A 114169-nucleotide genomic window follows, 5' to 3' on the forward strand; every position below is an offset into this window, starting at 1 on the left:
CTCCTTTGTTGGCCTCCTTTCCTGAAACACCACCTTGAAAACCACCGGTTCTTGCTCTTATGGTTTCTTCTAGCCTAAAACAAACAACGCGACACCTAGGAAACGAGAGACTATGTGGGAGGCTTCCTATCTCATAGGAACCCAAACTTTATTCAACTACTTGAGAGCCTCCTGCCTCAGCCTCCCAAGTAACAGGGATTACAGGTGTGCCACCGCGCCCAGCTAAGTCACTAGATTTTGACGAAGATGAAAAGGCCATAATTTGGGGCATAAGATTGTTCATAATACTACTACCTTATAATCCATTTTAATTTCTTTAATTTTATCACTTGTTTTTCCCCCCTTGGTCAATTTGGCTGATATTTGTCAGTTTCATTACTCTTTTCAAAGAACCAACTTTTCCTTTATTGCAACCTTTTCTGTTTTTTGTTTTCTACCATTGATTTCTGCACTCATCAGTTTCCTTTCTTCTGTTTTCTATGAATTTAGTTTGCTCTTCTTTGTCTAATATATTAAACTGGAATTTTAGGCTACTGATCTGAAACCTTTCTTCATTTTTTTTCTTTTTTTGGGGGGTGCGGTGGGGTTGGGTACTGGGGATTGAACCCCGGCTGTTTAACCACTAAGCCACATCCCCAGCCCTCTTTATTTTGTATTTACAGACAGGATCTCATTAAGTTGCTCACTAAGTGGCTGAGGCTAGCTTTGAACTCGTGATTCTCCTGCTTCAACCTCCTTAGCCTCTGGGATTACAGGCATGGGCCACCATGCACAGCACCTTTCTTCTTTTCTAATATCTTTAAATTACTGGTGTAAAAGAAAAAAGCACTGGTTTAGCTACATCCCATAAATTCTGATGTTTTCATTTTCATTTGATTCAACGTATTTTCTTTTTATATTCACAGTATGACTTCTTTAATCCATGGGTTAAATGTGTTATTTCATTTCCAAATAGTTGAATATTTCTCAGATTTTTTTTCCCTATTGTTGGTTTCTAGTTTAATTCCATGTGATCAAAAACACTCCTGGGGGCTGGGGATGTGGCTCAATCGGTAGCGTGCTCGCCTGGCATGCCTGCGGCCCGGGTTCAATCCTCAGCACCACATACAAAAACAGGGATGTTGTGTCCGCCGAAAACTAATAAAATAAAATTCCCCCCCCCCTCTCTCTCTCTTAAAAAAAAAATTCCTGGTGTGATTGAAGCTCTTTTAATTGTGTGAAGACTTGTTATGACCTAATATTGGCCTACTCCATGCAATGTTGTGTGTACTTGAAAAGAATATGTATCCACAGTCACTGGGTGGAGTAGTAAAGTTGATTACCAGTTTGGTTGAAATGTTTTAAATCTTTATAGTTGTTCTATCAAGTACTGAAATCTCCAACATTTGTCGAATTTATTAACCTAATATTATTCAATGGACTTTTGTCTCTCATAGAGGTTTTATTTTTTTTTTCTCCTGGTGGTGGTGGTGCTGGGGATTGAACCCAGGACCTTGTGCATGCAAGGCAAGCACTCTACCAAGTGAGCTATACCCCCAGCCCTCTCAGAATATTCTTATCTTAAAGTCTATTTTGGGGCTGGGGATGTGGCTCAAGCCGTAGCGCGCTCGCCTGGCATGCATGCGGTCCGGGTTGGATCCTCAGCACCACATACAAACAAAGATGTTGTGTCCGCCAAAAACTAAAAAATAAATATTAAAATTCTCTCTCTCTCTCTCTCCTCTCTCACTCTCTCTCTTTAAAAAAAAAAAAAGAAGTCTATTTTGTTGGATATTAATGTACCCATTTCAGCTTTCTTAGGGCTACTGTTTGCATGGCTAATCTTTTATATTCTTTTACTTTCAACCACATTGTGACCTTAGAGGGTCTTTAATAAACAGCATATAGTTGGACCTAGTTTTCTTTTTCTTAATATGGGCTGACAACTTCTGCCTTTAGATGGGGATGCTTAGATCATTCAAGTTTATTGTAACTATTTTGAAATAATTAGGTTCACATTTGCCATTTTCTTCTTATATCCTTTCTATTCCATTTTTATTTCTTTGTCTCTTTTTTGGACCCTCTGTTCCTCCTTTAGTATTAAATGAACATTTTTTTCAGTGCTAGGGATCAAACCTAAGGTCTGATGCATGCTAGGCAGGCACTCTATCACTGAATCAGACCCCCAGCCCCCAAATGAGCATTTTAAAATATACTATTTTGACTCTTCTGATTTATTTACTACATATTTTAATCATTTTGTTATTAATTGTTCTAGGGATTATAATATACAGTTTCTTTTTCTTTTTTTTTTTCTTTTTTTTTTTTTTGGTATCGAGGATTGAACTCAGCGGCACTTGTAACATACCGAGCCCTTTTTATATTTTATTTAGACAGGATCTTACTAAATTGCTTAGGCCTTGCTAAGTTGCTGAAGCTGGCTTTGAACTTGCAATCCCCCTGCCTCAGCCTCTAGGATTACAGGTGCGTGCCTCCACGCCTGGCTGATTGAGTCATTCCTTTTTTTTAATATTTATTTTTTAATTGTAGTTGGACACAATACCTTTATTTTATTTTTTTTTATCTTTATGTAGTGCTGAGGATCAAACCCAGGGCCTCACACATGCCAGGCGAGCGCTCTACTGCTGAGCCACAACCCCAGCCCCTGATTGGGTCATTCTTATTGATCTGTTTTCAAGTTCATTGTTTCCTCTGTCATCTCAAATCTGTTGAGTGATAGTGAAGTTTTCATTTCAATTTACTGTACTTTTCAACTCCAGTATTTTTAGTTATTTTTATGCTATCTTGGTATTGAAAATCTCTATTATTTGTTGTCATATTTTCTTTTTTAAAATATAGTTTTCTTTTTTATCCCTACTGCTGGAGATTGAACCCTTGAACCCAGGGCCTTGTACCACTGAATCACAACTGAGCAGTAAACATGATTTTCTGTTTTCCTTTGGGGGAAAAATTTATAGATATGAATGAAATAGCTGCTGTGAAGACCATCTGCCAAGTCCATCCTCTGGAGACATTCAGAGAGTTTCCATTTACTGCTCTTTCTCCCTCAGTATGAGTCATCTTTCCTGTTTCTTTATGTTGTGTTTTCATTGAAAACTGAACATTACCGTTGCTATACTGTAGTGCTAGAACAGATTCTGAACTTCTGGAGGTCATTGCTGTCCTTGCTCAGTAGCTTGCCTGAACTGACTTTGTGAACTAACTCCCTTATGGTATGTGGTCACTGATGTCTCTGCTCAGATTTTTGATTCTATTTTTGTTTTCTACATCTAGCATCCTACCTCCACAAAGCTTAGTGGCAGTTAACGATCAAACTAAAATTGTGCTACTGTTTTGAGACAGTAAGTCTGCATGGCCGGGAGCACATTCAAAGTTCAGGCCATGTTCAGGTGTGGCCCGGCATGTCCTGGCCACTCTGCCCTTCTGTGCTTGTTCAGTGTCTGACTGTGGGTTCAGTGTCAGCCAGGATTGTGTGGCTAGCCTGGGCTCTCTGGCCACTTATGAAGCCGTACACCACCTCAGCAAGGAATACACTCTCTCTACTGATGACCACACCTCAAACTTGCCCTCCCCACTTGCACACCACAGCCCCTGCCCCTAACGTCAGGAAAAAAGCCGCCGCCAGACCCTCTGAGTTGGGGGGAGGGGAAGGGGGGAAGCACCCCCAGGAAAGAGTGACACAGACTGCAGATGTCCATGTCCAAACTTCAGCAGTTTTTCCGCAAGCGTGAGGGCTTCTCACATTGTCAACTCCCTTTGCTTGGTTTCCACCACTGAAATGACCACCCCAAATTTCCAGGCTCATAGCTGCTTTTTGGAAAGGGGATTTTTCATTCTCTTTACTTGACCACATTCAAAAGTTCTTCCCCTAAGTCCATCCTTTTTGAGACATGCAAGAGTGAGTTGACCTTTGCTACATGGCCCTAAGCCATGTCCAGGTCCCCCAGATTAGCTTAACATGGGGAAGTTCCACTTCTTACCAAATGCGCCCAGGAGGCCCTCTCTGATGGACATGTGAAACGTTGCTGGGGTAGAAGAAGTGGGCATTGGAAGGTGTGGGATGTTGAGCCACCAATCCTGACTTTGCTTAATATTCTCCTGTGATCCCGTGAATAGGAAGGAATGCCAGCATGTCACAGCATGAGTCAGACCACAGTCACCAGCACCACCGCGCGTATAATTCCCATCTACCAGTTGTGTCTCTGATGAGCAGAGCGTAGGAACTCAACAGAAGAAACACCTGAAAATGTTAACAGGACCTGAGGCGGATGCTCAGGGACCAGAATTGGGTCACAGCTGCATGTCTTATCCTAGCAGGAGAGACATCCTGTCCTCTTCAGAGCACACCCTCCAGCCCTGCAGGGTCAGTGAAGAGTGCAGATTAGCCAGAGTTCAGGGTCTGTCCATCCAGGTCAGTGAATAGAGCATGAAAGACCCCTCACATGTTTTTACAAACTTTCACAGCTTAAAGCTTACTTTTTCTTACCCATCTTTTTAATCCTCACAACCTTTCAAGGTGTTAGTCTTTCTTTTCTGCAGAACTGAGGGCTGAACCCAGAGGCACGTTATAGCTCTTTTCATTTGTATGTATTTATTTTTGGTACCAGGGATTGAACTCAGGGGCACTTAACTATTGAGTCCCATCCCCAGCCCTTTTTTGTATGTTAGTTAGAGACAGGGTCTCGCTGAGTTGCTTAGGGCCTCGCTGAGTTGCTTAGGGCCTCGCTAAGGGGCTGAGGCTGTCTTTGAACTTGTGATCATTCTACCTCAGCTGTCCCAGCCACTGGGATCACAGGCCTGTGCCACCCACCTGGCTTCATTTATAATTCTGAGACAGGTTCTCAATAAGTTACCCTGGCTGGTCTCAAATTTATGATCCTCCTGCTTCAGCCTCCCAGGTAACTCAAATTCTAGATACGTGCCCCGGCATCCAGCATTTTTTCTGTTTCAGAAAGAAGAAATGGAAGCTCAGGTGTGGCTGAGCTTGGATGAGGCTATACTGTGGAGACACTTGAATGCTGGGGAAATTGGTTTTATTTAATCAAAGTAATCAAAGGTCATAATTAAAGAAATGGCAGATTTGTACTTCAGGGAGATTTAGTAGAGTTGGGAAGATGGTGGAGGACAGTACACTTAGCAAATGGCTGTCCTGGGAGAAGTTACAGAAAAAAATAGAAGTGAAGAGTGTGTAAGAACCACAGGGCAAGAAAGCACCAAGGGGCATGGCAGGTGCTGCTAGTTCTCTCCTGATTTCCGCTTCACACACTGGGCCTGTAGTCTCCAGAATAAAGATGAATCCCAATGTCCTTTAAAATTAGGGATGTTGTCGTCCCAGCTACTTGGGAGGCTGAGGTGGAGGATGGCTTGAGTCCCAGGTTGAAGGGCAGCCTGAGCAACATAGCGAGACCCCATTTCAAAAACGGATAAAGGAATTCAGTGAATAAAGTTGGGTGTGCCCAGCTGACTCAATTCTGGCCATTGGGATTTGAGAATTTCCACATGGAGGTCATGGAGGTGTTCTTTAAAGGATCAGGTGAACTCTCCTCCTCCCCTTCTTCCCCACTGGTTGGAATTCAGGTGTAAAGGCAGAAATTATAACTACTGTCTTGAATCGTGACATGATCTCTGGAGTGGCACACTCTCTTCATGGCAGAGCAACAAGATAGAAGGAACCCAGCTGCCTCCCACCATGGATGGCATAGCAGCCCTCATCATCTCTGGACTGGGTTCTGGAATGAGAGTTATGTGTCAGCTCAAAAAAGATACGACATGGGGCTGGGGATGTGGCTCAGTTGGTAGAGTGACTGCCTCGCCTGCACAAGGCCCTGGGTTCAGTCTCCGGCACCACACACACACACAAAGATACGACGTCCTGGGGCTGGGAGTGGAGCTCAGTGATGAGTGCTCCTAGCCTATGAGAGGCCCTGGGTTCGTTCCATCCCTGGCGCGGGGGGAGGGGGGGGCTGCATTTCCACTCAAAACAATTGTATGTTGAAATATAATTAATTCCCAGTGTGAATTTGTGTGTGTGTGTGTGTGTGTGTGTGTTTGCTGTTCTGGGGATTGAACTCGGGTCCTTGCTCATGGTGGGCAGCGCCCTGCCACTAAACCACGTTTCAGAGGCTGGCCTTGAATTTGCGATCTTCCTGCTTCAGTTTCCAGGTGGCTGGGGTGACAGGTGCACACCACCACACCTGATCCCACTTGAGTGCACGTCAAAGTGGGGATCAGGTTATGAGGTCAGAATCCTCACAAATGGGATGAGTACCCTTATGAGAGGATTCAGATTCCTCACACCTTCTGCCATGTGAAATACAGTGACAAGGCCATCTATGAACCAGAAAGTGGGTGGTCACCTGACACCAATCTGCTGGCACCTTAACCTTGGACTTCCCAGTCTCCAGGACTGTGAATAATAAATTGGTTGTTGATAAGCCATCTAGCTTATAAACTAAGAGAAAGTCCTAACCCGCCTCCATACCTCAGAATGTGACTTCTTTGACATCATTGCAAATATCACAAGATGGAAGTCATAGGTTGGGCCCTAATCCAATATGATTGGCATCCTAAAAGGATGATCATGTGACGATGAGAACATGACCCTGAGGGCAGGGACTGGAATTCTGCATTTGTAACTGAGAAACACCAAAGTCTGCCACAAACACCAGATTCTCCTACAGGTTTCAGAAGGAGCACAATCATGGCCCCAAGTTCACACTTCCAGCCTCCAGAACTTAGGTATTTCTGTAGTCTTAAGCCACCCAGTTTGTGGTACTGTCACGGCAGTTCTGGAAAATAATACAGAGGAAACTACTAAGCATGTGTAAGCTACTACTGCTTTGGACTTTTTCATTTTTACAGCTGATCTGAAGCCTAACAAGTAGAGGGTATGAGTCACATTTTATAAAAAGCGTCAACCTTTTCTGCTGCCTCTGGAAATACTAGATTATTGGCATCCTTAGCCCAATTTCAGTGGTCGCTTGGGAGCAGGAGAGGCTGTGAAAGGAATGAAGTGATAAAACAGAAGCTACCATTCTTAAGGTGGCTTAGAGAAGCCTCAATCTCAGATGATTTTTTTTTTTTTTTTTTTTGTACTGGGGATTGATTGTACACTGAGCTACATCCTCAGCCGTTTTTGTTTTGAAGACAGGGTCTTACCAAGTTGTTGAGGCTAGCCGGGGCCCCTAGTTACTGAGATTACAAGCATGCAGCACTGTGCCTGGCCCAGTTGATTTTGACAAATAATTGCACCTAAATTTAGAGTCCCTATTATATCTGATATTTTGCTCAACTCATTAAATCCTCCCCAAAACTTACAAATTGTTAACATTTTTTCTTAAGAGTATAAAACTGAGGCTGGGTTCAGTAGCACAGACTTGTAATTCCAGAAACTCTGGAGGCCAGGACAGGAGGATCCTGAGTTTGAAGCCAGCCTCAGCAACTTACTAAAAACTGAGGCCCAGAAAGGTTAAGTGGCTGCTCAAGACTCTTCAGGTGGCAAAAAACTAAAACCTGAACCCACCTGTGACTCCTAAGCCACTCTATCCACCAGGCCAGGCCCCTAAACAAGGAGGGAGAGGCTAGAGATTCAGGAAGCTACCAGAAAGCGACTATGCCAGTTCTACTATGCTGCTCTTTGAACACACACCCGCTTGGTTATGCCACAGGTTGTCAGGGGAAAGGCGAGCAGGGTGCCACTCACTTCTGTCGGCATTACTTAACTCATAGATAATGGTGTCATCACAAGATGAAAAACAGCGAATCTGCTCGAGCTTGCCTTGACCCTCTCTGAAAAGGGACGAGGAATGTACTTGGCGAGTAGGAACTTTTACCTTTTGTATTTTAATTTTGAATCACATGACTTTTACTGTTAAAAAAATCAACACTGAACATATATAAGTTTTATTTTCATCTTAGAAATGACAGAGAATGAAGAATAAATTCAAAGAAAACTTACATAATTCTGTGACCCAAAGATGACCACCAGAATGTGGACACAATACCTTGGTGGACCATTTGGCTTTAAAATGGGGGTCCGTGCTGGAATACATCGTGGAGTGCTTGCCAAGCACGGCGAGGCCCTGGGTTTGATCCCCAGCACCACAAAAAGGAGAAAAAAAAAATGTGAGAACGGATTCTATGATAAATATAAAAGCATGATCTGTTCTTCACTAGCAGTAGCTCTGAGGGCAGCTTCCTGCAGCCCGTCTCATGGTGGACTGCTCACGTACTCGTCTCTTCTTAGTAACCAAACCCCAATTCCATGTGATGTACCAATCTGATGTTCTTGGTTGTCTTTGCACCAATGTGTGAACACATAACTGAACAGGCCGAGATGTGAGATTAAGTGTCAGCACACCTTCTAGGAAGCCCTCAAAACAATGTTGGCATTTTCCCTTTCCTTTCCTCCAGCTCCTTCCTGCAACTCACAGTACAGATGTGGCTGTGGAGCTGAGCCATCTTCTTGGAACAGGACGTCGTGGAGCATATCCTCAGGGGCTTTAGGGGATGGCAGGAGCCTCCGTTCTTATTGACTGTGATGTCTGCAGCAGAGATGGTTCTAGACAGCCTCTGGCTTCCTTTCTCACGGGAATGTAAACTGGGTGTTCTGGCCACTGTGGTGTATTGCCTTATTAAGCAGTAGGTGGTGCTGGGTGATTTTATTAGAAATAAATGTGATAAAAGGCTTCTCTACATCTACTGAGAGGACTGAGTAGTTCTGAGCTATTAATGTAGTTGATGGCATTCCCAGAAATGCTTTGTGCAGTGTATTCTTTCACTATACTGCTGGCTCCAAAGCAATATTTTAGCTAAAACATCCTGCTCTTCTGCCTGTGTATAATCCCAGCAGCTCGGGAGGCTGAGGCAGGAAGATTACAAGTTCAATGCCAGCTTCAGCAATTTAGCAAGACCCTGTCTCAAAGAATAAAAGGGACCTGGGGATGTGGTTCAGAGGTTAAGGGACCCTAGGTTCAACCCCCCATGCCAAAAACAAGCAAGCAAGCAACAACTGATCTGTCCACTACCTGTTCCAGATTTTGGTGTCAAGGTTTTAAATTTCAGGATGTTTACAAATTTGCTAAATAAATTCTCAATTTGTACCTCACTGAAAATATTTTTGTAATTTACAGTGACTTTGGCTTAAAATAAAAAAGATTGCATTATGCTTTTTAATTTCAAGAAATCATTTTCCCTAGGTCACATGGCTAGTGAGAGCATCAGGGAAGCCCCTGAATTACAGGAAGGGTTATCAGTCATTCCAAGCTGCTGGGGCTTCTGACCTCCACATTTAGATCTGTCTCTGGGGCCTGTACTCTGAGGTGTTATTTCAACTTCTAAAATTCTAAGTGGGATGAAGGAAGTGAAGTACATGTTCCTCTCAAGACGGAAAGTCAAAGGAGAGAGTCCATGCTTTCCAAAATGCCACCTTTCTAAGAACGAACATGGTTGGCTGCAGTCATGGCTCAGAGGTAGAGCACTCGCCTAGCATGTGTGAGACACTTGGTTCGATCCTCAGCACCACATAATGAATGAACATGGTATAACTGGCAATGTGTTGGACGAATGGGACGAGAAGCCTGAATTTTCAAACTCTGGACCTTGAGTACCTGAGTTAGGAAACCAAAAGTTTGGCTCATCTGAGGATGATGCCTGTGCTGTCCTACCTGGCCACACCTTGCTCTAGGTGAAAATCATCAGACTGAAAAGAAACCCATAGCAAGCATTCCAGAATTCTCTTAGTTTAAAACAAAAGCAACAACAACAACAACAACAAAATCACCTGGTTGACAGAATTCATACTTCCGGGGCTGGGTAACTAATTCTTCATTGAATATATTTAAGAAACTTGGAACTAACATTGTAGTAGTTAAGTACAATTTGTATTTTAGATATTATCTTTGCTATCTACCTTTAATATTTGCCATTTCAATTAGTGCTATTTTATCTTAAATGGGTAATAATCATTTCCTTTTGGTTATCATTTATATTTTTATTTCTGGGCAGGGGTACCCAGGATTGAACCCAGGAGCACTCACCTACTGAGCCACATCCCCAGATTTTTAAGGATTTTATTTAGAGACACGGTTGCTTAGGGCCTTGCTAATTTGCTGAGTCTAGCTTTGAACTTTCAATCCTCCTGCCTCAGCCTGCCGAGCCACTAGGATTACAAGCATGCACCACCCTCCTGTTTTCAATTTACTATCTATACCTCCCATTTATGTTCAAAGAGTGGCAGAGAAGGTGTTTGTGTGTGGGGGGGGAGTGGAACCCAGGGCCTCACACATGCCAGGACAGTTGTTCTATTCCTGAGCCCCAGCCCCAGAGTAGCATTTTAGAATAGCATTTTGGCTGAGTCTTAAGTTCAGTGAAGGGATACAGGAAGAGGAATGAACTGCATATATAGTCAAAAAGATAAGAAAAAACACGGCATTTACCAAAGAGCTTGAACAACTTTATTGTTGCGGGGCCATGTGGGCTCTATTCTTGGCAGGTGATGACAGGAGAGTAGGGAGCAAACTTGCAGAAGGGCACTGGACGCCGACACAAGCAACCTGGATTGTTCCTACCCACCTACAGGCATTAGGAAGCCATTCAGAATTTTTCAGCCTAAGATCAAGTGCTCTGATTTGCTAGAGAATTCTGGTGGTGGCAAGTATGAATCACAACTGGGAGGCTACTGCAGTATCAAAACAAAACAAGAAAAAGCCAAATTAAGGCATGGAAATGTGAATGTAGGGAAAACAGACTACATGGGACAAAACCGAGTGGATATACGTGAAGCACAAATGGAGGACCCAGGAAGTCTCAGACAGGTGCCTTCGGGTCAAAGAGCACGTAAGGGAACAGGGAGAGAAGGAGGGGTTGTGTTCTAAGCAAGAGGGGGGCCTCCGGCGGAACCTCAACTGACAGTCAAATCGGATCTGATGTCAGCAGGGAGAGGGAGCTTGAGATGAGGGTTAGGATCCACCTAGTGGTCTAGAGGGGCTTAGTTGCCAGGCTCAGTGTGTAGACTCAGAAAAGTCCGAAGGACCAGCCCTGGGAAAGCACATTAAAGGGGCAGAGGTAGGTCAAGAAATAAAGGTAAGCAGGATTCTAGACAGATGAGGACAGGAGACAGCACTGGCCATCAGTGCCAGTTCTCCAGCTGACACAGGATAAACTCGTCTCTCTCCAGAGGACCAGAAGATCCAGAAGTCCCTGCTACATCCGCAGTGCCCACAGCAGTGCTGGCTACAACAGCTGCTGGTGGGTGAGGGAACGAGAGGGTGCAGGCCGGGCTCTACGCACTCACTGAATTTGGTGATTAGAGGAACTCATGGCATGAACCAGGGACGGGACAGCCACCTTCTTCCTCTCTTCCTATCCATCCTCTCTCCAAGTCTACCTATGCAGAGTACCATTTCTCCTGGAAAAGAGAAGGATCTTCAGGGATGCACATGAGTTCATCTCTAAACTACAGGATAAAAAGCCTGTCTTCTCATGTGCCAGTCTCATTCACCCATTTGGACTAAGTTCCTCACAGGCAGACACCATCGTCCTGATGGGCACCCTTTAAAAACTTGATGTGATAGCTTTTCTGTAAGACACTGGAACGTGAAAATAATTTTGGGGTTAAGATTAGTCTCATATGAATTATGCCAAATGAAGAAATCTCCCCATCATTTATCTGTCTTATGAGTTTGCACATTTGCTTAAAAATGAGCATCCCTTGAGGATCTTTACAGCTGCCATTTCTGCCAATTAATGTTGGCAGATTTCCAACTATATGCAGACATCAAGACCAGATCTCATTATTAAAAGCTCCAAACAGCCTTGCAGGTTCCTAGGTTGACTGCCACCCAGAAGGCCGCCTCTTGGCCCTCCCAGCCCTTCACTGGTACATCTCAGCAAGGCTCAGGCACCTTTTCCCAGAGTCTGGCTGAGCAGGACTTGTTAAATATGCACATCAAAGATCAGAGCAAACAGTAGATGCTCACTAAGGATCACCTGACTATATGCTTGAATTTCTCCTTCAGCTTATAAATGGAACAGATCTCCAGCTCTGCTCAGATCTTCAGGGTTTTGTCTTCGTGGGGTCACTGGCTCTCCATCCTTCACGTTCTCCTTACTTCAACAGGAAGCCGGTTCCCTTCCAGCCCCTCAGCTCTAAACGCAACTGGCTCTGCGACTCCTACTTCCTCAACTTCCCGCAGGGCAGAATGGCCACTCAAGATTTATTCAATGCCTTTCATTCCTAAGCTCTTTCCATATCTATCTGCATCACAGTCCACCATCTTGGATTGTGAAGCCGACAGGAAAGGGCTGGCCACTAACTATGATTTATGACTAACCTGGTGTCACAATCAAAGAGCTCAGAGGAGATGCTTATGGAGAAAGAGGATGAGGATGGAGATGAGGGTCCTGAGTAAGGGCCCAGACAGGCTGCCCAACCCAAGGAACCTAAGGCCTGGGGTCTGCTTTCCCTCTGCCTCAGAGGGTCCATCTAAGGGCGATTCTAAGGCACAGTGGTGAAGGACATGATTGGCCCACCAGGTGTGGTCTTCTGGTCTCACGGCAGCCCCTCGCTGGAAACAGTGCAACAAGCATTCCATTTCAGAGATCTTCCCGAACACATGCAAGCAGCATACTCGAATGAAATGGAGACAAGGTCTTTCTTGGAAGAATAGTGTCCCCAGAAGACACTCTTTGCCCCAAGACCAACCAGGTCCCTTTTAAGGTCCCTGAGAACAGCAGTCTGGGAGCAACCAAGACTTTCAAAGGCTGACAAGGCACAGAGTGGATGAATGATAACATACATGAAAAAAACTTTGGCTTATAAAACCTCCAATCTGAGGCAGGGACATCGGTGTCCACGACATGCAGAAACAGATGATTGCAGCAGAGATGGTCTTCAGAAATGCCCGGCAGCTTCCACACTGCCACCCCCAGCCCCGCTCTTCCCTCCCCCCAGCCCCTGACAGCACACACACAGTCTCTGCAGAATAGGTCAGAGGTTGGCATTCAGAGCCTGTGTCAGGAGACAGTTTTTGGCACTCTGCACTAAATCACGTGACTAGTTCCAACTAGACAGTGAGAGGAACGTGGCCCAAGCTTGACTTGAAGGGTCTGTCTCACGAAAAATTATGCTGCTCCCAAGACAGCCAGGTCTGGAAAGTCCTTCACTTCTCCTACTTCACTGAAAGGCTGCCCACCCTGGTTGAATGTCAGTTTATATCGTAACCGGATAGGTTCCTGGGAGGTGAGAGATACAAGACATTCAGTTAGACGGGAGCAACCCCGAGGCCAGCCAGAGCAAATGTCTCCAAGGAATGGCGTTTATGTTAATTTCCCCCAAATGAGGGCTTCAAACAACTACATGACAGACACCCTGGCCTGCCTTCTTTGGGGCTCCAACAGGGGAGCCAGACATGTATTCTGGGAGCCCTTCCACACTTCCACAGTCCTGAAGTGGACTGCAGTTCAGAAACCGCCCTTCAGGACTCCACGATATTAGAGGGAGCTCCTTTCGTGGTTCCCAGAATAACAGACCTGCTTTAAATAAGTCCCCAAGAAAATCACCAGCAAGGGATGTCCCACCAACGCCCCACTCCTGCGCCAACCGGAGCTTCAGAGCAAGCCGCAGTGTGCCTCCCCCCGCGGTCTCCTCCCTGCAGTCCAGGAGCCCCGTTTCCCTGCTCCGCAAGGACATCAGCACTCACTTTGTGAGGATTGTCGAGCAGCAGCATCTGAGAGATCACAGCTGGAGGCACCAAAGGACTGAAGGCAGGAAGCTTGGAGCTGGAGGCCGGCTGCAGCTTCACTCTCATCGACTATCAGGGAAACAGCACATAAAACATTCCTACCGAGCCCCGGGCTCAGGGAGGAGATCAGGGCAACAGGAACCGGAACTCCACACCACCCATCCAGAAGAACTAGCTTCTTAGGAAATGTGGTATCTCGGTTCCCACTGCCTGATGAAAGGACCCAAAGCCTTTCCTTCCACCCAAAATACATCTGAAGGGGTGTGGTCAGTGGCAGGCAGCATGAAGAGCTGCGTCACATCTTGGGTACAATTCTCACTCTGCCTCTTACTAGCTCTGTGACATCAGGCAAAAACTCCTAAGTCTTCCGTTGATCGTTTAAGGTAAGAGCTGATAACAGTCCTCAGAGCACTGACTCTGTAGAGTTATGTAATTATGATACTAACCACAGAGTTAAGAACATGCTTCACAAAGAACACCTTGAGGACAAAAACACTTCACGGAGTCATGTGCTTCCACCTTGAATCTTTTCCTTTCGGGAGATGCCCCTTCCCCTGTGATTAGGGTATGGGTATTAATCAGTGGGGCCCTACTTCCCTTAAAAAGAGTGGGCATATTATCCCAACTTGGCCAAATAGTTCATCTCCCTGGACACAAGTTACTGGTCAAAGGTATGCAAGTAACCCCAGCCAGGCCCAGCAGAGCCCTTCCTTGGGCAGTCGATATGCACACCTCAGGCCACATGAGCTTCTTTTCTTTTTTTAAAGAGATAGTGTCTCATTATATTGCCCAGGCTATACAAACTCCTGGGTTCAAGTGATCTTCCTACCTTAGCCACTTGAGTGTATCCTGGTTCAGTATAGCCCCAAACCAAGAGATTCTTAAGCAATCATTTAAAAACCTACCTGGATTGATTCAGGTGAAGTGAGATATATTCAGGAATCCCCAGTTAAGGGAGCCAATAAAATCCCCATTCTATATAATGCTAAGTGAAGTAACCAATCCCAAAAAACCAAAGGCCGAATGTTTTCTTTGATATGAAGATGCTGACTCATAATGTCGATGGGTGGGGAGCATGGGAGGGAGAGAGGGGAAAGGAAGGGGCAAGGGGTTAGGGATGACGGTGGAAAGAGTTAGACATCATCACCCTAAGTACATGTATGAAGACACCAATGGAGCGAAAATACTTTGTGTACAATCAGTGACTTGAAAAATTGTGCTCTAGATGTGTAATATGAAATGAATTGCATTCTGCTGTCATGTATAACAAATTAGAATAAATAATTTAATTTTTAAAAATAAATAAATAAAATCCCCATTCTATCATCAACTAGTCTGAGAGTTCTATCTCTTACACCTAACAATGTCCCATAAAGGATCTGGTGCTCAACGATGACAGCCATTCCTGAACAATTCAAAGAAGCTGGCCAGTAGCGGACGACTTACCTTTGGCACAGCCACTTGAAACATGATGTCCCAGACTGGCTGGGTAGCAGTGCTCATCATGGTCAGCAGTAACACCTGCACCTCTGGGTGGCCAGGGGCCCCCGTCTGGGAGAAGTGGAGCAGAATTCTGAATCCGTTCCGGTCATACACGATAATAGGAGGCAGGCTGCCTGGGAGAGAGGGACCACCAGGAGGGTTAGTACTGCCACCAACTGCCACGAAAGCCAGGCCTCAGAGACATGGGTCACGAGTGCTACTGCTCCTCCAGCTCTTGGACTTCACCGCTCTGCACCACCGTAAGCCAAGACCTCCTGTGTCCACCGAGTTTCCTAGGGTCCTCCAAACATGCCAGGCGAGCGCGCTACCACTTGAGCCACATCCCCAGCCCCTGTAACAGTGGATTCTAATCCTAATTTGGGGGGGAAAAAACATGCGACTAACCAACAGGCAAAAAAAAAAAAGACAGGCAGGGCTATTTATGTTGGTAAATATTCAGAGAAAAAACTGCACATCAAGTAAAGTGGAATAAATCAGAGCATGCAGAACAAACCCAAATACAAGAATTTAACAAGAATAACTATTTTAAAAATCAGTAGCTAATTTGATAAAGGGTATTCAGCTGACCTCTAAGCACCTGGGGAAATTTTTAATGAAGATCCTTATGCCAAATGTCACTTATCAAAATGGACATCATAAAAATGTGGTTTTATATAACTGCCAAAGATTTAAAAGACTAAAAACATAAGTGAAGTGTGTGCTGAGAGTATGGGGAAAAGGCAACTTTTTTGGAAGGGAAACTGATAATGCAGATCAAAAACTTAAAATCGACACCCAGCATTTCCCCACATTCAGGAATATGCTTGATAACCAGGAGACCACGTAGAAAGGCCACCCACGATGTTCACTGTACCACTGTTTTTAACAACAAACAAGGTCAGCTTTCACAAAGGCACTGGGCCCAAACACACATCTGCAATCTCAGCTACCAGGAAACTCAGGCAGGAGGATCACTAGTTTGAGGCTGGTCTGGGCAACTCAGTGAGGCCCTATTTCAAAATAAAACAAAACTGGGCTGGTGGCAGAGCGCTTGTCTAACATGTGCTAGCCACTGGGTACAATCCCTAGTATCACTAAAAAAAAGCAACCAATAAATGAATCATGGCACATCTATTTAATGATATAATATATGGAGCTATTAAAAATCAAGGTTTTGAAGAACAATTAAGGGCATAAAAAATGCTATAAGCTTATAATGTAATAATAAATAAAACCAGGGGCTGGGGATGTGGCTCAAGTGGTAGCGCGCTCGCCTGGCATGCGTGCGGCCCGGGTTCGATCCTCAGCACCACATACCAACAAAAATGTTGTGTCTGCCAATAACTAAAAAATAAATATTAAAAAAAAAAATTCTCTCTCTCCCCTCTCTCTCTCTCTTAAAAAAAAAAATAAATAAATAAATAAAACCAGACATCAAAATAGTCTATACATACTGTGATGTCAATTTATTAAGAAGAACATATCCATACATATGGGCATGAGGCCCTGGGTTCAGTATCCACCACAGAAAAAAAAGGATATTAATAAAATTTCCATCTTAGCCCAGCTGGTAATGATTTAGATGATGATACTTTTCTGCTCTGTCTTTTCTAAAACTCTACAGTGAACATGTTTTCTTGCTTTTAACTTTTTGTTTAACTTTGTTTTGTGCCAAGTGTGATGGCACATGCCTGTAATTCCACAGACTTAGGAGGCTAAGGCAGGAGATTGTGAGCGCAAAGCCAGGCTTGGGAATTCAGCAAGACCCTGTCTCAAAATAGAAAAGGAGAAAGGACCAGGCACAGTGGTGTACACCCGTAATCCCAACAACTTGGGAAGCTGACACAGAAGGATCATGGATTCAAATCCAGCAACTCAGTGAGACCCTGTCTCTAAGTAAAATACAAAACAGGCCTGGGGATGTGGCTCAGTGGTTAAGTGCCCCTGAGTTCAATCCTCAGTACCCCCTCCCTCAAAAAAAAAAAAAAAAAGGAGGGGTTATATACCCAGTGGATATTACTCAGCCACAAAGAAAAATGAATTATGGCATTTGCTGGTAAATGGATGGAACTAGAGACTATCATGCGAGGTGAAATAATCCAATCACCAAAAGCTAAAGGCTGAATGTTCTCTCTGATATGCAGATGCTAACACACAAAAATGGCAGGGGGTGGGGTGGGGGGGTAGAAGTTCACTGAATCAGACAAAGGGGAGTGAAGGGAAGAGAGGGGAATAGGAATGGGGGAAGATAGTAGAATGAGTCGGACATGACTTTCCTGTGTCCATATATGATACACAATGAGGGTAACTCCATATCATGTACAACACAAGAATGGAAAGTTATACTCCATGTACGTATAACAAGTCAAAATACTTCTACAGTTACATAGAACTAAAAAGGGAAAAAATAAAACTGCACTTACTGGGCTTCACAGACTCCAAAGGGACAAACACTTGAGCCAGAGGTGTGTTCTGGGAAGCCGGGGAAGGAGCCAAAGGGCCAGCCTCCCAGGACCAACCTGGAGAGGACTTAGTACCTGGTGGCACTTCCTTAGGGATACTTTTCTGTGGGACATAATTCCTACAAAGAAATAAAAAAATATCAAAGACAAACAATAACTATATAGAGAATTCCAGGAATCTGTGATTTGGTTTTCTGAAGAGCAAGATGAGGAAGTGAATACACACACACACACACACACACACACACACACACACACTTATCCACAGAATGTCCATGCAAGGCGGGTGACTAACATCCACACAATGAATTCTAACATAGCCCCTAAAGAGGATGAGGCAAATACATGCAAACTGGCCAAGACGTGCAAGAATAAGCCACAATAATGTACTGCCTCATGTAAAGGAAAAAGCCACGACTTTCCATGTTTTCATACAGTGGTTTTAGGGCCTCCTGTCATAAGTCTCTAGTGACTGAGTTTTGCATGACTTAAAATTACATGACAATTGAGAAAAATCAGTAAGAAAACTTCAAAATCATCAATTTGACAGATCTTAAAAACAAAAACAAAACCACAGCACCCTTCATTGATGTCTTGGGCAGAGTGTACTCAGGATGAGGAGCAGCAGGGACGGGGGACACAGCACATGCAGTCTCAGCAGGAGGACACCCCTCCAGGGAGAGGCCCTGCTGCTCAGATGCCATGGGGAGCTGTCAGGAGCCAGACCCTCCGCTTCCCTGGGCAGAAGACTCACAGAGGACCGGGAGACGGCTGTGGTGAGAGCAGATCCAGTAAGTTCCTGTCTGCGGAAGGGCTCTGGACTCCGCCACCTGGCGGTGTGTTGGCAGCAAGGTTCTTCTTTTCCTTGCAGCAGTTCTGACTGGCGACCTGCAGATGGACGATGGCTAAAATAAGGCTAGGGGGTGAAGGACCATCAGCCATGGTGGGTGGGACTGTGGCCCCTTAGAGCTGCTGAAGCCTGGGCTTAGGACATGTCCTTAGGAGGAGAAAGACAGACAGGCAGGAGAGCACAGGACCCCCGAGCAGATCTTCAGGAAGCAGGAGACTATACAACACAAGACGGGATAAAGGTGGAGAGGTAAAGATGTCAGTCCTGGGGACCTGAGCCAGCGAGGTGCATGAGGAGGAGTACTGACCCCCCATGTCCTCTAGGACTATGCAGTAACCCCTCCCTACAAGGCCCTGCTGCCTCAGAAGGCAGGCTGGCCACCCCCAACTCTCCCCGGGCCGTAGCAGGAGCTTCCTTACCTTGTTCATAACAGGAGCATCACTGATCCCTGTAAGAGAGGAAGACAGACGCACAACTGTCACTCCACCGGATTCAAGCCGGAGGCCAGTGGCACACCCCTCTCTAGGACCTCTGGAAACAACTTACACAGGGTCATTCAACTCACCCATGGCACAACTGCAAAGAGACCTCTCTGAGCTGCCTGGTAAACCTGACTCACTCAAAAGCAGGCCTACACACCCTGAGGAAACCATTACCCGCTCCCTCTCCTCAGGTCCGTTCTGTGCCTGAGCCCCACGAACACCCACACTAACCTAAGGCTGCCAGGTCCTGATGAAGCAAAGACTGTTCAGACCCACTGTCCACCTCCAAGTCAATCAGGGGGCAGTTCTTCATGCAGCCTGCTGGGTTCTGAAACACTAGAAAAGAGACAGGGTCAGAGAATAACGAAAAGATATCAGACAGTAAAGTCTCCAATCAAGAGTTGGGGGTGTAAGTAAGTGGTAGAGCACTTGCCTAGCACGTGAGACGGAGTTTGATTTCCAGCATGCACGCGCGCACACACACACACACACACACACACACAAAATCTCAAGTCAGCATCCCTCAGGCCTCCTCCTAATCAAAAGACCCTGTCCCCTCAACCCTCAACACACCCCAGAGCCACCTTCCACATCAGCTGGGCGTCCTGACACATAATCTGAGCTGAGACCTATACTATGGAGCAGCCAGAGGTCTGCTGCTCACACCAGAGATTAGTCTTCCTGCAAAGGTCCCCTCAGTCTGGGCAGCAGCAACTTGGGCTTCTTCAGCTCAGAGGCCTTTGGAGGTTTCTGACCCGGCTGATCACAGTCACCTGTCATGCTTGATTAACACAGATACCGAGGGGTTCAGCAGTTGAGTGTTCCAGGAGATTCTGACACAGCAAGCCTCCGGCACTAGGAACCACTGAGGAAGACCATTCTTTTGGTCTCTAGCTCCTGTCATTCAGGAGAAGGATTCAAACCCAGGCACCACACAGCCTTCGGCTTCCACAGGGTCCAGCCTGGCCGTCAGTTCACAACGGCTCCTGTGGTAGAAGCTGGCCATGTGAAACGCGTTCTCGCAGGAAAAGAGAACAGATTCAATCCTCTCATTTCTGTGCCATACTCCACAATACTCTTAGGGTCCATTTCCTTTATGGGATTTGTAGAATGCCCCAAGCTAGAAGGCGGGAAGAGCTCATGGTACACACCTCTAGAGACAGGCACGTCTCCCACTGAGCTGGGCACTGTGTTCCCAAAGGTGACACGGCCCTCCATCACCTGTTTGTACAGCAGAACTCCCTGGGTGAGGAGGTCATTTGCCTGGAGGATCTCCGCTACAGAGGAAACGAGAATCAGAACCCTGTGTAGCTACCGACAACCTCAGCCCTCTCTACGCCACTGCACACAGCAGCCCTCTGGGGTTCAGCACATCCACACCCTCTGTGCTCAGGCCTTGGCATGAGGCCCTATCAGACCTCCTCGCTGAACCCCTCAGCCCTAATACTTTTTTTTTCTTCTTTTTTTGGTACTGGGGATTGAATTCAAGGTGTTCTACCCTTAAGAACTACAACCCAGTCCTTGCTGGCCTCAAACATGGGGCCCTCCTCCTGTCTTATCTGTTGAGTCTCTGCAATCACAGGCATGTGCCATGGTGCCTGGCAGCCCTAATGCTCTTTGTCTCTCTCTCTCTTTTTAATATTATATATATATTTAATATATATATATTATATATATATTTATATATATATAATATATATATATATATATATATATAGTTGTAGAATTTATTGTCAAATAAATATCTTTATTTGTCCCATACAGTGTTAAGGATCAAAACCAGTGCCTCACACGTGCAAGGCAAGTGCTCCATCCCTGAGCCACATTCCCAGTCCCCCAATACTCTAAGTTCCCACTGCAGTAGGAAATGAAACTTTTCACCATGTCTACACTGTCTGCCATAAGAGCTGACGGTAAGCACTGGAAATATGGTTCATTGAGAAACTAAAACTTTCAACTTTAATTTTATTAAACAAAAACTAACATGAAACTTTAGTCAAGGTGGACACAAATATTTTAAAAATTTCTTACTACTTTATTCAGTTATTGGAGAGAATTTTTAGAAATGAGCCAGGAACAGTGGCTGAGACAGGAGGACCACAAGTTCGAGGCTAGCCTGGGCAACTTAGCAAGATGTGTCTCAAAGTAAAGTAAGAAAAAGGACTGGATATATAGCTCACTGGTAGAGCATTTGGCTAGCATGAGTGAAGCCCTTGGGTTAAATCACCAACACCACAAAAAAAGGAAAGAAGGAGAAATAAAGTGTTTAGAGAACAAATTGGCATGTGAATTAGGATTTTTTTTAATTTTTTTTTTTTTAGTTGTTAATGGACCTTTATTTGTATGTGGTGCTGAGAATCAAACCGAGTGCCTCACACATGCGAGGCAAGTGCTCTGCCACCGAGCCACAACCCCAGCCTTGTTTTTAAGCCTACATATTTTATAAAATTGCAAATGTAGATCCAGCATTTCCAATGAAATGAAGCATCCAAACTGAAACTTACAGAATAAAATACACACTGGATTCCAAAACTGCCTTAAGCCATGGTTAGTACCTACAAGCACGTCTCTCTAGTAGACACAGAATGGCAAGAAGACCAGGGCGATGTACAATAACTACCACAGGTCAAAGTGCTGGAAGATTACTTCTCAAGAGGGACCAACTGCTTAGTTCCCTCAAATTTTCTGGCTGTGAATGGAGGTTGCAAATCAACAGCAAGTGTTTTTATATTTAACATGTGAGATATTTACAAACTCGGATCTGTGTACCTTTGACTTCACTGACATCACTGAGAAAATGGTCAGACAATAATTACATCGCAGGCCTCCTGAATCCACCTATCATGTATTCCTGCTCCCTCAGTTGAACCCGAATCTGACCAATCCCTGATGTAACTGGCAATATAAGAAATATCATTATACATCACCATGGGGTAGGAGGATACGCAAAATGGAGATCCGGAAGTCTATAGTCAAGGAAACTATTTTTAACGGTGGTGGGGAGGTAGGTGCTGTTCCCACCTCTGTGGGATGGCCACACACTTAATCTCATGATAAATGTCCACCCTTTTCTAGGCTTTGGATCTGCTGATTTCCTGTTCAAGCCCAGGTAACTCTGAAGTCAGTTCTGGGTCAGCTAAGGCCCCCTCCCCCGGCCCAGCTGCCCCAGGGCCACAGCCCACTCTGCCTGCTCCTGCACCACGGCAGGCAGCACAGCAGCAAGGACGCATCTGCTTTGCTCTTGAGGCGCCAGCTACTCAGGGACCAGAACCGCATTACCCAGCGCGTCGTCATCATCGGTGGTGTCTCCCGCCAGGCGGAACAGCGTGGGCCGCAGCTTCTCACACCTTTCATACACGACCTGGGGAAAGAGCACGGTTCACACCCACACCTGGGCCCCCACAGGCCCCAGCTGCGCCACTCAAGTGGGGAGCAGAGTCTGGGCTGCAGGAGGGCCCCTCAGTCTGCCCCAGATTCATGACTGACAGCAGTCAGTTTCAGAAAAAGTTTGGACTGTAAATGTATGATTTTTTAAAAAATAAAAGTGTAAAGTCCTGAGCTCAGAAAAGAACCCATTGTCTCTGGGGGCACAGCGTCCCCTCCTCCTCAGGCCCCTTTCCCAGCCCTGGGCTGGAACAGCTCAATGGACGACTCCCTGCTTGACCGCTAGAGTCTGAACTTCCCACCCCAACTGCTGTCTGATGTCCTGATCCCTTCAACAAAACTACCATCATGCCTGCCCACAGGGCTCGCTCCCCTGTCTCAGCTGTAAGTCCCATTCTCATCCTGGGGACAGCCCACTCTCACACTGCTAAGCACATATAGCTCTGCGCAGCTTAGATTTCCATTTTTTTCTCTCCCACAGTCCTGGGGATGGGGCCCAGGGCCTCACATGTGCTAGGCAAGTGCTCTACCACTGAGCTACAACCCCAGCCCTAGATTTCCCTTCTTGAAGGGGGCTGCACCATCTGACACTCCAGGCCTCCCTGACAGCTGACTGCCTCTCTCCCGTTTCTGCTGTGTGAAGAAGAACAGCTGTGCTATTTTTTTTTAAGAGAGAGAGAGAGAGAGAGAGAGGGAGGGAGGGAGGGAGAATTTTAATATTTATTTTTTAGTTCTCGGCGGATACAGCATCTTTGTTTGTATGTGGTGCTGAGGATCGAACCCGGGCCACACGCATGCCAGGCGAGCGCGCTACCGCTTGAGCCACATCCCCAGCCCAGCTGTGCTATTTAAAAGTCCAACATGCTGACCTTCCTGAAGGACCCCAACCTCACTGTGGGAGGAGATGGGCTTTGGAGCGTCTGCCTAGCTCAAGCCCAGCACCCTTCAAAGTTCTTTCCTACCACCCACCAAGGAAGGCTGGCATGACGTTCTCCCTAACGCTGCCCAGTCCCAGTCCCAGGCAAGTCAGCCAGGGCAGATACACACACCAAGCTGGCCAAATGGATTTTACTCTCAGGAATTTGGGATTGGGAAAGACTCTAGTTTGTTTCTGCTAGTCTTCTGAAGTGGAAGGACCGGTAACAAAGGAGCTCTGTGAAGGCCATCTTTCTTTCCTCTACAGAGAAACAGAAAGCTGGACCGCCGAGGGAAGGCTGAGGGAGGCCTGCAGGGGGAGGCAGAGAGCCGAGGGTAAGAGAGACTGCGAACAGCAGCTTCAGGCAACGCTGCAGCGCCCCACTGCCCACCCGAGGCCAGGGGAGATTCCTCCACAGGACAACAAAAGCACCAGCAACAAAAGAAAAAAATAAAGTGAACTTCTCTGAACTTAAAAAATTTTTGTGGTCCAAAAGATGCTATCAAGCCACTGGAGTAGCAACCCAGAATGGAAGCAAACTGTCTGATAGGAACTTGTATCCAGAATATATAAAGAACTCATATCACTTAAATAACCCAATTAAATGATTAAATGATAGGCAAAGGCTGGGCACAGTGGCACAAGCCTGTAATCCCAGCGGTTCAGGAGACTGAAGCAGGAGGATCGCGAGTTCAAAGCCAGCCTCAGCAATAGCAAGGCACTAAGCAGCTTAGTAAGACCCTGTCTCTAAATAAAAATAGGGCTGGGTTGTGGCTCAGGGGTTGATTGCCCCTGAGTTTAATCCCAGTAGCAAAAAAAAAAAAAAATGTAGGCAAAGGATTTGAACAGACTTTCTCCAAAGAAGATATTTAAGCAGTCAAAAAGCACATTAAAGAATGCTTGACATGGGCTGGGGATACAGCTCAGTTGGCAGAGTGCTTGCCTTGCATGCAGAAGGCCCTGGGTTCAATCCCCAGCACCACACAAAAAAAAGAAGAAGAATGTTTGACATAGCCATCAGCAAAATAAGGTCACAGTGAGCCTCTAATTCACACCTAGGACAGCTGTCATCAACAAGATAACAAGTGTTGGCAGGATGTGGAGAACTGAGACCCTTATAATTGTGTGTGAGATTATAAAATGGTGCTACATTGAAAACAGTTTGGCAGTTTCTCAAAATGTCAAACAGAGTTAGCATAAGATCCAGCCAGGGGCTGGGGATGTGGCTCAAGCGGTAGCGCGCTCGCCTGGCATGCGTGCGGCCCGGGTTCGATCCTCAGCACCACATACCAACAAAGATGTTGTGTCCGCCGAGAACTAAAAAATAAATATTAAAAAAAAAAATTCTCTCTCTCTCTCTCTCTCTCTCTCTCTCTCTCTCTGTCTCCTCTCTCACTCTCTCTTTAAAAAAAAAAAAAAAAAAAAAAGATCCAGCCATTCCAATCCTCGGTATATCCCAAAAGAATTTAAAATAAATACAGGGTACTGGGTTTCTTTTAGGGCTGATTAAAATGTTTTAAATTAGACAATAGTGATGACTGTTTTTATGATATGTTAATTATCTCAAGGGTGTTATCAAAAAGAAAGATTGCTCTCAGAGTATGTAAGATATAAATAAACTAAACTGTGATATATGGCTGTTAGGAATGGAAAATGGGCAAACACTAAGGAAAATATTTGGCAGTTTCTTGAAAATTAACCACACACTTAGAATATGACCTAGCAATCCCACACCTAGGCATTTACCCAAGAGAAGACACATGAAGATACATGTTCACACAAAATGTTTATAGCAGCCTGTATCACTCAAAGCCCTAAACAACCCAAATAATCAACAGATGGACAGAGCAAGCTACATCCATGCAACAGACTAGCCTAGCCATGGAGGGAAGTGGTGCTACCCAGGGCAACAGGAGCAGGTCTCAATGGGAGCGCCTAGTGAGAGCCAGGTGAGAACTCACACCCACCAGAGCCAAAAGGGAAGCCTGCTGATGGGGGTGGGGGTGGGGAAGAGACGAGAGAGGGGATGACAGCCACACTTATTATCTCGATGAGGATTGGCTTTGTGGACCTACAGACACACTTTCACACACAGGGAGGTTTCCAAGTCAGAGCAGCAGGTCACCTGCAGGGCCTCCTGGTCCGGTGGGGCCTGCCCTGGCCTGCGGTACGTGCTCAGCATCTCCTGCAGCACCTTCACGTGGCTTCGCACTTCCTCCACCGCGCTCACTCTTCTGGATACCTTCTCTGATTTTTCTTGTTCCTTTTGGGATAAAAAGGACAGAGTAAGAGAGCAGAAGCCCTGGATGCAGCCTGAACAGAGAAGGGAAGGGGTACCGTACTGCTGGGGCTCAGGGCTCAACACTAGGTAAGTGGGGCGCTCACCTAGCAGGTGGGAAAATACTCAGAGCCAGAATTCCTGGGGCAACAGCACAGGGTGGGGGCCTGGTGACCTCCTTTGTGCTGCCAGCCTCCATTGTGTTGGAAAAAGAAAACTCCCAAACCTGGACTCTGTCCACACCAGTATGCCTGTCACTGGCGCAGAGCCACATCTACAAAACGCTCTGAGCACTGCAGGCAGAGGAGCTGGGAAGCACAAGAGCATAGGGATGCTCCCAGGCACCAGCCCGCTGCCCCTCAGGGAGCTCAGGGCTTGCCCGTCCATGCCCTCCAGCACACGGCTCACACTGACCATCAGCTCACATGTGACCATCAGTGTCACATGCTGCTGACACAGAACCGACTGAAAAGCGCCCACCTCCTTGACCAGATTCTTGATGAGCCGGTTTGCTGCCTGGAGATCCTCAGGGTGGTTGCTCTTGAGAAGTCTCGTCAGAAGCTGAAGAATGTGGTCAAGAGGAGGGGGTGACACTGTTAATTCCCTCTGGCCCAGAGCCAAAGTGGCAGCAACAGAAGCCTTCATACCAACAACAGCCCCCACGTTACGTGCATTATTTTACCACGTCGTCAGTGATGCTGTGACGGAGACTGTGGCCATCCTAATAACAGACTGCTGGTTTTCATGGGTGGAGGATGGGAGGATTATGTCCCCTAGCAGATATCTCGCCAAGTCTGGAGCTATTTTTGGTTGTCACAACAAAGAGAAGGTACTTCTGGCAAGCAGCAGAGGCCAGGGGGGCTGTGCTATCCACCAGTGCCCAGGGCAGCCCCCCCCAGAGCACTACTGGGCTCAGAGGTCAAGCGTGCTGAGGGCGCCGGGACCATGTGCTCCGCGACGGGGCTGACCCTCCACCACAGATGGCTGGAAGAGGGGACCTGCTCTGCTGCGACACTGGGCCCTGCCTCTCTTTGACATCACGTCGCCCCCTGGGTCTCGGCCTGGGATTTGATCACCTTCCTCCCCCTTCCCTTTCTGATGGGGGAGGCCACAATGGAAGGACAACAGTGAGCGTTGTGGGGGGAGTGTCAGGCCTACTGGCACTGAAAATGATGTCCACTGACATTGATCCTTTCCTCTCCCTGACCCTAACCCTAACCCTATACCACACATCTGGACCCCACACCCCACAGTCCCCTGGGTTACCCCTGGCACCTTTCTTCCCCCCAAGGTCAGGGGTACGGCACAAAAGTGTGGCATTTATTATCTGGCCCACCCACAAACACACATGGACCTTCTGCTACCTCATGCCTAAGAGCCTGGAAAGAGATGGAACTCACCACCCTATCTGCCCACACTCTGTTCAAAGGTCAGAGGACATTTCAAGAAAAGGGCCCAAGACAAGCAGCCCAGTCGGACTCCGTGAGAGCCGCTGAGGCCTGGGAGGTGTTCCTTACCTTGGACTTCTCTTCGTCAGCATCGAAGATGGAGCTCTTGGGCCAGGGAGAAGGTGGGGGCAAGATTTTGTCCACTGGTAGCTTAGGGTCTTGTTTTATGATTCCTGAAATATGCATTTCACAAGGTTAAGATATACATATGGGTATGCGGGGTCTTTAATGGGGTCCGGAAGCCCTTAGTTCCTGATACTAGGAAAATGTCAACATCCTTGAAAAGCCACACCCGGGGGTGACAGAGGTTGTGCATCATCTCACTGAGCATCCAAGGAACCACCATGACCAGCAGTGTCAGAGCACAGCCAGCTGCAGCCTGCCTCCGTGGGCTTTAGGCTACAAAAATAATGACCACTGACCACGACCGTAGAACCTCCCAGGGCCCAGAAATGACAGCAGCATCCCCGGTGAAGCTCCTAAAAGTGCTACGTGAGTGCACGTTAGGGAAAAATTACCCATCCTGAACCCAGTTCCTTCTTCTAAGAAGCCCAACGTAAAAGGAAGTCAGATTCCCAGCTTCCTGTCGGGACACACGAAAGTGGGAACACGTAACTAACCGCCACCCCAACAGCAATAACAAAACCCTAGACACCTGCGATCTAACACCTTTTCTCCAACCCATGAGACAGCTGAGATCACAGGACTACAACCAAATTAACCTGGAACCTAAGGCGAGGCAGAGCCCCGGGGGAGCCGAGGAGGCAGCACTGGTGAGATAAGTTGCCCCTCTGCTCACAGGCCAGCGCAGGACTCCTGGGGTTACAAAACAAAGACACAAGCTCTTCTCCAGGGGCTCGAAAAGGAAGCTGGGAAAGCCAGACATTCCACTGAATCCTTTTCCATCACTCCATGGAAGCAAAGCTTTTAAACTGCTGGGAGAAGGGCGACCACCTGCAGCCCTGGGAGCACTGGAGGGACCTGCTGCAGCTAGAAAAAGAACAAGGAAAAACAACCCTGTTCCCTGGGGCAGGAGCAGGATTCATGCCAGGATCACGGACAGATCATACCAACACCCAGGAACACAGTGCCTGCCCAACAGAGCTTAACTGGAATAGATCCTGCCCCTGCCCCCGACCCTCACCCTCCTCTAAGGAGTAACAGCTGCCTACCATAAGGCACACACATGCAAGCACACAAAGGAAGCCGGGTGCAGTGGCACACACTTGTAATCGCAGCCACTCGTGAGACCAAGGCAAGAGGATTGCAAATTTGAGGCCAGCCTCAGCAATTTAGCAAGACCTGTCTTAAAACATAAAAGTGGCTAGAGATATAGCTCAATGATAAAGCACCTCTGGGTTTAATCCCCAGTATCTTCCTACAACCCCTCCTGCCCCCCGAAAAAAAAGAACATGGAGGAAGGCTCTCTTTAAGATACAGAGCAAAAGCTGGGTGCAGTGGTACATGCCTGTAATCCCAGTGAGGAGGCTGAGGCAGGAGGATTGTGAATTCAAAAACAGCCTCAGCAACTTAGCAAGAGCCTGTCTTAAAATAAAATATAAAAAGGGCTGGGGATGTGGCTCAGTAGTTAAGCGCCGTAGGTTCAATCCCTGGTACCCCCCCCCAAAAAAAAAAGAAGAAAAAGAAAGAAAACAAAACAACAGAGCAAAGGGAAGGCAGAACAGAGACTGAGAAAACTCCAGCAAGTCAGCCCCCAACCTAAACACAGGCTATTAGGGCATAACAAATCTCAAGCCTGGCGTAACTGCAGCCCCTCAGAAGGAAAGGTCCACCCATTTCCAGGGATAAAGACATTGACCTCAGTTTCCATCATCTATCAGCGTGTTCACCTTTGACAAATTACAAGGTACATAAAAAAGCAGAAAGAGCACACCACCGCGAGGGGACACTGTGTTAGCCATGGGGCCACACCTTGCTTCTTCAGCATCTGATAAGCATCTCGGATCTTGATGTCTTCTGGAAACCACACTGTCCAACTAAAGAGGATCTCGATGACTCTCCCTTTAATTTTTTCTGTGGCCCAGGCCCCTAAGTACTGAGAGTAAAAAGAGAAAGAATTAGAGACTTGAAAGGGACTTGTCCCTTAGGAGACCATCTGGCTGACACCCCCAAAGAGGCACAAAGAGAGCCCAATTACCTGGCCAAAGCCCCTTCCGTCTCCAGAATGCTAAAATTAAAGCCCACTGTACATGGGCCAAAGTCAGAGCCTTGTCCACAACACTGGGGACATTCATGTTTTTACTAAGGCAAGGGTAGACTTTAAAAACAAAATTGGGGCTTTAAAAACAAAAGTGGGAAAGCGCTTGCCTCGCACTGGGTTCGATCCTCACCACCACATAACAAAATAAAGTTATTAAAAATAAAGTTTTTTTAAAGATTGATCTTTTCCCACTTCTTGGCACAGAAAGCTGGGCATGGTGGCACACATCTGTAACTTGGTAGGCTAAGTCATGAGGATGGCCAATCTGGGCAACTTTGTGAGACCTTGTTTTAAAATAAAAATGTCAGAGGTGGGGGATGTAGCTCAGTTGTTCAGAGCCTGCTTCCCATGCCCAAACCCCTGGGTTCGATCCCCAGTATGACACACACACACACACACACACACACACACACACACACACACCAGAGAGTTTCCTGAGTGATAAGGGTGTCTTGTTAGTCACAGGAAGCCCACTTGGACCACACCTGGTTCACAGCAAGAAAGGGGTCAACCAACGTTGGTTACTGAGAGTGGATCACTAACTCAGGTGCCAGTAGGAAAGAAGCAAAGGACCAGGCAAGAGGTGGTGTGAAACTCAGAGTCACACCTGGTCACCTCCCAGCACCAGGAACCCTGTGCCTCGGAGCTCAAGCTCCTCTTGTCCACACCCCCCCCCAAATACTGTGCCATTTCAAAGAGTGGGAGGTCAGCTGGAGGGGTGCTGGCCAGCGGATAAGCACCCCCACCTTCCCAGGGCATGGGGAGGAGACCACGTCCGCAGCAGGACCTGTTCTCGACAGCTAAGACAGGCAGGCAGGGCTTGTCCAGGCGTGGCCTGCCGTGGCCTAGGGAAGCCTTTGAGTAGGACAGAGTCACGGCAGGAGTCAGAAGGTTGGGTGCAGTGGGCAGGACCAAGCCCAGTTACTCACTTTGGGAGACAACACTTTGATCAGCTCATTCAGGAAGCGGAACTTGGCCACCTCATTGTGGAACTTCTCACCACAGTGGTTCATACATGTCTCCAGGACCTGTGCAGACAGAGGACGTCCATGAGAAGAAAAGTCAGTGGCTTCTCACCTTGAAGCTGAGAGCACCTGCTGGTGACTAGTGAGACCAAAGCTAACCCCTCCTGCAGCCTACAAGGACCCTGAAGTTTTGAGAAAAGGAAACACTTTCAGATCAAGGAAAAAAAAATGTTACCTGTTCAACATGCTATGTTCATGCCCAGGCAGTACCTCAGTGGGGTGTGTATGTACCCCGAGGTCACCCCTCCTGTTTGGGACCCTATGGGCAGGTGAAAATGGCCTAAGAATCACTCACTCCCTGGAGGAAGAAATCGGGTATGCAGTGCCCAAGAACTGTGCCACCAGAGGTCACCTGGCGGCTCTCCAGAGGCAAGCTTGGCCCACACATATCACCTGCAGTCCACACTGGTTTTTCAATGTCAAGTCAGTTACCCACTTTTTTTTTTTTTTAAGTTAAAGATCTTAACTGGCTTTATTTTCAATTCTAGAATTGGGCAATACTTCATTCCATAAAAAAGAGTGAGTGTCCCCCAACATTTAAACATTCAGAGAACCCACATAAAAATCTGGACTTCTAGTTTCTCTTAAAGAAAACAAAAGTTCTAAGAAAACTGGGCCCCAACTCAGGCCTGGAACGAGCCAGCAGGTCCTCGGCGCAGCTGCCTCTGCAGACAGGGCACACGCTTGCACCCACGGCTTCACTCATTTACATTCCCAGTCTGGCCCTTGGGCACTGGATCTTGCCAGCCTCACTCTGAGAAGAACTTCCTTTCCTCCTCCTAAAGCGGCTCAGCGCTGCTCTACACGGACAGATCTGGCTGGGCAACTTGGCTCAGAACTCCCTCCAGCCTGCTGTTCAAAGACTGCGAAGGACAACCTCTCAGATGTCCCACCTCAGTGAAAAGGCCTGGGTAGAGACAAAGTCCCCATCAGTCGAACCCAGGAGCACTCTACTGACAGACCCAACCTGATCTTTTCTTAAAATTGGGAGCCATCTTGCCACAAAGCCATGAAAACATAATTTTGGCTTTACTATAAATTACTGCAAATTCTGAACCTGCTTGGAATGCCGGTCCGTGCCTTGAACTCACTCATGCCTGGCTCTCTGACCAGATAGCAGCCCTCTCTGAAACTTTAGTGACGCCTCACAAATCTTGGCCTTCCCTGGCCAGATAACGACCCTCTCTGAGGCTCTAGTGACCTTCATAAATTTTGATGTCAGGGCCAGCAAAAATGTAAACTACCATTAGTGTTATGCTGGTCAGAGTTCTGTTATCTGTAACCCCCCCTTTGGTAACTTTCTGGGCTATAAATCTGGGCTGCAGGAAAGCTGGGGTGCTGTCTTGTTCCCGTGGTTTTGGGTAGGAGAGGCAGCCCGGCCGGTCGAAATAATAAGCTTGCTTTAATTTTATTTTAATTGGAGTCAGTGGTCTTTTCTTTCGTGCTAGTCTAACACCTACCTCTGAGTGACCAAACTCACCGTCAGGGCATAAAGTGCTTCCTTCTCTTGTGGAGACTGGATCTTGTGGGCCAGGAGCCAGGGCGCATGTGTGGGGCTGAAGGAAAACAAACAGATCCCAACTGTGGGTGGGGAGGAAAAAACTAACTGGTCTCGCTGAGTGTGCTTGATAAAGTCACCTGTCTTCCAAGAGCTGGTGACCGAAAGCAGAGGTGGAATGTGACTGGCACCCAGTCCAGGGCACCCACCCCCACCCACCCTTGCTGCACCTGCAGCACTTGAGCTACTACTCCTCTGCCCAGGCCACATCTTCCTGCCCTTGGCCATCCCACCCCAGCCATCAGTCCCAAGAGAAAACTCTTAGTGGAGCAGCAGGGGCCCAGACCCACATGCAGCCATGTCTGAGACACACAGAACCCATCTGTCCGAGGTAACTGCCCGCTGAAGACTGGGGCAGGAAGTGGACAAGGCACCGCTCTCTCCGACTGAGTAACTGGCACCATGGAAGTTAAACATGCAAATCAACCACTTGGTTCTTCAGCTGCTATCCAGGGGTTTGGGAAAAAGAATCTGATAAAACCGTACCTTGGGCTGGGGGTGTAGCCCAGTGACAGAGTGCATGCTAAGGCCCTAGGCTGAATCACCAGCACCCCAAAATTAAAAACCTAGCCAGCTGTAGTGGGGCACACCTGCAGTCCCAGCCACTTTGGAGTCAGCTGAGGTGGGAGATCACTTGACCCCAGAAATTTGAGACCAGCCTGTGCTACAAAGGGAGACCCTCTCAAAAACAAAAACCAAAACAAATAAACCAACAAAACCCAGCCAGGCCCAGTGGTACCCACCTGGGATCCAGCTACTTGGAAGGCTAAGGCAGAATGAACCAGCTCCAGGTCAGCCTGGCAACTGTTACAGGCCAGAAAAAATAAACTTTCTTGATTTATTCATTTCAGTCCTGGGGATCGAACCCAGGAGCACTCTACCTCTGAGCTACATCCCCAGGCCTTTTTAATTACTTTGAGACAGGGTCTCACTAAGTTGCTGAAGGTCTTGCAGTTGCCTGGGCTGGCCTCAAACTTGCAATCCTCCTGCCTCAGTTGCCCAAGTCACTGGGATTACAGGCGTGTGCCACTGTGCCAGTTCAAAATAAAATTTAAAAAGAAGAGCTGAGGATGTGGCTCAGGTCTAGTGTCCCTGGATTTAGTCACCAGCACTACAAACAACAAACCCTCATGAATTTACTAATTTTAGAAAAAGAGACGGGGCGGGGGAGAAAGATAGAAATCCTTCCTAACTGTGTAACAGCCATCAGTCCCAAGAGACAAGGGCCTGTGCTCAGTCTGGGGTCCCCACAGAGTCAAGTGTTATGTGAAGTCACCTTACCCATTGGGGTCAGTGTTCACCTGCTCACAGAAGTTCTGGATAGCCGACCAATCCTGTTCTGACACACTTGGGTCTGTGGCTTTGTCTGCCAAGAAAATAAATGCTGAAGTTAAAGACCACATCATAAAAAGGTCACACCCGCTTCCCCAGATACGAGGGAGTCAAGGGCTGTGACATCACACCACCAGGTCAGACTGTGCACTGCAGAGAGCGCTGGGGATCACGCCTGTGTTGTTAACGCTGTCGAGGGCCATGTCTGGCACATATCATGCCCTTCCTGAATGTTTGCTGGATAAATAAATGAGCAGATTAATTAACCAGGACTCTGAAAGCGACTCCATTTCTGGTGCGCAGAGGCTGGCCTGTGAGTGCCCTCTGTCAGGACTACCCCAGGCTGGCTCTGCAATGTGGTGGCACAGGGGTCCCTGCATGTGGGAGGCCACCTGTAAGTTTCCTAGCTATGTGACAGGAAGACAAGAACCTGCCACAGGAAGATGGTCTTGGTTCTGACCCCCCCACAGGCCATGCTGGGGGCTGGGGCTGGGGCTCAGCGGTAGAACGCTCACCTAGCACATGCGGGGCGCCGGGTTTGATCCTCAGCACCACATAAAAAATAAATAAAATGAAGGTATTATGTTCAACTACAACTAAAAAATAAATATAGCTACATACACGGAAAAAAAAGAAAGAAAGAAAAAGAGTCATGCTGGTCCTGATGGAGCAGCTCTTTCAGGCTCTGGAATAAGAGGTCAGTCTCAGGGTATTTTGGTGCTATCATTCCTCTAGTCCAAGTGTCCACTCCACTCCTCTCAAACTCCTATCCATTCTTCAAGATGCATTTGAATTTCCATCTCCTCTAGAAACCTCCTCTCTTGATCCAACCCACTAATTTTCTTCCCTTCTGATTACTTAGGGCTCCATCCTCCACCCAGAATCAACTGTCCCTGTACAGTCACACTATGTCATGTGGAAGTCATGTGTCTTGGCCATGAGATTCAAAGGACACACCCACTGTAAATGCCAGGAGAACATGACAAAGGAGTGCAAGGCAATCACAGGATCAGTTCTGTACTCCCAGGCCCCACTCAAAGTTCTCTTCAGGTGCTCCAACACTAAGTACCCTAGCACCCTATCCACCATTCAGGTCCCAATTCAAGTTAAATGCTTCCCCTTTCATAAAAGCTTGCTTGATTTTTCTTTTTCTTTTTTGAAGACAGGGTCTTAAAGCCTCATTAAGTTGCTAAGGATGGCCTTGAACTTGTGAACATTCAGTCTTATCACCCCAGTTGCTGGGATTACAGGCCTGCACCAGAGTACTGGGCTTCTTGGATCTTTTTAATGCCCACCCCTACAAAACAGAAGCCCTCTCTTCTTCCTCAGAATTCTGGTCTTTTACCTTCCCTCACTGCATTTAGGTGGGGATCGCTAATTCTAGGGGGTCTCAGTAGGAAAACAGTATCTTCCTCGTGGGATTGTCATATGATTTAAAGTGGACAGCATCTAAAGTGTTCAGCACAGTTGGGCACAGTGGCAAATGCTGGTAATCTCAGCAATTTGGGAAGTTGAGGCTGGAGGATTGCAAATTCAGCAATTTAGGAAGACCCTAAGCAACTTAGCAAGGCCTTGTCTGAAAATAAAAAATAAAAAGGACTGGGGATGCAGCTCAGTGATAGAGCACCCCCCCCCCTTCAATTCCTAGTACAAAAATAAAGTACTCAGAACAGTAGCACAAAGTAATCAATAAAGGTCAGCTCCTGTTACTCATTATGTTAATAGTCTCTGCCTTTTCCTGCAAAAATACATATAAATGCCCTTCTCTACCTAAGGGGAATAAACCCCTGAAGGCAGAAGCCCTGCATGCCCTGCAGTGCTCAGCATAATGCTGCACACAGGGACCAAATGCAGCTGCTCCCTGACTTTCGGTGAGGTGACTTGAGGTGACTTAAGGTGACTTATCCAAATAAACCCCAAGTTGCAAGTTGAACTTCCTGTTGATACTCAAATAAATTAAATAAAGCAATGATTTTCAGACTCTAGTCTCAATCACCTCAAAATAATCCTACATCAGTTAAGCTTCGATTTCAGTCCATTATAAGGTCAAAGTGGACACCTCAAAGGTATTCTGACCCCTACAGGTGACTGTACATAGAGGCACAATCCAGCCTCGCCCCTCCTCCCTGGCTGCCAGAGGAAAGAGACAGCAGGGCCGGCACTAACGTTTTCAAAGAAAGGGAGAAACCACCATGGAGTTTATTCACCTCCAAACCCTTGACCAAGTTAAAGCAGCCAAGAGGTCTATAAAATGTAAGTTAGATTCTATTTTATTTGCTAGATCTTATGAGGATTTCCTCAGAGTTTATCATCATGGCCCAAAAGTAAGAGAAATAGTAATAGCTGCCATTTTATTTCTATTATTTTTTTCATTTCTTTCTCTACTTTTCTTTCTTTCTCTAGCTGCAATTTGGGCCAGGCAACAGGCCAAGTATCCTCAGAACAACTGAGGTTCGTACCATTATCTCACGTTTACAGATGTGGCCCAGCCACAGAGCAAGAGAATGGCAGAAGTGGAAGTCCAGTCCCACATCTGCCTGGCTCCAAGTCCCTAAGGTACCGACCGCTCTCAGTACTCTTCAGTTCATTGACAAATGCAGGGTGGGGCCTCTCTGGGGAAGGAAGTGAACAGTCTCAAGGCAGGAAGGTGGTCTGTCTCACTCACCTGCCACACTCCGGCACACAGAATATCACTAGCCCAGATACCTACTGAATGAACGAGGGCTCTGTCTTTTGCTGTGCAGTATTTGACTGGCTGGCTGGACATACTGCCACTGTCAGGAGATGACGATTACAATTCCAAAATAACTGGGTCTCTGAACACATAATCCCCGCCTGCCAAAGCTATTTCAGAGGCCTCGAGTAGCTCCAGAGAAAATGACCAGCAGCTGGGTCTGAACAGGCCACAGCAACTGCCCAGGTCTGTCTGACACCAATCTGATCCAAGGAACAGCTAGGTGCCAGAAAGGCATGACCAGGGAGAACTTAAAGGATTCCTTCTCTGTTCTATGATTATCAAGGCATTGAGATGGCTACTCCAGACTCCACCAGGTGGTTTACCCAGCTGACACGTGGGTGAGACAAATGAGTGCCAAGAAATACTCTGTTCCCATTTATTTGCTTAATAAAATAAGTATTTGGCCAGGCTCAGTGGCACACAGTTGTAACCCCAACAACTTGGGAGGCTGAGGCAGGAGGATCTCAAGTTCAAGGCCAACCTCAGCAACTTACTATTTTTTTTTTTTAAGATTTTTAGAACCTGCCTCAAAGTCAAACAAACAACAGGGCTAAGAATGTCACTCAGTGGTAAACTACCCCTGAATTTGATCTCCAGCCCCCCAAAATAAAATAAAATAAAAGCAGTGTTTACATGATTGATTTCAAGCCTGCTCCAGGATCAGAGGTCTTAAGAAAACAGCTGAGCCTCCAGCTGTGAGTGAAATGTCTTATTGGAGAAAGACTAATTCAAAAGTCCAATCATCTTACACCAGCTGCCAACCAACCCCAGGGTCACAACTCCAGCACCAGCAGCAGCATGTACTAGCAAGGGGAGGCTTGGGGGAGAGGGAGGGAGGCAGTCACCTTTAGCAACAGAATTCAATCCTTCAGCAGTGTGCACTGCACAGGGAGTCCCTCCCCAGGGGCACACATGGACTGGACATCCTGGAAGTCACTTTATTCAGCACACATGAAAACCTGCCAAGACCCACCATGAAAATGTTCTAAGCTGGACTCCCAACAGAGAAGGATGAGCTCAGCCCTGGAAAACCTCAGACTATAAATAGATTGCAATCCAGACCTCTCCAGAGCCCCAAGGGAGGAATAAAAGTGGGGCTGGAAGAAAGGATACATCACCTGGGAGTAGATCCAGGCAGAAGGAAGAACAGGATTTACCAAGCACTCAATTTTTACTAGGCTACTGCCTTCCTGGCACCTCGGCCAGAGCTCGAATCCAGTTCAGAGACCAAGAGGACCAAGTGCTCTTAAAAATAGCACAGGACTGGCAACCCCGGGGATTCCACCAACAGAACTGGTTAAATGGACTATAGTACAAAGACACAATGGGCATGTAAAACTTTCTTAAAAGGAGTAAGGTGGGCTGGGGCTCAGGGGCAGAGCGCTTGCCTAGCGTATGTGAGGCACTGGGTTCGATCCTTCACACTGCATTAAAAAATAAACAAAATAAATGCATGCTGTCCAACTACAAAAATAAAAATTTTAAAAAAGAGTAAGGCAGGGGCTGGGGATGTGGCTCAAGCGGTAGCGCGCTCGCCTTGCATGCGTGCGGCCCGGGTTCGATCCTCAGCACCACATACCAACAAAGATGTTGTGTCCGCCAAGAACTAAAAAATAAATATTAAAAATTCTCTCTCTCTCTCTCTCTCTCTCCTCTCTCACTCTCTCTTTAAAAAAAAAAAAAGAGTAAGGCAGCTAGCTGTACATGAAGTCACGTGAACAATGATCAAAATACACTATGTGTGTGGGGGGGAGCTGCAGAACAGAACGCACAGGAGCTGCCATTTGTATTTTAAAGCATGAGTCTCTGACAGCTTCCTGATCCTCTGGGAACTATCCCTTCTCAATTCTAGGGCCAAGCCCAGATGGGTCTGATGATGGCCTTCCCCCATCTTCATTTCTAGGGATGGCCACCACCCCGCCCAGGTCCAGCAATCTTCATATTTCACCCCCACCCCCATCCAGATTCCAAAATGAACATAAGACCCAAGCTGGATCAACAAACAGAATGATAACTTTCTCAAATCAATAGGAAAAATCAATTATTTCTGTTGGGAGTGCAGCAGAAGACAAAGCAAAGTAGAGAAAATTCACATGAAGAAATGGGGCTGCTGGCGGAGCATTGTGGTGCACGCCTGTAATCCCCGAGGTTTGGGAAGCTGAGGCAGGAGGATCGGGAGTTCAAAGCCAGTCTCAGCAAAAGGGAGATACTAAGCAACTCAGTGAGACCCTGTCTCTAAATAAAATACAAAATAGGGCTGAGGATGTGGCTCAGTGGCCGAGTGCCCCTGAGCTCAATCCCTGATACAAAAAAAAAAAAAAAAAAAAAAAAACAACCGGAGCTGCCGACTGAGCCCGCCCCTCCTGGGCCCTTGTCTGTGGTAAGCTACTTTACTGGCACCACTGCACTCTATAGTAAGGCAGTATTTAAGTGCTTTACCTATATTAAGGCCTTTCTTTGATCCCCCCAACAATCCTAAAGGGAGGTATTAATGCTGCCCCCATCTTAAAGATACGGTTGCCGTGCTTGCTCAGGCAAGAGCTGTCAATGACCCACCTAGAGCGGCGTCCTTCTCCATCCAGCTCAGACCCACCACGCCTCCCTTTAGCTCCCCTCCTGCCCTGGCGGACCATGAGCCTCTACTGTCCCCCCATCCCACCACCAGTACCCCTCCCTCAACAGTTAGGGTTGAAACTGTAGTTTACTTTCTCTGCTCCCACACCCAGAAGAAAAGGAAAATACGACCCCAACACCCAGCCACCAAGACGACAGCACAGGTTTCTGATGTCCGATCTCAAGAGGGAGAAGGGTAGGTCTCCTGCTCTACCCCACCCTTCCTCAACCCCCTGCTCCAGGGAAATCTGGCAATGTCCGGAGATATTTTGGGTCATCAGAACTGGAAAGGGCAAGTGTGTTACTGCTATCTAGCGGGCTAAAGCCAGGGCTGCAGCTAAGTATCCTTATCCCAGGACAGTCCACTACCACACAGAATCACCAGGCCCCACATGTCAAGGGCACAGAGAGAACAGCTCTGACCTCAGGTGTCCAAGTGGGCTCCCTTTCACTTCTTCTTCTTTGTTTGGTACCGGGGATTGAACCCACAGGTGCTTAACCACTGAGCCACATCTCCAGCCCTTTTTATATTTTATTTTGAGACAGGGTCTTGCTGAGTTGCTTAGGGCCTTGCTACGGTGCTGAGGTTGGCTTTGAACTCGTGATCCTCCTGCCTCAGCCTCCTGAGCCGCTGTCCCTTTGCTTCTCTTACTAGTCATTCCTGACCTTCCCTACTTTCCTCACATCCCCTCCTGGCTCAGCCCCTGACACTTCACATGGTGTAGCAATGACAAACAAGTTCACATGTGCAATCATCTTTATCTCCTTGCCCAGACACTCAGAAACAAAAGCTGCCCTTCCTCCCTGTGGAGCCAAGTCACCCTTTCCTGCTCTGACTCTAACCTCCTTCCTGTCACCCCTTCCTTGCAGTCCTCCTGCCACAGCCTCCTGAGCCACTGGGATTACAGGAGAGTTGCTGGGACAGGTGGCAAGTGCCACCACGCCTGGCTCCTTTACTCCTGCTAGCTACCCCTCTCTGTCCTTCCTCTCACATATAAACACCATTAAAAAAGGCCATCTGAGCTGGGCACAGCAGCTCACACCTCTAATCCCAGCAGACTGGGAGGCTGAGGCAGGAGGATCCCAAGTTCAAAGCCAGCCTCAGCAATTTAGCAAGGCCCAAAAGAATTTAGCTAGACCCTGTCTCTTAAAAAAAAAAAAAAAGAAAGAAAGAAAGAAAGAAAGAAAGAAAGAAAGAAAGAAAAAAGAAAGTGCTGGGGATGTGACTCACTGGTTAAGTGCCCCTGGGTTCAATCCCCAGTACGACCTCCTCAAAAAAAGCCATCTCCCATACTCTCCCCACAGATTATTCTGCCTGATCTTCACCAGGCAAACAGTCTTTTTTTGGTTGTTGTCGGTACTGAAAATTAAACCTATGGGCACTTTCCCACTGAGCTACACCACTTTACTACAGAGCTTTATTTTGAGACAAAGTCTCCCTAAATTGCTGAGGCTGGCCTCAAACTTGTGATCCTCCTGCCTCAGTCTCCAGGCCTGCACCACTGCACTCAGTTGGGCAATTGCTGATGACTTTTAAAAACCAAAAAGATTTCACATAAAAATGGTTGCATAAGGCTTCCCTGAAAAACTGTAAGATTCAGCAACTTTGGGACATCACCCCTATAAACTGGAACTGAAGAACCCTTCTCGGGGGATCGCCTAGGTTCCAGCCACTCTCTCTATCTCCTCTAGCTCAGCTGCCATTTGTCATCCCACCCAGTCTACTTTTCTTCCTGCAGCTCCAGCCTAAGCTTTCTGTTCTCCACTGCCCCATGAACACAGCCTCCCAAATCACCTGTCTCAACCATTTAACATCTGACCTTTTAAGCCAGGCACAATGGCACATGCCTGTAATCCCAGCAACTTGGGAGGATAAGGCAGGAGAATCACAAGTGGGAGGCCAGCCTAGACACCTTAGTGAGACCCTCAGCAACTCAGCCAGACACTGTCGAAATAAAAAAGGGCTAGGGATGAAGCTCAGGGGTAGCACACCCCGGGGTTTGATCTCCAGTACCACAAAACCCAAAAACTACAAAAATATCCCAAAACCTTGGAGTTACCGAAATCAAAATTCCCCCTTCTTCCAAATTCTACTCCAATTTTAAGCAACAAAACTACCTACCAACCACGCCCTTCCTTTGTCACCTGTGCCCTGCCCCCAACCCCCCTCCCCCCTGGTTTTTCTGCTCCACCCTCAGTCTGCAGACTGCTCTCCCTACCTGCCTCTTCAATGTTGGGATCCCCCCCCACCCCGCCCATGCTCTGTCTCCAAACCTCTGCTTTTCCTCCCCTGCACAGCCTATCTGGCAAGCTCACTGTCAAGGAGCCAAGACTCCCAAATCACACCTCCTGCTCCTATCCTCCCTGGAGCCAACCGCCTGGAAAGCTCCTCTTCCTGGTGCTGCAAGCACTTCAAACTCTAAGGTCTTCCTAAGCAGCTCCTCCTAACAGGTGAGAAATAGGTGACAACTGGGACCTGGTCTGAAACCTGGGATCCATTCTACAGTCCTCCTATCTCTTGCCGGCACTGCAAAGCAGACACTGCTGTTTCTCCTCTCCCTCCCCACTGCCTTTGTCTTAGCACCAAGAGCACCATCAAAAGAGCTTTTTATCTATGGCCCCTGCCAGAAGTCTCACCCTCTCTAAACAATTCAGCTCCACATGCTGCAGGCTTTCAGGCTTACTTGACCAGGGATTCTCCTGCGGAAAAAAATTCCTCAGCTACCCACCCCATGGATAAAATATCAGTTCCCTTCTGCAGCATACAAAATCTTTGTGGATCTTACACCAATGAGCAAATGAGAGTGCACCTCCTTCCAGATTCTCCGCTCCTTAGGCTTAGCACTTCAGCAGACTGACCTATTAGTTCCCAGAAAGCTCCACATTCTCTGGTCCTCAGCTTTTGCACATGCAGTTTCCTCTGCCTGGAATGTGGTCGCCTCCATTGTCCACTCAAACACCTCGTCCGCTGTGACAACCCCCAGGTAAACAAACCGAATCCTCCCACCGCATGCTGACAAACGCCCTTCCCCGCAGCTCCAGTGAACCAGGTGCTGTTAGGGTCTGGCCAGCACCCAACAAAAAAATGCCTTTGTGAGCTAGGACCCTGGGTTACGCTTCTCAGGACCACGGCACCTAGCAGAGTCCTACACCAGCGGCTTTAGGAGTCTCAATTCCTCATCAGTAAAAGGAGGATAATAAGAACCCCCCCCAGCCCCCAAGACCACCGTGAAACTTTCACAAGACACGACGTCTGGGCTGGATTGCAGCCCAGTGGTAGCGCGCTTGCCTACCGTGCGCCGTGCCCTGGGTTCGAACCCCAGCACCGAACAAATAAACAGCTGGCCAGAGTAAACATGCACAAAAGGCTTTAATAAAGGCTTATTTTGACATTAAAAGCAACAGGCGGAAGGACTGCGAGAGGCTGCGTATTCTCCACTTGATCTGCTTACAGCCTAAGCGTCCCCAGCTCTCAGACGGGGTCGTAACTGAAGCCGCCTCTTTGGGGTCCCAAGGAGCGCGGACGCCGGCTGCACCGGGTCGGGCGCAGGAGGACAGCTCGCGCGCTAGCCCTGCAGCCGCCTAGGGACGAGAAGCACCGCCTTCGGGGGACAGGGCGTGCGCGGGGGGCGCCCAGGGCGTCCCGGCGCGGGTCCGCGGCTTCGCCGTCCCCTGGGGCTCCTCCCCCCGGGGAGCAAGGCGACCCCACCGCTCGCCTCCCCCGCGGCCGCCGGCCACAGAAAGAAAGGCCCCGGGAGGCGGGAAGCGAGGCCTCACGTGGGGCGCTGCGCCCGCGCCGAGGGACAGCCAGGCTACTCACTGAGCCACAGCTCCAGCGCCGCCGCCGGGCCTGGGGGGCCCTCAGCACACTCGGTCCCGGCCGCCGCCCCTGCCCCCGCAGCCACCGCCGTCGCCGCCATGGGCCAGACCCCGCTGCAGTGGCCGCAGCCTCCCCTGCCCCTTAGCTGCTGCCGCTTGGCGCGACCCTGGGCTGCCGACGCGGCAGGCGCAGAAGGCCACGTGACGGGGCGTGGTCAGGCCTGGACCCGCCCAACCCAGGCCCCGCCCCCACGCGGGCTCGGGCAAAGGAGGACATCTCGGGCTCCCCTCACCGCCTCTCCGGGTCTCCGGAGACCGCCGGCAAGGTCAAAGTCAAATTAACCTTGCATGGCCTGCAGAAGTAGGGGTGCCAGATAAAAGGCAGGACAAATAATCATCCTTTTAGCATTTTTAATCCAGGAAGGTCTTCCCAAACTACCTTCTCCTCCCTCGCACCGTCCCCCACAAACCCTTATTTTCTCCATTACACTATCGACTTATCAGACATCTATTTTGCGAAAGGACTCTAAATAAGGGAACCAAGCAGATGTTATCATCTGTCCACAAGATAAGTCAAAGGGCTAATTTTTTACAGAATAATGGGCTGTTGAAACAAATGTGCAAATTTCACAAAACCGGCTTTCCCCCAATGCTGAGCTGTCCTTCCAGCAGACAGAATTAATCCGCATGTCTACAAGCCAGAATTATTTTGTATTGCTACCAGCCATCTACTACTTAGAGGACTGCCAGACTTCTTTGATGAAAAGCTAGACCCTGGCAAGGTGAGCAGTCCACACGATGCCCAATTTTCCACTGAAGGGGGCTGGGGATATAGCTCAGTTGATAGAGTGCTTGCCTTGCATGCATAAGGCCTGGGTTCCAATCCCTGGCAACACACACACACACACACACACACCAGTCTTCCACTGAAGTACAAAATCTTCCCTGCAGTCCCTTACCTATTTCACCTCACTAAGTAGGGACCTTAGTCCAAAGAGCTGTGTACTTCAGGCCCTTCCATAATGCCTGACATACCAGGCATTACTGTATAAGTACTTGTTGAATGTGCAAATGCACAGTGAAAGCAATGAATACACAAACTAAGTTTAGAAGGACATTTCCTGTGCTACTGAAGCCAGATTTAAAGTTAGGTAGTCAGTGTAGTTAGGTAAATCGGGTCTAATATCAAATGAGATTTAAAATGGAGGCCATGTTGAGAATGAATTCTGGGAAAAATTGAACAACTCTTGGAATGTTAATGAAGTCCTGGAAAAGCCCAAGGCCAGAGCCAATCCCAAAGAAGTGTTAATGAACAGCCCCCCAGCAAACTTGAAGATGCTGACTTAGAAGTCCTTCCTGCCCAGATTACTTCTTTGGCCCACCTGTGTCCAGCCCCTCAGGCCTTCCCACCTACATGCCATCACTGAAAGAAAAAGGGGAAAACAACCCGGCACTTCCACGGATTCTACCTCTGGGGTCCCCTTCTTCCTCGGGAAAAGTCTTTTCTGCTGTCCTTTAATAAACTTCTAATTTCCACTCTGACCTTGCCTCGGCGTGCTTCTCTAGTGTTATACTTCAACATTGGGGAAGCAAGGACTCATCACCGGTCAACAGCGGTAACACTACCTTAATTCCAAAACAAATCCCCTACCCACACATATTCCCATCTGTTCATAATGCCCTTCAACACTGAAAATTATGAAACTACACTGAATGACCCATGATTGGACTGTTTACTGTGTGTCAGATCCTATGCTAAGTACTTTGCAGTTATTGGTCTTAGTCGATTCAAACTACTATAACAAAATGTCAGACCAGTGTCTTTTTTTTTTTTTTTTGGTACTAGGGATTGAACCCAAAGGCACTGAGAACCGTGCCAGTGAGCCTCATCCCCAGCCTTTTTTTATTTTTTATTTTGAGACAGGGTCTCACTAGGTTGCTTACAGCCTAAGTTGCTAAAGCTGGCCTCGAACCTACAATACTCCTGACTCAGCCTCCCAAGCCACTTGGATTACAAGCATGTGCCACCACACCCAGCTACACCAGTGTCTTAAATAACACACATCGATTTCTGTCAGTTCTGGAGGCTGAGAGGTCCAAGATCAAGATGGCAGCAGACTGGGTTCCTGGTGAGGGCTCACTTCTTGGTTGCAGATGTTCACTTTCTCAGCGACTTGCTCATACGAATTTTAAGGGGACACAATTCAGTCTATAATATCACCCATACAGGGAAAATTTTACTTTAATTTTGTAAATTTAACTGTACTTTAACAATGAAAATTATGTATGTATTGTTTAAAGCATACCCTCTTATGTCACCTGATTTTGGTTTGGGGAAATAATTTTACATCTCTGTAAACTGTAGGTAACTGACACCAGTGGAAAATTATTTCTCTCCATGGACATGCAAATGAATACTATCCTGGGAACACACAACCCTCTTCCTGTGGAAAAACCAGTTTGGCCTCCATTTGCACAAGCATTTCCATATCCCTGATTTATAACCTGTTCTCTGGATTCTCCTTTGAACTAGTTTTAACAGCTCACCAATTTCTTCATTAATGAGTTAAATAATGCTTTTAACGCACATTAGTCTCTTGAAAATTCTAAACATCTGGCAACATTGGATCTGGTTTTCCTCCTTGCACCAAATACCTAGAAACGTCAAGAGGCTGCAGTTAGAGAGAACGGTTCTCTAATTGCCAAAGACTACCCTTCACTTCCTGAGTATTTCTTATACTTATTACTTACTCTAAGTACCTTCAGTTATTTAACATTTTGACATCTACATCAGTGTTTTTCAGACTAACATGTATCAGAATTATCTGGAGGGCTTGTTACAGATTGCAGGGTCCCGTCCCACATTCTCTAATGGAGTAGGTTTGGGTTGAGGCCCCAAAATTTATCTTCCTAAAATAGATTAAAATAAAGGAAATGGAGAAGGAAGGATAGGATAACATAAAGATAAAGGGAAAATGGGTACTGCAGAAGGAGATGAGAGGTAGAGTGGAGGGATGGTAAGAGGAAGCAATGTAGAACCAACATTTTTTTTTTTTTTTTGGTACTGGGGATTAAACTCAGGGGTACTCGACTACTGAGCCACATCTCCAGCCCTATTTTGTATTTTATTTAGAGACAGGGCCTGAGTTGCTTAATGCCTCGCTGTTGCTGAGGCTGGCTTTGAACTCACCATTCTCCTGTCTCAGCCTCCTGAGCCGCTGGAATTAAAAGCATGCACCACTGCGCCCAGCTTAGAATAAACTTTTAAAAAGTCATGTGCATATTTACATATACCACAGGGATCTCCACCTTTATGCATAGGTATAGCTCAGTTGGTAGAGTGCTTGCCTCAAATGCACAAAGCCCTGGGTTCAATCCCTAGCGCAACCAAAAATAAAAATAAAGAAAGAACCAACCAAATATAAATACACAAGGGAAAGGAAGTCTAGTAGAGGAAGGAGAATGGGGGAGGGGAGAGGAAGGAGGGTGAGAAGGAAATGGGGAGGGGATCATGAACTGAAATCCAGTTCCATGCACCTGAAGGTTGTTGGGATAACCTCAACTATTGTATAACTATAAAGCTCTAATTTTAAAAAGTTTTTTTTAATAAATCTTAAAAAAACAAAACAAGAATTTATCTTCCTAATGAGTTTCCAGATGATGCCAACCCTGCTGGCCTGGAGACTACAGTTGAAAGGTTAAAGAATAAATGGACCCCTCGGGGCACAGTGGCGCATGCCTGTCATCCCAGTGACTTGGGAGGCTGAGACAGGAGGATTTAAGTTTGAGACCAACCTTAGCAACTTAGTAAGGCTCTAAGGATTTAGTGAAGCCATATTAAAAAAAAAAAATACTATAAAAGGGCTGGGACTATAGCTTGGAGTTAGAGCGCCCTGGGTTTCAATCTACCATACTACAAAAAGAAAAGTATAAACCCACTATTTTGTATAATTACTATACACTAATAACTATAAAATAATATTTATTAAAAAAAGAATTCATAGCTGGGCATGATGGCACCACCTGTAATCCCCGCTACTCAAGAAGGCTGAGGCAGGAAGACCACAAGTTTGAGGCCAGCCTGGGCAACTTAGTGAAATCCTGTCTCACCAGGGAGGAAGGGGGGAAGGGAAAGCAAAAATACCAGGGAACGATATTGGCCAAATTATACTGTGTGCATGTACGAATATGCAACAACAAATCCCACCACTATACGTAACTACAATGCACCAATAAAAAATGTAGGGAAAAAAATAAAGAAATCTTGCCTCAAAAACTTTTTAGAAAGGGACTGGGATGTGGCTCAGTGGTAGAATGCTCCTGGGTTCAGTCCTCAGTATCATAACAAAAATACATTAATACGTACATACGTACATAATAGTTAAGAATTCAGATTTTAAAGCAGAAGCCGCCTCTTCTCCAAGCCTACATTTTTGTGATTAAGTAGTTGTACCCCTTTTAGAGATGGCTTGGTCTCTCCAACTCACTACTCGTGTCCCTTTCATTTATGTTACCTGAGTTCCTGTAGGCACCTGAGTTTGTGACACTCTTGCCTAGTTTCATACCTCATTCATACATTCTCTTAACATTCTAGATCATACTGATGGATTAAGTAATGGGCATAATACAGGAAGAGGGAGACGAAACCTGTGGCTCCTGCCCTCAGTGGCTCCCAGTCCAGTGGGGAGGGAGGACTATAACAGGGCGACAAGACCCCAACAGGGTGGGGTTCTGCTCAGGAGGAGTGAGCTGCCTGGGAAATAGAGAGTCTGAAATAATTAGTAAGAAACAGACAGAGCCAGGTATTAAAGCAGCGCCTCTGACAGGTCTTCTAGTCCTGATAGGAGCTGGAACTGAATGACTGAAAAATGGCCCTGATTCTTTATTCACACACAATTCACATATGAGTCATGATGGCTTCCGGCAAGGAGGTGTGAGCTGCCTGGAAAGGCATGGTGGCACCCCCCTGTCATCCCAGATGCTCAGGAGGCTGAGGCAGGAGGATCACGAGTTCAAATCCAGCCTCAGCAAAAAGCAAGGTGCTAAGCAACTCAGGGAAACCTTGTCTCTAAATAAAATACAAAATAGCACTGGAGATGTGGCTCAGTGGTCGAGTGCCCCTGAGTTCAATCATCAATACTAAATAAGTAAAGTAAAAATAAAAAGTCTGGGGCTGGGAATGTGGCTCAAGCGGTAAGGGCGCTGGCTTGGCATGCGCGCGGCCTGGGTTCGATCCTCAGCACCACATACCAACAAAGATGTTGTGTCCGCCGAGAACTAAAAAATAAATATTAAAAAAATATAAATAAATAAATAAATAAATAAAAAGTCTGAAATAATCAGTAAGAAATAAAAACAGAGCCAGAAATTAGATATAAAAAGAGGAGCCCCTGATGGGTCTTCCAATACTGATGGGAGCTGGAACTGAACTACTGAAAAAAGTGCCCCCCACTCTATTTAAGGGAAAGTACATCAAAGGCAGGGATAAGGTTTCAGCGGGAGGAGTCTTGTTTGGTGCTTGCTTCTTGGTGTGGCAGGGATTTGCAGTAAACAGGTTGACTGGCATTTGGGAAAGACACATCCATCTCCAGGAGGCTGTGTGGCTCCAAAGGGTCATTCCCATCTCCAGGGCTGTGCTAGAACTTGAGCAGTGAGCTAGAACAGGGTACCCATGGATCAGCGTTCACAAACCAGTGGATTCCGACTGGGAGCTTCCGAAACAGGCTTCCCTGCCTGATGGCTTTAACATCGCTCAGTTTACACACAGCTCAATTCACATATGGGTCACGGATGGCTTCCGGCAGAGGACCTCATCTAAATGGATATAGAAGTAGAGGACTCTGATGCAGTCAGGAGGAGGTCAGGGAGAAGCCTGTTGAAGAAATGACGACTGAGCTGAGATGGGAGGGATGAAGAGTGATTAATAAGAGAAGGCAGGGGGAGGAAAGGAGGATCAGGCAGAGGGATCAGCATATGCAAAGCCCTGTGATGGGGAAGAGCAGGGCCCTCTGGGGATCTGGCACCCGTCTCCAGCACCTCGCACTGTGCCCCAGGTCTCCTCCTGTGTACTCAGGCAGCCCTGACTGCCATTTCCTTCACTATGTTGTGAGGAAGATCTGTCTTGCATTTCTTTAGAGTGAGCTTTTATAGGCAATGACATGTCTATTTCATTGAATGTCTGGTACTTAACTGGCACAAAATAATTAGGTTGGAACAGCCCTCTGTGGCGCTTCCTGCCTAGCTCAAAGCACCAGGGCAGGTTAACTGCACCTCTGACCTTCTTTCTCTACTTCTGCATGTTCCTTTCCATGGGCCTGGAATGTCCTCCAAATAACCTCAGGGTTGGCTTGTCAGATTTAGCAAGTTAAACTAACAGAATTCCAGGTAAATATGCACTTCTGGTACAAAACAATGTTTTTGTTTTTGTTTTTTTTTTAGCATAAGTCCTAGTGGGGAACTTATTAAAAATAAAAATTAAAAAATAATTTTTTATCTGAAATTAAAATTAAAAAGCAGCTGGGTACAGTGGCACATGCCTGTAATCCCAGAGACTCAAGAGGCTGAGGCAGGAGGATCCAGAGTTCAAAGCCAGCCTCAGCAACAGTGAGGTGCTAAGCAACTCAGTGAGACCCTGTCTCTAAATAAAATACAAAATTGGGCTGGGGATGTGGCCCAGTGCGAGTGCCCCTGAGTTTAATCCCCAAGACCCCTCTCAAAAAAAAAAAATTAAAAAGCAACAACTCACCTCCTCAAGAGTGTGTTCCCTGACTTGCCTCCTTCCCAATTACGTATACAATCATTTCCACGTGCCTGTATGGCTTTGTCTTTGCCTGTCCCCCACACTGCTGTCACCTGTGTACTTTCTACCACTGATCTACATCCCCAACCCTTTTTATATTTTGAGACAGGGTTGTGCTATATTGCCAAAGCTGGCTTTTTTTTTTTTTTTAAAGAGAAAGTGAGAAAGAGGGGGGGGGAGAGAGAGAGAAAGAGAGAAAGAGAGAGAGAGAATTTTTAATATTTATTTTTTAGTTTTCGGCGACACAACATCTTTGTTTGTATGTGGTGCTGAGGATCGAACCCGGGCCCGCACGCATGCCAGGCGAGCGCGCTACCGCTTGAGCCACATCCCCAGCCCCCCCAAAGCTGGCTTAGAACCTGGGGTCCTCTTGCCTCAGCCTCCTGGGTTGCTGGGATTACAGGTGCGTGCCTCTGCTCCCAGTCCACACACTTGCGTTATCATAATCATTAATTTCTTTTCAGGCTGTGATCTCTTTGGGGCAGGAGTCTCATCTTTTGTCCACTTGTTTTTCGTCTGTGAAAGCTTAACAAATATCAACCCATCAGTAAATAGAGGCCACAGACCTCTGCAGGCGGGGTTCCACAGCTGTGGCCTGTCTTACTCCTCTGCACACTCCCAGGCCCCCAAGGACCTGGCACACTGTTTGTGTCCCATAAATGAATGAAGACAAAATTGGATGGACTCAGCAAGACAGATTATAGATAGAAAAGACCCCTCCCTTTTGGGCATCTGTCCTAATGCAGTCAGGATGAGAAAAATGCTGTAGAGGACAGATATGACTTTCCTGGCTTGGACAGAAAGGCTAGGACCCCAACATTTTGCCCTGAACTAAAGGGTAAGAGGGAAATCCCCAGGGCCTCATAAAGAGTTTAATGAGTGCCTAGCCAAGCTTGTACAGCCTTCTAAATTTAAAGAACTGTCATGTTCACATTCATATCATGTGAGTTACTAATGAAAATAGTAACCACAAATGATGTGAAGTTCCTGAACACTGCAAAACAGTATCTAATTAAACATAGGACTTTGGCAGAGCCAGCCATGTCTGCGCTTGACTTCACACCCTCACCATCTGATCCAACCAGATGTCTGTCTGGGCTTATTCAACATTTACTGACCCTGTACTGATCACAAGTTCAAAGCCAGCCTCAGCAATGGCAAGGCGCTAAGCAACTCGGTGAGACCCTGTGAACAAGTGCCAATCTCAGCATTGGAGGCAGTGTTGGACAAGACGCATGAGGCTCCTGAATGTGTGGACCTTAGGATCGGACCCTGACAAGTGTCTATAGGACCAGTTACATATACAGTCATTTCCATAACCAACTCTTAATTGTGTGCTGCAGAAAAGAACAGGGTGCTGATTAATGAGGAGGAAGAAGCCTCTGGAAGAAAGTCAGGGGCTTCCCTGGAGAGGTGCTACTGAAGCACAGATTTGAAGGCTAAGAGGAGGATGAGGCAGAGGGGGAGAGCAGAGAGTGGACAAGAGTGTTCTAGACAGAGACAACAGCGTGAGCAAAGGCGCTCAAGAACTTAAGGCAGGCTGATGTGGTCAGGGACCAGAGAACACGAGGCCAAGGGCAGAAGGAATGAGTGAGGCATCACTGGAACATGTCAGACCTGTCAGGCCCTTTGATGGTTAATCATTTTTCTTTCAATTTTCTTGGGTAAAATACACATAAAACGTATTCTCTTAGCCATTTTCAGCATATAGGTCAGCATTATTAAACACATTCATGATATTGCACTACCATCACCACCACTATGATAATTAATTTTATGTCAACTTGACTGGGCTACACGATTCCCAGAGAGCTGGTTAAACATCATTTCTGGATATGTCTGTGAGGATTTTGGAAGAGATTAGCATTTGAATTGATGGACTGAGAAAACAGATGGTCATCCCAAAGGTGAGTAGGCCTGATCTGATCTGTTGAGGGCTTGAAAAGAAAAAGGTGGAGGAGTTGAATTAATTCTGCCCGACAGCACGAGTGGGGCACTGGTACTCTGCCCTTGGTGCTGCACCACCAGCCTTCCTTAGCCTCCAGCTTGCAGAAGGCAGATCACGGGACATCTCAGCCTGCATTATCCTGTGAACCACTACCTTATCTCAACCCTCTTCCTAGATAAACATCCAGCTGGTTCTGTTTCTCAGGAGGATCCCCAAACAGGCCAGAATAGACCACGATAAGCTGGTCATGACCGCAGCCCTCCTCCTCATCCAATCTTCTTCTTCCAGGCTCCCTGCTTCTGCTCTGGCCCTGCTCAGATCTCTCTTCAGCACAGCTGCCAGAATGATTTTACAAAAAAACACAAATCTGACAATGTCACTTCCCTGCTGGGAATATCTCAAGGCTTCTATTTTGTGAAGACCCATATCCTTGTCTTCACTAACTGAACGCCCACTTTGTTCAGGTACCCAGTACTCCCCACCCAGTCATGAACCCCAGGGAAAAGCAGACCTCACCCCCAGCTCAGACTGTCCCCAGCAATGACGGGGAAGTCAGGAGGGGGGAGGGTGCGTCAAGAAGAGTTTCTTTGATTTTAGAAGAGACAGGACCACAAAGAGCTGCTCTCTTCCCAAAGAAGGAAGTTCAGAGAAGCGGCCACCTGTGCAGACAAACCCAAGGCTGCTGCAGGTGCTGGGGCCAACAGAACAGAGGTGGAAAGACGTCACTAAATCAACCAGGCCTGGAGGCAGCCCTACCCCTGAACTTCCTGTTATGTAGGACAATAAATCATCTTGTTAAAACTGGTTAGAGGGCTGGGGATGTGGCTCAAGCGGTAGTGCGCTCGCCTGGCATGCGTGCGGCCCGGGTTCGATCCTCAGCACCACATACCAACAAAGATGTTGTGTCCGCCGAGAACTAAAAAATAAATATTAAAAATTCTCTCCTCTCTCTCCTCTCTCACTAAAAAAAAAAAAAAAAAAAAAAAAAAAACTGGTTAGAATCTGGATTGTGTTATTTGCACACATACCCTGATACATTTTGCTTGGCAAATAAAAGAGGTCATTCAGTTCTCATCTCTTGCCAGTTTCTCAGCAGTCACCTCTACTTCTCCCCTGACCCCAGTGCTTGGATCCACTCAAGTTCAATTTTCTTCCCTCTGCTTAGGATGCCCTTCAAACTCCCATCTGCCTGGGAAATTCCTACTCATTCCTCAGAGGTCACATAATCTGTTAAATTACCTGATGGCTCCTCTAGACTCTTATTGCTTTTTTCAAAAAAGGTTTTCCTTTTCTCAGTATTAATTTTCCTGGTCCCTGGGAAGGTAAACAATTTTGTCATAAGCAAAACTATTAACTGATAAATAGAAATTGAATCCAGAGGCACTTTACCACTGAGCTACCTCCCCCGTCTTTTTTGAGACAGGGTCTCACTAAGTTGCTGAGTGTCTTACAAAACTGCTAAAGCTGGGTGGCTGGGGATATAATATAGTTCAGTTGGTAGAGTCCTTGCTCACATGCACAAGGCCCTGGGTTCAATCCCCAGCACCACCAAAACACAAACAAACAAACAAAAAGAAAACAGCTAAAGCTGGCCTCAAACTTGCGACCCTCCTTAGCCTCCAGAGTCACTAGGATTACAGTGTCACTGTTTGAATAGACAACTTTCTAATCCCAGCAATCTGGGAGGCTGAGGCAGGAGGATCACAAGTTCAAGGCTAGCCTGGGCAACTTAGTGAGAACCTCAGCAACTTAGTGAGAACCTGTCTCAAAGTAAAAAGGGTTGGGGACTTAGCTCAGTGGTGAAGCACACTGCATTCAGTCCCTATTATCAAAAACAAAACAAGTCTCTCATAAAGGTAGTATCTTCCAGGTCATGGATTAAAAGCAAATTATAGGCAATGGATCAGAGAGCTAAATAGCAAGTCTTGCAAAGAGGTAAGATTTCCTGGGGTAAATGAAAGTGATACTGGGGGACTATTAGAATGTGGCAGAGAGGCACCAGCTAATGACTACCACTTCTGAAGAAATGGAATCTGACCGACAAAGCCCTCATTTTTTTCATGATTTTTACTTGAATCCATCCTAAATATCAGGCAGTGTGCCAGGCGCTATGGTTATAGTGAGGAGCAACAGGGACCTCCCATCTGCCTTCATCTTTCATATATACACATACCCAGTGCAGATACTGGGGATGGAACCCAAGGACACTTTACCACTGAGCTGCGTTCCCAGTCCTCAGCCTCCCAAGTGGCTGGCATTATAGGTGTGTTACTCTACCTGGCCAAGAGTGAACATGAACAAATGGACTATGTAATTTAATACAGTAATTAGTACCACAAAAAGTGATATGAATGAGATTCCAAATTTGGATATAAAAATCCAATTTTCTGGAGAGGATAATTTCTGAGTGACTCTGAGAGAATATACTCAGGGAAGGAGCTGCCCTCTCACTCACTACAGGGGGTTCCCTGCAGCCACGGTCATATTACACGATTGTGTCCCACTGACCACAGCTGAACAGACCAGGGGAAGAAAGCTGACCCAATGAGCCAGTTAGATTCTCTCCTGGAGTATGGCTAGTCCACGCGGGTTATCTTGGCGTTGGTTGGAGGAGAGAGGAATCAGCTTTGGAGCTGGGGCGGTTCTTCGACAAGTACAGAGATGCAGAAAAGCCAGTCTCCAGAGGGAAGATGAGAGGACAGGGACGGAGACAAATGTCAGAAGCTGTGTGGTCTCAGAGGGACAAAATGTGGCTGCCTGGGGTCCCAGTGGGTTTCAAATACAGATTCTAATTTTTCTGAGATCCAGTGGAAGTACTGCTCTTTGGACCCGTGAGAGTCCTAATTCTTATCTATGAAATTAATTTGATAGATTCAGTTACTGAATATGTTTTGTCTTGCAACCAAGTTTCTAAGAAAGAAAATAACGTTGATCACGATGGATGATAGCTAGTGTTTATCAGGTGCCAGGCAACACTCTCAGAACTTTCTGCTATCTATGCTAACCCAAGTAACTCTTGGAGGCAGGTAAATTTTTATTCCTATTTTAAGGTTGAGGAAACTCAGGTGTAGAAGTCACACAGTAAGTGGCAAAATCAGCCTATGAATCTAGACAGCTGGCCTCCATGTTCTTTACCACTGTGTTATTCTCTCAAAAACAGCGGGGGACAGACTTGAGGTTACTCACAATGCATGAAGTCATTTCAAACATTTCTACTAGTCCTGAGCAAAACCTCCAATTAGGAGATGCACGCTTTTGCCTGGCACAGTGGTGCACGCCTGGAATCCCAGCCACTCAGGAGGCTGAGGCAGGAGGATCCCAAGTTCGAGGCCAACGTGGCAACTTAGTAAGACCCTTGATAACTCAGCAATACCCTCAGCAACTTAGACACTCTCTCAAAATAAAAAACAAATAAAAGGGCAAGGAATACAACTTAGGGACAGAGTACCCCTGAGTTCAACCCCAGTACCACAGGGAAAAAGAAAAAAAAAAAGACATTTTCTATACAGCTCATACCAATTGAGGAAGCATAGCAGCAGCTGCATCAATTTGGCATTTTTAAAAAATTGTGCTAAAGTTAAAAAAAATTTTATTGTGATAAAATGGTTTTTTTTGGTGGCAAAACACAAAAACATAAACTTTACCATCTCAAACATTTTTAAACGTACAGCTCAGCGGTATGGTATTACAGACATACCTCTGTGCCACTGTCACGAGCACCCATCTCCAGAACTCTCCCTCCTGTGAAACCGAAGCTGCAGAGCCATTAAGCAAGGACTCCCCATCTCCTCTGCCGCAGCTGGCGACCTCCACCCACTGTCTGTAATGGGGCTATTCTAAGCACTTCCCATATGTAGAATTATGGAGCATTTGCAGTTTCGTGACTGACATTTACTTGGCACAGGGTCTTCAAGGTTCTTCCATGTTGGCAGCATATGTCAGAACCAGTTTAGCATTCTGATCACTCAACTCTGTTAAAAACACTCACATTTCCTGGGCACGGGCCAATGCATTTCTTGTAACCATTCTTAACATCTCAGAAGCAGAAGCTTTGGTGCCACTTGGTAGTTGGGCTGAGATTCTGGGTTGTCACAGACCTGAGTCCCTTTTTTTTGAGAAGAGCGTCCCGTTATGTTACCCAAGCTGGTCTCAAGTTCCACATTCAGCCTGAGTTCTGACTCATTTCATATCCTCAATTGTTACTTAACTTTTCAGAGCCTCAGTTTCAACGTATATAACATTGGAAAAAACACCACTTTTCCCCTGGGGTTGTGAAGTTTTAATGAGATGATGGGTTACAGTATTTAAAAAAAAATTAATTTGAATTTTTAAAAAATTTTTATTTAATTTTAAAAATTAATTTTTTTTAAAAAATTAATTCTTAGCACCGCTTTTAAATTTTTAAAATTAATTTAAAAGCGGTGCTAAGAATCAAACCTGCTAGGCAAGTGCTCTACCACTGAGCCCAGCTCTACCCCAGCCCCAATGGGTTATAGCATTTGCCAGCACAATCAGAAACGCACAACTGAGGGAGGCTGATATATAACACCACAATAAATCACAAGTTGTTGTTTTGTTGTTGTTTTTTGTTTTTGTAGTTATAGATTGTCAGAATGCCTTTATTTTGTTATTTTTATGTGGTGCTAAGGATTGAACCAGTGCCTCACACATGCAATGCAACCCCTCTGCCACTGAGCTACAGCCCCAGCTCCTAAGTATTGTTCTTATTCTGTGTCCTCCTTCTGTGGTCAACACCCATTTCTGCGGGTACAGGCACTGAAGCAGGATGCTACTTCATCTGAGGAAAGACACTCAATCACACACACACTAACATTCCAGCCAGAAAAGGAAACTAGCAGCTTTTCCTTATAGCTCTACAACTAGTTCCAAATAGCACCAGCAGTTTCACTTAGAAAAAGACAGTTTTTCTTTTCTTCTTTTTGGTCTTCAGTCATAGTTAAGATAGACATCTTTTTCTGGTACTCATCAAGGCTCTCACTGGCTGGGTGCAATGGCACACGCCTGTAACCCCAGTGGCTCGGGAGGCTGAGGCAGGAGGATTGCAAGTTCAAAGACATTACTCCTTCTCTGGAACAAGCTCCCTAGTTTTTCTTGAGAACTGTTCCTCCATTGGCTATCATTCCTGTGGGGCTACCTAGTTCTGGCTAAGAACAACATGACCTCAGTCAGCTAACCGGACAGATTCAGAATCTCAAATCTTTAGCTCAACCATCCAAAACTGAAGGAGAAAACACAGAAATAAGTAACAACAACAAAAACATAACTGTAGGGGCTGGTGATATAGCTCAGTTGGCAGAGTGCTTGCCTCTCATGCACAAAGCTCTGGGTTCAATCCCCAGCACCACAAAACCAAACCACCATATAACTGTAGCTCATGGTCCCCACTGTGGACTGAGACAAGACTAGCCCCTAGCTCCTGACACCTGGTTCCTATCTTGTCCTAGGTCTGGTCTTTCACTTTTCCATAGCTTCTTTGACTCTCTCATAGTCTCCAGTTAGGAAGAGTTGCAAGTCTATTGCTTCCAACCAAAGAACTTTATCTGGAGTATTTTTAAATATATTTTAATTATACATGGACACAATATCTTTATTTTGTTTATTTTTATGTAATGCCGAGGATAGAACCCAGTTCCTCACATGTGCAGGCACTCTGCCACTGAGCCACAGCCCCAGTCCCTATCTGGTGTACTTTTAAGCAAACATTAGGACCCTATAAGGCTCAACAAACTCTTTAATCTCCTTTCCCTACTTTCCTGGGCAAAAATTAAGGTAGTTATCTATTATTGCGTAATGAATTATCCCAAACCAAGTGGCTTTAAACAATAAACATTTACTGTATCACAATTTAGGCATGTCTGAATCCCAGACCAGTGTCACTGAGCTGTTCTGGCTCTGGGCCTCTCATGCAGGTTGCAGTCAAGACATTGGCCAGGACTGTAGTCATCAAATGCTTGGCTGGGCCTGGAAGATCAGCTTCTAACATGGTTCACCGTTCAATCCCCAGGCCCTCAAAAAAAAAAAAAAAAAAAAAAAAAAAAAAAAAAAAAAAAAGCAGCAGCAGCTAACAGCTAACGTGGTTTACCCACTGGCTGTTGGCAGGGCCTGTCCACAGGGCTGCTTGACTGTCTTCATGAGCTGGAAGCTAGCTTTCCCCCAAGTCAGGGATTAGAGACAACAAGATGGAAGCCACAATATACTCTATGACCCAGCCTCAGAAATCAAGCTGTGTCGTTTCCTAAACAGCCAGCACAGTCCAGGGTGGAGAGGAACCATACAAGGGTGAGTACCAAGAGGCAGAGATCATGGGGGCCACCTTAGAGGCTGGCTGCCCACAGAAGGCTACAAGCCTTGTAAGGGCTTTGTCCCCAGGCACCAGCCTCCTTTCCTTTCAGCTACTCCTAGTCACCTAAGACCCTAAGAAGAAATCTCATTTTGGAAATCTGCAGACAATGACTTACAAATAATGGCACAGAGGTGGATGTGAAGAAAGACACACAATGGCAGGGTGAAGGTCTCCAGCCCAAGGATCCTATCTGGAGAACCAGAAACAGATGACCTTCAGAGAAAGGAGTCACAGGCTGTCCAAGGTTCAAGGACAAAAGTAGCATAAAACATAGGGCTCACCCGTGGCAGAAGTATGATTTCTCCCATTTCAACCCCAAACAAAGCCTGCTCAGCCCTGCTTGTCTATTATCTGTTGTTTTAACTCCAAATTGCACCACAAAAGTGAGATCCATAGTTCAGGCTGCTGCCAAACTGTGATAAGCTGAACTGTGTCCCCTTCAAATTCATATGACGAAGCCCTAACTCACAGAATGTGGACTGCATTTGGACCCAGGACCGTTAAAGAAGTCACACAGTGAGGCTGTTAGGGCGAGCCTTGATCTGACTGGCATCCTCGTCAGAGGAGATGAGGACACACAGGGAGACACCAGGTTTGTGTGCACAGAGGAAGACTCTGGGAGGGCACAGCAAGGAAACGGCACCTGCAAGCTAAAGAAAGAGGCTTTGGGGAAAACCGCTCGATCTTGGACCTTCAGCCTCCAGATCTGTGAAAAAATAAATCTCTGTTGTTCTGCGGTATTTGGTTATGGCGGCTGCAGCACACTAACCCCTGAGCTCTCTGGGGTTACACTGTTTGGGGCTGTGTAATGTGATTTGAAAGAACAGACACAAGAACATCCCTCCCAGAGTCAAGGAGGTGAGACGGCTGAAGACCTGCCATGGAGCATGAATACACCGTACATGTAACACACGTATGCAGCGGGGATTCCGGTCCACGTTCAGCTCCTTCCGTAGTGCTCCGGAGGGCCCCAGGCCTCCCTTTCCTCTCCTCTGAAGGCAGCTCCCAGGTCCACAGGTTCCTACAGCTGTCTCCAATGTCCTGCACATCTTCTCCCTAACTGGAGAGCACCTTCTGGATTCGTTCCCGCACTTCTGTTGGTCCCAGGGACACCATCATCTCAGCTACAGGGGGTCCTTGCTAAGAAAGAAAAGGGAAAACAACGCCTTATTGTCTTAAACCACCTAAGGAACTTGTGCTGAGCCTCAGCCTGCAGAAGACATGCCCAGGCCAGCCCCAACCCGGCTGCCTGCATCCCAGGAGCAGGCCTTGTATTTTATAAGTCTTGGACTTCCTGGATGAGGATGGGTCTCAGGGGACTGTCTTTCTGTATTAAGCAAACTTGTTATGTCTCCTACCCTCAATAACCTGCAAACCCCGTGAAGGCAGGGATCACGTGTCCGCACCAGACCTAGCACAGGGCTTACTTACAGCAGCTACTCCCTAACCACAGTCCACCCAATGACTGAAGGAGAAGGCGATCATATCTCACTCATCTTTGTATCCCCCGAAACTGAGCTCAGAACCTGGCAATAAATGTGAGTTGCAAAGCTACGGGAGGTCCCAGGGAACAGTTCAGCCCAGCTCCCTCCTCACCAGCTGTCCACTGAGGGCCACTCGGAGGAGTTTCATCACGTTACTGTGCTTTGTGCCTTCCAGACCTTCCGACAGCTTCTTCAGTTCTCCATTCAGCACATCCTGCGTTAAGCTCACGCCAGATTTTTCCAAAAGCCTAGAAGAGGGTCGGTCTATAAGGGGCTTGCGCAGGTCAATGGCAAATGGGTGGGAGGGTGACCTTCACAGGGTTATCACTTAACCACAACACAAGCCCAACTGTGTGTGTGTGTGTGTGTATGTGTGTGTGTGTGTGGTAGATGGTAGATATCTACCATCCCCCATTCAAGCTGGAAAAACAAAAACATCAAGGGGACCACATACAGAGATAACCCAAGCTCAAAGTCACCATAATAAGAGGATTTTCTAATTGCTACCTCTGAGTCCTAAATCTCTGTCCTAGTTTTCTCATGTGTGTAAGTGGGGATAATTACAGCATCTGCACTGCACAGGGCTATGTGGAAAGTGGAAACTTGAAGGTGCTAAACACGGGGCCTAAACACAAGGTACACGCTGAAGAGCATTAGGTTACATGTCTCCACAGAAAGTTTAAAAAATCAGCTGACACTTATTATATTCAAGAGCTCAGATACATTACAAGAGGACTTGAAAAGAAATTTAGAAATGGATTAGACACAGGATAAAAGAACAGATAATTTCTGAAAATTATCTGAAACACAGTTTCAAGACTGGCTGGGGAAACCTATGTAAGAAGCATCCAGAAGATCAGAGGAACAGACTGAGACCAACTTGCTACAGCCTCTCTTCCCACAAGCCGAAGCACTTAAGGATCTAAACTCTAAGGGGCCAGTCTAAACTCTAACCCCCCCCCCCACAAGTTCTGGTGTCCAGCTGAGGTCCTCTCCGAAAAGCATGCTTGAGTTTCCAGAGCAATTTCCCATTCAACCACAGTGTGACTGCAAACCATCTGGTCCAGCTCTGAGTGAGGTAAGCAAGAGGAGGAGTAGGCTGGTTGGTGTATCCACAGAACTTCCAGCTCTCCTAAGAGTCTACCTGAGATTTTAAACTGGAGCCCCTAAAGAGGGACTGAGGCGGGGCGTCTCGCTGTTACAGATGATCCATGAGGCCGATCTGACATGACCTGCTACTCACAATGGGGTCCACACAGCTGGGTTCCAAAGGTCAGCTCAGCATGAACTACTGGCTCAGGGAACGGGGTTCATAAGTGACTTGAAGAAATTGCTTTTCGCACACACTCTGTGTTCTTACTAACTGCCAGTACTTCAGCAACTAGCTTCAGTTTAAGACAAAAACGTCCAATTCCTACTGCATCATCGCCGTGGTCTCAATATTTTTGTCTTCCTAAATTTGTATGTTGAAATTCTACCTCCCAAGATGATGGTGTGAGGGAGTGGGTTTTGGTGAAGGAAGGGGATTGGTACTCATGTAAAAGAGACTCCAGAGAGCTCCCTTATCCCTTCTGCCAGTAAAAGGACAGAAGAGCAATAGGCCACAAAAGCAAGCCCTTAACACTGAATCAGCTGGCCTGCTGATCTAGGGTGGCCGGCTCCAGACCTCAGAGAAATCACGTCGAAGCCACCAGTCTATGGTACTTTGTTATGGTAGCCCCACTGGACAAATATAATCATTAACTGGGCCACATGATTGCAGCTATTTATGAAATTAAAAAGATGAAATATAAAATATAAAAGGTAATTTGGGGAAAAAACCCAGATACTCCCCCTATTATCATTATGGGCAAGCAGGCTGCCAAGGAACGGACGAAGGGATGGATGACAGCCCCTGGCGGCCACTCATGGCAGCTCGGGACATGGGACACGTCAGAACTGGCCCAGAGCTTGGCGTGGACACAAAAGGGACTTCTAGTGATCTGGCAGCTTCTGAACATTCGGGTGTCAAATTTCCTGACTTGAGTGGGAGTCCAGAGTCCGTGAACTCTAATGCCCTGGCAGGAAGGAGGAGTCTTGGTGAATTATACCTAATGGCCCCACTGCAGATGTCTGAATGAAGAGCAGCGGCAATGATAACTACCGGGAGTTCATTCTCCAGAGTCACTTACAAAAATGCTTACTAGTACCCATGTGAGGTCCTTCACGGCAGCATTACTTGTAACAGCAGAATTTGGAAGCAACCCAAATGTGCAGCAATAGGAGACAAACTCAATAAATTATAGTAAGTGGCTATATATACATAATATACATATAACGCATCTGACATATAAAATAGCACACTGAACGCAAACACACACATTTTCTATCATTTTCTAATGTAATAATCACAGCAAAAGCAGAGGTAAGTACAACAAATATCTGTGGTTTTGGCTGCTAAGCATCCATCCCGTTTTCTTCTGATACCAGTTTCCCAAATCTCCTTGGGGAATTCTCAGCCATGTGTTAGCTGGAGGTCCACTAAGAGTCCTGCACATGGCCTAGGTCTAAGCCAACCACCACATGGCATTCCCCAGGCCTCAGTGGTTCAGGGAAAGGAAGATAAAACCAATCAGCTCCTATTAATCTCAAACCATAGGGAAAGAGGTAATCCTAGAATACTGTCTGAAGCTGTTTTTTTTTTTTTGGGGGGAGAGGGGAGCAGATACCGGGGATCGAGCTCAGGGGTACTCAACCACTGAGCCACATCCCCAGCCCTATTTTGCATTTTATTTAGAGACAGGGTCTCACTGAATTGCTTAGGGCCTTGCTAAGTTGCTGAGACTGGCTTTGAAACTGTGATCCGCCTGCCTCATCTTCCCGAGCCTCTGGGATTACACATGTGCACCACCGTGCCCAGCTGAAGCTGAGATTTTGAGGCATACAGTGGCTGAGGCTATCTTACAAAAACTGTGCTGTTAATGATCCCCCAGCATCCCTTTTTCACTTTATCTATTTAGCAGAGTTGGGGATGGAACCCAGGGCTTCACACGTGAAGCAAGTACTCCAATACTGAGCAAATCCTCAGCCTTGATTTATTTATCTTTTTTTTTTCACGTCAGTCAGGCAATGTGCTGATATTGTAACAAGGCTTAGAGGGAGGGATATCTCACACAAGAGTGTGAACACCCAATCATCACACTTAAGAACTGGAGGATCAGTCTTATTTATTTTTCAAAGACAGGGTCTTGTTTTGTTGCTCAGGCTGGTCTTGAATTCCTGAGCTCAAGCAATCCTCCTGCCTCAGCCTCCTATGTAGGAGGCACTCACCACCATGTCCAGCTTTCTCCGTTTCTTATGCAGTAATAGAATTTTAAGTTGGGCACGTGGCTGTCAAATATTAAAACTACACTTCCAGATTGCCTGGCAGCTAAGTGTGGCCCCAAGATGTAACTCTAGAATACGGGTAGAAATGGTATGTGCAGCTTCAAGGAAGGTCCTTAGGGAGAAGGAATGTCCTATCCCCTGTCACCTTTCCTCCCTCCCCTTCTGGTTGAGTGGTGGACAGTCCATGAGCCACCACAGACCACAGACAGGAGTGAAACTGAAGAGACAGGACCCTTAGGACAAAGATAAAAGCTATTCAGTCCCAGGCCACCTCCTGCAGGCTGCCAGGGAGACATGGACTTCCATTTCTTCGGGTAGAAAGCCCCCTGCCACCTGCCCAATACAGAGCTCTGCAGAAAAAGCAACCATGGAGGAGAGCGGAGAGGTGTCGGCCATACGTGTGGCCCCTCACCAGCAGAATCCAGGCAGCACGTCCTCTGGCCTTGGTAGGTGTGGATACCCTTCCCCTCTTGCTTGTGCCATCCTTGGTTGTTTTTACCCTTGTAACCAAAACAACTGTTACGGTTCCAGAAAGAAGCAGTTCCACAGACAGATGAGGAAACGAAGCTCAGAGAGCTCCACTTGGCCAAGAGAAGCCACCTTGGCAAGAAGAATTAGCTTGGTAAGTGGCAGAGCTAGGATACAGCCCAAGTCGGGCCAAGCCGCTGAACCCACCGCCTGCGCCCAGGGAGAGGCTGGTCCTTTAGGCTACCTCCTAACCTAAGAAAGCCACAGTGAGCGATTCTCCCCAGCACAGGCCTACGCTGGGGGTCCCACAGGCCAGGCCAGGGGGAAGGGACCGGGGGAGAGAGAGGGGAAGGAGAGTGGAAACTTGAGCTCAGTCTGCAGTACTCACCTCAGCAAGCGCTCGGCAATCACATCCACCTTCTCTGAGATGGCGCCCAGCTGTGCTCGATCCACAGCAGGCCGAGTCCACAGGTAGGAGTAGGCTGGGGAGACCAAGTCCTGTAGGCGGCAGATGTGACCCTAGGGAAGGAGGCCATCATTGCATGTGCTGGGAGTGAAGCTCTAACCGCCCTGGAAGGTGTTTAAACCCACATTTGGAAGGAATGGCTCATCCTCCCAAAGTGCCATCTTCACACCTGTCGCAGCAAGATGATCCTCTCCACATAGGCTGGGTCCAGGACATCCTGGTCTTGCAGATGGCTCCCAAATGCCTCCTCCACAAGGGCCTGCAGCTGCCCCACCAGATGGTGCCTCTGGGACTCACTGCTCACCAGCCGTCGGAGGTGCAGCCTACAGGAGAAGTCAGAGGGCCACGCTGCCTTGGCACCCAACCCCTCTCCCCAGGGAAGCCAGCTGGCTTGAAGAGTGACACATCACATGAATCCCCTCCCCCAGCATTAGAAGCAGGACTGTACTTCACACTTATAAAAGGAAGGGGAGATAGGGGATCTTACTAAGGTTACAGTCAGCCCAAGGGTCGAGGCCACGGCAGACATGTTTTGTTGCTAGCACTTTTAATACAGTAGCTGACAAATTCTTTTTTTGGCTGGGAGTGCTAGGGATCAAGTACAGGTCCTTGTACCTGCTAAGTAGGCCTCACCACTGAGCTACACCCCAGCCCCGGAGCTGGTTTTTAAACGAGGAAGAGATCATGTTAGACAGTCAGGGCTTCCTTTGGAAAATGAGAGGAGCTGCTGAAAAGGGCCCTCGTCCACACAGCTTCCACTGGCTGGAGCAGGCTGGAAGCCTGGCTTAGACCCCAGAGGCCTCCAGGTCACCTGTTCCTCTAATTCCTGGTCTCTTACTTGGCTCTCTGCTTCCCTCATGCTCCCTGTCTGGCCTCAACAGGCATCTAAGTTTATAAAGCAGAATCTGGAGCGTCCACCTCCTAGCCTTACTACATGATGGGGCTTTGGTGTAAAAGGAGAGGTCAAAAATACAGACCCTAAGATTTGGAGCAGAGTGTTGTTTGAAGTGTTTGTTGAAGTTTAAGTCTGGCTTTTCTTTCCAGCTCAAATCTCTCTATTTCAGAATTCTTTTAACTGTGGATTCTCTTCTTTGGAAATAGTAAGATCTCTAAGAATCCAAGCCTCAAACCAGGTCCTGTCATCCTCAGTCCCCTAGGCTGCCATCCCCTCTCCCTGGCAGGACTAGAGGGGCCAGAGAGAGAGAGAGTGGTACAGGGTCAGGGACCATTCTGAGACACTGGGCTCCTCGTCTGAGATGTGGTAAAGAAGGCAGGGAGCTAGGAGTGGAGAAGCACCTCACAGGCTCTGGAATTGGACTGGCCTGAGGAAGAGGCCTGCCTACCAGGTGTTTGCAGTAAGTTACACAACCACTGGGAGGCGGGGATCCTCACCATAAAGATAAAGTGGGGACAATAAAAGACCTCCTCACAGGGTAGCTATGACAATTAAATGAGGGACTGCAAGTACAGCCCTGGTAGCAAGGCCTGCACGCCACATTTGGAAACTACTGACAGGAGAGGGTCTGAAAAGAGGCTTTGGCATGTGACAGGGTGGAGAGGTGAGACCTCTAGAGAAGTTTCTGGAATGCAAACTGGTCAAAACACAGTTTTAAAACAAATTTTTAAAAGGTATGAAGGAAACACATGAATGCAGTACTGAAACTGTTTTTAGAATCTGCTTAGCAGCTGGATGGGACAGTAGAAAGAAAGAAAAATAAAGACGGAAGAACAAAACAAGACCAAAAAAATCCAAGAGCCCCTCATGGCCATGTTTGAAATAATACCCGTAAGGTCCAGGACCTGGGACACAGCAAGTGCTAAATAAAAGTTAATGACTATTATCACTTTCACCACACCACTAGTACTGTTGCTGCTATGGCAACTATATTTATTATTGTTTCTTAAATAACCACAGCAATGGCTTGAGGAATGTCTGAAGATAACCACTTTGGCTACATTAAGCCTTTGGGGGGCTGGGGATGTGGCTCAAGCAGTAGCTCGCTCGCCTGGCATGCGTGCGGCCCGGGTTTGATCCTCAGCACCACATACCAACAAAGATGTTGTGTCCGCCGAGAACTAAAAATAAATATTAAAAATTCTTAAAAAAAAAAAAAAAAGCCTTTGGCAGCAATCCTAATGCTCCACCCCATCCCTGACTCTCACTAAGCAAAAGTCCACCTCTGTCTTTCTTACGACCCCTCCCCACCACCGGGTGCTTCTGAGAGGACTGGAATGAAACACTAAGTATCTCTCCTGTCCTGGCCCCATTCCCCTGAAAATATCACTTTCTCTATAATAAAAAGAGACATGCATGTGGTGTTTAATATGTATGCTGCACTCACTCTTGCACACTCCATGCAAGAGACGGCCACTGTTCACTGTGGAAACTTGAATTATTCAAATTCTGACTTGGACTTTGCACAATAACCCAGGGCAAGATCATAAGACTGACCTCGAGGTCTGATGGGAGAAGTACATGAAATGACATCCTTAGAACAACTGCAGGGCAGGTTGCCTAGCATGCATGCGGCCCTGGGTTCAATCCCCAGCACCAAAAAACAAAACAGTAAAACACACACACACACACACACACACACACACACACACAAAATCTGCAGGTGAAGTGAATCTCTGCACCATAGGAGCTTATCCCCAAAGCAGTGCTCAAAAAGGTGCTGAAAGGTGTCTGGTCCCTGACAGTGCCTGGCCCCAACTGGCAAACTGGATCAATGGCCTTATCCCTAATGCCCTTTGACTGACACGTCACAGTGATATCTGAACTTGAACGGTGAGCCTACTGGAGGTTCAAAGTGAAGACCTACTTGATAGCAGCTAACTGAAACATTAACCTGATGCCATGAGATGGTGCTGGTTCCCTGAGCTGGCTGGGGAGAGGATGGGTAGATTCTAAATGAAGACGTTCCCCTCCAGGCTTTGGGTCATAACAGAATCCATGCAAGGGGTGTCCAGAAACAATGGCAATGATAAAATCAGCCCCACCCATTTACTGAGCACTTTCTGTGTGCCAGGAGTTGTGCAAGATACCTTCACGCAACACTTAATTCTTACAACAATCACATATGATGGGCATTATTACCCCTAGAGTAAAGAAGATAAAATGCAGGCCTGTGGAGTGACTTGCTATGACCACGCAGCATTAGACACTAGAGCCAAAAGTCACAATCAGGTGCATGGGACTCCAAAGCCCACTCCACCTTCCACCGTGAGCCACAAGGCCCTTTCCTACCAGATCTTCATGGTCCCTACTCACCTGTTGAATTCTGGGAGCTTCTCCAGGTCCAGCAGGGCTGAGTGGCAGGTGATCCGAGTCAGGTCAAACTGTGCTATCAGCTCCGGCAGGGTCCTGCCCATTTGGTTCTCTGCAAGTGAGGCCCGTCCAGCGGCTCAGCTTCCTCCCTCCCATCCTCCTTCCACTTTCTTTTGTGGGGGAGAAGGGGACAGAATTTTGCTATGGTGTCCAGCTGTCCCTGAACTTGTGATCCTTCTGCCCCACCCTCCCAAGTAGTTGGAATTAGAGGTGCACACCATCACGCCTGACCTCCTTCCACTTCTGAACACGAGAACTCTGGACTCCCCTTTCCACTTCAACCCCAGGGATCTGAATTCTAGATATTAAGGCCCAGATGAGCCTCTCATTTTCAGAAAGGGTTCTTTCTGTCAGTAAGGTAAATACAAGTCTGAAAGTAGGCAAAATCAATCCTTGTTACCCTAAAAGACACCAGATGCAAGAACAGTGTGCCCACTGCCTGGCTGTACCAGATTGCAATTTGATTGTAAAATATACTGATGCACAGAACCAAATTTGGTTCCAGAATGAACCACTGTTCAGAACTGCAGTGCCTGAAGCTGATTCATATAAATAGCTGCTCCTTCCTATGCGTCAGTAGGCATAATGGACATGGAAAAGACTCAAGTGCTAGATCCCTCACTAGCTGTGTAACTCTGGCAAGTTACTCAACCTCTCTGAGCTTGACAGAGGGATTAGTCCCCAAGCATATTTTAAGAGTTAAATGAAGTAAAAGCAGAATAAATCATGAGTAGACTGCTCTGGCCACATTTCCAGAAATCTCTGCCATAAGAAGTCATTCTATTTGATGCTTGATTCTACAAGATCTGGGTTCTAAATTCTGGGCCAAGTTTAAGGACTCAGCTCGGAATAAACTGAATTTGTAGTAATGTTAGTATTGTGGTTAAAGTATATGCTTGTATAATAGCAATAATCACGGGAGTTATAATTTTTGGGCTTATTATACAGCAGGCTCTGAGCTGGTAGCCTTGTGTTCATGAGCTCAGTTGAATTCTAACATAACCCTGAGGCAAATATTTATCCCCACTGTACAGATGAGGCAAATGGTACTTTAAGCTCTGTAAGAACAGGAACTAGGCCTACTGTGGTGATTCTCTGGAGCCCCAGCACTCTACGAGGTGTCTGGCTCAATAAATATTTGTTGAATATTGTTGAATAAAAAAATGAACGTGTCCAAGATCACGTGGCTGGTAGGTGGCAAAGTTGGGACTGATGACCAGGTCTGCCTGGACCAAGGGCCCTGTTCCTCAGTGTCACACTCCGCCACCCTGACTGCTCTGGTGAGTGGGTACCTGCAAACCCCGAGCCACAGTTGGTGATGATATCGAGCAAGGCTTCAGGCAGAAAGCCAGCAGCAGCAAAATGCTCCAGGAAAATGTCCCCTTGCCTCTTGGACAGCTTGCTGCCATCCCTGTTGAGCAGCAGGGGCAGGTGGGCAAAGTGTGGTGGCTGCCAGCCCAGGGCCTGGTAGAGAAGCAGGTGCTTGGAGGTGGAGACGAGCCACTCGGAGCCTCGCAGCACATGGCTGATGCCCATGTGGTGGTCGTCCACCACACAGGCCAGGTGGTACGTGGGGAAGCCATCACTCTTCAGGATGACTGGGTCCCCCTCCACGCTGGCCACTTCATGCCGATTCCAGCCATATACTAGGTCCTGGAAGGCTGGTGCCTCCTCCTCCAGGCGGAAGCGGATAGCAGGCTTGGGATCCTTGGCCAGTTTCTGGGCCACCTGCTCCTGGCTCAGATTCCGGCACCGATTGTCATACCTGTTGGGGAGCAGAGCAGCATGACAGCTAAGAGAAATGCTGCTGGACGTGGTCCTACCTTTGTCTCTGATAGATGCATGACACTGGGCAAGTCACTTACCTCCTTAAGCTATCTCATCATCCTAGAATGGGAATAGATTTTGTGTGGAAAACTGAGATGACACAAGAGGCAGACACTCATGTTTGCCACTGTATCAACTATTCCCCTCTTCTCCCTGTTGATGAGGAAATGGCAAGCTGCCTGGACTGAGGGTTGAATCTAGACAGCAGGCAGTGAAGATCTGAGGCCTACCAACAGCCAGGGAGAGAAGATGGAAGCAGATCCTCCTGGACCAAGCCCTGGGATAACTTCAGGCCTGCCTCAGACCCAACTGCAGCCCTGAGCTAAACCCTGAGCCAAAGAACCTGGCTCAGTGGTGCTCAGACACCTGACCCATAGAAACCATGAGGCAACTAAAGCTGGAGGTAACTGGTTATGCAGCAACAAATGACAAACACACCCAAGTCTGGGGAGGCATCAGAAATAGGCTGTGGCCTCACCGGGGCGTCTGATGGCTCCTCAGGGCCTCCTTCTTTAGGAGTTCCAGCCGCTGCGGAGAGCAGAAACAGGGATAGGCAGCTCCTGTCTTCAGCAGTGCTTCTGTGGCCTGGGCATACAGTGCCAAACGCTGAGATTGCTGGTAGGGTCCCGCAGGACCTCCCCGGCGGGGGCTCTCATCAGGGGGGATGCCTGGAACACAGGTAAGGAATCACTATCAAATAACACCCAAGAGGCACACAGAGCTCATTCCCAGGAGCTATCACAGGCGCTTTGCATGCTAAACCTTTCAGGCCTCAGAAGGTCACAAGGTCATACTATCCTAACTTCCCTTTTCCAGATGAAAAGGGAAAGACAGAGAGGTTGAGTGTTAGAGGCCACAGTCTGGTGGAGTGAGGAGTCAAACAAGGAGGGAATGGGCCCTCCATTGCCCATCTCTCCATCCACCACTGCCCTGATGAGGGAGGAAACCAGCCCAGGCCTGGAACAGCGAGTGGACCAAGGAGAAGTAAGCAAAGTTCAAGACACGCCTGTCAGGCTCGGATGGAATCCTGGCTGCGCCACTCACTAGTTGTGACAGGGATTGCAAAGAGTGCTGATGTGTGAGTGCTAGGGTGCCAAGCTCTCTGCAGGTTTCTTTATGTTATGTGACCTCCCTGAAGCCTTGATGTCCCTCCCAGGTAGATGCTGATATCCCATCCTGTTAGGAAGAAACAGAGGCCCAGAGGTGGCATGGTACATTAAATGGTCAAAGATAAGGGGCATCACCAGCCCCAAACTCAGGTTAGTAGACCCCAAACCCCCATTCTTTTCCCCCACTTTTTTATTGTGCATTATACTTGTACTTAACGATGGGATTTCCTGCTACATATATGTACATGCACACGATACGACAATTTGGCCCATATCACTCCCCACATGCCTACCCTCCCTCCCCATCTCCTACCCCTTGTTCCTTTCCTTTAATGATCATGAGACACCCCCCACACACCTTTTCCTTTTTTCTGTATAGCTTTCACATATGAGAGAAAACACAACTCTTGACCTTCTGAATTTGGTTTATTTCACTTAATACAATGATCTCAGTTCCATCCATTTTCCTGCAGATGACATATACTTTCATTTTTCATTATGGCTGAAAAAAACTCCATTGTGTATACATGCCACATTTTCTTTATCCATTTATTGTTTAATGGACATCCAGGCTAGTTCCATAGTTTGGCTACTGTGAACTGTGCGGCGATAAACATGGGTATGCATATATCACTTTAGTATGATGACTTTAATTGTTTAGAATAAATACTGAGGATTGGAGTAGCTGGGTCAGACGGTGGTTTCACACCCAGTCTTTTGAGAAACATCTATACTCATTTCCATAAAGGGCTGTTTTAATTTACAATCCCATCAACAGTGTAGAAGTGCTCCTTTTTCTCCACATCCTCTCCAGCATTTATTATGGTATTCTTTTTTGGTGTGGGGGGCGGGGGAGGGGGGGCATTAGGGATTGAACTCAAGGGTGCTTAATCACTGAGACACACCCCAGACTTTTTCTATTTTGAGACAGGTTCTTGCTAAATTGCTTAGGGCCTTGCTAAATTGCTGAGGCTGGCCTCAAACTTGTGATCCTCCTACTTCAGGCTCCAGAGTGCTGGGATTACAGGTGTGTGCCACCAAGTCCAGCTATTGTTTGTATTCTTCAGGGCTGCCATCCTGACTGATATGAGAAGAAATCTCAATGCAGTTTTGATCTACACTTCCCTAACTGCTAATGATGCCGAACATTTTTTTTTTCCACATATTTGTTGGCCATTTGTGTTTCTTCTGAGAAGTGCTGCTTAATTTGCCCACTTATTAACTGCATTATTTGGGTTTTTTTTGGCGTTAAGAATTTTGAGTTCTCTATATATATTCTAGATATTCATCCTGTGTCAGATGATCAGGAAGCTCATCTCTCCCATTCTATAGGTTCTTTCTTCACATTCCCAATTGTCTCCTTTGCTGTGCAGAAGCTTTTTAACTTGATGCCATCCCATTTATTAACTCTTGGCATTATTTCCTGAGCTTTAGGTGTCCTATTGGGGAAGTCACTGCCTGTGCCTACGGGCTGGCATGCTGACCCCACATTTTCTTCTGGGAGATGCACAGGCCTAATTAGGCCTAATTCCTAGGTCTCTGAGCCATTCGGAGTTGATTTTTGTGCAGGGTGCAAAACCTCCCATTCTTCATGACTCTTTGTAAAGCCCCTTTGCCTGACTTGTTCTATCCCAGCCTCAGTTTCCTCCTCTGAAACATACTATGCAATGTGACTGTGAGAACGAGAGAGTCAGTGCTTATAAAGCACTCAGCCCCGAGGCTTACAAGTAAGATAGTTTCAATTTTTGCTATAATCAAATCTAAGTTATTCTAGGCAGGCCTGCCTAACCCAGCATCCTACCTCCTCAGGTCATATAGGATAGACAACTGTAAATGCTTCCTGCAGAGAGAACACGAGGATTGGAGAACACACGGGAGATTCTGCCCTCAAAGAGCCTTCAAAGGAATTAGGAAGATAAAGTCACGGGTTGCCCTGTGGCACTTCACGCTAACATAAACACTGCAGGTGGATGGGACTGGGCTCAAACCTACTGATTTACATGCAATGTCTGAAGGAGGCAAAAACAAGAGGCAAATCCACAGGAAGAGAAAGTAGATTAGCAGTTGCTGGTGGGGTGGGGGAAGTGGAATGAAGAGTAACTGTTAAGAGACAGCAGTTTCTTTTCCAGATAATGAAAATGTTCTAGGACTAGTGGTGACAGCTGTACAACAGGGGAATATACTAAAAACCACCGAATTATACACTTTGAAAGGGTGAATTTCAAGTTATGTGAATTATATGTCAGTTAAAAAAAAAATGACACCCAAAGTGAGGAGCTCTAGACATCAGCCACCCTGGGGACCTGCTCTCTGCCCTGAGAACCGTGCGGAGGGGTGAGCTCCGCCGAGGGGCTCAGACCTCACCCACCCATCAGGCTGCACCAGGAGCTCCAGGAGCCAGGGACCATCAGCCTGCTCATCACTCTACCCCTCGTGTCCAGCACAACACCTGGACACATGGCAGGAGCTCCATGAGGTTCTCACCTCAGCTTTGCTTTAGCTCCAGGCAACCCCTGTCCTCAGATCTCCAGTGGCCCTGCTTTATTCACTGTCCTGAGGCCACGCTGGCCTCCTGGACACTTCTCAGATCCACCCAGCACTTCCTTTCCCGGGAACTTTGCGACTGTGATTCCCTGGGTTTGAGCAGTTTCCCTCAGGTGATTCCAGGACTGGCCCCTATTTCATTCAAGTCTTCACGCCAATGACTCCTCCTCAGAAGAGACTACCCCACTAAAATGGGCACTCCTCACCCAAGTCCCCGACCCCTTCTCCACACCTCTTATCATGACTTAACATCAGGGCAACAGGAATGAGCTGATGAGTCTGTCCCTTCTCCATGAGCACCGGGTCTTTACCTAATGTCCCCAGCACCTGGACTGGAACATGGATCACAATGAGTGATCTTACTAAATACATTCCTTTATTCAATGAGCCTCAAAGGAATATGTGCCAAAACCTATAATAGAATCTAGAAATAAAATGATTTCTGCCCTTTAGAAACTCAGAGTCTAGTGAATGATTTACATGAGATGAGAGCACACATCTCAAAACAATCTTGGTATTTTCCCTTAGGGTCGTTAACTTTGACCAGTCATACCTGTCCCTAGCAGAGGTTTGCAGGGTTGTTTTGACCTGGGAAACACAACATACTCCTCCTTGTTTTCCCTGAGCTTAGCTGTCCTCAGAATTAAACTTTCCACAAGATCAACTTCAGAGACTGCACATATTTTGTTTGGCTCATATAATGTGGTTTAAAAAAAAAAAAAAAAGTCTGAGCTCAGACTTAACAATGGGAAGTATTCATAAAATAAAAATGAAAAATAAATAAATTGCACTTCTGTCCCTCTTGGAACCAGAGGACTGGACAAGCTGGGCCACATTCCCATGGGACCAGGAGCTGCAGCTCAGAGGCACTGCCTCTTTTGGAAGATGCCTGCTTCCTCTGCTCACCACAGGCCCAGCTCCCCAGTTCCCACTCGCCTGGGAGTCTTGCCTGGCCTGGTAGGGAATGGACTTGAGATTCTGAGATAAGAACAGGAGTCTCAAACAGCCTTGGAGCTTGCTTTAGGAGCCCTGGCATCTTTCCAGGTGGCAAATGCCACCTCAGGTAGCATAAATGTACCTTTTTTCCATTCTCCACCATGAGAAGATCTACAGACTCCTTTTCCTGCTCCCTATTCCTTCCTTGAAGATGGTCCTCTCCCTGCCAGCCTCACCTGCCCACTCCAGCATGTCCTCAATATTCTCTGCTGCCCCAGGCACAAGGCGGCTCTGATCCGTGTCTTCCAGCCTCAGGATGAAGCTCCCCTGATGCTTCTTGGCAAAGATGTAGTTGTACAGGGCAGTGCGGAGGCCACCCAGGTGCAAGAAGCCTAGTGGAAAAGAACAATTCAGACAAGTCAGGGAGAACGAAATCACAAGTCTCAGCTGAGGGGCAAACAAGTTCTTCTTGTGACTGAATGTCTCAATGAATTAAAGACCAAATATGGCTCTGCCTGTCCCATCTCCCTGACCAACAACCAGACAGTCAGACTATCACAAAAGAGGACTGGGTGGTGGACTCATTTAAGTTCTCATCTTGGAAGTGGAAGATCATCCATGTTCTGGAGCCTGTCGTTTTGTAAAAATGCTCCAATTGTCCCCAAATGTATCCACCACTCTACTTTGATATTTGCCTCAAGGACACATTTCCCTCAAGGAGAGGTAGAAAATTACCCATGGAAGCCGTATCACGCAGGCATTTAACTTATGCCTTGGTCTCCTTTGGGAAACCAAGTTAATTACAAGTGAATAACAAATTTAAAATTCTATAGCTGGTGCAGTGATGTATATCTGTAATTTCAGTGGCTTGAGAGGCTGAGACATGAGAATCTCAAGTTCAAGGTCAGCCTTGGCGATAAACTGCTTCTGGGTTAAATTCTCAGTTACTCCCCCTCCAGAAAATACTTTAAAATCCTATTTTGCATATATACTCTATGCACACCTTATAATTTAATTTTGCATACTTGAGCACTAGCTTTAAATACTAACCAAAACAAAATGTGACTCCACAATATTTTCCTGCACCAGAGTTTAAACTTTTTTTAAAATATATATATTTTTTGTAGTTGTAGATGGATACAATACCTTTATATTTATCTTTATGTGGTGCTGAGGATCAAACTAGGGCCTCACATGTGCTAGGCAAGCGCTCTACCACTGAGCACCAACCCCAGCCCCCAGAGTTTACACACTTACTTTTTCATCATTCTTCACTGAGAACTTAAATTTAAGTTTTCCTACAGCTGTCATCTCCCCTCCCCTTACTTTCTTTGGTCTAGTCCAGAGACCTGAGTCTCCACAGTAAGCTCATCTACATTTCCAGGTATCTGAGGGAGCACAGTTTTCCTCCTGTTTCAACATGGACTCTGTGTGTGACCTCTGCCACCACAAAACCAGTGGTGTTCAATGGCACTGGGTACTAGGAACATGAAATACACAGTCCTCATAGTTAAAAACAAGGCCTCTGACATCACATTTACCTGGATTGAAATTCCGCATCTATCACTTACCAGTTGCTATCCTTTGGGCACTCTACTTAAATTTTTTGAGCTTTAATTTCCTTATCTGCTAGAGGGATTAAAAACAAAAAAAAAATAGGCCAGCCGTGGTGGCACACATTTGTAATCCCAGTTTCTCTGGAGGTTGAAGAAGGAGGATTGAAAATTAGAGGCCAACTTTGGCAATTAGCAAGACTAAATAAATAAACAGATAAAGAGCTGGGGGGTGGGGTTGTAGCTTGGTGGTAGAATATCCCTGTGGTAGTGGTACCTACAGTATCAAAAAAAAAAAAAAAAAACCACTTTATTACAAGGTTGCTATGATATCTAAATGCTTGCTGCTGAAATATTCCTTCAATTAATTTTTAGCTAGCACAATAATCTATGCTGCTTGATAATTCTTTTATCTGTTTGTAGTCAACAGCTTTCCTATACAAATGAGCTCTTCCTGCAAATCTTCAGGGAAATGGGAATTATAATGATCATAACAGAGGGTACTGTTCATCAAATGTCTTTTATAAGATTAGACCTTACTAAGTGGCTCAGCTACATTGGCTCAAACCCAAGGCAAGTACTATTATTAGTTCTACTTGACAGACAGCAAAACTGAGGCTCAGCGATGTTAAGTAATTTGCCTAAGTTACACATCTAGGAATTGGCAGAGAGAGAAATTTGGATCCAGACAATCCTAGGACTTGGCACTCTACCGTTAAGTACTCCTAAAAGCAAGGCGCACAGTCTAGTGCTGATATGCTAACTGTTGCCAGCTCACAACAGACTAGCATAGAAAGAGTAAAGGTTTCGAAACATGTTATCAACTATTTTTTTGTATAGCAATTTAATAGAGTAAATTTTGTCTGTTATACTGAAAAAAATAAATGGGCTTCTATGTCCTATGTTTTCAGATCTTCCGTTTTCCTAGTACTTCATTTATACTGATTTTTACAATATAATTGTGAAGTTATATTGTAAAAACACAACTGAAAATTAAAAACCACTGCTTCCACCATGGATGATTTGAGAAACACTGCTCTCTATATAGGATACAGTGTGCATAGAAAGCTGTCACGTGCACCTGGAACTTGGCCACAAAGATGCTTATCTGCTAGCTGCGGGGTATGGAATGAAAGGCTTGCCAAGCGCAAAGGAAAGCAAAGCGGGCAGAAGGTAGCCTTGGTGAGAAAGAATGTTGGGAACTGGTGTGGTAGCGGGTTGACAGGAGGTTGGAGACAAGTGGGTCTCCAGCAGGTTACACAATGGATCTCTGCTTCGCTGGCTTGCAAAGCTCTCAACGCTCCTAACCGCGGGGCTTTTGCACCTCCCATTTCCTCTGCCCAGGTTTTCCCATGAGCTTCACATAGGAAGACCCCTTGGTTCTCGGTCCTCAGCTCACACGTTCTCTCCTGAGCAAGGCCTTCTTGAGCATCTCACCCTTACCTCAGCTTCCTACTCTGCTCTGTTTCCCGCATGGCCCCTGTGACTCTAGAATCACTTTTTATAAGTGACCACTAGAACACAGACTTCATTTTCAGTGACCACCATCCCGACGTCCAGGACGTGGCACGGTGTATACTCAACACGCGTTTATTGAATGCATGAAAAAAGTGATCTATAGAGACGTTGCAGACATGTTCCCGGAAACGCAAAACCTTTCCGCTCCCGGACCTCAATTTCTGCCTCCGTAAAATGGGGTCGCGCTGCCCTCCTCCGTCTGACGCCACCGGAAGGGATTTGTTCAGGAACCATCGGGGGGCGGGGACGGGAAGGTGGGCCGCGGCCTGCAGCGTCACGTCCGCCAAGGTTACCTGTGGGGCTGGGAGCGAACCGCACTCGAACCGCAGTCCCGGGATCGATGCCCAGGCTGGCTTCATGCCGTCCCACCGAGCGGCCCAAGGCCGCCGGGGGTGTCCGGAGCCGAAGCAGCCTCTTCAGGAGCGTCGCCATGTGGGCTAGACTCGCACACGTGGGCTTCTTAGTGCGTCACTTCCGGGGACTCCTCCCAGCCAATCTCCCTCTGCCACAGAGAGCGCAGCCCCGCCCCTTAAAGGCGCAGGCCCCTACTTTGAAAACACGCCCCCTAGACGGCAGCTGCCAAACTCGACCACGAGGGGGCGGAACCCGGCGAGCGGGCGATTTCCCGGACCCGCCCCCCCCCCCCCCAAGGCTCGGGAAAGCTAAAGCGTGGCAGGGGCTGGACCAGGGAAGCGGAGGAGGCGGGTCTCCATAGAAACCTCCACCTGTTTCCGGCCAGGCTGAGCGAGATTAGGGGCTGCTGCGGGGCCAATCTCAGCCAGCTCGCTTCTTCCCAGCGGCCTCTGCGGGAGCGGTGGGTGTTGTACACAATCATCATGGCGGCGGCCGGAGCCCCGGATGGTGAGTGCGGAGGGGGTGGCCGGCGCGGGGCTGGGACACAGGCTGCGGGCGCTCGCGGGCGGGGCGGGGATGCGGCCTGGACCCGGAGGGAGGAGCGTGTTTCGGGAGCGGTGAAGCGGCGGCGCCCAGCCAGAGTCGGGTTCCAGGCCCAGTCGGCGGCGAGCGCCCACCCCCTAACCCCCTTGCAGGCATGGAGGAGCCTGGCATGGACACGGAGGCCGAGACCGTGGCCACCGAGGCGCCCGCGCGGCCCCTCAACTGCATGGAGGCCGAGGCCGCGGCGGGGGCGGCGGCGGCCGAGGATTCCGGCGACGCGCGAGGCAGTCTGCAGCCGGCCCCGGCCCAGCCCCCTGGGGACCCCGTGGCGCAGGCCTCGGTCAGCAACGGCGAGGACGCGGGTGGCGGCGCAGGCAGGGAGCTGGTGGACCTGAAGATCATCTGGAACAAGACCAAGCACGACGTGAGGGTGCCTCTGGACAGCACGGGCTCCGAGCTGAAGCAGAAGATCCACTCGATCACAGGTAATCTCGGCGCTGACAGCCCGCTCCCTCCACCCCACCCCCTTTAGCGTCTAGTGCTTACGCTGCACTAGACATTGTGCTCGCTGCCCTGGCCCCCTTGGTCCTCCCAAGTCAGTGCTTGCATTTCTCCTCATCTGGTTAATAATGGGCAGATGAGACCCTCCATCTCAGAGCTAGCGTGTGGCCCAGCCGAGATTCCAACCCAGCTCCGACTCTTTAAGTCTGTAACGTCGCTAGTAAAAATCACCTGAGGCACTCGTTAACTTTGTAGCACCTCGGCCCTTCCCCAGGAGATTCTGATTCAGTGGGTTTGGGATTCGGCCAGGAGCTTATTTTTTTAGCATATAATCTTAGATATCCAACTTTCACAAGGAAAGGTTAGGAAATACTGCTGTTGGCTGTCTTGCTGACCCTTCACAGGTACTCATATGTATTCATTTTCTCTCATTTACACTTATTTTTTTTTTTCATTTATAGTTCTTGACCATTTGAAATGATGCTCTTTTTTCTCTCTGTGGCCTATAAGCTGGGTAAAAGCAGTAACTTTGTCCTTATTGACTTCTATGTTGCTGACACCTGTGAACCCTCCCTGAATATTTGAGTGATTGGATGATGCACAATTTGGAAACAGCAATAGCTAAAAAAAAATTTTTTAAAAATGTTTTTTAGTTGCAGATGGACACAGTACCTTTTATTTTATTTATTTATATGGGGCTGAGGATTGAACCCAGTGCCTCACACATGCTAGGCAAGTGCTCTACCACTGAGCCACAACCCCAGCCTGTGATAGCTAAAATTCATTGAGCAATTCATTGAGCAAAAACAGGCACTATGCTGAATGTTCTACATTTGTCCTGTCTCTTAATCCTTATAACAAATTTATGCAGAAAGATCTACTTTCATCTCTGTTAAAAAGTTCTGGAATTTGAGGCTCAGATGTGAATTACCCAGGTTCACAAAACAAACAGATGATGATGGAGCCCCTGTTCACTTCCTGCTCCATCATCAAAGTACTGTATGGTCCGTGCATTTTTTTTTTCCTTTCATTCTTTGCCCTCTACCTTTTCCCAAGGTCTCCCGCCTGCCATGCAGAAGGTCATGTATAAGGGACTTGTCCCTGAAGATAAGACGTTGAGAGAAATAAAAGTGACCAGTGGAGCCAAGATCATGGTGGTTGGCTCTACGATAAATGATGTCTTAGCAGTAAACACACCCAAAGATGCCGCACAGCAGGACGCCAAGGCCGAAGAGAACAAGAAGGAGCCTCTCTGTAGGCAGAAAGTGAGTCCATCTTGTGCTTGTTGGTCCAGAGAAATGAGAGGCTTTGTCCTCTGCAGCCTTGGTTGATGATGTTCTCCCTAGAATAAGCTCCTTTTTGGACAGGGCCCCTGATGGAAATTTATGGCAGCAGTTGGGTGCAGCAGAGTGGAGGTGACAGCTACCTGAGATTTGCAACTTTGTCTCGTCTGGCGGGTCAGTGTGTCTCAAGTCTACCTACTTTAGGATAAGGCCTTTGAACAGGGAGGCTTCAGATCAGATATGAAAAGAAATTAGATGTGGGCTTCTCTATCTGGCTGAGTGCAAAAAAAAATGTCAGTACTAGTATTAAGCCTCCATTTTGAAAAGTGCTTACATTTGAGTTTTTGTTTGTGGCTTTTCTCAAGTCAACAAGTGTAATTCTGAAGAGGCATGGAAATCAACCAATTTCAGAGTTCCTCTGAGACTGACCATTTCAGGAACTCGAATGAAGCTGAATAGGAAGATAACGACACTTTTTTATTTATTTTTTTGTCCTCCTGAACCATGAAATGAGGACCTGACTTTTCTCCGTTGCTCGTTTGGATAGAAGAGATCCAACTTTGTTTTGTAATCATTGTAGCCATTAAAATTCCTTTTATTTTTACTTATTTATTTTATTTTTTTGGTTGCTGTAGTGGGGTTGGCAAGTGCTCTATTACTGAGCTACATCATCAGCCCTTCTGAAAAATTTTGTTTTGAAATAGGATCTAGCTAAGTTGCCCAGGCTGGCCTCAAATTTGCAGTTCTCCTTCTTCAGCCTCCTGAGTGGCTAGGATTACAGGCATGTACCACTATGCCAGCTTCAAATTCTTTTTTTGTTTTTAGGAAAAGTGAGATTATTTTACTGTAAAGGGAACAGTTTAGGAAAATCATCGTTCGTGATCTTATGACCCAGTGAATCCCACTTGTTGCTGAATAGCTTCCTTGTACAGAAAACAGGTGTTCTCATTTTAATCTGTGTCCTAAGCAGAGGAGAGCAACTTGGACTGATACCAGTTTTAGTGATAACAGGTACTAAGATATATGGCCAACATTAGGAAACCCAGTTTTGTGTTAGAAATCCGTAATCCCTTTTGTGTGCTTTCAAGTTTTCAAAAGGGTTCTGAAAACCAGGAGTGCTTTTATAAATACGCAGCAAAACCTGATTAGAGTGTGAATATTCACATTTTGCTCTAGAAATATTAACATACTGGTGACAAGTTGCTCCCCCACGCCCCATAGAGGATATTATATAATTTTGAAAGTATATTTTCTGAAACTTTTTTTTTTCTTTTTGCACATTGACACAATGTCTTTATTTTGTTTATTTTTATGTGGTGCTGAGGTTTGAACCCAGTGCTTCACACATGCTAGGCAAGCGCTCTGCCACGGAGCCATAACCCCAGCCCTGAAACTCTTAAAGTCTAAAATATCTGTGTATAGGAAGTTTTGTGTTGGTTTTGCTTTTTGGTGCTGGGGATTAAACCTGGGGCCCTGTACATACTTTACCACAGAGCTACACTCCTACCCATCCTTAGGATTTTAGATAAGGGATCATAGACCTATATTACCATTCAAAAGGTGTTTATTTGAAGGTTTTTTCACTCTCCACATAAGGGGTCATAATATCCTGTAATGTGTTCTCTTTTCCCACGTTCCCTGTCACATGTATGAACAGATCTGAGTGAGCATTCTTACTGGTCACACCCTTAGAGCATAACGTGCCTTGTAAATACAGGTTTTAAGTGACTGGTGGTAGCTTAACAGGCTTAGAACTGTCCTCCACAGTGCAGGAATGATTCTTCAAAAGGTGCTTTTAAGGCATGACTCGTAATTATGCTTCCCACCTGTGCCACTTTGTTTGAGTGACGCCAGTTATTATGAGGTATGACATGGCCTAATGAGGGATCCAGTCCCTTCAGCTTTTTATGGACACGTTCAGGTATCTGGAGCTGATGTGCAGGGTGACTCTTTGCTGGCAGTGTGGCATTCATTCCTGCCACAGGTTCTGCTTGCCAGTGAGTAAGTGAGCTGGCTCATGGTTCCTGGTGCTTACATTTGACCAAATTTTTGCCGTCTGTGCATTCCTTGTCCCCTAGTGCCAGCTTTACCAAGCATTGACCTGGAAAGCCACAGTTGGAGAAAAGATGAGACTTGAGAGCTGTAGGGGCCATGGATTCGAACCCCTACGAGCTGCCTCACCTCCTCAGCGTTGGGTGGGAGTGAGGTTTGAGACTTCTTAGTGTCAAAGTAGTCAGTGTTTCTGCTTGGAAATGTAATTCCTCAAGTTTTCTTTGAGGCTGGGGTTAAGGATGGGGCAGTAGGGAAGACGTCTTCGATGGGCTGGGGGTCCCTTCTCAGCAGTTAGGTTGATTACCAGCATCTTGAAGTTCTCTTTGGGAGTTGAAGTTGATAGATATTGCTGACATTTTCTACCTGCCAGAAGAGCAACACCCTTTGCAGCTCTTATCAAGGTGTTTAATCCTTTCATTGGTGATTTTTTGCAAAGAAAGGGAGTAGAACATTTGAATAAGCAATCTGGAAATCCTCTTTGGTCCAGAAGTTCATTGAATATTATAGCTACATTGAGCTGATTAAATAATTAAATTAAGTATTCAGTTCTTCAGTCTTGTTTCTGTTTAATTATTGCAGTACCAGGGATTGAACCCAGGGGCACTTTACTACTGAATTACACCCCTTTTTAAATTGAGACAGGATCTTGCTCAGTTGCCTAGGCTAGCTTTGAACTTGTAATCCTTCTGCTTCAGCCTTCCTGCTAGCTAGGAGCATACACCTGGCAGTTCTCAGTCTTACTAGCCACATTTTAAGTGCTTAATAGCCTCATGTTGACTGATGGCCAACACAGGTGTGGAAGATTCCCCCATCACAGCAACTCCCAAGGACAGCACTGCTCCGCTGTGTCAAGGGATCATGGTCTGCAAACATTAAAGGCTTTTGCACAAAAATGTTAAGACTTTCTTCATCCCATTTTGAGACAGAGCAATGTGACTAAATTGTAAACAGCTGTGTCACATGACAGTCTCTTCTGGCTTGTGTTGTAGCAACACAGGAAGGTGCTGGATAAAGGGAAACCTGAAGACGTCATGCCGTCTGTCAAGGGGGCCCAGGTAAGCCCGACTTCTTTGTGACCATCTGGAAAGGAACCAGTCCCACCTTCAGAGAGTCTTGTAATTGTGTCCTCACGTCCTGTCCCTTCTTTTCTCTGTCCAATTGTCCCTGCCCCTCTCACCATGTCGTCGTGCCTCCAGGAGCGCCTGCCTACGGTACCCTTGTCCGGCATGTATAACAAGTCTGGAGGAAAAGTGAGACTCACCTTTAAGCTCGAACAAGACCAGCTGTGGATTGGCACTAAAGGTTAGTTGGTTCTCAGCCTCCTCCCAGCCCACACCTGCCCCTGCCGCCCAGCAGCACTGGTTCTGAGGGCTGCCGCTCCTCGTTGGAACCTCTCGCCTCACTGCTTTGTGTGCTTCTGGCTTTTGAATTTGCTTTTAGATGCTCACGTCTTGTTTGGACCCTTTTTGCTCCTGTGCAGTCTGATACCAGAGCCGACCTGTTGAACATTGGCTCCTTGCACAGAGAACCAGAGGTCCAGAACATGTGGCCAAGTGCTGGTCTCCGTAAAGGGCTTTATGGGATTACTTAGACACAATTTGCAAAAATCAGGAGATTTTACTTAATCTGATTTTTGAGGGGCTTCTCTTGGGGGAAAAAGAAAATCAAAAGGTTGGGGCCTGCCTTCCCATGGCACCGAGGAGCTAGAACTGAGTAGTGGTTTGCAGTGGGCCGTGCTCCTCTCCCCGTGTAGCCAGCTTGCTCATTATGTCGCCTGCCTGGTCCCTGTAGGTCAGTAGACCTGTGCTAGGTGAGGTTTTCCTGACTGCTGCCTGAGTCCCCCCCCCCCCCCCCCCCCCCCCGCCCGGGGTGCCCTCCGCCCTGCTGTGCTCAGTATCTGGGTCACCCTTGCTGTTTCCTGGGGAGTGTCTTGGACCATGCTCGCTCTCCCTTCCCTTAGTGGTTACAAAGTCTTGTTGGTTACATTCTGTAATGTCTGTGTCCCTTTCTTGGCCACCGTGCGTGTGTCAGGGCTATTAACACCTCTCAAGTTGTATTAAGAGCAAGTCTGCCACCTCCCTGCTCGGCCGTCATCTTCTGTCCTGTCCACGTCGTGTACTCTTTTTTTGTTTTTACTTATTTTTTAGTTGTAGTTGGACACATTACCTTTATTTATTTTTATGTGGTGCTGAGTATGGAACCCAGGGCCTCTCACATGCTAGGCGGGCGCTCTACCGCTGAGCCACCACCCCAGCCCCCCCAGTCATATACTCCTTTTGTCACTGGCTCCTACATTCAAAACGCCTTTGGCCCCTTAACACCAAGTTCAAATGCCTGAACCCAGTGCTGAGTGTTCTTCACAGTGAGCCCCAGTGTAGATTTGTTGCCTGCTCTGCGTGCCCTGTTGTCCCTGTGTGTCTCGGCTGACTTCCTCCGCTTCGCTCATGCTGTGCCCTTCCTGTCGTTAATGAACTCTTCAGAGGCCCTGCCGCAGTGCCCCCTCCTGATGAAGCCTCCCTGATAGCTCCCATCCCCTCCAAATGAACTGCTGCCGCTTCTGTTCCTCATATCCCCAGAGCACTCATTACTCTCTGACTTGTCTGTCCCCCGTTAGATTCCCGGAGGGAACCGAACAATTCACCTGTTTCTGGCCAGCACTGTAGGTATTCAGTGTGCGAGGTAAATGCTAAAGAGAAGTATAGGGGTCCCATTATCTGAGGCTAATTGGTTTCAGGGACAGGCCATTTGCTATGACTCCACTAAAATGGGACCAAAGTTTTATAGAAAATAAAACTTGGGACAAGGGTGGCGGGGAGTGAGATTTTTATCATCTAGAACATTCTAGAACACAAAAATAAGTTTTTTATTTTCAACTTTGTGCTGGTTCTTAAAATGAGCAGATTGAAATGACAAAAGCGCTTGAGTTTTCTAACATTTTATGGTAACTTGTTATAGTCTCCATTTCACATGCAGCTCAACTGCATGGTCAGAGCAAGCTTTGCAAATTTGGAGGGGCTCCCCGGTTTCTCCAAGGGCCTTCAAGCCCTTCACTAGATGGCTCTTTCCTGCCCCCCATCCTCCTCCTCAGCGGCCAGCTGCCCCGCCTGTGTTGGCTTTGCAGGTGATCTCGCTTGGTTCTCCGTCATTGCATTCACTTGCTGGAGCGCATAGACCTCCTGCCTCTTGCCACACTTCTCCCTTGGCTTGTGGGTAGCTCACTTGAAGGCAGTTGCCAAGGTGGATCCAGGAAGAGAGTAATGTGCAGGAGGGTAGGTGCAGCAGGGTCTGGTGAGGCCTGAGTCTCTCCAAGCTCGCTGGGCCCTCAAGGAATATCTTTGTGTTATGAAGTTGTGTAGGAGATGCATAGTAACCACGTGGACAGACTTAACTAAGAATTGCCCGTCCTTAAGTTGGAGGTTTTCAGTGGCCGCCTTCTTGCTTTGGCTTGAGGGCAGAGCTCTCGAAGCAGCTTCCGAGCTAATGAGAGCCTCCTTCCTCACCAGTCTTGGTGCCGTCCAGGCTCGGCCGAGGCTGAGGCCTTACTCCCACCCAGACTTTGGGGTCGGTGTGCCTCAGCAGTCCAGGGAGCAGATGCCCTTCCCACTGGCCCAGGGGTCCTGTTATTAGTGGCAGTACTTGGAGAAGGACAGCTTGTGCTGGGAGCTGGCTGCTAGCCACTGGCATTGTCTTTCCACCAGCCAGAAGCTGCTATGGACGACCCTCCCTGTCCATCTCTGTCCGTGGGGTGCTTTGCTAAGTAAGCGGCCCCCCCAGGCTTTTGTGCTCTCCTTGCTGCTTGTGTAGGAGGAAGCCGAGCTGATGGCCTTGGGCACAGCAGAGCAGGAAGCACCCGTAGCTCCAGGAGCCCTGAGCCCTATTTGTGGCGCTCTCGTCTAGTTTAGTTGTCATCACCCTGGAACGGGGGACCAGCAGGTCCAATCTCTGAAGGTTTCAAGAGAAGCCAGAAATCCATATTTTTATGTGAAATCTCCAGACATTTCAAGGTGAAAGCTGTTTTAGAAAGTTTCAATCTTCACCACTGGTTTAGAGACCTGGAAAGTCGAAGCCCGAGAGAACATCTTTGGGTTCCTTGTCCCTGATCCCTATTTTTCAGAGGCAGGGCCCCCAGCGTGGTCAGCAACAAGGCCAGAACCCTGTCTGTAAATTGCTAGTCGGGCCGCTTGCCTGTTTTCACATTCTACCTTTCCATATTTTTCTTTCTGCCAAGGCTGCCATGGGTCCTTCTCTCCTTGATTCAGCTTGCTGGGAATGCCCGCCCCTGCCTCACACCCACCCTGCTGCACGGGGCTCCTGCCCAGCAGGCTCATCTCACTCCAGGCACCCTGTCCGCCACCTCTTTCTTGGCGTCTTCAGCCCGTGTCATCAGTGTTGTTTCAGTCGTCATTCACGCCAGGTCGTAGATATTGGTGAACACCTGATGTGCGCACCGAGGGAGAATGCTCGGCAGGGCCTGGTGTGGAAGGTGGCCTTACAGCTGGAGCACTCCTCCCTCCTGTGAGAGCCCCGGGAACACTGTTGCTCCTCTGTCCTTGGCCTCTTAACTCTCCTATGCCAGGTGCCCAGGATCTCAGCCGATGCTGGGCTTGGGCCGTGAGGGTATAAAGGAGTTTCTTGGTATTTATTTAAAAAACCATCAGACTTTGAAAACTATCGCCAGGGAAGATCTATTTCTGCTCTCAGAAACTTTTGTCATCATTCCCAAATCCTGTTCCCCATTTGCTCCTGCGAAATTCCAAGTCTCCTTGCTGGGAGTGGTGGTACGTGCCTGAAATACCAGCCACTCGGGAGGCTGAGGCAGGAGGATGACAAATTCCAGGCCAGCCCGGGCGATTCAGCAAGACCCCGTCTCAAAAAATCAAATGGGCTGGTGATAGAGCTTAGTTGGAGTGCACCCCGGAGTTCAGTCCCCAGTACGGAAGAAAGTTCCCAGCTGCCAAGCAGGGATGTAGGGGCACTATTTAAAGATGCTGCCCATGGTCCCTCAAGGGCCTGGTGCCATGAGCAGTTTACTGTAGATCCTGTAGCCTTGATGAGGGAGGGACTGCTTCCTGCAGCCGAGGAACTGGGGGGCCTTTGAATAACCACTGTCGTCCCTCTCAACCTAGAGCGAACTGAGAAACTGCCCATGGGCTCCATTAAAAATGTGGTCAGTGAACCTATTGAAGGACACGAGGACTACCACATGATGGTAAGTGGCCTGACCTGGCCCCCAGCTAGGTGCCTGTTCTGCCTTCTCTAGCAGGGGGTGGATTTCAACTGAGCTTTGCTATTGAAGGAAAAAACATTGTCTTCTAAGGACTGTGTTAAGACTCTTGTGTTTTCTTGTCTACTTAGAACTTGACCCATGACCCTCTTCTCAGTTCTGTTTATTTTGCAGCTGCCCCCCTACCCCCTACCCCATGCCGCAGCTGGAAGGGCGCGTTTCTCCTGTGCTGTTAGAGACTTCTCCTGTGCCTCCCTCTCATTTGTCATATTTTGTTTTTAGACCAGGAAAATAAATACGAAGAGGAGGAATGGGTTGTGGATTTCATTTTTAAATTTTTCTTGCTTTTAAAAAAGAGAGCACCCCCTGGCCTTGGTGTTGAGGAGTCCAGGTGGTCTCCCTCGTGGTGTCCGATGCAGGGCCAGGCTCTCCGCAGGGCACAGGCTGTGCTTTTCCGGGCAGAGCAAGCAGTGTAGACCAGGTTCCCTTTTCCAGCACTATTTGAAGGGGTCCCCCCACCCCTCCCTTTTTTTTTTTGGTAACTTTTCAGTGCTGAATATTGAACTCAGCCTCAAGTATGCTAGATCGAGGGGCCACTTTATACATGAAGTTTAACTGCCTAAACTCCGAAGTTGCTATGACAGGGACTTGACCTGAGCTAGCAGTGGTGTGAGGGCAGGACCATTTGCCCTCTTCTGTGAGGAGGGAGATTTTTTCAGCGTCTCTGGATAGTGGTGCAACTGTGTCCACTCCATCCCAAGGAGAAGGAGCAGTTCAGTGGTTTGACCAGCGGGTGGTGTTATGAATTCCATGGCAGAGGGATCTGTCAGAAGATCTCCTTGTTAAAGGGAGAAATCGGCTAGAGAGCCAGCCTGTCCCTGTGCCTGCCCTGTATGGTGGTGCTAGTGCAGGGCTGTGGTTGGGACCCTAGGCTGCAAGTTCCTGTCCTTCCTGAAAGTGGCCACAACATCACTGGGGCTTCTTTCAGGCCCATCCGTGGCCCTTCACCCTGCTCTGCTGCAGTCTACACGACTGCAGACAGGTTTGATTTGCCTTCATTATTTTTCTGTTTTAATGGTGGCATTTTTGTATTTGAAGTATTTGTGTGAGCATTTTGACTCTGTAGGGTTTGCAGCCTCAGATTTCAGGCAGCCTGATGGTAGGGATTACAGACAAGTTGAGCCCACCACCCTGGACATCTCTTCAGGACTTAGTGTGCATGGTAATGAGTTAGTCCTCAGAAAAGTGTTCATTTCTCTATGGAGTCATTGCTGGCAGAGGGTGGTTCTAGTCACTCCTCCTCCTAAACACTGCTAAGTAGCACTTTTGTGCTGATGGAAAGTATTTACTTCCCTCTTGAAGCATATGCCATTTCTCTAGCTAGATAAATGTGTCACAGTTCACAATTAGAGAAATGTAGCTGTGCTCTTCCACTTTTGGAGATGAGTTTCTAACAGTACAGGAAAGGAAAGGGAATACCACAAGCCATCCATCCCCCCATCACTGAGAACAATTGTAAATCCTTTGTAACTTGGTTTAAATCTTTTCTTCAAATAAAAAATAAATTCTGCCAACAGCAATGATGTCCCCATTGTCTTCCCCTTCCCCCATTCCCATCATCACACCTGTGTGTCTCCATCTACAGTTCTTTATGTATATGTTGACGAACAAGATCGAGTATTTTTTTTCCGGTTTTCATAAAGGACATCATGGTGTGTGCGGTTCTGCCACTTGTTTTTTTTCGTTCGACATCATGTTCTGTCATATGAACTCTAGATGCACAAGGACCAGCTCATACCTCTGTAAAGCACGCCAGTGTTTATATGAATAGCTTACACCACTCGGGATCCCGCATCCCCTTCCTGATGGATGTGTGGTTGTTGCTGGGGTGTTAACGTCTCTGATAGCGCTGTCTCAACGTGCCCACCACTCTCCCTGTGCATGGTGTCAGGCTTTCTAGGGCAGCAATTCTCAAACTGGTCGTGAGCAGTATTGGATTACCTGGGAGCTTATTGGAAGTTACTCAGGCCCTGCCCCAAACCAGAACTCCCAGGGGTGCGCCTGCGGTCTGTTCTCAGGAGCCTTCCAGATGGTTCTGATGCACATGCACGTTTGCAAGCCGCTGCCTTGGGGTTGGCCATGCTGAGCCCCACCCCCCTTTTCTTGTCCTGGTTTTTAAACATGTTAGGAGAGTGTCCCCCTGTGCACAGTTGCATTTTGTTTTCTTCCCTTTTGAATGAATCCACTTCCCAGCCCTCTCCCCGTGTGTGTGGTTCTGCCTGCTTGGTCTCCCGCCTCTGAAGTTGGCTTGGTTTTCCTTTTTCCCTTCCAGGCATTTCAGTTGGGCCCCACGGAAGCCTCTTACTACTGGGTGTACTGGGTTCCAACTCAATATGTGGATGCAATCAAAGACACTGTGCTGGGCAAATGGCAGTATTTTTGAAAGCACTTTCACCTCTGGCCCAGGAGACTGACCCAAAGTGAAGGACATTGCCGGAGAGGCCTGCAGCAGCCCTGGATTTCAGAGTTCTGGAACTTTGTTCACACACACAAATCTCGATTCAATCGGAGGTGATGTGGTGACTGAAGCCAGAGGTGATGTACTTTCACCATTAGCTTAATTTTAACTTAAAATCACCGATTCCCTTTCTTGCAGTCAGCTTCATACCATTTTTAAAGTCAGTATGGTGGAAATCAATAAATCTGAATTCCGAACGTGTTGTGTGGAATACTCTTAAGTCTGTTTGAGAGTAGATCTGCCAATTATGTTGAGAAGGAAATGATGAAAAGCTTTCTGAGTTTTGTTTTTGTTTTTGTCTTTTTTTTAAAAAAAAGATTTAAACTGAAATATTTTCATGAATCTTTGGTTGCAAACATTTGGACTGCAATGTGATGAGTTGGGGTATTTTTTTTTTCTTTTTCCTTGGTATAAAATTGTATGCAAAATGTTGTGGGGGGTTAGTAAGCCATTTTTTTCTGTTAATTGATTGAGATTTCTTTCCTTTTTTAATTTTCTCACTTCCCTAGATTTGAGTTTTTGTTTTAAAAACCCAAAGATGTCAGTTCCTCTTTTGGTACCTCATCCATGCTTCCTTTTCTGGGCTCTCTCCCACGTGCTGCTGCTGCTTGGGAATGCACATGGGAGACAGGAGCTGCTGGGTCATGGTCAGGGAGCCCTCACCCTTGCTGTGGTGGTGTTGAGCAGCAGAGTATCTCACAAGTGACTCCTATCTAAACGTCTTACCCTTCGGGCCCCGACTTGTGGGGCGTTCCATTGCCTGTTCAGCGGTCGTGGGCAGCCCTCGCTGAGCGGGGCTTTGAGGCCCAGCCTGGCCTGGATGTGCCTAGGCTGGGCTCCTCCAAAGCCCCAGTTTGGAGAAGGAGCCAGGTGGAAGATAGTTGGTGCAGCCATACAGCCACAGATCCAGAGACCTCCTTTCTTTGGAAGTTTTCAAGAAATTCTTAAGCAGTCCAATGATTATTTCAATTATGCTTCTCCATTTGGTCCTTCTGCTCATGCATTAAGTTCAAGTGTCCTTTATCCCAGGTTCAGAGATGCTGCCTTTCTCAGTAAGAGGACACCTGACCTAGCAGGTTGGCCAGTGGTGTTTGAACAGTGAAATGGGATAAATTGCTTTCATGATCAGCTCTCCTCTGGTTTCAGCCCTTATGTTCTTCGTACATGTACACTTCTGTCATCTCCTATGGCTTGATTGACTCTGAAATGAGAGACAGTCTCTTGGTGGATGACACCCTCTGTGCTGTTTGCTGTATCTCTGCTGCTGTCTCTGCAATTCTCCTCTCTCTGGTTGCAGGCTCTCATAGTAAGGTCTGGCAAGAAATCTTCCCAACTTCACACTTTGGATTCTAAGCTGTTCCCCCTCATTCTGTGAAATGTATTAGCATGTGTTTGCCTAAGATGACTATTCCTTGTGAGCCAGTTAACGACGATATTCTACGCCCTTCCCTTCTAAGCTGTAGTTCAGGAATCTCCATAGACAGACTCTTGCTTTTTGTGGTGTAGTCAGTGCCAAGTTACACATCTGGGCAGGAAAACCTACTCTTCGCTTTTTGGGGGCATAAGGTATGGATGTGAAGTGCAGCGTCCAAGAACCTGCCTGTTTGCCATTGTTGGAAAAGGAGCAGTAACTGCAGCTCTTGTCCCTGTTGGCAGTCGCTGGGGAAAGGAGTGCACCTTTGTTGCTTGTCCCAGCCGCCTCCTGTGGTTGACAGGGCTGCAGGGGAAGGGATCAGGTAGCAAGCAGAGCGTCCTCTGGGTTTAAGTACTGCCCTTTGTTTGCTGATGTCCCCATCCTTGAGACTTGTCTGACAGTGCCATGTGCCCAGTTTTGGTCTTTTTGTCCCCAGAGTGGCTCTGAGATCCCTCCCACCAGCCCCCTCCTTTGCGCCCACCCTCCTCCCTCCCAGCCAGAGCGAGTGTGCCATTGTCCCCCTGCTGTCCCGGGGCCAGACTGCTTCTCACTCAGGCTGGTGTCATTTCAAGAGGACCAAAGCCTGCGTGAGCCTTTTTATTTTCAGTAAAATGGTGCTTATTTCCTTACTTCAAGATATTATATATAAATAATGACGTAAATGACACCTTTTCGTGTGGAGCTGTTGAGTTCTGCTTCACAGAGCTCCCTTAATCTGTCATCACAGTCCTGAGCTCTGCAGGAGACCTTCTGGAAGCCCTCGGGAGAGCAGAGGAGGACAGCACCCAGGCCCCTGGGGGAAGTGTTAGAGACCCACCTCTGGGTCCCAGCAGTCTTCACTGTTTTGTCACTCAGTCACATCTGCCCAAATCCATGTGAGCAAAGCCAAGTGCTCCCCCCTTTAGGTAGCAACACAGTGTTTTGTTTTCCCTCAGGATTATTTCTGTACAATTCCTTCACTGTCAGGTCTGAGGGGACCAGAACTTTCCCTCCCTGTGGAAGGGGGCATGCTGGTGGATTAAGGAAGAGCTGACTCCAGAGAGGGCCTCTGAGGGCGTCACCTTAAGCTTGAGATGGAGAGGTCCTGCCCTGGGGTCTGTCATCTCGGTGCCACCCAGGGGGCTTCTTTGCTGTCCAGAATTGGTAAAGCGGTCCTCCTCCGGGTCTCCACTCGAGGACATCATGCCTTTCTTTTCCTCCCTGAGGAGACTTGGCAGAGTAAGGCAGCCTAGGAGCCCTGCTGAGCCCCCCATCCGACCCTTTCCAGTCAGCCTGGTCAGAGGACCTAGACCGTGAGTTGCTGGAGCTCTTTGGTGGGAAGTATTTTAATCCATGATGGGTCTTTAGCAAGTGGCGTTTGCTCTTTTTAAATGAAGTTTAACTGAGGATGCACTTTCTCATAATCTTGTGGACGTGGTCGGGGCCCGGCGAGGCCCTCAGTAGGCTCCTTAGTTGCTGCTTTACCTTAGGAGGGCCAAAGAGGTTGACTCTGCTCCCTTGCCACGTCTCAGAAAGGTTGCCATATTTCACCCAGAAGGGACGCGTTTTCTTCCTCCTCTTTAACCATGTGCCTGGAGGAGCCATGCCGGGCTCTTGCCTTTGGCCCACCCTTTCTTTGCCAGGGGCCGAGAAGGAGAGGGGTTAGACCCGGAGTCCCAAGGGCAGGCTTTCTTCCACCCATCTGCTGAGGGACCCTCTCTCTCGCTCCTTGCCTCTGTTCATGCCTGTTGTCTTGGAAGGAGATGGTCCCTGTGTCTTAAGGCTTGTGGTGAAGTCATCTGCAGTGAGAGTCGGCACCTGTTTCCTTCTTCCCCAGACCTGCAGCCTTTCTGAAGTCACAGGTGGTCCGGAGCCCGTGATACGCAGAACATCTGGTAGGTTTACCTGCCGGCCGAGTGCTTGACTGCTTCTACTGCTTTCTAAATTTCTGAGAACCTTTCTCTTCTTTGTTAAAGAGCTCTGCAGAGTTATTTGACAATATGTGTAAGTACCATGTTTCCTTGTGGCGTACGCTCTGTTCTGGTTTGTTTTGAAATCAAATGCCTGTTTGGGAGGAGATGAACGTATTTAGTCTATTAGATTTGCGCTGCTGGATTTTTTTTTTTTTTTAAGTGTAACCTTGACTAGCTGTCTTATTGTTTATCCTGTAAGATTAGTCTATCAATTAAAGTTTGATAATTAATTGCGTCTCTTTCCTTCCGATCCTTCCTGCGTCTAATCCTTACTGGGGACTGACCAACACTTGGAGCTGGGCCCGAGGCCATCTTTTGCCAGCTGTGGTCTTATTTGGCTGTAAGTAGATCCAAATTTATTCTCTGCTGAAACAGTTGAGAATAAAGAGATGCTGGTTTTATTTACTCTAGTGGTCCAAGTGACCAGCTTGCGGGTCAGCCACCCTCTGCTAAGGTGGCTACCTTTGTCTGCTCTGACCTCCACGTGGCAGAGGTGCCCCCTGCCCTTACCCTCCTGACTGGGTGCCTTGTGCAACCTCACCAGCCACTTAGCCTTTGAGGACACATTCAGTTAAACACTTGAGAACAGAGCTCTAGCTCTGGCCACGCGCTACCAAGACCCAGGAAGAGGGAGGGGGAGGATATTATTACCAAAAAAATGGGACAAGAACAGAATCCTTGGTCTAAGGAGTGAGAACTGGTCTCTCAGAACTGGTTTGGACCCTCTACCACCCCGGGACAGTAGATAGTGTCTCTTCTTCCCCGTGATCTAAGTGTTCTGGAAGATTTGGTCTCATTTCCCTGTTCTGGCAAGGGGAGAGCGTCTGTTCTTTTTCCATTTTCATCTTGCCTCCTAATCCTGATGGAACACTGCTGGATTCCTATGGCCCTGGCCGTGATCCGGAGAGGACAAGGTGGGTTGTCCACCTGCTGTACGTTGGCTGGTACCCACTTAGAGAGAATCTTGTGTCTCTGCAGAGGGTACTTCTGGATTTTTTACCAATTCCAAACAATTATTTCAGGCACCTTAAGACTAACAGGATGATTGGTTCTTCTCCAGTGGAGAATGAGGTCAACTCCAGTGTGAATAATTTTACTCTACTGTTGGGAAATGTCTGGCAGTTTCTCAGCTTTGGGTAATTTAACAGAATCCTTCCTACACCAGGGACCCAGCTACCAGACAGGTATCAGGGCAGGAGACAATGCTTTCCTCCTCTTGCCCCAGAGCTCTCACAAGACGGATGTGCAGTGGGAATGAGGTATTCTCTCCCCCAGCCTCCACCCACACACTTGGCTTCTGGCAGCTGGAACTCTGTCTCTCTGGCTTTGCCTAGTTGGAAAGCTGGTACAGAATGGTTAACATCCCTACACCATTCACATAGGTTTGCCAGTTATTAAAATATTAGCCACCTCTGCTTTCTGGTCTAGACATACCAATTTGTTTTGCTGAAGCACTTGACAGGTGTGCTGACGGTGTGACACTTCCAAGAGTGTCAACACACATCTCCTAAGAACGGTGTTTTAAACCTAAGAAAATCACCTAAGAAAATTCCTATCAATTCAGTGATACCGTCCCATAGGCCAGCATAGCTTTCAGAAGAATTTCAGTTAATGATCCAGTTTAAAATCTCTATCTAGTCTTGTGTTGTTTAATTACCATTTTAACTTTTCTACTGTTACTAGTCTTGGCTTTTTTCTCTCACCTTGAAGTAATTCCCTTCTCTGTGTGTCGCCCCACCCGCTGCACGGGGGCTAGAACCCGGGGGCCTCATGCATGCTAAGCAGGTGCTCTACCCCCAACCCTAAGCCATGTCCCCCAGCCTTCCACCTGCATAGTTTATCTTTTCATTTGCTGCTCCTCTCCATCTTGTCCTGAGTCTGCTTCTGGGTGTGTTTCTCATGGCTAGGGAGCCGTGGTCCTGGAGGAGGCTTGTCATGGAACCAGATCCCCAGAGGGCAAAGTCCTTTTGTTCAGTGATCATTGTGGCTCTGAGGCCATATCCTGTTCTAAGACTGGGGTCCATAACCGAGGACTCTCATGGCTCTTGGTGACAGTTGACACAACTTAGGCACAGGGATGTGGCTCCTGTAACTCTAGAGTGTCCAACCTAGCTCAGTGCCAGTGCTTACATCACATTGCCAAGCACCTGCCACATACCTCTGGGCTCTGCTTTTTCTTGGTTGACCTAGAGCCTGCAGACTAGCAACCAAGAGGAAAGAGAATTTCCCCCACCTCGAGAGTTCAAGTAAAAGTCCCAGACAAGGCTTTTAAGGGCTCCTTACTCCTGCTTTCCACAGACAGACACGGTGACCTGCTGCATCCACGGCATGTGCTGGTCTGCGTCCACCCATCGTGAGCCTCAGGGATTTCGGGTAGATATTCCAAAGCTCAGAATATAGCACTATGACAGGCCACCTAGCAGGGTGTTGACCTCTTGCCATGTGCCAAGTAAATGCCACTTGGAAAGAACCTCCTCTAGGGCTTCAGCCCCGGGGTGAAGATTGGGAATCAGAGGAGGTTCCTCTGGGTGCTCTAAACGCGCTCCATGCAGTCCTGTGGTCTCAGCTCCTCCACTGATGGGCCAGGTGCTCCACTCATCATGATGTGCATGATATTGTCGCTCTTCTTCATGTCCCTCCTGTTACCCCACTTTTGCTATTAGCAGTATCTTGGGCTCGGAGAAGTAGAGGCTTAGCCACATGAGCGTGGCTACATTGAGGCTACATTTCAGAACTCCAGTTTGCCTGGTGCTACTGTAAGTCTGCCCTTACTCCCCTGACTGTTGATAACTTAAAGCGGTTTGAATTTTCCTTTCTTAAAACTCTGAACCTTGGCATTTATGTATTGTTTTCATTAACTTTATTAATAAAGTAAATATTAAATTTGCTTAATTTGCTCATTGATTTGCTATTTTAAAAACTAAAATAGTCATACGTGCACTGGATACAGAGATGTCAGGGGATAGGTCCATCTCTCAGTTCCCAGCTTCTCAGCCCATCACCTTAGGCTTCAGCACCTGAGCGTCCATTCCCTCTTAAATCTCTTACTGGTGTGAGAGGGCAGGGTCCTTGACAGAAACCTGGCAGAGGAGGGAGGCACCCAGACTCGAAGCCTCATTCCCCAGCCTGAGCTTCTCCTTGAGCCCTTGTCATTAGGTCGCCTGCTCAGGTATTTCACAAGCATCCCAAATGTACCATGTCCCAAACTGAAATCACATCCCCCTTTAGATCTGATTCTCTCCTCTGTTATGCTCGAATTCGGGACCCCCAAAAGACCACCAGAGACCAAGATCGATGTAAGCAGCAAAGAGGTGTTTATTGCGAGCTAGCTTGGTCCTCCGCGTGCACACAGCAACTGGTGACTCTGAGAGGCCCCGAGCCCAGGGTTTGCAGCAGTTTTATACATTCTTTGGAGAAGGCAGGGACCTCACATACATCATAGCATCTCTTAGCAAATCATCACACACGGCGGGAAAATAAAATAACTCTAAAACCTGATTAGCACATTCACTGTCGGGGGAACAAGTTGGGTAGGGGTGATTGGTTAGTACAAAAGGGGTATTCATTTGAACTGATTGGTTTAAGCCAAGAGGGGTGTTCGTGCTGAACTACATGGTTTCCCAACATGTTATCAACCACCATAAACTACTGGGAGGGTCATCTGGCATCCCCGGTATTTCCCTGTCTCATGCTGATTGGTGGCTGCTAGGGGGTTGCTATGGATCCCCACCTAGCCTGACTGAGTCAGGGACACCTGGTGCAGCAGATCTCTCCTGTTATTTGTAGATAAACAACTTAGCAGGGTGGGAATGTGCTTAGGAGTGCTCTGTGGGTCTTTCCAAGGACAAAGGTGATGTCCCTTCCTTGGCAGGCTTTGCTCTGAGGTAGAAGCTGGTTTTTCACCTCATCCCTATTTATTTATTTATTTATTTATTTATTTATTTATTTATTTATTTATTATTTGATATTGGGGATTGAACATAGGGGCATGTTAACCACTGGGTTACATGTTACCTCCCCAGTCTTTTTTTTTTTTTTTTTTTTTTTTTTTTGACAGAGTCTCAAACTTGGGATCCTCCTGCCCCTGCTTTCCAAGCTACTGGGGCTATAGGAGTGCACCACAGTAGCACGCCCTCCGCCCTCATCTGGTTTAGACAGCAACTCCCCAGTACTGAGTAGCTCAAGCCACAAACTTCGGAAATTACACTCAACTGATTCATTTCCTTCTTCATCTGGTCAACTTCTGCCATTTTATTCCCAGAATCCTCTAGTCCATCTCTTTACCCCCACCTCCAAATCATTTTTCTCATGGGCACTTTGAGTAACCACCAGGATCATCCCCTTCAGTCCACCCTTGGGTATAGCTGCCAGCGGCTGATCTCAGGTACATCTGGATGTCTCCCCTGCTGGCCTCCCCTCCCCTTGTGGCACTCACTGCCAACAGGTTCCTCCTGCAGGTTTTCCTGTGTGGCCTAACCCTGGCCACTTCTTTAACCATAGGTAACCCACCCAACCTGGTCCCCGCTGGCACTGTGCCAGACTGAACAGGCCAGGCCCCGCCTGCTGGTTTTGCCTGCACTGCTGCTTCTGTCTGTCTTCACAGCCCTAGAAATTACCCTCGGCCTCCCCTCCCCTTAAAACCTTCCCCACGTGCCACTTCCCCAGCTTCCAGTGGATTAATGCCAGATTTCACACTCTTCACTTTTATTTTTCATTTATTATACAGTGTATTATAATTTAGAAAACAGTGATTAACAATAGCCACATCTAGGGCTGGGGATGTGGCTCAAGCAGTAACGCGCTCGCCTGGCATGCGTGCAGCCCGGGTTCGATCCTCAGCACCACATACCAACAAAGATGTTGTGTCTGCCGAGAATTAAAAAAAATATATATATTAAAAATTCTCTCTCTCTCTCCGCCCCCCCCTCACTCTCTAAAAAAAAAAAAACAAACAATAGCCACATCTATATTATCTCTCTTGGTGACGATCATTATCATTTTGATATGGTTTATAGAAATTGGATCATGCTATTTTTGCTTAAAATATCAATCTTTCCATTTCCTATAAAATTGTTTCTGCTCATCCAGTCCCATATTGTTGGATCAAATTATAAGTCATCAGCATACTCCTTGTTACAGGTACATAAAATTTTCTCCGGTTTGAGAAATTTTAGACAGGTGAAAGCATAGTCCAGTGAGTTCACATGCACACATCAATTAGTCACCAATTCACAGTTTGCTTTTTTTTTTCTTTTTCCTGAATCACTTGAAAGTCAGCTGCAAGCTGGGTATGGTAGCTCACGCCTGTAATCCCAGCAACTCAGGAGACTGAGGCAGGAGAATTCCAAGTTTGAGGCCAGTTTGAGCAACTCAGTGACACTGTTTCAAAAAATAAAAAGGGCTGGTGGGGGCTGGGATTGTGGCTCAGTGGTAGAGAGCTTGCCTAGCACATGTGAGGCACTGGGTTCGATCATCAGCACCACATAAAAATAAATTGTGTATTGTGTCCATCTATAAAAATATTTAAAAAAAAAAAGTGGTGGTAGAGTACCCTGGGGTCAATCTGTAGTACTAAAACAATAACAAGGTCAGCTGCAGACTTCACTGTTTCACTCCTAGATATTAAATGTCTCCAGAGAACAAAGTAGTTGTAACCACTGCATATAATCCTATTACACATAAAAAATTCAACATTGTTATCACTTAAGTACAGCCCAATTGTCCCAAAAATGTCTTTTGTGGGGTTTTTCCTCCCAATCCATTTCAGCAACACATTTCTCAACTTTGTTCTCTCTTTGGTCTCCTTTAATTAGAAGTTACCCTGCCCTTTTCCATGACGATTATGAAATAATTATTTAATTTATTAAACATTTTTAGGGGGCTGGGGATGTGGCTCAAGCGGTAGCGCGCTCGCCTGGCATGCGTGCGACCCGGGTTCGATCCTCAGCACCACATACCAACAAAGATGTTGTGTCTGCCGAGAACTAAAAAATAAATATTAAAAATTCTCTCTCTCTCCCCTCTCTCACTCTTTAAAAATAAAAATAAAAATAAAGGCATCGTGTTGTGTCCATCTACACCTAAAAAATAAAAAACATTTTTAAATGAAGTACATGTCTGATATTAGAGATTGAACCCAAGGCCTCATGCATGCTCTGAGATACATTCCCGTCTTGAGATAGGGTCTGATTTGCTGAGGATGGCCTTCAACTTGCAATCCTCCTGCCTCAGCCTTCTGAGTAGCTGAGATTATAGGTGAACACCACTGTAACTAGCTCCTAATTTTTTGAGATTTGAGACAGAGCTTCCCCAAGTTGCCTAGGCTGGCCTCAAACTTGTTATCCTTCTGTCTTAGCCTCCTGAGTAGCTGGGACCACAGGCATGCACTACTGTGCCTGGCCCATAACATCCTAGCTCTATACTGTCCTACTTTCTGGATTTGTTTGCTTATGATCAGATTCAGGTTACACAGTTTTAGCAAGAATACCTTCAGTGAGTGATTTGTCCCCAGCGCATCACATCAGAAACAGCTTAGGAGACTGGCTGGTGGCATTATTGGTGATGCCGTCACATGGACTTTGTCTTCCTTACTAGACTGTGAGCTCCATGAGACGTACTATTTACCCTTGTGTACACAGGCCTGGCAGAGTGCCAAGCACATGGTAGGCACTTCACTGTCTGAGCACACTTGCTGTTTGGGGACACAGAATGAAGCAGCTGGCAGAACAGGGAAAATGGCTGGAGGAGGGTTAGGACTAGGTCTTGAAAAGCTCACAAGCCACCTTCCACAAAGGGAATGGCTCACAGGATGCACGATGTCCTCACATTTTAGGAGGCCATTAAAAAGCATGCAGCTACAAGCCCATTTATCCCGTCTTCTAATTTGGCCAGAGTACTGCCTCCCTACTGTGGTGCAGAAGCCTCCAGTGAGTTCTTACAGCAGAAAGGCCCTGCTGGGGTTTGAACACCCACATCCCAAATGGCATTACCCATGAATTATCTGTACATGTGTGATCCAGTGAACATTTCCCCTCGCTCTGGCTCCAGCTGGAGTGATGTGACTGGACCATTTTACTGCAGGTATCAGCAGTTACTTGGCAGTACCACCTGACTTAGTGATCTTTGGCAAAAACAACCCTGACACGTTTTTTGCAGTACCACATTTGTAGTACGGACCATAGAAGAAATTTCATGCAGCTTCTTTGGTTCCCTGTTGGGTCCCCAGTGCCTAGTAAGCACTCAGGCTATTTGCAGAATGAATGCAGCTATAAAAATGTATAAGGAGGGCTGGGGATGTGACTCAAGTGGTAGCACGCTCGCCTGGCATGCGTGCGGCCCGGGTTCGATCCTCAGCACCACATACCAACAAAGATGTTGTGTCCGCCAAGAACTAAAAAAAATAAATATTAAAAAAATTCTCTCTCCTCTCTCTCTCTCTCTTTAAAAAAAAAAATGTATAAGGAGGTGCCTTTTGATCCAAGGTGGCAGTTTTCCAAGGTACCTTTTTTTTAAAGGAAGGTACATTTTGACTATGATTGCTTCCTATTATCAAAAAAAAAAAAAAAAAGGGAATTGGGCTGGGGTTGTGGCTCAGTGGTAGAGTGCTCGCCTAGCATGCTCGAGGCACTGGGTTCGATCCTCAGCACCACATAAATATAAATATAAAATAAAGAGATTGTGTCCACCTAAAACGTAAAAATAAAATATATATATGAAATATGGGTACATATATATAATGAAGGGAATAGAGGGCTGGGGATATAACTCAGTTGGGAGAGTGCTTGCCTCACATGCACAAGGCCCTGGGTTCAATCCTCAGCACCAAATACACAAAAAGAAAAAAAAAGAAGGGAATAGGCCTGGAGTAGCTAGGGTGACACAGCAGGAACTGACCACACTGGGCACCCCAAATGGGAAGCAGGTGTGAGGGTGGACCCAGTTCCAGAGCTGACTGCTGTCCTGCTACCTCATCCCTCAGCCAGATCATCTGCCAGCAGGTGTCTCAATTCAGTGCCTCTGCTCAGTGACATCACTTACTGCAGGCTGTTGGTTCTTGGCAGTTTCAGTAGCAGGAGACATGTCTTACGACACATCTCAAATCTCATCAAGACCCTGAAGTGTACGTGTTATCTCTACATCAACCCCAAGGAGCTAACACAGGGCAAAGGGACACAATGCCACACTGACCTTCCAGGAAGAAAGAGCGCCTCCCACGCTCCAAAACTTACATTCTATTTATTTGAAAAGAGATCCTTAAGTAAGAGATGAAAAACGATTCCCACATGCCGACAGCAGCTAACATATGATCATCCATTAGCTAATGGAAGCAATAAATAATTCTGTGAAGCAAAAAAGTCCTTTTACCACTCATTCCTGGCACTGAGGAGGGGGAGGGAAACTTATTCCAAGTACACTGCTAGAAAAGCCATGTATTTTTGATAGGCATGAATATCAATGACAAATCAGACAAAACTTTAAAAATATTAGGAAGTTTCAATCTATAAAGGCACTTTATAGACATCACTGAAAAACTGAAGATGAAGAAAAGTGTTGGTTTTATAGATTTATTTTTCAAAGGGCAGTACACTTAGAGAATTTAAATACAAGTCCAGGAGAACTGCTCTGTCAAGGTCAGTGACGACACCAGAATGGGTTCTCACTTCCACACACTTCCCAGGATCATCCAAGTCCTCTCTTGGTGAGGAAGAGGGGTCTGGCAATGACAAAGCAAGTTCAGTATTTGTCTCTGGTGTAGTCACCAACTCTTGAATGACATATTGAAGGTGCTAACTCCAGTGTAACTAAATGTTATAGATTCTAATATGGTGTTTTAATTTACAATGTCTTTTGATGACTCTGGAGCCTAAGTAACAACAACTTGCACTTACGGGGAGACTGCTGCACCGGGCAGCGGGGAAGCAGCACACACTGCTCGCTCTGCCTTCACACAGGCCCAGTAGGGCCTTCGCTCCAGTTTACCTGTCAGGAAACCTGCGCAGCCAAGCAGTCCAGCAGCCCTGCCCAAGACCACCAGGCTGACAGCACATGGTACAGCTGCGAAAAATCTGGGTTACCGACTCCAAAGTCCATCCTCTTAAGAGGCCACCAGGCCTTTTAGCTTCCTGGACAGTAGGGCAGGCAGGCCATGGGTGGGCAGTTGATGGAGACAGAGGTCTGTTTCTGGGTTACCTCGCTCAGGGTTTTGTGCAGGATTCTTTTTATGAGGATGGCCAACAATCAAGTGAATCCATCCAGGAATGACTGCTCTCAACCTCTTGAGGACAAAAGGTCATCACTAGCATGATGCTTTTTGAATGGCAGGTAAATGAAAGTAGCCTGCTAATTTATTTGTTTATTTATTTATTTGCGATACTGGGGATTGAACCCAGGGGTGCTCTATCACTAACCTACATCCTCATTCCTTTTCATCTCAAAGACAGGGTCTTGCTAAGTTGCCAAGGCTGGCTTTGAACTTGCGACCCTCCTTCCTTACCCTCCCAGGTCACTGGGACTACAGGCATGTGACACCACACCCAGCAGCAGCCTGCATTTTAAGTGAAAATCTCTGTCAAGCATTTCCATCTTTCATTTCTTCTTGAGTCTTGCTTTATTGAAGAACCAGACAAATTCTATGGGAGGACCACATTTCATAAGTCATTTTTACCTGATATTTTATTCATATACATCCTTCTTATCTGCAATGTAATCAACAATTTCTTGTGGACACATTAACTTTTCTGCATCTATATCAGGAATTTCAAACCCTAAAATGAAAAAAATTAAAACAATGTGTGAATGTAGAAAAAGCAAATCCTTTAGAACTGAAAGCACCTAAAACTACCAAAATTCTCCAGCAATTTTGAATCCCATTTAGGTTGTGAGCCCGTGAGGTTTTAGATTGTATGCCCACGTTGAGTCTAAAGGGGTTTTGTTGTGGTGGTTGTTTTAAGGACAGAATTAGATTAACAGAAAACTTCTCCTCTTCACACATACAACTCAATGGTTTTTAGTATATTCACAAGTCTGTATAGCTATCACTATTATCTAATTCCATAAGAATTAATCTCATCAATCTAATTTCCTCAGAACATTTTTATCACCCCTAAAATAAAATCCAGTGCCCTTCAGTCAGCAGTCACTTCCCATTATCCCTGCCCTAGCAACTGATCTACTGTCTCATGGATTTGCCGGTCACATTTCACACAGTGGAATCATGCAGTGTGTAGTCCTCTGTATCTGGCTTCCTCCACCTACATTGTCCTCAAGGTTAACTCATGAAGTATTATGTTCTTCACTCCTTTTTATGAATGTTTGGGTTTTGATAGTTACAATTTACAAAGTGCTCACTTTAGTCCAAATATTATGCAGAGTACTTTACACACAATCTCTAATTCTCACAGCAGTCCCAATCTTGAAATGTCTACTATTGTCACCCTCATTTTATAGCCAAGGAAAAGGGCTTTGAGGGATGCAATGCTCAATCCAGATCCAGTACTCAGCCACTAGCAAATTAGATCATACCTCGAGTCAACCCGTGAGGAATTTTAACCAAGGCCTGCTCTGCAGAATGGCACAGAAGTCCCTTTGCTTCCTGAATTGAAGTAACTTACTCAGAAATTAGCAAAGAGCTTTATAAAGGTCTCATTTGTACACAAACAGTCCCGAACAAAGAAAATTTGGACCGTGCACGTAAGGCATTATGAAGACCAAGCCAGAGGGTGTACTGTGTCCTCAGCATACCTGTTACTTCTGCCTACCTAGCTGCTGGGTCATCAGCGTCTCTACAAGTGAAACTTCTGCCCTTCATCTTGGACCTGTCTTAGGAATCTAAGCCCCTCAGGCCTATTCTGGCCATTCAGCCCCCAGCTTCTAGCATTTCTTTCAGTTTAATCCACCTAAATGAAGAATCAGAATATGCAGATGCAAGACTAAGCCAGTGCGTGTTACCAAACTCGTCTTCCATGGCCATGATAATCTCCACTTGGTCCAAACTGTCTAAGCCCAGGTCTTTCATAAAATGGGAATTTACCGAAAGCTGTAAGAAAGGAACCAAACAAAAAATTGAGTCTGTAAAAGCATTTGCTTCCAAGGTAACAGAGCAATACAATGGCATTTAATCATCATATAGACTTTTTAAAAAATATAAGTGTCTTAATTAGCATTATGTATTTGATCTACAATGGCAGGTACACACTATGCTTAAAGGTACCTTATTCGACTTTGTTTTAAAGTGGTTAACAACATAAAGCAAATGAAGGCACTCACGTTATATTATCTTACTGTGTGTGTGTGTGTGTGTGTGTGGTACTGGGGACTGAACACAGGAGTGCTCTACCCCTGAGCTACATCCCCAGGCCTTTTTAAGACAATGTCTCGCTAAGTTGGCAAGATTCACCTCAAACTGTGATCATCCCACCTCGGCCTCCCAAGTCACTGAGATTACAGGTTGTGCGCCATAAGACTCCAGCATTTTTTTTTTTTTTTTTTTTTTTGGCCACTCTTCTGAATAACATCTGAAGGAGTTTGGTTTTCTTGTTGCCTTACTGACAACTAAGACCCTGCACCTTAGATATAACATTCCCCTTAGGAATAGCACATGGCTTCAGGCCCAGTGGTGTGCACCCATAATCCCAGAGATTCAGGAAGCTGAGGCAGGAGGATTGCAAATTCAAGGCCAACTTCAACTTAGCAAAACCCTGTCTCAAAAATAAAAAGAGCTGGAGATGTAGCTCAGTGGTAGAGAATCCCTGGGTTCAATCCCCAGAACCATATGCATACACAAAATAAAAAATAGCATACAGAGTGCCTAGAATGTGAAAGGCTAATGCCACCAAAAAAAAAAAAAAAAAAAAAAAAAAACAAGCTGTGCTCTCATACAAAAGATTTAGTTATTTAAAAAGGAATGTATACTACCACTTGTGGCTTTTTTTGGTAGTGGGGGAATTGAATGACAGGGTTTCTCGTATGTTAAATGTACCTTCTAATTCTGATTTCAACCCCAAACTCATTTGTTTTTAGAAATGGGTGAGAGATACACACAAACACATGGAATATATACTTACATAAGCATTGAATATATCCGTAAAGACACAGAAGCTGGTGATACTGGCTGTCTCCCAATGTTAGGGGAGCTGGGTGGCTGGGGACCAGGGAGGCTGTTTACTGAATATCCTTTCAGGACCTTTGAATTTCACACCATGTGCTTAAATATGCTAAAGAGAGAAATTTAACCCACCATCAATTACCTTTTCTGGATCAATCTTGTCATAGAGTTTCAGGACATACAAAACACGGTCCTTGATTCCCTCTAACGTCAAAGGGGGTGCATCACTATACTGGCGGCACAATTGTGTAACTCTCCCTGGAACCTAGAGCAAAGGCAGGAAGGAAACACGGCTGTGAACCCAAAATGCCTCTAAATAAATGCACAAGTAAGTCTACAGGTATCTTTCACAAAGCTTTTGGGACCATATAGAACTCACATCATCTGATTCTAATTGTGGCCATGGTACCCAGTCACAATACTGGACAGTCTCAGAAACCCTAGCAGTAAGCAGCATCAAAATGGGCCTGGGGAGGAGGTGGTTGGTGGGGGCTGGGGTTGTGGCTCAGCGGTAGAGCGCTTGCCTAGCAAGTGCAAAGAGCTGGGTTTAAGCTTCAGCACCACATAAAAATAAATAAATAAAAGGTATTAAAAAAAAAAAAAAGGCTAGGGATGTGGCTCAATGCTTAAGTGCCCCTGGGTTCAATCTGTGGTACAAAAAATAAATAAAATAAAAGGAAAAAAAATGGGCGTATTTCCCCTCAAAGCCAGGCCTAGCCTCTCTGCCTCCTGGGCTCAGCGCTCAGGTTCTGGACGTTCATCACTATTCAGTGAGACTCACTACCACTAAAATCGTCTAGGGCCTGCAGACAGAGCAGCCTGTTTCCCCATGGCCTTGCCAACATCCCAGGGCCTCTACAAGGCACTGCAGCTTCAGTAGCCAGGTGTGAATCAAAATAACCCAAGACAGACCTGTCATAGTACACTCAAGACAGTGCCTGTGAACCTACTGAGAAACAGGAAAAAAATTAAGAAAAAAATGATATGAAGAGGAATTAATGCTGAAGAAAGGGGAAAAGAGAAGAGGGAGGCCACCAAGTGCCCAGGGCTCAGAAGTAAAGTAAGCAGCTGGTAGGTGCTGTCTACCCATGCGACCCGCTGCGTGTCAGCATCAACCCAAGCATCACTGGGAAGTGCTTACAGAGGCCAGTTTGGTGCCATGGGATTAAATTAAATTTAGCTGTTTGGGGTTGGGGATATAGCTCAGTTGGTAGAGTGAACCCACAAGGCCCTGGGTTCAATCCCTAGCACCACTAGTATAATAACAATAACAATAATAATAATAAATTTAGCTGTTTGGACTCTAGAAACTTACTTAGCCTTTGTGTTTCTCAGTTTCTTTACCTGTAAGATGGGGATAAACAACAGTACCATGCTCACAGGACTGCTGGGAGACATCAGTGAGGTGAAAGAAAGGGCTCTGGCCTCTGCCTGGCGTATGCAACTCAGTAGGAACAACTTAGGGTTATCTACAAGGATCTTGAGGACAACCTGCCACTGTGATGCCTTTGCTGCGGTGATGCCCCAAAATACTAGATGCTGTTTTTTTTCCCTTTCAGTCTCTTTACTGAGCTTTTTTTTCTTTTGGGGACTGGGGATTGAACCCAGGAGCACTTTACCACTAGCTACATCCCCAGCCCATTTTCTTTTTCCAGTCAGGGTCTCAGTAGGTTGCTGAGGATGGCCTTGAACTTGCAATCCTCCTGCCTGGGACTCATTAGTGGCTGGGATTACAGGCATGCACCACTGTGGCCTGGATTCTTTATTGATTTCCTATCGTTAAATCAGGCTATGGTGCCGTCCTGAGTATTTGACACACAAGATCTCTTTGAGCTCTGACAGTAACCTTATGAGATACTTGGTACTATCACTCCCCATTACAGTTGAGGAAGCTGAGGCAGAGAATGGCTATAATCTTGCCTCAAGTCCAGCCACATAACTTCTTGGAGAGTTTTACTATTCCTTGTTGCAAGATCTCAGCTTACAGAATGAGCAAGCACCTCCCCAACAGCCAACACCTTCCCTAAGACCTACACTTAACAATTATATGCAACAGAAATTGCCTCTCCTTGACATCAGGGAAGGCACTATTTGCAGGAAGAGTGAGTCCTCTGGAGTAGTAACTCAAACTGATCATTTTCCATCAGGATCCATCTTATTTTACTGGGGTCCTCCCCTGCCTGAGGGAAATGCTGAGGAAGCTAAGGAAATGACTATAAATCCCGCTCTACAACCTGCCCCTGAACAGCTTTGTCCAAGTAGCCCAGACATCTCAAACTCAGCTGTTGAAATAAACTTCATACATGTCTCAAAACTCTGGCTGCAGACCTCCAGCCATGTAGGAGTCTAGCCAGGAACCTGAGGGTCAACCTCCACTCTTCCCACTCTCACTGTCACATTTATTAAGTCACCCAGCTTGGCAGAGTGGGAGGAAAGGCCCATTCCTTCAACAAACCTTGCTAATTATTCTCTCCCAGTGACCTCAGCATTATCAATACCTAACTTAACTGTTTGTCCATATCTTTGAATAAACTTAATCAAAACCACTTTGTAAATATAAATACAATGGTTCCTCTGCTGTGTATGTAAACCAAGAAGAGGCAGTACATTATCTTCAAGAGCCTTGCTTATTCAAAATATGGTCCAAGGGCTACCAGCAGCAGAATTCATGAGAATTCCATGGAAATGAAACCCCTCTGGCCCCTTTCCAGCCCCACTGGATCAGAATCTGTATTTTAATCCAGGTGACCTGTATGCCCAATGAAATTTGAGAATCAATGCTGTGAGACAAGGATAATCATGTCACATTTTGCCTTATGCTGAAATCAGTCTCAGGACCCAAACACTCAGCAACTATACTACTGCGCTTTTAGCCCCCAACTTTAAAATGACATTTACCTTTTGATATTGCCAAGAGGACACTGCCCAGTGAATTATTAATCCATTACACTGTCAGTGAATCTCAGCACTAGCTGCACAAAAGAATCACTGATTCTAGATTCTGACTTGGCCTGGGCATCCGTATTTTTTATTGTAACATGCAGTCCTGATTGAAACCACTATTACAGGAAGCCCATCAGCTTGAAAAGGGGTTTCTCAACTTGACCTTGGGAGTCTTTAAAGCTGTAATTTTGTTTTGTTTTTTGGTGCTGGGCCTTGTGCATGTGAGGCAAGCACTGTACCACCAACTGAGCTATATCCCCAGCCCTAAAGCAGTAATTCTTAATCTTGGATGCACTTCAGAGTCATATGGGGAGCTTAAAAACAAAACAGAACTGCCATGTCAGGGTCCCATTCCAGAGAACTAAATCATATGAGGAGTGAGAGGAGGGTCAAGGGATTTCTTTTCTTTCTTTCTTTTTTTTTTTTTTTTTTTTTAGTTACCTAGGTGAACTGAGCGTTCAGCTAGGGCTGAAAACCGCTGCCTCGCGTTGCAGCCTCACACAGACTTCATCAGATAGGAAAGCTACTTTACCTGTTCGCTATCCTTACTTCCAGAAGGTCAAAAAACAGGTAAACAACGGTGCCAGTGGGGAAAATTAAGACAGAAATCCAGGAAAAAGAACTACTCTGAAGGAGGCTACCTCTCTGCACCCTATCTTTACTCTCCCTCTAGAAAGTGATGGCGGTATTTATCATGGTGACCACAACTAACAGCGACCAGTGTTTTGATGGCTGACCAAACAGGTGCCCTGACTGCATTATCTCAACTAACCCTCGCTGCCACTCCACCTCCCCGCCGTTCAGTCCGGGGCTCGGCGAGGCGAGGAGACCAGTTCCGCGGGGGCAGCCGGCGCGGGAACCCCGGGTGCGGGGGAGTCTGTGCTCGGCTCTGAAAGCAGTCACCAAGTCGCCGGCCTCCCGCAGGGGCCCACCAAACACCGGTCGGCGGCGGGGCTGGGGAGCCCACCAAGGCCCCCCGGTCACCTGCTTGCAGCTGGCACGGTCCGGATGCCCGCTACCCCCTGACCTCCAGCGACCGGATCCCTGACCCCTGCCAAACCCCGGCAAAGTCACCGCGAGTTACCTGCGTGAGCACTAAGGCTAGCTGTGTAGTCCCGGGCCACGTCCGGTTCCCCGCGGGACACAAAGCGGTGCTGAGCGGCCGGGCCAGGGCGGGTACGGGGACACGAGGCAGCGGCGCGAAGGCCGCAGGCAGGCGGCGGACACAGGAAGAAAGGACACGAGCCGCCATGGCTACGCCGACCCAGGATGCACTGCGCCGCAGCCTCAGGCCCAGATTTTGTCCCCGCTACGCACAGAGCGGCGCTATCTGACGCCGCCGGCGGTAGCGGCCCCTAGCGGCCCCTGGCGGCACTGCGCCCTCGAAGCCGCGCAGCCCTGCCGTCCAAGTACTTAGTGCTAATGACACATATGCGGTCTTCCCTTGAATGCTAGTCCTTCATGCAAGAAAGGTATTTGGTTTTATTTCTTCTCTGAAAATTCTGAAATACATTTATTTAAAAGTTGTGATGCCACAGTTCTTCCATAGGCATTTAAATTTAATAGTTTGCAACAGTTCAAAAAGTGAGAATCAATTTCAATACATAACTAAGACTAATAAATGTAAGGTATAGGCTACAACCATATACATGTCTTAAAAAGTGCCAGGCAACATATAAGTAATATTGTTAACAAAAGTGGGTAAATTAGCCGGGCTTGGGGCCATAGGCCTGTAATCTCAGCAACTCAGGAGGCCAAGGCAGGAGGATCACAAGTTCAAAGCCAGCCTCAGCAACTTAGTGAGGCCCTGTCTCTAAATAAAATATAAAAAGGGATGGGATGTGGCTCAGTGGTTAAGTGCCCCTAGGTTCAATCCCCAGCTTAAAAAAAAAAAGAAAAGAAAGAAAGAAAGGTAAATTAATCTTAGCTATTCAGGAGAGTAAAGTAGAAGGATGGTAAGTTCTAGGTCAACCTTAGCAACTTAGTGAGACCTGTCTCAAAATAAGATAAAAAGGGCTGGGGATGTAGCTCAATGGGACAGTACTTGTTTAGCACACATAGCAGACACTTGAGTTCAACCCTCAAAATTGGAAGAAAAAAAATAAAAAGAAAAACCCAAAAGAGGTAAGTGGATTTGGGAAGTTTATGCTAATTTGAACATATTTCTCAGCTAGGAGCCTAAGGAAATTGATTTAAATTGAAGCACACTGCCATGGTGAACAATCCAAAAATTCCTTTAGTTTCATTTTTCCAAGTAAAATGAAATATATCATCTTTGAAATAAAATGCATTGTATGAGCCCATTATGATAAAATTATTCCTATTTATTCATTCACTAAAACGTTGAGTCTCTATAATGAGCTTATTATTGAGGCCATAGCAATGAGCAACCCAGAGAGACAGTCTATTCTCACAGAGTTTTACATTCTGGTATAAAAATAAAGACAATAAACAAAAATATGTGAAAACAATGCAGTACTATTCATAATAGCCAAGATATGGAGTCAGTGTTGGTGTCCAGCAACAGATAGGTAAAGAAAATGTGGCATCCATACACAACGGGATATTATTCAGCCATAAAAAGGATGAAATCCTGTCCTCTGCAGCAGCCTGGAGGACATCATGTAAGTGAAATAAGCCAAGCACAAAGTCACAGATGCTCTCGTTCATAGGTGGGAGCTAAAAAAGTAGATTTCATAGAAAGAGAATAGAATAGTAGTCACTAGAAATAAAGAAGGGGCCAGGGTAAGAAGGACAGAGAGATGTTGGATAATAGGTACCAAATACAGTTAAATAAGTTCTAATTATATTTTTACTTTGTGAACCATCTTTCTTAATCTCCCAGCACCACCATGCCCAGTTTACTGCTCTGCATATTAAGCAATTGGGTTTTTTTTGTTGTTGTTGTTTGTTTTTTTGGTACCAGGGATTGAACCCAGGGGTGCTTAACCACTGAGCCACATCCCCGGCCCTTTTTATTTTTTATTGTGAGACAGCGTCTTGATCAGTTGCTTAGGGTCTCACTAGTTGCTGAGGCTGACCTTGAATTTGGGATCCTGCTTCAGCCTATTAAGTTGCTGGGATTACAGGCATGGGCCACCTCAACAGGCTTTCTTAAGCAATTGGAAGAGCACTTGTATTACGAATTTGGAGTAACTGCCCAGGCTCCATTTTAAGTGGCAGTACTCCATTCCTGCTGAAAACTGGCTCCAAAAAAACTCTGCCTGGAGTTCTATGATCAAGGCCTTGATCTCTTCACAGAACCTATCCAGTATTTCTGTTATGTATCTCAGAAGTGATTTCAAACACTCATAGTCTAGTATGTGAATGAAATAAGAATGTGGGGCCACCTATAATCCCAGCAACCTGCCATCTTCGGCGGTTTAGTTCCTAAGCAACTTAGCGAGACCCTGTCTTAAAATAAAAAATAAGAAGGGCTAGGGGTGTGGCTCAGTAACAAAGTGCTCCTGGGTTCAATTCCCAGGACCAAAAGAAAAAGAAAAAAAGAATTTGCTGCGTACTCCCCCTGCCCATGTGCAGTCTTCCCATGCTCCGATTTGTGAGAACTTGAAGTGAACTCACCCCCCCTCACGATGTTACATCCCATGGTATCAGAGCCCACGTGGAAGTTATGTCAACTCCTGGACTTCAAAGTACACCTGAACCCAGGAGTTCTGACAGACACTGTGAAAACCCAGGCTGGGTGGCAGGCGGAACCTTCAGCCGCTTCTCCCAATGCCAAGAGCTCAGGCTGGGACAGAACCTGGGGCCTGAAGCCAACCCCTGCCCAGTCCTCTGGCCTCTGAGAAGATTCTTGTCACATATTTGGGCTGCTTTGCTCAGGCCAGTTTTTCCTGAGAACAGCTTGCTTGTATAAAGGTGCACCTTGAACTTCAGTCAGACTTGACTTTCCCCACAGGCCTGCTTCCCCCCTAGCTGAGCAATTAGATTCTAATTATTTTGGAACACACATGATTAATAAATCTCACCTACTAAAGTATATTTCCTGTGAGATTTGTTCTCATTTTTCTCTCTTTTGAAACATATGAACCTAAGAAAAAAATTCTCTTTGTATGGCAGTAGATCACTGTGACTCATATTTTAATCATCTCCTTATTTTAAGCCTATGTTACATTTAATACTATGGTCAAACATAACAAATCACCTCTTATTTAAATCATATAATTGGGTAGAGTTCCTTTACCCTCCAGCAAATTCATGAAGAGAAAATGTCTACATGGTCTGTAAAGTAAAATGTCCAACCTTAAGATTCTCCTTCGTGTTTGGAGAAGCTTTAACAAAAAACATCGATGCCTTTCGGTAGCACTTCCATCACAAGATGGATGGGCACAGTGGCACGTGCCCATAACCCCAGAGAATCAGGAGGCCGATGCAGGAAGTTTGAGGCCAGTATGGGCAATTTAGTGAGATCCTATCCCAAAATTTAAAAAATAAATAAATAAAAAGGGCTGGGGATGTTGCTTAGTGGTAGGTGCTCCTGGGTTCAAACCCTAACACTCCCTCACCCCCCAAAAAAGAAAGGCTGGATGAATGGATGGACAAGCATAAATGCCATCACCTGTCATTCCTCCCTTTTTCTAGCCCATCTGTACTTCTGTCTCAACCCCTCTGTTGTCCCTGAGACCCTGCATCACTGGATCTTTCCCCTGAGCCCCTGAACACGCTTAAGTTTCTCCCAGTCTAAAAACAAAGCCAGGGACCAGCATGGTGGCACACTCCTATAATCCCAGTGGCTTGGGAGGCTGAGGCAGGAGGATCATAAGTTCAAAGCCAGCCTCAGCCATTTAGCAAGACCCTAGGCAACTCAGCAAGACCCTGTCTCTAAATAAAATAGAAAAAAAGAGCTGGGGATGTGGCTTGGTGATTAAGTGCCCCTGGGTTCCATCCCCAGCACCAATAAATAAATAAACAAACAAATAAAAACACAGCCTCCTTCACTGATCCTTTACATACCTCTAGTACCCCCACCTCCTTTTATAGTTGAGCTTCTTTTTTAAAAAAAATATTTATTTTTTTAGTTGTAGTTGGACACAATAGCTTTACTCTGTTTATTTTTTTAATGTGGTACTAAGGATCGAACCATTGAGCCCCACCTCCAGCCTCCAATTCACTCTTTTTTAAAAAAATATTTTTTCAGACATTGATGGGCCTTTATTTAGTTCATTTATTTATATGCGGTGCTAAGAATAGAACCCAGTGCCTCTCATGTGCTAGGCAAGTGCTCTACCACTGAGCCACAACCGCAGCTTCTCCAGTTCACTCTTTAATTCACTCAACTGGCTCCTACCTCTGACCTGAATGTTCTGTGAAGCTCACTACTACATCTGAGATGGCCAACACCAACTGATAAGAGTCTCTTTGGCAATTCATTTCCTGCCTAGTTTTTATGGCTGTACTTCCTCTGCTCATTTAAAGGCTGGTTCTGAAAGTCTGTCCTTGACCTACTCTTGACTTTGACTCACTCCAGAGACTTTAACTCCCGCCTGCATCCAGCCAGGCCTCTCCTCTGAGATTCACAGTCCTACATCCAGGTGTCTAGTCAACATTCCTAGTGGATGATCTGTAAGCATCTGAATTAATTCTCACCATCCCTTTTGTCTTTTTTTGTACCAGGGATTGAACTCAGGGGCATTCGACCCCTGAGCCCCATCCCCAGCCCTATTTTGTATTTTATTTAGAGACAGGGTCTCGCCGAGTTGCTTAGTGCCTCCCCATTGCGGAGGCTGGCTTTGAACTCCTGCCTCAGCCTCCCGAGCCACTGGGATGACATGCGTGCACCACCTGTGTCTCTTTCATTGTCACCTACTAAGCCAGAATTTTAAGACTCCTTCATTTCTCACGTAATCAGGCACTCACTTAGTCCGGCCCATTTCTTTTCCCTCCTAAATCTTCCATTCCTTCTGTTTCATTTCCACTGTCTCTACCATAGGTCAGTCCTTCCTAGTGTTCCCCTGCCTCCGCTCTTGGTCTCCAAAAAAGTCCATTAGCCACTCTGTAGCTAGAGTAGGACGTCATCTCCTCACTGCTCAGACCCTGGAGTGCAGAACAAAGGGCTGGTTTGTTCACAGTCCTCACAAGGCTACTGGCTACCTCTATCGATTCCTAACTCCATTCTTCACAATGTCATTCTCCAGCAATCCTGATCCCTCCATCCTGTCCTTCTGCCCGAGATACCTTGTTTCTGCTGTGCCTGATTATCCCACAAGACTCGGCTAAGTTGTCACCCTACTTAGTTTCTTGGTTGTGCCTTTGAGCTTCCATAGTACCTAAAATGTAACAGTACTTGTTACTTTGTCACAGTCCCCAATGCTATAGGGAACGGGCCTTACAACACTCATTTTTATACCTGTAGTGTCAAGTGTGTACTGTTCGTTCAGTAGTTACTGGACTGGAATCACTGCTTAGCTCTACTGTTTTATTTTTTGCAAAACTGGGGACTCAACCTAGGGGTGCTGGAGTACTGAACTACAGCCCCAGCCTTTTATTTTTGAGACAGGGTCTCACTAAATAGCTGAAGCTGGCCTCAAAACTTGGCAATCCTCTTGCCTCAGCTTCCCGAATTGCTGGAATTATAGGCATGCCACCTTGTCCAGTTCCACTCATTTTTTTCTTAACTCTTTTTTTGTAGTGTACAGGATTGAACTCGGGGCCTCCTGCATGCCAGGCAAGTGCTCTACCACTGAGCCACATCCCCAGGCCAGTTTCAGTAACTCTTAATTCAAGATAAAATGTTTCTCAGGGGTTCTTGAGTAAATTAAATGCTTTTGAAAAACCATTATCTATGATCTGCTAGTGAATGAACTAGAGTTCGGATATGCACAGGAAAGTTGTGTTTTATATAAATGGATCAAAGGGTATAAATGCAGTAAGAAAAATCACTACAGTGAATATTAAAAATGTCTTTTAAAAAATGTACTCAAAGAATACCATGTAAATAACTAAAGTAGCTTAAGATAAAATTTCCAATGATACCAACATATTAGCGCCTTAAAAATTTCTGTTAGACCACTTAGGCAAAGGTGAAGGCAGTGAACTTAGGAAAGTTATGTCATTGGCTCAAAAATGACTCTAGAGATAATGCAGGCACTGGGACTAGGGAACCAGGGATCGGGCTCAGTGGTAGAGTACTTGCTAGCATGCCTGATGCCCTGGGTTAGATCCCCAATACTCAAAAAAAAAAAAAAAAAAAAAAAAAAAAAAAA

The 114169-nt window shown here is 46.7% G+C and overlaps 4 protein-coding genes across 8 annotated transcripts; 1 reads left to right on the top strand and 3 right to left on the bottom strand.

Annotated features, from left to right (window-relative positions):
* Window positions 1-8768: 8768 nt before the first annotated feature.
* Window positions 8769-42543, bottom strand: GGA2 (golgi associated, gamma adaptin ear containing, ARF binding protein 2). Of its 2 annotated transcripts, XM_081297553.1 has the most exons (17): window positions 42351-42543; window positions 33130-33214; window positions 31771-31846; window positions 30195-30293; window positions 28977-29100; window positions 27114-27217; window positions 26077-26157; window positions 25444-25581; window positions 22298-22379; window positions 20170-20295; window positions 19250-19354; window positions 18956-18984; window positions 18441-18574; window positions 17648-17805; window positions 15189-15358; window positions 13701-13811; window positions 8769-13233 (listed from the first exon to the last, which is right to left on the bottom strand). In XM_081297553.1, the coding sequence occupies exons 1-17, from the start codon at window positions 42448-42450 to the stop codon at window positions 13123-13125; spliced, it is 1833 nt and encodes a 610-aa protein (XP_081153679.1). In that variant the 5' UTR covers window positions 42451-42543; the 3' UTR covers window positions 8769-13122. The 2 variants fall into 2 exon arrangements, with proteins under 2 accessions (XP_081153679.1, XP_081153680.1); XM_081297554.1 differs by lacking the exon at window positions 20170-20295.
* Window positions 42544-54678: 12135 nt separating this feature from the next.
* EARS2 (glutamyl-tRNA synthetase 2, mitochondrial) lies at window positions 54679-76665 on the bottom strand. Of its 2 annotated transcripts, none has more exons than XM_081297953.1 (9): window positions 75985-76230; window positions 73225-73380; window positions 68878-69067; window positions 67865-68337; window positions 66516-66624; window positions 63414-63567; window positions 63167-63297; window positions 59057-59192; window positions 54679-58600 (listed from the first exon to the last, which is right to left on the bottom strand). In XM_081297953.1, the coding sequence occupies exons 2-9, from the start codon at window positions 73238-73240 to the stop codon at window positions 58517-58519; spliced, it is 1293 nt and encodes a 430-aa protein (XP_081154079.1). In that variant the 5' UTR covers window positions 73241-73380; window positions 75985-76230; the 3' UTR covers window positions 54679-58516. The 2 variants fall into 2 exon arrangements, with proteins under 2 accessions (XP_081154079.1, XP_081154078.1); XM_081297952.1 differs by lacking the exon at window positions 75985-76230 and adding an exon at window positions 76353-76665 and having other exon boundaries at window positions 54688-58600.
* Window positions 76666-76749: 84 nt separating this feature from the next.
* Window positions 76750-88731, top strand: UBFD1 (ubiquitin family domain containing 1). Of its 3 annotated transcripts, none has more exons than XR_014022503.1 (8): window positions 76750-76920; window positions 77109-77441; window positions 78514-78722; window positions 81782-81847; window positions 81989-82094; window positions 83407-83451; window positions 85919-86001; window positions 88349-88394. XR_014022503.1 is itself a non-coding variant. In XM_081297954.1 (8 exons), the coding sequence occupies exons 1-7, from the start codon at window positions 76896-76898 to the stop codon at window positions 85997-85999; spliced, it is 885 nt and encodes a 294-aa protein (XP_081154080.1). In that variant the 5' UTR covers window positions 76750-76895; the 3' UTR covers window positions 86000-86001; window positions 88349-88731. The 3 variants fall into 3 exon arrangements, 2 of the variants coding, with proteins under 2 accessions (XP_081154080.1, XP_081154081.1); XM_081297954.1 differs by having other exon boundaries at window positions 83407-83471; window positions 88349-88731; XM_081297955.1 differs by lacking the exon at window positions 83407-83451 and having other exon boundaries at window positions 76881-76920; window positions 88349-88731.
* An 11719-nt stretch (window positions 88732-100450) lies between these two features.
* Window positions 100451-108234, bottom strand: NDUFAB1 (NADH:ubiquinone oxidoreductase subunit AB1). Its single transcript, XM_081297447.1, has 5 exons — window positions 108031-108234; window positions 104146-104268; window positions 102848-102935; window positions 101565-101664; window positions 100451-100613 (listed from the first exon to the last, which is right to left on the bottom strand). The coding sequence occupies exons 1-4, from the start codon at window positions 108196-108198 to the stop codon at window positions 101573-101575; spliced, it is 471 nt and encodes a 156-aa protein (XP_081153573.1). The 5' UTR covers window positions 108199-108234; the 3' UTR covers window positions 100451-100613; window positions 101565-101572.
* Between the last annotated feature and the right edge of the window lie 5935 nt (window positions 108235-114169).

The sequence above is a fragment of the Spermophilus citellus genome (assembly GCF_964194105.1).
Source record: "Spermophilus citellus genome assembly, chromosome: 6".
In the NCBI taxonomy this organism is placed as follows: domain Eukaryota; kingdom Metazoa; phylum Chordata; class Mammalia; order Rodentia; family Sciuridae; genus Spermophilus; species Spermophilus citellus.

Bases quoted from the DNA above. Each gene is read 5' to 3' on its own strand.
- GGA2 (XM_081297553.1), bottom strand. From the start codon at position 42,450: ATGGCGGCGACGGCGGTGGCTGCGGGGGCAGGGGCGGCGGCCGGGACC. The intron at 18,985-19,249 runs GTTAGTGTGGGT...CCTCTCTTACAG, and splicing joins TCAGGACCTGGCAGCCTTAG to GGATCAGTGATGCTCCTGTT. The intron at 13,812-15,188 runs GTAAGTCGTCCG...TTTCCCTGATAG, and splicing joins TTCAAGTGGCTGTGCCAAAG to TCGATGAGAGTGAAGCTGCA.
- EARS2 (XM_081297952.1), bottom strand. From the start codon at position 76,491: ATGGCGACGCTCCTGAAGAGGCTGCTTCGGCTCCGGACACCCCCGGCG. The intron at 66,625-67,864 runs GTACCCACTCAC...CCTCACTTGCAG, and splicing joins CTGTGGCTCGGGGTTTGCAG to AGAACCAAATGGGCAGGACC. The intron at 63,298-63,413 runs GTGTGAAGATGG...CTCCTTCCCTAG, and splicing joins GGATCATCTTGCTGCGACAG to GGTCACATCTGCCGCCTACA.
- UBFD1 (XM_081297955.1), top strand. From the start codon at position 76,896: ATGGCGGCGGCCGGAGCCCCGGATG. The intron at 81,848-81,988 runs GTAAGCCCGACT...TCGTGCCTCCAG, and splicing joins CGTCTGTCAAGGGGGCCCAG to GAGCGCCTGCCTACGGTACC. The intron at 82,095-85,918 runs GTTAGTTGGTTC...CTCTCAACCTAG, and splicing joins GCTGTGGATTGGCACTAAAG to AGCGAACTGAGAAACTGCCC.
- NDUFAB1 (XM_081297447.1), bottom strand. From the start codon at position 108,198: ATGGCGGCTCGTGTCCTTTCTTCCTGTGTCCGCCGCCTGCCTGCGGCC. The intron at 104,269-108,030 runs GTAACTCGCGGT...CCTTTGCTCTAG, and splicing joins TAGCCTTAGTGCTCACGCAG to GTTCCAGGGAGAGTTACACA. The intron at 101,665-102,847 runs GTAACACGCACT...TTTTCATTTTAG, and splicing joins GGCCATGGAAGACGAGTTTG to GGTTTGAAATTCCTGATATA.